At 37.3% G+C, this 122,581-nt stretch overlaps 1 protein-coding gene across 1 annotated transcript; it reads right to left on the bottom strand.

The window, feature by feature from the left end:
- Positions 1 to 1,777: 1,777 nt before the first annotated feature.
- On the bottom strand, positions 1,778 to 87,740 carry ALG14 (ALG14 UDP-N-acetylglucosaminyltransferase subunit). Its single transcript, XM_078155528.1, has 4 exons — positions 87,372 to 87,740; positions 82,106 to 82,257; positions 53,080 to 53,202; positions 1,778 to 2,204 (listed from the first exon to the last, which is right to left on the bottom strand). Exons 1-4 carry the CDS (start codon positions 87,511 to 87,513, stop codon positions 1,974 to 1,976), a joined length of 648 nt encoding a protein of 215 aa, XP_078011654.1. The 5' UTR covers positions 87,514 to 87,740; the 3' UTR covers positions 1,778 to 1,973.
- Between the last annotated feature and the right edge of the window lie 34,841 nt (positions 87,741 to 122,581).

Below are 122,581 nucleotides of genomic sequence, written 5' to 3'. Positions count from 1 at the left end.
AATAGGTGTGGGCAGGATAGGTGGTTTTGGAGGGCAGGATTTACAGACGGATGTAGTTAATTTTTTATGAACAGTCTCATACAGTGGAGAAGAAACTGCATTCCAGAGTCCCTTAACAGGAATTTAAAAGTACAAACATGTTATTGATTTCCTTAGCTCAGGTGGAGAGGAAGAGTGAAGGATGCCCTTCTTATTGCTAAGCTCTATGCAAATGTATTTTTCAAATGCACAGTAAGCATAACGACGTCCTTACTAATCTAAAAGGATTATCTCTTCTTTCTGATTCTGAGAAAGAGAATTAGCCGCAACAATAACAGAGAGGGCCGCACTGCTCTTGTTTACCAAACATTCTGCCAGGGCAGGCAGCCTGGGCAGCACCAGCCTCAGCCCAGCTTTTCCAAAGAAAATGTATGCACAAAGGCCTATATAACCTGGGTAAGGTTGTCACCCTAAATCCTCTTCTGAGAATCCATTACAAGCTAAGCTACTGTCCAAGTTAAGGCTTGTAAAACATCTGGAATAGGTTTAAAAAAAATTATGGAATCTTTTCTGCATCTGTTTTTGTACTAACTAACCATTGTAATTATTGGTCTAACAGAGCGTTATGAAGGAAGGGTACCTGTGGGGTCCCCTGCTAATCATCACTGGAGCACAGATATTCCTTCTGTCCTTCCAGTAATGATTTTCTCTCTAAAAAAAGTAGAGGCCAACATGGTCTTAGTCTCCTCTATAATTACAGTAATCACCTGTCTGATGATATTCCAGTTCTCTGGGGCCAGTAGAAACAAGGCGACTGTTTGAAACTATAAATTTTCAAAGTCGTTGCATGATCTGCTACTTCATGGCCACTGCATGTAAGTTGTATAGTATTCTCACTACTCTGAGACCTCTTTCACTAGACCTCCTTCTCTAGCCAAAAAATGTATCCACATATGTCCCAATGACAGATGGGTTTATGTTGCTTTGAGCCTAGGATAATATTTTGCCAAAAGAATGAGAAGAGTGAAACCAACCCAGGATGCACTTATGTCTCTCAGATTCATTTTTAAATGGTCATGTAAGGATACTGCTTTCAATGAAAAATCTACCCATTTCTCTCCTAGATCTATATATAATGCAATTATGAAACAGAATAGTCAAGTAAGGGAGTAGGTAGGAAGAAGGTAGAAATTCAGATTCTGTGTGAGAAAGAAGTAATTTTTGATTTTTGGCCATGTTAATGCTCATTTGAATCCTTTCACGTGTGTGCGGCTCAAACTCTTCATTTCTTAGAATGCCACAGGGACAGCACAAGCTTTGTAATGGAAATTGGTACTTCTCTAAAGTATGTTTGAGAGTTGGATCACTGGAGCAAAACCAAGCTTTCTTTGATTAGAGATATTAATTTTGGCACCTGTGCATTTATATTCACAAAGAAACATTCTAAAGATGTGAAATTTTCATGATGTAAGCCAGGAAAAAAGATATTGGTGTAGGCTTTAGGATTCTGGAAGATTGCAGAATGCAAACTGTCATGAAGCCAACTTAATATAGCTGTTTCCTTTATGCTCAAAAGATTCCCTGGGGACTTCACTGCTTACATACAGGAAATAAGGTCTGTTCTGATACAAGAACTCGTTTTTCACAATGTAGACAACTACAGGAAATGTTACAAATTATACAAATTCTATATTTAGTTGTAGACAAATAATATTCCTAAAATAATGAGAAAATTAGGAGATGATCTAGAGTTAATGACAAATCCAGAAAGAAAACCTCGAGAATAATTCCATGAGTATTTCATGATATTGTTTTCCAATTTATTTCCTTGCTTAACTGAATAGGTTGCTCAGTTTATTCATCATATATTTGCCTTACAAAGGCTAGTCATTTTCTTAATGTTTTAGAAAGTCTGTATTGACAATTCTTTTCTTATCTAGTATGAAAAATACCATAATTGACTGCAGAAATCTGAAAACACCATTTGTCCTCTGTCAAACTATTCGCCCAAGGTACACAGATTTGGGATATTTTCCCTTAAGGGTTGGCCACTGAACAAAGAAGTAATCTGAAAAGTGGTAAAGAATCTTTCCGGAAAGGGATAAGGTTTCCACTCTGCAGATGCTTTCAACGTAGACAATGATCACTTTCTTTATTCCTAGTATCCCAAGAAGAAGGGCAGATGCACAGATAGGAATACATGTTCCTGGTCCATTACACAATACCTAAAAAAAGAGAGAGAAAACTTTAAAAGTAAAGTTCAAACAGACAATTTCAAGCCAACTATTTGGTAAGCTTAGGCCTTTTACATCAGAACAGTCAAATATTAGAGAAATTCTCAGGTTAGTCTAAGTTTTACATTACAATTCTTTGTCACTCACTAGGACACTATACCAACAACTAAGATTCATCCCATTTTCATATCAAGTAACCCAAGCAACATGTTTCTGCTTATTTTTATACTTTTTTTTTAAAACTAGGTATAGAATCCTTTTTATTTAAATTTTTTTGGTGAGGCAATAGGGGTTAAGTGACTTGCCCAGGGTCACACAGCTAGTACGTGCTAAGTGTCTGAGGTTGGATTTGAACTCAGGTCCTCCTGACTCCAGGGTCAGTGCTCTATCCACTGTGCCACCTAGCTGCCCCTTAAGTCATACATTTTTGTCTGGTTGCAGGACTAATTTTAAAAATTGGAATTTAACATGGGGAAAACACTTCTTAAAACAATGAAATCTATACTTTGTTGGTAAAAATACAATTTTCTAAAGGGGAATTTCAAAATTATCATTAGAACTGTCTGGCTTTAATCCAAAATTTTCTTTTCAACAAACAGAGAATGAAGAACACTACCTAGTTAATGCTATTTAAGTCTTTGTTTAAACCTGCAGGACTTAGCTATCTCCTTCTGAAAATCGAAGGATTTTAATGCTTTTTAAAATTCTATTATTTTTTACAGAAGGCTGTGGATTGATGCGACAATAAATTTACTTGGTTGTCTTACCCAGCTGAAGAATAAGCATTTTCAGATGTACTTAACTGAAAATTATTTTATAATTCTCTTATGGAAATGAAAGTATATTTGTTTCATAGGACAGCTGTGTGGATTTTCAGAAGGAAAGGAATGATATTAGGTACTATGTATTAGCTGATAATTGGCTGAAGTAGTAAAAACAAATATGTGTTTGATCACATAAAGCATGAAGCAGATTTTGTCTGTTACACATACCACCATACTGCCATTTTGTCACATGATGCCATTGTGATATCATCTGCATGCCATGCTACCTGAAGCTATAGCCTCTACCTCCTCCTGGAGCTCAAACTTTGCTTTCTGTTACTCTGGGCTCTGACTGGTGAGCATTCTCTTTATTTTTCTTTCCCTGGTCTTTGGACATCACCTGTCTTTGAAGAAGGTGGGATCTGAGCTGATGAGCCTTGAAGGAAGCCACGAAAGCCAGGATGTAGAGGGCAAGAGGAAGAGTATTCCAGGTACAGGGGCAGCCGGTGAAAAGCAATGGACTAAGGAGAAGGAGGATTCTAATTCGAGGAACAGAAAGTCAATCAGTGTAGCTGGAACAAGGAGAATGGGAAAGAGAGCAGAGTACAAGATGATTAGAAAAGGAGGAAGAGGTCAGGTCGTGAAGGGCTTTAAATGCCAAAGGAGTGTTTACATTTGATCTGGGAAATAATAGGGAATCTCTGGAGTTCAGACAGGCAGCTAGGTGGGACAGTGGGTAGAGCACTGGGCCTGGAGTTCAAATTCCACCTTGGACACTTAGTAGTTGTGTGACTCTGGACAAGTCATTTAAGTGCTGTCTGTCTCAGTTTCCTCAGCTGTAAAATGGGGATAATAATAGTACCTACTTCTGTGTTTTTGTAAAGATCAAATGAGATATTTGTAGAGTACTCAGCACAGTGCCAAACATAGTAGGTGCTTAATAAATGTTCGTTCCCTTCCCTTAGTGGAATGGAGGACTCTCCAGTATTTCTGATTTAAAAAAAAGACCAGATGATTTTTTCCCCCCTCTTCTCCAAGTGAAGAGAAAAAGATTTGGGAGAAGAGTGTCTTCTCCTACCTCCTCTTGTGGCTAAAGCATATTCTTTATACTTTTTACAAGATTTACTTCCAATTGTTTTGTTCTTTCCATTTACATTGTTGAAGGCATTGTGTATATTGCTTTCTTGGTTCTGCTTACTTCACTTTGTATTAGTTCATATTAACTTTTTCCATGCTTCTTTGTATTTATCATAGTCATCATTTCTTATGGCAGAGTAATGTCCCTTTATATTTAACTACCACAATTTATTTTATGGGCAACTAGGTGGCACAGGAGATAGAGTACTGGGCTTGGAGTCAGGAAGTTCAAATCTGGCCTTAGACATTTAATCACTGTGTGACCTTGGGCAAGTCATTTAACACTATTTACCTTAGCTCCTCATCTGTAAAATGAGTAAGAGAAGGAAATGGCAAATCACTTCAGAATCTTTGCCCAGAAAACTCCAAATGCGGTCACAAACAACCAGACACAACTGAAACGACCAAATAATAACAACAAAACCCACAATTTATTAGGTATTTCCTAATTGGTAGGCATCTACTCTGTTTCCAATCAATCAATAAACATTTATTAAGTGCCTATTAAGAACAGGCACTGTGTTAAGTGCTGAAGATACAAAAAGAGGCAAAAGACAGTTCCTGCCCTCAAAGAGCTAAGAATCCAATGGGGAAGACATCATGTAAACAGATATATACAATGCAAGCTATATATAGGATAAATAGGAAATAACAGAGAGAAGGCACTGGAATTAAAAGGGGCTTGGGAACACTCTGTGTAGAAGGTGGGATTTTAGTTGGAATGTAAAGGAAGATGGGAGGCCAGTAGTCAGAGCTGAGGAGGGACAGTGTTCCAGGCATGGGGGATAGCCTGAGAAAATGCCCAGAGCTGAGAGATGAAGTGTCTTGTTTGTGGAACAACCAGGACGCCAGTATCATGAACTGAAGAGTATGCATTGGAGGGTAAGGTATAAGAAGACTAGACAGGCAAGAGGGGGCTAGGTTATGAAGGGCTTTGAATACCAAACCAAGCATTTTGTATTTGGTTCTGGAGGAAACAGGAAGCCAATGGAGTTTACTGAGTAGGAGGATGATTAGATCTGTACTTTAAGAAAATCACTTTTGTGTCTAAATGGAGGATGGACTGGAGTGGGGACAGACTTGAGGCAGGCAGATTCATCAGTAGGCAATTATAATAGTCTAGGCATGCACTGATGAGGGCCTGCATCAGGGTGGTGGCAGTGGCAGAGGAGAGAAGGAGGCATGTTTGAGAGATATTACAGAGGTGAAAGTGACAGACCTTGGCAGCAGCTTGGTTTTGGGGGAGTGAAAAATAGTGAGAAGTTGAGAATGACTTATAGGTTGTGAGCCTGAGAGAGGATGGTGTTGCCCTCTATGGTAACAGGGAAAGCAGAGGGGATGTTCAGGGGGAAAGATAATGAGTTAGAATATTTGAGGGAACATCTATATATGCTGAAATCTGCTAATCAGAAGACAGGAGTTGGGGTAGAGAGAAAGAATGAACCACACACTGAATTCACTGAAGAAGGAAGACAAATTTCCTGGGGCTAGTGGATAACTACCACCAGCACTTAGATTTGTTGATAAATTTGGATAGTGTGAACCTCAAAAGAGAAGCCTTTGCAGACTGATGGTGACAGAGGTAGAGTCTGGAAGTGGCAATGGGGAGAAAGATGTATTCTGACTCTCCCAAATCAATGTGTTTTTGTATACTAAACTGCTTGTAGATGATTTAATTCAGAATTTTTAAAAAATGAAAGGAGTAGGTCACGGGCAGAACCTTGAGAGACATTTGTAATTAAGGGGTGGGAAGATGATGAGATCAGAGGGTGAGGAGGAGAAACATAAACATTAGTGTGCAAGTCATGGGATCCAGCTGAGGAAAGTATATTAAGGAGGTAGTTGGTGTGTCAAATACTGCAGAGAGGTGAAAGAAGATAAGGAAAGAGAAAAAAAGGCAATTGGATTTAGCAGCAAGATTAGTGATTTTTGAATTCAAGAAGTTGAGGAGTAAATAGGTGGTATGGAAGTTGATATCCTTTCTGACTAGATTGTAAGCTCCTGGAGTTATACTTTTTAGTGTTTGTTAACTGGGTAGACTAGTACAGTACCTATGGTTGTAATTCAGCAGTTATCTATCTATAAAAGATAACTAATAAGGTGATATAGACAGATGCTTAATGAATGCACATATAAGTTCTATTGAAGTTCAGAGGAGGAAGAGCTAATTGTGTACTGACTCGGAAATGACTTGGAAAGGTTTACCTAAAGAGATGGGACTTAAGCACTAGGAAGAATTAGTCAGAGTGAAGGGATGTAGGCTGGGAGAAAGAAGAAAAGACATTAAAGGGGAGAATACAAAAGATACTTTCAGAGACAACGGACAGACAAGTCTGGCTGGAGTGAAGGGTTTGGCTAAGGGAGCAGTGGAAGATAGGGTTGGAAAGTAGATTTGGCACCAGATTATGGAATTTTTGCCAGGAGCTGGGTCCCAGTCTCAATCACATACATTGTAATTTACCCTCTTTTAATGTCATCTATGAGCTTACAAGGATTTAAGGGCAAAATAGTAAGCTACCAGATACTCTTTTTCTAAGTAGGAGACTCTTTTCCCATCCCTTCCTCTCTTAAGCAAATTCTATAAATGTGTTTTGTTTTTACATTACAAACATTTACAGATGCCATTTGGTGAGAGATCTCTTGTAACAACATAAAACAATTAAATGAAACTAACAATATAGTGACCTCATCTGAAAATGAATGCAATATTCCACATCTCTTGCATGCACCCCCACCCCTCTTTTTTATTAACAAAAATCTATTTTCTCTCCTACCATCAATTTCATTAAAAAAGTGAGAGAGAGAGAGAGAGAGAGAGAGAGAGAGAGAGAGAGAGAGAGAGAGAGAGAGAGAGAGAGAGAGAGAGAAAAGCAGTAATACATAGTCAGGTAAAACAAATTCCTTCCTTGGTTGTTTTTAAAAATATATGTCTCATTCTGCATCCTAAATCTATTGCCCTTCTTTTAGAAGGTGCATAGTATATTTCATCATTGATCCTCTGGAATCATGGACGGATGGTTAGTATATTGTTCACATTTCTTAAAGCTTTCAAAGTTGTCTTTACAGTTGTTATTGTGTAAATTCTAATGGTTCTGCTCCTTTCCTTCATCAGTTTGTAAAAGTCTTCATAATCATGCATTTTTATAATATTGTTGTTATGGTATAAGTTGTTCTGGTTCTGTTTACCTCCCTCTGCACTGGTTCCTATGAGCTTCTTCATATTCTCGGAAATCATCTATTTCCTCATTTTTTACAGCACAACAGTATTTTATCACTCATGTATCACAACTTAGCCAACTGATTGGCATCCTTTTAGTTTTCAGTTTTTTTTTTTTTGCCACCACAAAAAGAGCTGCTCTAAATATTATTTAACATTTAGGTCAGTTTCCTATTTTTTCTTTTTTGGATATATGCCTAGTAGTGGTATAGCTGGGTTAAAAAGGCATGTACTATTTGGTAACTTTTTGTGTATGATTGTGAATTGCTTTGCAGAATGGTTCCATCATGGATCCATCCATTTGTGGATCCATGAATGGTGCATCAATGTGCCTGTTTTCCCAAAGCCCTGCCAACATTTATCATTTTCATGTTTTGGTCATTTTTGCAAATCTGATAGCTATAACAGTGTCCTGGATTGCTTTAATTTGCATTTCTCTCATTGGCAGTAAATTGAAGCATTTTTTCCTAAAGATGACTATAAATAGCCTATGTTTCTTTCCTGAGGAGGACCAGTTTACATCCTTAGACTATCAATTGAGGAATGGCTTTTATTCTTAAAAATCTGAATCAGTTCTTTATGCATATTGGAAATAAAGCCTTTGTCAGAGAAACAGGCAAAGATTTTTTCCCCCCATTTAACTGACTTATTTGTACAAAAAATGTTTAAATTTTACACCTTCAAAGTTATCCATTTTCTCTTCTGTGACATTCTCTTTTGCTTGTGTGATCATGTATTTCTCTCCTTTCTATAGATTTGATAGGTATTTTTCCCTACATTTCTCTTATTTATTTATGACATGACCTCTTATATTTAGGTCAGGTAACCATTTGGACCTTATTTTTGTATGAGGTATAAGGTGATGTTCTAAATCTAATTTCTTCCATACTGCTCTCCAAATTTACAGCAGCTTTTGTTGAATAGTGAGTCCTTATCCCTAAAGATGTGGTGTTTATGTTACCAAATACTACGGCATTAGATACTTTTGCTTCTGGGTCTTATATAACTAATCGGTTCCACTGATCAATTTTTTAACCAATATAAATTGTTTTGAGAATTATGGTTTTATAGCTCATAGTTAATTATTTCCTATGAGATTCTTGACCTTTTCTGCCTCCATAAGAATGGTTTGTTTGTTTTTTTTTAGTTATATACAATAGTCCTTTGGTAGTTCAATTGATTAAAAAATAAAGTAATTTGACATTTTTACTGTTGAATTGCCTATCCATGAGCAATTGATATTTTTCCTATGATTTAGGCTTGTCTTTATTTCTATACACAATGAGTTGTAGTTTATTTATATAGTTCTTGTGTGTATCTTGGTAACTAAAATTCCAAATATTTTATACATTTTGTAGTCATTTTAAATGGAATTCTTCTTTCTAGATCCTTCTGCTGGGTGTCATTGGTATTACATAGAAATGTTAATGATTTGTACGAATTTATCTTATAATCTGCAAGTTTAATGAGAGAAATGATTATTAATAACCAACATCTTGGGGAGATCCAGAGTTCTCCCCTTCTTCCAAAGTCTTGATTTTAAAAGTTCAGTCTCCTGAAGGACATTGCTGATAATGAGACTGGACTAATTTTCTTATTCAAAACCCCACCCTGGTGAAAGCTATTGTGTTCTGCTCAGGCATAGGTGTTGATAGTTGATAGTTTTTCTAATTTTAAGCCAATCTTGTGTTCCTGGTATAAATTCAACCTGGTCATAGCATATAATCCTTGTGATACATTGTTTTAGTCTCTTTGCTAATGTTTTATTTAAATTTTTTTTTTGTATCAATGTTCATGAGGGATGAACATTAGGTGTTTAGTTTTCTTTTTCTCCCTAGTTCATGTATCAAAACCACAAACTGTGTCATAGATGGAATTTAGGAGAATGCCTTCTTCTGCTATTTTTGCAAACAGTTTATATAATATTAAAAATAATTATTCTTTGAATGTTTGACAGAATTCATTTGTGAATCAATTTGGTCTTAGAGTTTTTCTTTTTGGAAGTTTAATCTATGGCTTATTTAATTTCTTCCTCTGAAATTCAGTTGTTTAAATTCCCTGTTTCTTGATCTGTTATTCTGAGTATTTCATATTTTTGCAAATATTCATTTATTTAATTTGGCAGCTTTATTTGACATAATCATGCAAAAGAATTTCTAATAATATTGTTTCTTTCTTGTTGACTTGTTATGAATTTTACCTTTTTGTTTTCAATACTAGTAATTTGGTTTTCTTTCTTTTTTAAAAAAAATCTATTAACTAATGGTTTATCTAGTTTATTAGTTTTTTTTTTAAGCTCCCATTTTTATTTATTAATTCAGCGGGGTTTTTTTCCCCCCACTTTTGTTAATCTTCTTGATTTTCAGGATTTCTAATTTGGCCTTTAACTGGGGTATTTAAATTTGTTTTTTATTATTTTTAGTTGTATTCTCAATTCATTGATCTGTTTGTTCTCTTTTTTGCTAATAAAAAGGAAAGATAACTTAAGAATCATAGGATTACCTGAAGTCTATGACCAGAAAAAGAAACTGGATATCATTATTCAAGAAATTATTGAAGAAAATTGTCTAAATATATTAGAATTAGAGGGCAATGTGAAAATAGAAAAAAAAAACACCCCACCAATTACTTCCTGAAATAAATCCCAAAACGAAAACTTCCAGGAATATCACTGCCAAAATCCAGAGCTTCCAGACAAAAGGGAAAAACAATACTACAAATAGCCAAAAAGAAAGAATTCAGATATGAAGGAAACACAATCAGGACTGCATAAGATTTGGCAGCTATAATTTTAAAGGTGTGGGGAACATGGAATAAGATACTCCAAAAGGCAAAAGATAAAGGTCTACAACCAAGAATAACATACCCAGCAAAACTGAGTATAATCCTACAAGGGAAAAAATAGACCCTCAATGAAATAGAGGACTTTCAAACATTCCTGATGAAAAAAACCACAGCTAAAATGGAATTATGAAATACAAATATCAGAGTCTAGAGAAAAATAAAAAGATAATTACTAGTGAACAATAAGAAGAGACTCTGTAAGGATAAACTATTTACATTCTAATGGAGCAGATGTTAAAAGTTTTTTCACTTTTATCAAAACTGTCAAAACATGACAAAACATTCAGTTTTATATAGGTATTCATTCAATTAGAGATACAGATAGCATCAGGAAGAGGGATTATAAGAGGGAAGATTATAAGGATTCAGGATTAATCATAAGCAAAACAAACTTTAAGCTTGAGGAAACGGAGGTGATGGTGAAGAGAAGGTTAAAAGGAAAATGAAATAAATAGGGAGTAGAAGACTATGGAGAAGAAAAAATGTAAGAATAGGATGGAGGAAAGAATTAACTATCATAACTTTGAATGTGAATAAGATTAACTTATGTATAAAATGGAAGAGGTTACTACAGTGGATTAGAAAGCAAAATTCTGCAATATATTGTTTATAAGAAACTCACTTGTAGCACTCATACTGCTAAAATAAGTAGCTGGACCAAAAGTCTCAGCTGAACTCACAAAAGCAGAGGTAGCAATTATGATTTCAGATAAAGCAACAGTATAAATAGTTTTAATTAAAAGAAATAAAGAGGGAAATTATATTTTACTGAAAATTAATACAGACAATAAATTGATTTTGAGACTTAATCTACATATGCACCCAATGGTATAGCTTCTAAATACTTAAAGAAAAAACTAAATGAATTACAAGGAGAAATAGACAGTAAAACCATAATAGTGGGAGACCTCAATTTATTCTTATCAGCCCTAGATAAATCTAACCAAAAAATAAACAAGAAGTTAAAGACTTGAAGAAAATTTTAGGAAAATTAGATATGGAAACAGAATGGATTATATAGATTTCTCAGCTATACATGGCACTTGTACAAAAACTGCTCATGTCTTAGAGCATTAAAACCTCACAACCAAATACAAAAAGCAGAAATATTATACGCATCCTTTACTGAACACAATGGAATAAAACTTATGTTAACTGAAGAGTTGCTGGGGGAAAAAGTATCAAAAATCATCTGGAAGCACAATAACAATTCTAAAAGCTGGTGAATCAAAGAACAAATCACAGAAACAATAGATAATTTATTAACAATAATGATAACAATGAGATGACATATTAACATTTTTGGGGTACACTCATAACAGGGAAAAATTTATTTCCCATCCTCTTTCCAAGTTTTTTCCCCTCAAAAGAACCTCAAAGACAAAGCTTCACTCTCATTTCTTGACTGGATGTAAGGTAGATAAAGATGAACAAATTAAATTTGTATTGAGATCCTGGGGTGATGCTAAATGGAAAGAGTTTTGCATTTGGAATCACTGGACCTGGTTTCAAATCCTCATCTTATTCCTTACTGCCTGTGTGACCTTAATATGTAACCTCTTCATTTGTTTCCTTTGCAAAATGAGAAGGATGGCCTATATGGTCTTTATGTTCCTTCCAGCCTTAAAGCTATGGTTTTATAATTTAGCTAGTAAGGCAAAAGTGTTCTGAATTGGTACTAGAGCCTCTCCCATCTCAGAAATAGTAGAACATCTAGTTGTTTCCTGGGGACACTCAACTATTGTGAACACACAGAGGCTAGAAATTCCCACTGCTTCTCTAATCCTTTGGCAGGGCAAAACTGGCAAATGGATCAGAGGAGGTGTCAACACCTTCAGGTATGTGTCACTTCTTTCAGGTACTTTTATGTCCCACTTCCTTCTGCTATTTTTGACCTGGTTTCAGATTCCTAACATATCAATCAAAGTCTTATAGGAAAGATCCTAGGGTAATTATAAATACACTGTCAGGTTAATTTCATCTGCCCCCCCTTAACTTTGCAGGCTGTTATTATTTTCAGCTGAGGAAATTCAGTGTTTTGGTTTTCCTGTGCTCTGGATCAGAAGGTCAAGGTTACAACTTCCTGACAACTTGACCTTTTGAAAGATTTTTTTGTTTGTTTACTTCCACTGTTAAGTTTGATGTTATTGGACACACAATCGGTGGCTTCAGAGAAGACTATAAAACTGAGTTTAACTAGCGGTTGGCAATTTTTAGTATTTTTTATGATAGTTAAGGACTACCTTTAACATGCCAATTAGTTTTGATGGATTAGGAAGGCTTTTCAGAGGACTCAATGGGAAAACAGTTAACATTTTCAGAGGAATAGGGAGTGTCCCTTTTAAACAGGAAGAACTGGTCTGATTTCAGAGAAGTTATATAACTTCCAAATACTGTCAAGGCCCAGTGTTAAATAGGTAAGTGATATTTTACCCTGACCTTTATTTTCTTTTCAATTCATACTCACTGGTTGGCAGTTTTTCTTACAGATAGTCAACTTCATCAGCAAAAAGGGGCTCAAGAATTTTTATACAGGGTTCTTTAATTCCATAATTTTGAGCAACAGGTCTCCATAGGCTTCTGGGCTTTTTTTTAAAAAAAAAAAAAAACAAAAACACATAGACCTACAGAAGTCTTTTGACAAATTAAAGACAAATAAAAAACTTGAATGGAAGCTAAAAACAAACAAACCCCAACTTGAAAATTATCAGTTCTTCCAGATTACATTGTTATATTATGTTTTGGGACACTGGGAATCGGTGATTGATCTACCAACAATGTAGTAGTATGCCTGTCTTTTCACAATCCCTCCACCACTGACTTGTCAATTTTTTGTCATCTTTGCCAATTTGCCCAGTTGTATATGTCCTTTTAAAAAATCCAAGTCAGACTTTTCTGAAAGTGACAACTTTCCAGTGCTAGCATGCCTTTCATGAAAGACGTGCTGTCTCTTTCCCCTGTGGAGAATGGAAATACAAGACATGTCTGGCTCAGAGCATGAATTTATAATTCATGGACAAAAGTGCCCAGGCTGTTTAAAAAAAAAAATCACCCCTCCCTTAAGCCATGCAGAAAAGTGGATCTATGTGTCAAGTTTCTCTACTGTCTTTTATCAGATGAACAGTAAGACTTGGAAGGATGCTTCTCCAGGTGTAAACACAACATTCGGTGAAGACAAATGAGAAATGAAAGAGTAAAAACAAAATTTATGCAAAAAACAAAACAAAACTAAGTTGGCTAGTGAGTACCTGGAGTATTCACACTGATCTTTTCAAACAACTCTCATTTTATCAGAACTGTTTCTTTGTATCTTCCTGAATTTTTTTTTTGAAACTTTTCTCATACCTCTTGAGCTAATTTCTCTTATAGAATGTTAACCAAGGGGATCTTACATATACTTTCTATGAACTCTTTTTAATTTGCTTTCTCAAAATCTAGACTGCATGTCCAATTACATCTAGTTTTCCTCACCTTTATCACATACCAGAAGGACCTTTCCTGTGGGTAAAAATCAGATCCAGAAAAAAATTTTCCCTTTTTTTAGTTCTTCTACCTTTTGAAGAATCAAATGATCATTAAGGTAAATCAAGAAATTATTAGCTGCTCTGTTTTTTGGCAAAGAGAGAGCTCCAACAGATATCTTGAGAACTGACATCTCCCTCACTGCTATATCATGTGCCAGGCTTATAATCTGTTCCCTGAACTCATCTCTTTCCTCTTTCTGGCCCAGTGGTCTGTAACATAATCTGATGGGAAAACTGCTTTTTTCCCCATTTCCAATGATTTTCATTAAATGCTCTCTGTGATACTTTCCCCCCCGTTCCTCAATTTGTTCATATGTAAGTATATATTCTTCATATACAAAGCCACTGTGGATTTAACTTATCCTGCCTTCTGAACAACATATATCCATTCAAAGTCATCTCCCAGGCATGGGTCTTATTGTATTAAGTCTCACATGAGGTCAAACTTGAATTCTTGTGTTAAGACCTCTTGTTTATCTTGCTTTTTGCCTATATGTTATCCATTTGGGACATCTGTGACATTTGAGACCAGGGATTTTCCTACTGGCTCCTTTCTTGAACTTTGACTCCTATCAATTTATGGGTGTCTCAAGTGCAATTCTTCTTATATTATAGATAGTGTCTATGGAATCTAGCTGGGTGAATATATATAGACTGTCCTTTCCTTTTCAATTTTCATCTGCCAGTTCTTTCAGGACCCAAGGCCAGGTCCATTACAGGCAGCTAGGTTCTCTTACTATTTCTATACTTCTGTTTCAAGCTATTTTTGTTCTATTCTTTTAAGTAAAAGAAAAATTATTGACAGAGAAAACAGAAGTAAAAAAAGGGTTTGAAACAGCTATGTATCCTCTCTATTGTCAGTGGACCAATTCTTTCTTTGATTCTCCTCTTTTCTCAGTGCAGATAAGAAAAAATAACAACCCCTGTTTTATGATCCTTAGCTTTCCTTGAGAGGCTCAGTTCATTCTGAGCTACAGAATTATTGACATTATTATTATACAACCATACTATGTTTTTGTATTCTTTTGTTACCTGTCCATAATTCTATGTGGTATATACACATCTTTTAAAAAGGAGAAGTTGGTGGTGATTTCCCTGTCTATCCACATAAGTCTCTTCAGATAGCAGCTGGTGGTTCAGTGTTTAGATCTGAGTTCAAATATAGCTGATACAGTCACTTAACCTGACTGCCTCAGTTTCCTCAACTGTAAAATGGAGATAATAATAGCACCTACCTCCCCAGGTTGTCGTAAAGATCAAATCAGATATTTGCAAAGTGCTTAGCTCGTGCTGGCACACAGTAGGTGCTTAATAAATGTTTGTTTCCTTCCTTATCTGAAGATTTTGTTTTTATTCTAGAGACTCCTTCATTCCTCTTAGGCTAACTTCTTTAGAACATTTAGTTCATGGGATCCTACCTACTCTTTCTATGAATCTTCTGCAATCTATTGTCCTAAAATCTAGGCTGCATGTCAGATAATTCATGGCTTCCACCCCCCCCCCATTTACCACAAATTCTATGATTAAGTGATCAGTTTCCCCAAGGTTCTCATCATTTCCACCTCCAGAACCACCAGTTCCCACTTGCTGATAAGAATTAGATCCAGAATAAAATTGCCCTTTAATGATTTCTTCTTCTTTTGAAAGATAAATTTATCATTAAGGCAATTATTAGTTGCTTTGTTTTCATGAAAAGATTTTAGTTAATCTTCACCCCAATATTCTCTGCCATGTTTCCTTCTTCTCCCCCAGAAATAATAAGGAATGACAGAAGGCTTTTGGGCAGGATAGTGAAAGGATTGGATTTGTCATTATGAAAATTACTCTGGCAGTAGTTTGAAAGACAGGTTAGACAGAGGAGACTGGAAGCAGGGAGACCGGTTAGGGGGCTACTTACGATAGTCTAGATGAGACATAATGAGGGCCTAAACTAGGGAGGTGGCAATGGGAATAGAAGGGAGAGGGCAGACGTCACAGATACTACAGCAAAATAATGACATGATTTGGCAAAAGAAAGAGTAGAAGACAAAAACGAGGCCCAGGCCAAACTCTGCTGCGTGTTGCTTAATCATCCTGCATGGCATAGGTTGCCGGGCCCTGGCAGAGACATCCGAGGAATATGACTACATTCCACTTGGTCTTACAGCCCGGATCATCTGAAAAAACCAGAGTGGAAAAGTTGGGGACCCCCTTGGCTGAACAGTACAGATGAGAAGCAGTATTTATTTTATTTTATTTTTATTTTTTAGCATTTATTTTAATAAAAAAGCATTAGTCTTTTCGCAGGTCAGGGATGAGGGTTTAAGTCAGCAGTTAATATGCGAAATGCTCTTTCTTTCACAGCCAAAGGTCACTGGAGATGAGCCTGACAGTTTGAGAGGATGATTCCAAATGCTGCTGGGGGCACTGAACCTCCAGCTATCCTGTTTTGAGCAGTGGAACATCGAGTTTTTCAGTTCAAAAGCTTGTGCCTCATAAATAAGAGCGAGCATCTGCTGCTTTGATTCTGCAGTGAAAGCAAAGTCACTATGCCTGGGTTGCTACACAACGAGTGCCTAAGGATGGATTTTAGAGCAGAAGACAGTTGAGGCTCTTTGTGGTAACTGCATTACTCATTTTATTTCTTGAGTAGGCCAACACTGGCCCTTTCAAAAAACAAAAACCGAAGAACTAAACTCTCGCCTTTCTTCCTCCCGCTGAGGCGGTTGCCGTGCCACAGTCCAGGCATCTTGCTACCATGGTGGTTGCGTCTTTCAGGCCCTCTTGAGCCCTTCTTTAAAAGAAAGGGGAGGAGGAATAATCTTGGAAGAAGAAACCTGCTACTTTTTGTACCATGTGCAAAAGGGTGCTAGTTATTTACTGGATTTCTAAGGCCAAGATCTGAAATAAAATGCTGTTAAAGGAAACAGAAATTCCATGCCATGATTTGAAATGGAGTTCTCTTACCCTGAATTAAAACCACCTTCCTAAATATTGATCTGTGCACTACGTTGTTACCAAGGAGAGAGAGAGAGAGAGCTCCCTGCAGCCTTTTATGCTAACGTTTGATTGTTGTTAGGGATTCTACCTCTAGCAGCTGTCTGGCCCTATAAGACTCTCCCTGAGTTTGATTTCTGAAAGAAAACAGGCCTCAGGAAAAAAGTAATCAGCCTCCTCTTATCCCATGGAGTACTGGCAAGTGAGTGTCCAGTGGAAGACTCTAACAAGGACACTGCATGGGATACAAACATTTTAACATTTGTTAGTTTGGTTGGATGCCCAGGAAATTTTGGTAACCCCATTTTTTTTGGCTTTTTATTTATTTTATTCTGAACTGAAGAAATAAAATGAGCATTTCTGTAACATGGTAGACTAGAAAAAAGATGATTACACACGAAATTGCAAATCTTAAATAACATTGTCTTTCTGGCAGATAGTTGGCTATTCTGGGATGTCTCATCAATATCTCCTAAGTCAATTCGTTCAACATGTATTTATTGCATGCCTATAATGTGTTCAGTTCTGAGACAGACCTTTGATGTGGGAAATATAAATGAGACAGGTGCCAGAGAACCACAGAATCTCAGCTGGAAGGATCTTGGTGGCCCAAGGATAATGGAATTTAGGGCTAGAAAGGACCTGAGAGGTAGTCTACTTCAACTCCCTCATTTTATGTATTTGGAAAGTGAGGCCTGGAGAGGTTAAGCGATATAATCCACAACATATCCAGTCCAACCTGTACCTGAACCCACTATGACACCCCTGACAAAAGGTCATTCAGCTTCTGCTTGGAGGCCTCCAGACAGTGAACTGACTACCTTCCATTTTTAGACGGCTCTACAGGATGCTTTTCTTGACGTACAACCAAAAATCTCCCTTTCTGCAATTTCTATCCACTGCTCCTCAGAAGCCAAGTAGAAGATATCCAATCCCTCTTCCACAGAAAAGAATCCTTTAAGTACTTGAATACAGTTACCATGTGTCCCCAAGTTCTCTCTTCTCCAGACAATACACATACCCAGTTCCCTTAACTATTATTCACATTACGGTTTCCACTTCCCTCACTATCTCATGTCTCTCTTTGGGACCCACTGAAGTGCATTAATTTTCTTCCTCTAATGTGGTGCTCAGAATTGAACCAGGGAAGAGTAGAAGAGGAATAACCAAGCTAGAAAAAAAAAAAAGAATGATCACCTCCCTTGTTCATGATACACATTGTCAGTAACGCAGTTTTAGGAGCATGTTATTAGCATTGCTTTTGCTAGCATGTAACACTGCTGACTGATTCTGGGCATCATCCATTAAAAATCCCAGATATTTTTAATGAACTGTCATATAGCTATACCTCCCTCATCTTGCATTTGTGTAGTTGATTAAAAAAAAAAGACTCTTAGTGCATTACCAAATCTACCTAACTAGGCCACATATCTCTATTATCTCTTATGTAACTCCATGTGCTCCTCCCTGTTGTGACATGAGTTTTCTCTATAAGGAGAAATTTAAGGGAAATCCTGAAACAGTTTAATCTCATGCCTTCCTCAATGAACTTCTCTTCAACCACTGACATTCTGCCTGGATCCACTGCTCAATGGTGAATACATTCCAATCTCCTTATACTAACTCCAATCCAGGGATCTTGAACAACTTGTATACAAACCCCGTTCTCTAGCTTCAACTTACCTCTCCCTCAGGACTGGTGATCTCAACCCTACTCCATCTCCCCTCACCCCTAATGTCCCACTCCAATACCCCTTCCTCTGTGTCCTCTGGAATGCCTGCCTCAGAAAGAACAAACTTCCTTTCACCTTAAATTTCTTTCTTTCTTGCTCCTTACATCTTTAGACCCTCACTGAAACATGGCTCCCTCCTGATGACACTGCAGCCCTGTTCACCCTCTCTAGCATTGGCTATACTTTTCCTCATATTCCTGATTCACTATTCATGGTTGGAGGAGTCAAAATACTTGTTTCCCGTGGCTACTTCCACACTCTACTTCAGCCACCTTCACTAAGCAATCTCTCTTCCCTGGATGTCCATAATATCTAAATATATCACCCGATCCAGATCCTACGGGCTGTTATCTATAGCCCTTAGAACATTCCCCTTCCTGCCAATCAGTCAACAAGCATTTATCAAGTGCTTACTATGTGCCAGGCACTGTGTTAAACAATGAAGATACAAAGAAAATCAAAACTATAATCCCTCTTCTTAAGAAGCTCACATTCTAAGGGGGGGGGGGGGAGAATGTTAAAAACTGTCCCTACAAGATAATAGTGCAAAGAGGAGATAATCAACACTGATAGATTTAGCTCTTCTCAACAATACAATGATCTAAGACAAATCCAAAAGACTCATGATGGGAATGCTATCCACATCCAGAGAAAGAACTACGGAGTCTGAATGCAGATCAAAGCATACGATTTGCTCGCTTTTTCTTCTTTCTCGTGGCTTTTCCCTTTTGTTCCGATTTTTCTTTCACAACATGACTAATGTGGAAATGTGTTTAATATGATTGTCCATGTATAGCCTATATTAGATTGTTTGCCATCTTGGGGAGGACGAAAGGCAGGAAGGGAGGGAGAAAAATATTTGGAACTCAAAGTCTTATAAAAGTAAATGTTGAAAACTATCCTTATAAGTAATTGGAAAAAAAAATACTGTTAAGTGGAAAGAAAGACAAAGAGAAGATAATCTCAGAACCAAGGCAGTAGCAGTTGGGGGCATCACAAAAAGCCTCTTGAAGGAAAGAGGAGACAGAGATGAGAAGAGTCCATTCCAGCATGAAAGCCAGCCAGGGAGAAGGCACACAGTTAAGAGATGAAGTATCATGTACAGGAAACAGCAAGGAGGCCAGTGTTACTGGACCACAGAGTACTTGGAAGGGAGTAAAGATAAGAAGAATGAAAAGCTAGGAAGGGGCTAAGTAGCAAAGGGCTTTAAGAGCCAAACGGAGGATTTTATATAGTGATCTTGGAGGCAATAGGGAACCACTGTAGTTTACTGAGGGGGAGGGGGAGTGACACTGTCAGATCTGTACTTCGGGAAAATCCCTTTGGCAGCTGAGTAGAAGACGGTTTGAAGTGGAGAAAGACTTGATGTGGGAATACCAACTAGGAGGCTACTATAATAATCCAAGTGATTAGGGCCTGTGCCATAGTGGAAGTTGTATGAGTGAGGAGAAGGGCATGTAGAGGAGAGATGTTGTGAAGGCTGAAATGGTAAGACTTAGCAACAGATTATCCAAGTGGGATGAATGCAAGTGAAGAATAGTCTAGTTGACACTATGAGCGGGAGTGACTGGAAGAATGGAGGTGCCCTCAACAGTAATTGGGAAGTTATGAAAGGGAGGAGGGTTTAGAGGAAAAGATAACAAGTTCTGTTTCAGATAAGTTGATTTTGAGATGCCTATGGATATCCAGTTCAAGATGTCCAAGTGGAAGTCGGAGATACGTGATGACTGCAGCTCCCAAGATAGGTTATGTATGTCCATACATACATCTAGGAATCATTGCATAGAGATGACAAATGTGGGAGCTGATGAGATCACCAAGTGAACAATCATGACCAAACTGGTAGCATGATTCATCACCAGTCCTCTGAAATTGTGATAGATCATTGCATTGGAGTCTTCCAAAGTTGTCTTTTCTTTACAATGTTGTTACTGTGTAAGTCACTTGAGAAGGAGGCCTAGGGCAGAGCCTTAGGGGATACCCCAAGGTTAGTGAGCATGATATGGATGAAGAACTAGCAAAAGAGACCAAGAAGGAACAGTGGGACAGAGTGGAGAACCAGGAGAGAATAGTGTAGCAAAAACCTAGAGAAGAGAGAACATCCAGGGGAAGAGAGTGATCTATAGCCTCAGGAAAAGGCTCTTAGACTTAGCAAATAAGAGATTACTGGTAACTTTGCAGAGAACAATCTCCAGGGAGTGACTAGGCTGGAAGCTAGGCTCCTTCCCACCTTTTCATCTTTACACTTGACTCTTCTCCATACACTGGTCTATTAGCAGCACCTCAAATACATCACTCCATCTCCCAGTGCCCTATGTACTGGCTGGAATGCTCTTCCCCCTCACTTCTGCCACTAGGTTTCCCCAGCTCCGTTCAAGACTCAAATCTCACCTTCTGCAGCAAGTCTTACCTTTTTAGATTACCTCTCTCTCTATATATATGTACTTTCTCTCTGTACATCTTATGTCTACCTAGTTATTTACATTTTTTCTCCCTCATTAGAATGAATGCATCTTGAGGACAGGAACTTTTTTTTGTCTTTCTTTATATTCCCAGCACTTTGCATAGTGCCTGAAACACAGTAACTGATTTAACAAATGCTTGTGGTCAATTGAATGGCTGATACATTTATCTACAAGGACAGAATGAAGGCTTTGTAAAATGTCTAGGTGAAATTCAGGTATTCTAAGTCTATTTCATTCTTCTGATCTATGAAGGTAGAAATCCTATTAAAAAAAAAAGAAATTATATAAGCTTGGCATGCCCTGTCATTGATGAAATCATACTAGATCTTTGTAATCATCATTTCTTTTTCTAAATGCTTATAAACTATCATTCTAAGCATAATTCAAGAAGTTTTCCAGGGAACAAAGTCAAGCTTATTTGCCTACAGTTTTAAGGCTTTTTGAAGACTTCATCCTCTTTTTCTTTTTTCAAAAATTAGGATGTCATTTGCAGTGACCAGTTCGGTGGAACTTTATAACTTTTAATATTTAAATTTTTATAAAATTGTGAACTTAATGGACACAAAAAAATAAAGATGACATTTTTATATGTGAAGTAGAAAAGAGCTATCTATATGTGAAACAATGAATTATCATTATGTACAGCTTGCTTTTAAAAAGTATATAATAAATTCAACATGTTACTTTCAAAACTATCTTGCTTATATTTCCTTCCAAACTTGCTTCTGTTCTCTTCTGTACATTGTTCTAAATGCTTCAATGATCCTCTTTTCTTTCTTGGTGGGGGGTGGGGGTGTTAGATGAAGAAGGAAAGGTCGCTATTGCTAACTCCCTTCTACTCCTCAACAAAAAGAAAAAAAATCATCTTTGCAACAAATAAGCATGGTAAAGCAAAGCAAATCCATACACTGGCCGTATTCAAACATGTATGTCTTGTTCTGCACCTAGAGTCCACCATCCTCTCTTGTTAGGAGGTAGGTAGAATGACATCATCATTGGTCCTCTGAAATCATGATTGGTAATGGCATTGATCAGACTTTCAAAGTTGTTTTTTTTTTTAACAATATTTTTATTGTATAAATTGTTTTCCTGGTGCTACTCATTGTACTCTGCATCAGTTCATAAGAGCTTTCTCTGAAACTGTCCTTTTTGTAATGTCTTAGGGGACAATAAAATCCCATTACATTCACATATGGCATTTTGTTCAGCCATTCCTACATTGAGGGGCACCCCCTTTGTTGTCAGTTCTTTGTTATAACAAAAAATCTCCATGACTTTTTTTTTTAATACAACTAACAGTAGCTAAGAGACATGGTGCCTGTTCATTCTTTCAACAGGGTTAGGTAGGCAGATTAGGTTGCCTGGGACTGGTGACTGGAAGTTACACACTGAGGGCATTACAGTCCTTTCTTCCTAGGGCTTCAATATCTTCTCAACGATTTTTTATTCTATCCTTTCCAGTCTGAAAAATCACACTTTTGTTAGAAGAAACAGGAAAAAAAAATGAGTAGTTTTGCCTCTCCCTCATTCTTTATTCAGCCCCCATCTACTCTCAACTTCCGTTCTTTCCTTTAACAGTTTGAAAAACAAAACAGATCAAAACCTTTTTTTGTTGTTTTCAGTGCATACCATCAGCCTCAATTCATCCTGAGCTTTAGTGTACCCACACTACTCTTATAGGCCTATGCCATCCTCTTGCATTTACTTGCTTATTTATCTAGCTATGTAGGTAGCTTGTAATTTAGTAATATAATAACATCCATAAATTTGAAATAATTCTGAATATGTATGAAGGTGGTGGTAGAGGAGGAATTATTTCAGAAATAAATGATTCACAAGGCTTAAAGGTTCAAAAGAAATTTCTCAAAATTTAAAATTATTGTAAACTATCAACAAAGACAAATGATCATATTTTTAAAAAATGGAATAACATCTTACTTGGCATCTAACAAATTAAAACCAAAATATTAAAAGACAATAAACAAGCCATGTTCTGGCTCTGTGTTTAAGCCCATCTCATGTTTCCCTATCTTTGGCTTCATTTTCTATCTTTTAAAAATACTATCTTGCTGTAGCTAATGTGTATAAATGTTTTATTTCTGCTGATCTTGCTTTGCATTACTTTATTGATTTTTCCATACTTCCTTGTATTTATATTTATCATTTTTATGACATCATAAATATTCAATTATTATACCATGACTTATTAAGCCATTCCAAATCATTGGACATTATAAGTCATTTCCAGGTTTTTGCTATGACAACCAAATATGGCAAATGAGTATTTTTGTACAGATAGATCCTTCTTTCTTTTTAAGCTATTTTTAGGATAAAGTCCTATCAGTGGAATCATGGGGTTAAAAGGACCGTTAAGTTTTGTGAGTCTTATGTAAGACTGCCAGCCAACAGTTCCATCAACAGTGTATGTAGCACTGCTAACAGTAACCTCTAATACTATCCATCACTCCTGTCACTTTGATGGGTAGGAGATGGTATACCAAGTTTCCTTCAACTTGCATTCTATGATAATTAAAGAATTTGGTTTTTTTCCCCCCCATTTGGTTTATCTCTCCAAAAACTATCTATTCATAATCTTTTTGGATTGCTTTGCTAGATATGATACTGTGTATTGGTCTTAGATGTATGTACCATTTTCTATTAAATTCTGAATACTGGACCTTTATCTTACATGTTCACTGCAAGTATTTTCCCCAATGTTTCTCTTCTTTTAATTTTTTCAGGTCCTGTTTTTTGCTATGCAAAATTATTTTATCTTTGCATAATGAAAACCATTAATAGTCTATAACAATTTGTTCTACTTGTTTGATTGCTAAAACATGTTTACCTTGTTCATACTGATAGTTTTCTTTAATCTTTCTGCTGCAAGGGAATACTCATTTTCTTCTTTTTTTTTAAATTTACTGATAGCTTGGTATTTTTTACATCACCTACATTTACCACTGTGTCCCTCCCTTTTCCATCCCCAAAGAACATTTTTTATAACAAAGGAAAGAGGAGAAAAAATTCATCAAAATCAATCAACATAGGAAGAAATCCTGACATAATGCACAGTGCTTCATACCCATAGTGCCCATCCCCCACTTCTCTGCAGAGGTAAAGACGACATGCTTTCTCTTATCTATTCTTTGCTGTTGGCTTTGTCATTACACTCTTGCAGCATTAACTTTTGGTTGTTTTTGCTTTTATTCTTTTTATTTATACTGGTGTAGTCACTGGGTACAATTTTTTTTTCCTGCTTCTGTTTACTTCACTTTGTATCAAGGTCATATAAGTTTTCCCATGCTTCTCTGAATTCATCATATTCACACCATTAGTTCCACAACTTGTTTAACCATTTTGCAATCACAGGGCAAACACTCTGTTTCCAATTCTTTGCTACCACACAAATGTTGCTATAAATAAATTATTTGTGTATATGGAGCCTCTTGCTTTTAAATCAAAACAGAACAATGAACTTCTTGGGAGTATACACCTAATTCAGGCTCTCACCTGGTTGCTTTTACTGATTCAAGTCTATTTTACACACTACTACCACAGTAATTTTCCTTAAACATAGCTCTACCACTGCTCTACTCAATCAACTCTAGTGGTTTCCTATTGCCTCTAGTGCAAGATACAAACTCTTTTGTTTAGTCTTTAGACCCCCACACAACCTAGCTCCAACCTCTTTCCCAGTTCATCAGACATTATTGCCCTCTCTGCACTTTGCAAATCTGTCAAACCTTACACATGGCACTCCATCTCCCTAGGTGTCAGAGGCCTGAGGAGGGAAGAAAAAGTTTGGAATAGTTTCTGTGGGGAGTGAAACTGGTGCCTTCTCATTTATTAAATATAGCTTTTACCTTTATGTTACCCTGCCCTTTCCCCTACTCCTTCTCCACCTCAGTCTAATCTATTTGTCTAAAACAGTCATCTAAAACATTTAGTGATTTAGCTAGTATGATATTCAGAGGGTTCTCACATTCTGCTAGCAACTGATTTATCGTGATTTCAGAAATGTCCATTTTTAAAAATCCTTATATTTTTGACTAGGAGTCTTTATTGTTTTTAGGCTTCCTTGAGTTATAAATATGTTTCTGCAAACTCTTCAAAGGCTAAATGCTTTTCCAATGCCTATGTCTTGCCTTGAAAGAGTATAGTGAGCAGATAATTATGGATTTGTTATCCAAACTTAATTTTGTTTATTTTATATTCCAGTTTCTGATCTAATTCCCTTTTTTGTCTTCTTGAAAAAGTCATTTTTGTCTTTTTTTCTGGAAACTTAGTGTGTTATTTTCTTATTATTAAAATGTTGGCATTTAATGTATTGAAGGAGAATTGAAATATGGGTTTATCCTTGCCAGGATCCTGACAATTCCACTTGGACACTGTTGCTTATTTTTGCTAATTTTGGAAATTTTTCTTTAATGATTCACCATGGTACAATGGAAAAAGCACTGAGTTTGGAAACAGTGGAACTGGGTTCAAATTCCATCTTTGATGCTTCCCACCTACGTGACTTTGGGCCAATCACTAAACTTCCCTGGGCCTTGGTTTTTTCACTGTAAAAATGTAGAGCTTAAACTAAATGGCCTCTGAGGTCTGTTCCAGTTCAGTATCTTTGAAGTTATCATTCTATGTGACTCATTTGACCATTCTCCTGATGATAGGCACCTGTTTTTCTAAGCTTCTACCAAAAAAAATGCATCTATAAATATTTTTGTGTGTGCTGGGCCTTTCTGTTTCCTACTGAGATTCAAACAAACAAACAAACAAAAAACTTTCTTCAAGCTCTACTTTTATTTGGTTTTGTGATTTTCTTACCAATGACAATCCTTGCTTAATTTCTTTAAATGGGTGATTTATCCATTTGAAGACAACTCAGGATATTTTACAATATAAGTACTTCCATATGCTTCTGGTACATTAGTTGTTTTAATATTTAGGATCCTCATCATCATATCGGCACTTGGCTTTACTCAAAAAATTTAAAAACATTTTCTATTGTGTTTTGATTTTTTTATTCTAAACCTAACAAACACCAAAAAAATTACATTTCCACATACAAAGTAGGTCAGAAAAATGGGATATATGGGTAACCATACTGCTCATATTACACAGAGCTTGCTTTTTTAAAAAAGTGTGTAATAAATTCAACATGCTGTTTTCAAATCTGTCCTTGTGTTCTGAACTTTCTTCTGTTCTCTGATGTATTTTTTTTAAAAATATTCTTTTCTCTTTGTAGCTATTATGTTGCTTCTTAAGGGTACATGAAGAACTAAACTTCTAACTTTACACTCTGACATCTTAACTAGAAATTAATAGGATTTTGAAATTCCTCTGAAATATCAATGGAATTCATTCATTCAGTTTTGTGTAATGCCTCAATGAGTATGAGTCCACCCCCTCTCCACAATTCTGCTAATGAAAACAATAACAATCACTGTCTTTCCTTCCCAAATCCTTCCCCTTCCAAACTTCCCTGTTACCATCAAGGTACCACGATCCTTCTAGTCCTCCAAACTCACAACCTAGGTGTCATTTCTCATTTCCCCTCTCTCACCTCCTATGTCCGATCTGTTGCCAAGGCCTGTCTATTTCACTTTTGCCATATATTTGGAATACCCACCCTTCTCTTCTCTGACACTGCCACCACCCTGTTTCAGGTGTTATCTCCTTATGCTTGGACTATTTTAATAACTTGCTGATTGGTTTGCCTGCCTCCTTATTCTAGTCCTTCCTCTACTCAGCTGCCAAAGCAATCTTCCTAAAGTGCTGATATGACCATGTCACTTCCTATTCAATCAACTCCAATAACTCCCTATCACCTCCAGGATCAAATAAAAAAAAGAATCCTGTTTCACATTCAAAGTCCTTTAAAATATGCTTCCTTTTACCTATCCAGTCTTCTCATGCCTCACGCTGCCTTCTTCCTGCCCTCCCCCCACTCCACATATTTTGTGACATTCCATCTCCAACTCTAGGCGTTGTCACCAGCTGGCCCCCCATCTGCAGTTCTCTTGTGCTCTGTTTCTGCCTCTTGGCTTCCTTCGAGTCCCAGATAAAAGCTTGCCTTTGACAGAAAGCCTTTCCTGATCTCTTGTAAATCCAGTGCCTTCCTTCTGTTTATTCTCCCTATTTTTTCTCTTATATACGGCTTGTTTGTACATACTTGTTTGCATGTTGTCTCCCCCTTTCCTTGAAAACAGGAACTGTCTTTTACCCTTCTTTGCATCCCCAGCACTTAGCACAGTGCCTGGCACATAGTATGTGTTTAATAAATATTTATGGATTGACCCTGGGCAAGTCACTTACTTAACCTTTCTCTGCTTCAGTTTCCTTATTTGTAAAATGGGAACAATGATAATACCTACATTCCAGGGTTCTACTAAGGAGAAAATGAGATAATATTTGTGAAGGGTTTTACAAACCTTGAAGTGGTATGTAAATGCTACTTAGCTATTATGAGTGATAACAATTTTATTCTTTAAAAGTTGGAAGAACCTGATTTAGGACCTGATTTAGACCAACACACAGGAACTGGCTTCTAGAGCAGAAATGATGGGATCCTTGGGAGGAAGTGACCACCCCACCTTAGTATTTCTGACAGGAAAGAAGATGAAAGTTGGGGATAGTAGATTTGGGGTGCACAAATTTCAAAAAGGTAGCTGAGAATTTCACGGGGAAAGCTGGCTCAAAAGGAAAGAGACGTTATCAAAAATGAGATTCAAGTGGCATAAACTTAAACAATTCTGTTGTACAAGAAGAGGAGCTGCCTAAGTAGGCCATAGGGACCAACTTGGATTTTACTTGTTTTCCTTTGTTTTGGGTCCTTGTTTTTAACAATGAGTACTGATATCTTTTGTTTTCCCATTACCTTCATTTTTTAATAGCTATCCATCCCTGATCCTCTATCCAGAAAGCCATCCCATCTAACTAAGAATAAATGAGAAAAAAAGCAGTTCCTCAGAACTAACCCACACAGTAATAATGCAGTCTGACAGTAGCCGCCCACCTCTGCAAACAAAAGACCCAACACAATCTTAAGATGTTGAGAGGCTGGGGTATGGGCTGGAGGTGCAGAAGAAAACAGAAGAATAGAAGATAGGATGGAAGGGAAATAAACATTTCTGAAGAAAGAGAATATAAAATGGAGAAAGAGAAAAGAACAGGCATCAATCCTGACAGAGTAGACACAAACTGATTTTCCATTCCTTGTCAACATAATAAAAAGTGACAGCTTATTTGTGTGCCAGTAGCCACCAGGAATTCAGAAGTAAAACATTGAGAGCAAAAATGGTTTGGATTCCAGAAGGAACATTTCCCGCTGTAGGGAAAAGTGAAATTAACTATTTTTGTAAATCACTTTAAAGATGGAGAAGGTTGCTTGATTGATTGTGACTGGAACATACAAGCTTTCTGTTCTGATTGCATCAATACTTTTAAGTGAATCTGGTAGACTGCTGCTTGTGTTCCCAAATCCTACAAGTGATTTCCTATACTTTTTATTCTCATTGAAAAGACTACAAGTGAGTCTGAGTCTTTTTTTTCCCTTCCTCTATACTGGCACCCAAAGAATCCTCTGACCCACTGTCAAAGAAAGCTGCAAAGTGGGAATGAATGCAATAATGTATTAGAGTGACATTTACTAGCTGGAAATAGTGTAACTAGGACTATTAAAGGTCAAGGGGAAAAACCCAACAAGATGGAAAATGGGCAAATTTTTAAAATCTACACACCAATTATATATTGTATAATATAGATATGTAAAAAATAGGGTGGTCAAATGTAGGAAAGTAATGGGAATACAAGGTGAACAAAAATTTAGATTTTAAATGTGGAGCTACTTGTCTATCAAGTGAATTCAACTGGGATTTATTTTAGCAATTATTTTATCTTTTTTGTTTGTTTGTTTGTTTTTTGCTTTTTGATGAGGCAAGTGGGGTTAAGTGACTTGCCCAGGGTCCACAGCTGTGTCATGTGTCTGAGGCTGGATTTGAACTTAGGTCCTCCCGACTTCAAGGCCAGAGCTCTACCTACTGCCACCAATCTACCCCCGATGATTTTATCTTGATGACGAGTTTACCTAACAGTGAACTAGAGACAATCATTTCGCTCTTCATCATCCTAGAATTAACAAGACCAGGGAGAAAGTGACATTACACACCTCTAATGATTTGGAGATACAAGGCAAAATAAAACCCCCAAGTTTCCAAATACAAGATTTTCTACAATAGATTTTATATATTCAGTCATTTCATGACTCTCATAAAATCAGTGGTTTAAAAATACCTACAAAAGGTGAAATGAAAAAATTAATTATTTTTTCTTTTACCAATAGTAAAACTTTTTTTTTGTAACCCCCTTCTAAGTTTCATTTTCTTTTTTTTTAAGTTTTAGACTCAAACACAAACACACAAATACAGAGCAAAGAAAAGAAAAAAAATACCATAAACTTAAATATTGGAACTTAAATACAAAGTAAGAAAAGAAAAAAAAGCATGTCATGTGCACAGCAGAACATAAGAGAGGATTCAAATATGTAACAATAAATTTCCATTTCAACAAAGCCTGTATGAGAAATACTAACACATTGTGTTGAGAGCTGTCCATCTTTTCTTTTCTTCCTTGTAAATTTTCTTCTGTTATCTGCTATGGACTTTTTAGTTTGTTCCTTTTTCGCCCTTCCTCTCCCTCCCTCCCCCACCAAGAAGGCTACAATTAAGTGTGGATATATTTGTAGTTAAACTTTTTAAATGTTAAAATGGATTGTAAGTTCTATGAGGTTGGAGGGTTTGTTTTGAACTTGTAACTTCAGCATTTCAGAACGAGAAAGGACTTCAGACACCATCTAATCTAAACCCTTTTTCATACTTTTATCTCTACATGTCTCTCACTAAGCAGCATGGCACCTTTCCTAGAACAAAAATTACTTGTAAAATGTACTCAGCGTTTGTTGAATTGCAAGCTCCCTGATGGCTGGGAAAGATCTTATACAGCTCTTCATTTCTCTCAATATTTGCATAGTGATTGCACATAATAGATACTTAATGTATGCATGTTGAATAAATGAATAAAGAGTAAGAATGAATGGTTCCTAACTGTATTATTTACGGGCAAACTCCACAAAAGGATGTCCATATCCAAACTGTTAATGTTGCTATTGTTAAGTGTTATAATTAAACCCCATCACAAAGTCAGAAACTCCGCATTTATATCATTTGGTCAGTTGCCCATTTTATAACATTGTTCTCTAGGAACTGCATGCCATCTGTAATGTTTCATTTGGAAAGTGATTTCATGGAACCAATGAACAATGTTGGCTGGGGTTTGACTAGATATTGTGAATGCCATTAACCTCTCTGGATTTCTGTGTCCTTATCTGAAGAATGAGGCAACTGTGGACCTAGATGATCTCTAGGGTACCTTCCGGTTCTAAGATTTTATAATTCATATTTAATTAGACCAGTGGTCTCCAAAGCAGAGGCCAGGCATAACCCTACTGGGCCCATGAGACCCAGTGGGAGGGTGGAAAATGAGTCACATTCAACTTGCCCCATGATAGCCAGTTATGGAGCTTGTCTCCAACACAACGCTTTTTGTTTTCTGGTAGGAAAGAGTGAGTAGCACAGGATGAACAATCACGAATGGGTTGTAATTACATTATCTTTCCCCCAAAATCCATCTTTTCCCCAAACTTCCCTATTTCTGTTGAGGACACAGCTATTCAATCAGGCTTGCAACTTACTGTCATCCCTGATTCCTCATTTTCCTTCACCATATATCCAATCATTTGCTAAATCTTGTCATTTTTACCTCCAGAATGACCTTTCCTCCACTTACATGACCACAACTGCACTTCAGTTCCTCATCACTGCCTGCCTGGGTTACGACAATGGCTTTCTGACTGGTGTCTCTGCTCCTAATCTATCTTCAATACGTTCACCCAAATGACTGTGCCAAAAGGGTAGGTCTAACCATCCCACTCTCTTACTCAATAAACTCTAGTGCCTCCCTACTGACTCTAGGATCAAATAATTCATTTTTATCTCATCCTTTGTTAATTTATATTTTGTGTAGGTTTTATGATATAAAAATTATTATAGCAGTACATATTTGTAATTTAAAAAAAATAAAAATATACATATGGGGCTACATGCTTAATTTCTTTTTAGTGATAGGGGTGCATGATCGGAAGAGTTTAGAGAGCTATGGCTCTCACAAACAAAAAAATTTAAAACTACCACCTGTATAGTACGGAATGGTCCCGACCTGTTATTTTATTAGTATGGAAATTACTTGGGGCTCACACAGCCAGTATATGTCAGAGGGAGAACTTGAACCCAGGCCTTCTGGACTCCTTCTATCTCCTATACCATACTGCCTCTCATAGCAGGTGACAGCAATATGATAACTCTGCTGACAGGTCAATTAGAAAAAATTCTATAATGATGTTAGTTTTATTTTTCTCCTCTTCTTTTAAAGAAATATATAACTCAAACATTATCCTCATCCTAGGCCATTATAATTCAAACAACTATTATTTCTAAAGAACTATATATTAGGAATATAAAATTCAAACAAAAGTTGCGCTTTTAATCAAAACATTTGAAGTATCGCCTCTTTATTGTTTCTCCATATAATACATTCAGAAAGTCTTACTAGGATGTATACATCATTCATTTCCATCCCATCATGTTTTCCCTATTAACAATATTTTAGTCACTGATTCTCTACAAAACACTGGCAGAGAGTTTTATTTTACAGGAAGTCTTTTGTTCCTAGGAAATGCCATGAACGGTAGGGCAGGCAAGTAGCCTTTCTGAGTTTGGAAAGTACACTTGTTGGAGCTCTCACTATAGAACTGAAGTGCAAAATATCAGAGACTGCAGTGATTAAAGGAACTCTTGAAGAACCTTAGAAAGGTCATGCTGAAATTTAAAGCTCATGCACGGAGGAATATTGCTATGATTTTTAGTAACTGTGAAAGTGTTTTCTGAGGAATAACCTATACGGCAAAATGATAAAAATGAAATCATTTTTACCACCTTAACTGCCATTATATAAACAGATGTCCTATACATAAAGAATTGGCCACATGCTAGAATGAAAGGACATTTAAAAAAGCAGTAATCCTTTCAAACATTACATGTTTAAAGGAAAATTATGATACGCTTAGAAAATGTAATTACACTCAAAGAAATAACAATTAAAAATAAGTTGGTAAATATTCAAAATGGAAAGTATTGGAACTTGCTATTCATGTTCTTGAGCAAGAAACAGAACATCTCAGGGGCACAGGTGGTGTTTTCATTACAGCTACTGATCAAAGGCAAGGGTCACAGTAGAGAAAGGCATGATTTGGAAAGTCATTAAACCTAGAAAATCCTGGAAGGCAGATGCAAAGATGGCAGCCATTCTAGGACGTAAAGGAATGCAAACCTTCTTCCGAAAATAACCGTGAGGTTATTTGTACCAAGCTAAAAAATGTACCAAACTAAAAAGAAATAACAAGAGTCACCTGCAGATTCTGCTACCCAGTCCAGGGATCCACAGAAGGCTCCTTAGAAGATGATCCAGGGTAAGTGGAAAGCTGAACAGGCCAGCTATAGTGTCTTACCAGTGCTGAGCCCAGGGGCTAGACACAGTGCAGAGGCAGAGCATGATAATACCTAGCATTTATGTAACAATTTAATACTTACAAAGTACAGGTAGGATCTGGATTAATATACTGAAATGATAAAGGAGAAATATGAGGAAGCTCCATAGTTAGTACAGACTTGGGAAAGGTTACAATGGGCTGCTATGAAGACCTGAATGGAAAAGGAAATGAAGGCATAATTGGAGAATAAATTTTTAAAATCAGAGGGCCAATCACATCCAAGAGTTTTGAAAGTTCTACAGTTGCAAAGGATAAAGTTCAATCACTTATAGAAATTCGCTGAATTAAAAACAGGGAACAATTCCTTATTATATAAACAAAGATATTAAAGAAAGTCAGAGGAAATTGTTCTGATCCTAAATGAGATTACATTTAAAACACTGTGTACTAATCTGGTCATTCTATCATCAGAAAGATAATTCAAAAAAAGAGATGGTAGGTGACATTCAGATGACCTAGAAACCTTATAATTTTAATGACCAAATCCATCAGAACACAGGCCATACTTTTTTTCCTATAACTTAACTTATACAACACCCAAGTGAAGCTCAGAATGGTGCCATTAGTAAGGGATTATCAATAACAGCAGTAATAGAAACACTAGTATAGTGCTTTCTTATTTGCAATGCACTTAAAGTTATCTCATTTGAACTTTACCAGAACCCTATGAATTATAAGAAATATAAGAATTCTCAATATCGTTATCTGCATGTTACAGTTCTACAAACTGAGGCCAAGACAGGTTAAATGATTTGCCCACAGTCGCAGAGATAGCTAGGGTCAGAGGCAGGATTCCAAGAAGCCCAATTTCCATGAATAACAGAAAAAGTGACAAAATTGAAGGAAGCAATGTTGATAAAAATGGAAAAAAAAGCATCTTATTTGAATTGAAGGAAATATTTTTTAAAAACGTCTAAAATACACACACACACACACACTTTTTTTTTTGATGAGGTGATTGGGGTTAAGTGACTTGCCTAGAGTCACACAGCTAGTGAGTGTTATGCGTCTGAGGCCACATTTGAACTCAGGTCCTCAGGGCCGGTGCTCTATCCACACTGCAACACCTAGTTGCCCTTACATTATATTTTTAATACAGAAATTATTTTTCAATATAAATTGCTGCTTTGCCTTTTCCTACAAAGATCTCATTTTGTTGGTACAACCTAGGCTATCATGATGCCTGATAAGAAAATCTAGAAATAGAATACGATCGACAAATATTTTAATCTTAGCTTTGGGTCATTTCTGTTAATATATTTCTACAGGGTAGGGAGGGAAGGGAGAGGAGACCAGGAAAGGCCTTTGAAGAAGGCAGTGAGGTGAGTCTAGAAGGAAGCCATGAGCAAGGGGAACACTCGATGTATGGGGGACAGCCAGTGAAAAGGCAGGGATCTGGGAGATGGAGGGGTGTGTTTGAGGACTGGCAAGTAGGACAGCATAGCTGGATCAAAGGACAGATGGAAAAGAGGAAGGTGTCAGAAGACTGGAAAGGGGAAAGAGAGTCTTTCTTGACTGATAGGATCTTCCTTCTCCTTTTGTTCCTTATCTATACTTAGCAAGTTGCCTTCTATTATTAATTTTGCCTTCTCATTGAGAAGAGAATCTCTTGATCAGTCAACATGAGTATCTAGTCCAGGGGTGGGGAACCTGCAGCCTCAAGGCCACTTATGGCCTTCTAGGTCCTCATGTGTGGCCTTTTGACAGAACAAATCCTTTTATTAAGAGGATTTTTTCTGTGAAGTTGGATTCAGTCAAAGGGATGCACTTGAGGACCTAGAGGGTCCTATGTGATTTCCACGCCTCAGGTTCCTCTTGTCCATGCTGCAGTTCAATGTCTTATTAAAAATAAATTATTATACTGATTATGAGTTTGATTAGGATTAAGCATTTCCTCAGAGTTAATCGCCACTGGCCAACTGATGTGATCAAGTGTGTAAGCCTGTAGCAGTGAGAATAAGTGTTCTTGACCTTCCCTACCAGGGCCACTATGAGAAGCTCAGGCTGTTAAGCCTCCTCTCCCTCTTCTGATCATTTCTCTTTTTAACTCTGACAAGCTTGAACTGAACATCCTATTTACACAGCTTTAACAGTTACTGTTCTGGCCTTGTTTCTTTCATAGTGGGGAAAGCTTCCACATTACTGTAGTAGAATCTAACAAAATTTTGATATTTCCTATTTACGGTAAGGATCTAGTATAATTCACAGTTATTAGCTTATGCTGGGAAGGCCAGGGTTCATTCAAGTGTTAGATTAGAGCCTCTTCTAGTGGGGCTAGGAAAAATTCACATTATTATTATTAACAGGAAGAGCTCCATTCTACCAATCCAACAGTGTTTGGGAGAAGAAACCCGTAAATGGTGATGTCCTGAGGTGAAATGTTATAGTCACATGATGACATCAGCATTTCCTTGTTTCTTGTTGTTGTTCAATGTTTACCTCTATCGATCATCAGGGAATATCCTGGACAATCCTGTACAAGTATGGTCTTGAGTGCAATGTTTTCTGTCTTGTTACAGAGGGCAAACTATTGACTCAAATCATCACAGTTATTTGTTCAAACCTGCATGGTAAAGCTTAAAAAATTAAAGAACTGAATCTGACTCCATCTTCCACCATATTTTGGGTGGTTCGACATCCAACTTACCTAGGATTGCTTCACATTTCAGTGTTTTGTCTCATGGTCAGTAATAGCAGGATAATTATAATATGTTATATTTGGTCAGCACTTTAAAGTTTGCAAAGCTCTTTAAATGCATTTGTTTGTTTGTCCTTTCTTCTTGAAGAAGACCAATGACATCACAAGGGTGATGTCTTGACCTGCATGTGAATTGGATTACTTCAGTTCAGCCTTGTAGGGTAGGTATGACAGGAATTATGACTCCATTTTACTGATGAAGAGTAGCTAAACTAGCCTTTGAGCATCTTAGTGCCATAGGCAACTCTCTAAAACTATATATTGCAAGAAGGTGCTTGCCTGAAGTGGTAAAAGGTATTAATGACTATAAAGAATGCTTTTTTCATACTGATTAAATCATGGGAGCAGTCCCAACCTTATCGATGAGAAAACTGAGGCATAGAGAAATACCCACTGTCACGTAGTAAGTGTCAGAGGTAGGATCTGAACCCAGATCTTCTTCACTCCAAGCCTAGCACACCATGTACTTCTTTTTTTAAAAAAACAGGTTGAAATAATGGCCATGTCATTGAATAGTCACAGCCAACAACTACTGTGTGCACATCATTTCCCCTAACCTTTCATCTGCTTCCCTCCCATTAGAGTATGCCTTGTGTTTATGTCCTTTGTTATACGTACAATCTAAAATCTGGCAACTCAGTGTTTGAATTGATTTAACAGCAGTTAATTAAAATAATTCGGTTTGGCTAAAAAGACAGAAGTACCAAACAAACTACTTGAGAGATCCAAAGTGTAGTTACTGGCCTAGTGTAAGCCAGCCTACTGCCAAGCTCAGTTTACTGTTTTTAGGTCTCCATGGAGATCAAATGCTTCAGCTTATAGTTTTAGCCATATGGTTGGTTTCATCCTATTAGTAGGGCCTCCAAGTCACTTCCCTTAAAAACAGCATTTCCACTTGAAGGTTCTCTAAATGGAATTATAAGACATTCCAAATACAGTAGTCTGATTTAGTTTACCAAACCTTTTTTTTAAAAATCATTTATATTTGGACTCATTCTCAGAGATCCAAATTGGTTGATTACTTAGCAAGTTCTAATTACTCCTAAGAGACTGTGGGAGCCTAAGCTGTTAGCATTGTTCATCGTCTGGCTGTGAAACAGATTTCCTCTAGATACATGTAGTACTCAATCTGTTACAGATTTAAAAACTGAACTGAAGACCAATTTGTTCTTGGCACTTTGAAGTTTTTTTTTAAGGACACTTTAAAAAATATCAAAATACTGTAAGAGTTTAAAAAAAAAGCAACTTCAAAGTGCCAAAGAACAAACTGCAGTGTTTTACTGAGAAGTCTTACAGAGATTATTACACAAAATTTTCTATACTGTTTATTATATTTTTAGGACCAAGCGATCTTAAGGGATACAGATAGATGAAGATGGTCAATAAAAAGTCCTGTTGAATCTCAGTCTTGGACTTCTGGGAAAAATGGTATTTGAAAATAGTTTCACACCTGTACTTTCTCACTGATTTTATTTCATTTTTTTTAAAGAAAAAAACCCCAATACTTAAAATTAAACTATGTCTAGTAGGAAATTTAATCAGAATTTCCAGTGGAATAGTCAGGCAGAAGAAAAAAAGGGGCCCAGAGGCTGTTCTTATCAATTAATGAAATATTCAACATCTATACTATGTACCTAGCACCATGTTAGGTGCTACAGGGGATACACACATAGTATAGGACATTGTCCCTGTCCTCGGGGAACTTATAGTCTATCTGGAGGATCAAAACTTACCTATGAAACAACTAGGTAACAATTTAATATAAATACAGTAAGTTAAAATTAGTGTGGGCTGACAATAGAGTCAGGATTCACAGAGGATTTTAGGATTTAAAGTTGGAAGGTGGGCCTATGGTGGAGAACCAGGGATTCTAGGAATAATTAGTTCACAGAGACCCAGTAGGATCTACTGAGAAGCATCGACCGATATAACTAAATAAAACAATATGGAGTTGCAGGGCCCTAGATTTACAGCTTCAGGTGACCTTAGAGATCATCTAGTCCAAAAGTGTCAAACTCCCAGCATGGGGCAAGTACAGGTCATATCAGATTAAAATGTAAATGAGAGATGTTTCACAAAATAAATAAAAATACACAAAATAGATAATATTGATTTGTGGTTTTATCCATTTCTATTTTAGTTTGACACCACTGATCTAGTCCAACTCCAACATCATCATCATCATCATCATCATCATCATCATCATGATAGCTAGCATTTATATAATTCTTTAAGGTTTGCAAGGTATATAGAAATATATATAGATACATATAACATACATATATAAATACACGTACATATAAATATGTATGTTATTATATATGTGTATTTAAATTTGATCATTACAACAATTTTTTAAGGTAGGTGCTATTGTCACCCCCATTTTACATATGAAGAAATTGAGGCCCAGGGTGGTTAAGTGACTTTCCAGAGGTCACCCAGGTAGTAAGGAGCAGAGCCAAGATTCAAACTCAGATCTCTTGACTCCAGATCCAGTACTCAAATTCACTGAATTATGGAATAAAAATAGATCAGAGACAGTCAATTTTGGGCTGTCTTAATGATTATAGGCAGTCAAAATACCATTACCCCACGTAATACAGTGATAAAAACAAAAGAAAAAATGGGCTCACCCAGACAGTTCAGTCACACTTTATAGATATTATTTGTATTTTACTTTCAGATACTCATTAATAAATTTCATTTTTTCTTCTTTATCTTCTAAGGATACTACTTAACCTCAAGTAAAGCAGGTTATCCATTTAAATTGTATGAAAGTAAAGCAGCATGGCACAGTGGTGAAATCAATGAACTGGTAACAGAAAGACCTAGATTCTAGTTCAACTGTGTCTTTAATTAGCTGTAGGGGCTTAAGCAACTCAAGCAAGCCTCTTTGGGCATTGGTTTCTTATCTGCAAGTGAAGGGGGTAAACTATGACTCTAGTGAATCTGTAAAAGGGCAGAATTTCAGAAACCTACTAATAGTGGTAAAAGGCCCTTCAAAAAGAAGGGCAATTAAAATGGATTTATTAAATATAATATTTAATAACGCCATTTTGAATTTTTATGATGTATTTCCAATATTTCCTCATGTTGTTTTGTAAATATTACCTAATTAGAGATTGCCACTTGTCAGTATAAGGAAAAGGAAGTGACATATTTCATGATTTCATAAACTGAGGGATTGGTAATTCTAACCTCTGATGCTGCAAACCTTATCTGAGTGTGTGCTTGAGAAATTCACAAGGAGAAGGATAAAAGAGAAAAAAAGAACAAAAAAGACAATAAGAGGAAAGAAAGCTACATTGAGTGAAGGAGAAAAAAGTATAAGCAGCTAATGCTACTGATTAGCCCATGCAAAATCATGGAGGCCTTTTGAAGGCTAAGCCTTCACCATCCTAATCATCAAAACATTTATTGTGCCAACTACATGATAAGACACTGTGCTAGGAACTAGGGACACAAAAAGGCTGAAACATGGTCTTGACTCAAGATGCTTATAATCTAAATGGGGAATGTAACAGAGGGGATTCTGAGATAGCCTTAAGGCCATTCTAAGAAGTTTAAATGGCCTGAGGTCCGTTCCAGCACTTAGGTTTTTTGATTCTGTGAGACCAGCCAGTGGTCAGTGGAATGTAGAAAGGCTTATTTCTCAGCAATAACACTAAGCATCTGTGAATTAAGTCTGGTTCATATTTTAGCACCTACATTGAGATTCACTCAACAACCATTTGGATCAGGTCAGGTACATCAGCCCTTAGAAGTCTGTGAAACACAGTAACAGCCACATTGTGCAATGACTAACTTTGATAGACTTAGCTCTTCTCAACAATGCAAGGATCTAAGCTATCTCCAAAAGACTCATGATGGAAAATGCTATCCACATCCATAGAAAGAACTATGGAGTCTGAATACAGATCAAAGCATACTATTTGCTCTTTTTTTCTTCTGTTTTGTTTTGTTTCTTCTTTCTCGTAGTTTCTCCTATTGGTTCTAATTCTTCTTTACAACATGACTAATGTGAAAATATATTCAATAGGAATGTATATGTAGAGACTATATCAGATTGCATTCTGTATTGAGGAGGGAAGAGGGAAAGGAGGGGGAGAAAATTTAATACTCAAAAGCTTATGGAAGTGAATGATGAAAACTAAAAATAAATTTAAAAAGTTTTCCTATATAAAAAAGAAGTCAGTGAAACTGCAGAGGGTTTCCTAATGTACTAAATTTATCATACAATCATGGAATGTTTGAACTGGAAGAGAAAGGTATTTAATGCAATCCCCACAGTTTACAAATGAGGACACGGAGTCTCAAAGACATTTAATGACTGGTGTAAGGCTACATAGCTAGTTAGCAATATTTTGTTGTTCATCCTTTCTTTTCTTTTTTTTTATCCTTTATTTTCAAAGAGGACCAATGACATCACAGTGTTGGAGTTAGGGTACAGTGTAGTCAGTAGTGGAGCAAGGACAAAAATCCACCTGCTTTTATACTATCACAGATTTAATCTGAAATAATCCTAGGCATCAAAAGAAAAATGGGCAAAATCTTCAAGCAGTTACTTGAGATGAACTTCCATGGATATCTAGACTAATGATAGAAAAACTGATTTTGTGACCTTCAGGTTATAGGCTGGACTACCATAAACTCAGATCAGAAATCCACCCACAGATTTATATGGAGATAAGAGACTTCTGACTGAAGTCTCTGGATGCCCAATACCAAAATGGCCAATGCCATTTTCTCCTTTTTGAGTGATGAATTATGATACCACACGCAGCCAAAGAGAAGAATCAAACTAAGTTATCAGAAGGCAGTGGTAGGCACAGGTCCCTTGAGTTCCAGGCATATACTCTACAAAATACTATGTTATGTAAATAAATCGTTTAGGGAAAAAAGGCACCTGCATTTAATGAGATGTAGACATGGCTGATCACAGCATGCAACACCTGTCTTCAGAGAAAAGCAATTATTTGCTCAATAAGAACAAACCTGCTCCCATACACTGTGAGCTATGTCTGTGTTTTAAAAATAAGCTTCATCTAAGCCCTCTACCAATGGATTAAACAGACATTCTGGAGGATAACATGTGTGTAAGACAGCTTCTGTCAAAATGGAATCTGTTGTTCTCTTCAATGCTAAAACTGATCACATTGCACAAGTTCAGTCTGCACAGCACAGGATGGAAATTATGACATAATCACACATGAAACTTACGAATCTGGCATTCCCATTTCATCAAAAGAGTGCTCAGTCACGGTGTGTTCTCTCCATAAGGCAAAGATCCTATCAGCTGTCTCTTTTACCCTCTATTAGCAGTATGTAAAACCAGTTCAAACTGCTTAATCTGCTCCTAATCAGATCTTTTATCAACAGTGCTAAAATATTTACTGTAAAGCCAAAGCAATGTTTGAAGTGTTCACGGTGCTCAGCAGTGCGTCATAGTAATCTGACATTACATGCAATTTTTCTCAACCCGAGGGTGACATTCTTTTGAATTGTTTTTCTGCAATTTTTGAATCCTCTACTCTGCAAAAAAAGTTAGCCTGGCCCTTTGGGCCCATGAAGACTTCTTACAGGTGCTGTCAAAGGTAGGAAGCAGCTGGCCAGCTGGGGTTAGTTCTCTGGCAAAGACATCCTGGGGTAAGCAGATCTTCACATTTCAAATACACAAAAAAGAGGAAATAAATTTTCTGTGGACAAGCCCTTACTTTACAGGAGTATTATGTCTAAGAAAATGGGTGAATCCATCATCAACAATCTCTGGACATCTGTACCAGAGAAATGGAAGTTCTCTAAAATCCAACACTGCTCCAGGGTTGAAACAAAATAATAAAAACTTAACTACTCGGGGAGACCTCCCAAATCAGAAATGTCTTCACTGCACAAACTGCCCTGTGAAAAGATTCAAAAGGGACACTGTTAGCACACCGCCCTTGATCTCCAGGGACGATGGCAAGAATCTCTGAATTCACTCAAAATGCCTCCTTCTCTTAAAAAGCTTAAGTGGGTCCCATACTATTTAAGCTTTTTTTTTTTTAAGAGAGCCAGGCTCTATGACTCCTAGCAAATAAGAAACTTTGGTAATTTTCCTTTTTTCCATTCAATTGCCTTGACAATGACACTCAATACTTCAGAATGGAAACCAAAAATTCATATGAACTAATCCCAGAAACCAATTCACAGGGGCAAGAAAGGCCTTCTATTTCTTTTTACAACTTGAAACTGTAAGTAACCAGCAGGAAGTTTAATATCCTCTGTGACTTCTTTCTTCTTCAAACAAATCTATAAATTCCAATCTTCTCATTTAGAAAAAATATCCTATGTACACTACTACCTCCAAACTATATCCCTAGAAATGGTTATTTTCCCATAATTCTTATTTCGCTCAAACTAAATCCTTTCCTCTTTTTTCTAAAATATCTTACCCTGTATTTAATCGTATTAATAACCTTCCCACCTTTTCCTTCTCTATTTCTTTTTAAAAACAACCGGAAGAGAGGGATTCTATCATAAACCCCACCCCCCCACCAAAATTTCACTTTAGCAGAGTCTCACTGTACTGAAATTCTCCACTGATTCATATGATGGTATCTATCTATCTATCTATCTATCTATCTATCTATCTCTATCTATCTATCTATCTATATCTTACACATACACACATACATCCCCCTCATCCCCACCCCATCTTCCATGGATATACAGTCAGTTAGACTGAAATCACTGAAAGGCATTAGGAATCATGCAATACCCCCTACCTCATGGCTAATTCTCTTTTATTCCACTGTCCCTTCTCACTTAGCACCAGCTACTTCTTCACTATCTTTAATAAACAACTCTATCACTGCTAGGTCAAGCTCTATAAATTTCATTGAAGTGGAATCCATTTCAGGCTGTTCATCAGAAACAAGCTCTAAAAGATTTCTGTAAGCCACAGCAATGTTTCAAAAATGTCCTATTCCCACCACTCAATTTCTTCCCCTTTCAGTCCCATTGCTGTTTTCCTGGCTTCTCCATGATCCAATTCAAAGCATTCTGGATAACTCTTCGAATGAAAGAGGCCACAGCAAATAAAGAAAGGCCTAACACTGTATGCTGCTGGAATGCGGACAGCTCTAACAGTGATGCAGGCAGCAAGGAAAAAAGGAGCGATGCAGCAGGCGATGTCATGTTGGCTTGTGGAGAGGGGGAAAATGTGCTGTTTGCCAAGTGGAAAAAAGGATCCAATTGGAAAGGAAAGAAAAGTCACTTTCAAGCTTCTAAGATATTTTCAATGAAAGTAAAGAGAAAAAAATCTGCATATTTAAAAAACCTAAACCCAACAGCTAAAAATATAGAACACACTTTTCAATGGAGGAGCTGTGAGGATTAGAGCCACTGGATTTAAATGTAGTTGTGGGGATTAAGCATCTCTTTCCCAGTTGTGTTGTATGTGTATCCTGCAACAGTATGTGTATCCGGCCAGTGAGATCACTGGCCCAGCTGTGATTTTAAACTTGCAGGTAGGAAAAGCATCTTGCCAGTAACAGGAAGCCAGACACTGGAGGGGCTGTGCCCATGAAACCACCGGCCATATGGAACATGAATAATGTTAGATATTTGGCTTGTCTCTATATCTTTATGAAGGAGACAAATTTGTGGTACATGGAGTGAAAAGGAAATAAAAGCTGGGGAAAAGGAATACAGGGATTATATCCATGATTTTGGGAAGGACTGGATAATGGAGGAACTAGACAGACCTAAAGGAGGAAACTGAGCTTTAATTATGTCTGATATGACTTGGTTTATGTGAAAACCTTTTCCCAACTTGGCTCCTTTTACAGATAAGCATCTTGATAGAGTCGACCTTGTCTTAGCTTATTTTTCCTTTGAATACATTTGATGGTTTTTGATGACAAAAAATACAAAACCAGATGAGGGTCATTACACAAACAGAATAAAACTCAACAATAGTTAAGGGAAAAAATAGTTCCTGTAGCGGTATTTTGGCAAACCAACAAGAACTTGATTGACTCTTTTTAATGTAAAAAACACATGTCAATCAATAGACTCATAAAAACTTTATAGACTATGCAAACAGTGATAATCCAGGCACCACCCAGGTTTGCGGCTTACCAGAGAAAATAGCTAATAAAAAAAAATCACAGTATACTAGTTATGGACAAAAATCTATTATCCATCTCAGCAGTTTGCTAAACCATGCTGTGAACTTGGACATTTCACAGTTCTAACTGGGTATGGATCATGGGAAAAGTGACTAAGTGAAATAATGGCCTCCTTTCATATAAAGCATGAGTGGAGATGTAGTAAATATATCTGAATTTGTCACGGTGAATTAAACCAGCTTAAGATTCAGGCACAGAGGCAGATTATTAGTCCAAAATGGTCCATTTCCTTCCAGTTTGTAATACGTGGGAGAGTCAGACATTTACTTTTTATATGAAAAAAAAATTAAATTTAGGGCTTGTTAATACACATGCATACTTGTATGTGTGTGTGTGTGTGTGTATATGTGTGTGTGTGTGTTTTCCTTTGAGGGATTTTTTGGACTGGACCTGGAATTTCACTGATGTAGCTAACCCTCAGTGAGAAAACTCCTACCTGAAAAGACCAACAGCTGTTTTGCAAGTCAAAGTCTTAGAGAGCTGTGTGGGACACTAAGACACTAAATGCTTTGTCCTGGTTCTCACAGTTAGGATGTGTCAGAGGATGGCCCTGAACTCAGGTGCTCCTGACTCCCAGGCTGGCTAGCTAGGTACTCTTAAGTGGAATACTCACACACACATTTGGCATAGTTATCTGGTTAGTTTTGCTGAAGTTCCCTCCATGCCTTTTAAAAAATTCTTATAAAGGATAGCTGTACAGGCAGAGGAAAAAAAGAGTAATCACTGGGAAATGTAGGTATATTTACCTTTTTAATACCTTTGAAATACCTGATTTAATTCACCATGACAAATTCAAAAAGATATAAATGTAGGTAGATATAAAAGATATCAATATCAATTAATTTAAAAATAATTGTAAAGGGGGCAGCAAGGTAGTGTAGTAGATAGAGCCCAAACCATGGAAGCTGTCCAGGAACTCCCAGGGAGGGCAGTAGATTATGGCAGCAGCTTGACTAGGGTAGCCCCAGGGAGCACAGACATCATAGCACCATGACCAGGAAAAGCTGAGTGTGGGAGGTGAGTAGACCAGTAGTCCATGGCAGTACTTTGACCAAGGACAGCCAACCATGGAGCTGTGATGGGACCACAGAAAAGTACCAGAACTCAGAGCCCAGTCACAGGAGAGGAAGTGGAATCCGGAAGTAGAAACTCAGAAAAGTGAGGTCAGGAATAAAGAGGGGTTGACCACCTCATTTAAGAGTGTGGCAAGGTGTGGAGCCTAGCCCTGACACAAATCCCAAATCATTGAGGCTAGAGATATGAGTAAAGAAAATGTTAAGAAACATTATGGGTACAAAGTTGCCCAAGAGGAAATCTCAATAGAAGAAAGTAACTCCAATACAACTACAAGTAGGGTCTAGAGGAAAAAAATGGCTTGGCCACAAGCACCATAAGAATACTTAGAAGAAATGACGCAAAGGATAAAAAATTAAATGAGGTTTGGAAGAAAAAATACTTAGAAGAAAAATTAGAAAACATCACCCAACTAATTGAATCCTGAGAAATTAGAGCAGACTAAACAAATCAATGACTCTATCAGACAGTAAGAAGTATTAGAACGAAATCAAAAGACTGAAAAAAATAGAAGAAAATATAAGATATCTGCTATCAAGAATGCTCTGCAAAATAGATCAAGGAGAGACAATTTAGAATTAATGGCTTCCTGAAATCAAGATCCTCCTCAAAAAGGCTGGATGTAATAATTCCAGAAATCATAAATGAAAACTTCCCAGATTTATTATAATGAATACGCAAAGTGAAAATAGAAAGAATCCACTGGTCACCTCCTGAAAGAAACTCCAAAATGAATTTCTTTGGCTTTTTGGTCAAAGAAAAACCACTACAGCCAGGAAAAAAAACAAAAAACAGTTTAGGTATGAAGGAACCACTGTCAGGATTACATGTGCGCTGGCAGCTACTACAATAAAGGAGAAAAAAAAATCTCAGAATGATATTTCAAAAGGCAAAAGGAAAGGATAACAGCCAATACCCTGCAAGACTGAGGATAATGCTATATGGGGGAAAAATGGACCTTTATTGGCTCATAGAGCACTAGACCTGGAGTCAGGAAGATCCGAATTCAAATTCATCCTCATATACTTATTAGCTGTATGACTCTGGGCAAGACACTTAAATGCTGTCTGCCTCAGTTTCCTCAAATGTAAAATGAGGATAATAATAGCACCTATCTCCCAGAGGTGTTGTGAAGATAAAATGAGATACTTGCAAAGAGCTTAGCACAGCCCTGGCATATACTAGGTACTTAACAAATTACTGTTGCCTTCCCTCACTGGAATGGAGGACTTTCAAGTACTCCTGATAAAAAGACAAGAGCTAAGAAAAAACTCTGATATACTAATAAAGGATTCAAAAATAACCTAGAAAGACAAATACATTAAAGAAATTAGGAAAGATGATAAAATGCTTACGTTTTAAGGGGAGAAGAGACAATTTCTCTTCCAAATCCTGACTCCAAGGATTACACAGAAAATTAAATAAGACAAACAGGAGTTGGTAGTGGGTTTTTTTTTCTTCCTGTTTTGAGGGTCTTGAGAAAGGAAAAAAGAAGAATATACCAGGAAAGAAATGTGAAAGATGGGAATTTTTAAAAACCAATTCTCATAACTGGGTTACTACAGAAGAGCATTAAAAAATGGAGGAAGGGGCAGCACAGCAGGCATCACAAGAACACAAGTCATTTGAAATCGACAAAGGAGGTTTGAATCAAGGAGGCTAAACTTCTTCAGAAAGCTACTTAGATTGATGCCTCCACTTTCCTCTCCTCTCCTCTTCAGTCTAGCCTACAACCTCTTCATTCAGTTGAAACTGCACTCTCCAAAGGTACTAATGATCTTTTAGTTGCTAAATTTAATAGCCTTTCCCTCAATCATTATTCTTCTTGATCTCTCCTCTCTGCAGCATTAAAGGCTGCAACTGTCTGTTGCCCTGTCCTCCTGGATACTCTCTCTTCTCTAAGTTTTGGTAACACTGCTTTCTTTCCTGGTTCTCTTCCTTCCTGTCTTACTGCTCCTCAGTCTTTGGGTTGCAGGATCTTTATCCAAGCCATACCCCCTAACCACAAGTATCTTCCAAGGCTCTGTCCTAGGCCCTCTTCTCCCATTATACTTCTCTTGGAGATCTCATTGGCTCCTATGGATTCAATGATCATTTCTATACAAATAATTCCTAGATTTGTTTACCCAGCCCCAACCTCTCTCCTGACCCCTCCAGTCTATCTGGATGTCCTGTAGACATCTTAAATTCCACAGGTCCATTTGTTCTGTGAAGTCTGGATTCAGTCAAAGGTTGCTCTTGAGGACATAGACAGCCACATGTGGCCTCGAGGCCACAGGTTCCCCACCCCTGTAGCTAGACCATATTCTCACAAATAAATATAGAAAACAGAAGTATTAAACATATATTTAATAAAAGGCCTTTGATGAAACCATTAAAATTTAAACAGAAGCTAAACAATTTTACCCTAAAGAACTCATCGGTCAAAGAATAAATCATAGAAAGGATAGATAATTTCATCAAAGAAAAAGAGAACAATGAAGAAATCTAGCAAAACATAAAAGTAGTCTTGAGAGGAATATTTATCTTTAAAAATTCATCAACAAAGGACTAAGGAACATAGTGAACTGAACATGATATTAAAAAAAACCTAGAAAAACAAATTTAAAAGCTCCAACTAAAGACAAAATAGAAATTCTGAAAAATAAAAAAAGAGATGAACAAAAAATGAAAGAAAAAAAGCTGCTGAATTGATAAAAATAAATGCTTGGGATTGACAACAAATTAATAAAATAAATATCAGCTACTCTTATTAAAATAAGGAAAACCAAATGACTAATATCAAAAATGCAAAAACAGAATTAAAAACAATGAAGATTAAAAAGGGAAATTATTGGGAAATATGTTGCCTAGCCACATGCCCACAAAACTGATAACAAAAGAAATGGATAGATACTTACAGAAATGTAAAATACTAATTTAAATAGTATTAAGTCAATATCAGAAAATGAAACTGGGCAAGTAATAAATGAACTTCCAAAAGAAAAAAGCAATGTATAAAAGACCATTAACCTTCTGTATACTGCCAACAAAGCTGATCAGGAAGAAAAAAAGAGAGAGAAATTCCATTCAAAATAACTACAGAATATATAAAATATTTAAGAATTCTCCTACCAAGACACCCAGAGAAATTATATGACAACTGTAAAACACTCTTTACTGAAATAAAGACAGACCTAAATAAATGGAAAAATGTTCATTGTTCATGATTAGGCTATGCCAATATAATAAAAATGACTATTACAGAAATTAATTTACTTATTTAATGCCATACTAATCAACCTACCAAAGGCAGGTTTTGTTTGGTTTGGTTTTGTAGATCTAGAAAACAACAACAAAAGTCACGGGAAGGAACAAAAGATCAAATGTTTCAAGGATAATAACAAAAACAATAACAAAATGTAGGAAGCAAGGGAGCTCGGCAATATCAGATTCCACTATTTGGTAACAGTTAAAAACAAAAAAGTTGATCAGGGAGACCGATTTGGAGCACAAAACCTAGATGCAAAAGCATATAGCAGAAAAGCGTTTACTAGATCTAAAGGTACCAACTCCTGAGGGAGACTAACTGACAAAAGGTGGTGGAAAAGTGGAAAGTAGCCTGGCAGAAATTACCTCAAACCAAAAGTACATGGAAGTGATTGTTGATAAATCAAAATAAATTAATAAAAAATTTTTTAAAATGAAAAAAACAAAACAAAACAACAGTCCAGGTAAGAAGTAATGAGAACCTGACTAGGTTGATAGCAATAGAAATGGAAAAGGGAGGAGGCAATAATTGCTTTTGGGAAGGAGACATTTCTCCTGATGCCCTAGGGAAACACAGGCCCAGTTACATGCTATGTGACACTGAGGGGAGGAGCCTAACCTGAACTGTGAGGATGAAAAGAGGCATCAAAGGAATCAGGGGCAACAAATTTCACCCAAAAATTCCTATACAAACAAACAAGAAGTCTGAACCTCCTACCTAATAGGAATCAATCTCAGATGAAAGGTAGACCACAGAGGACTGTCCATCATGTGCCCCCTGGTGGCTAAGAGAGGCCACCAGAGGATCCTCTGCATTACCAAAGGAAAACATAAATTAAGCTTTCTTTCTGTAACCTTAACATAACAAAATAATAACAATAATAACTTGCCTTTGTATAGTACATTATAATTTACAAAGCCTTTTCATAACTATCTCATTTCAGCCACATAACAACTGTGATATAAGCAGGGTATGTATTATCTTTCTTTTACAGATGATCTGATAATGAAACCAGACTATTTGGCAACTGTTATCTACTTTTAACTATGGTTTCAAGCTTTGTAAACAGATGAGTTGATATTTTCCATTATTCCTATTTTGTGCTTTATTTAATACTCTGAGAGAGCCATGATTTCATCATATTCCCTCCACTGATGCAGATCATGACCCCTTCATGCCTTCGTATACAGTTTCATCACTTGCTGAAGCCCAAAAAACTCATCACAGAAGAATCACATAAATGAAAAAAACTTCATTTCTTTCCATTTCCCAGAGCCAAACACAATTACAATGAAAAAAGTCTGTGCATCCTGAGAAGCCTTGAGGAAACAGGGCTGCAAAGTTCTAAAAGAAATTCTGGGTGCTATAGCTCTTGAGCAGGAGAATAACAGAAAATGGGCCCATCTGAGAACTTATCAAAGGCTATGTGGTGTTGAATGACCCATAAAATGAACTTTCCTGATACCCGTTAATAGTATGCTAAAGATTTCAAAAGTCAGTTTAACTTTTTCCAAATGCAAACAAACTTGAAAGGCACAGAGAGAGAGGTCTGAGTACAACAGAAACTAGGGTACTGAGTTGTATCAGATGTTTCAGACAAAGATGAAATTGTAGTGCTTGTTCTGCTAAGCTCTTTTTTAAAGTACTCAGTGGTCATGTGATAAGAATATGGAAAGCTATGGTTCACTGATCACACTTTTATTCTAATAACAATGGAAGCAGTTATTTTATAGGCTGGACAGTCTCCATTTTAATCCACACACCTCTTTTCCCTGACGGATATTCTACATGCTATGAATTTACACATGTAATCTATAGGGACTGTACTAAAGATGGCTCGACTTGGAGGTGACTGTGTTATTAAATGCTTTGTTATGGAGTGAAAGTTCTGGCAGGTCCTGCAAGATGGAAAGATTTCAAGTGTAAGATCAGTGAATGTCTGTGTTCCAAGACCAAACAGAGTGACTTGGCACCTGGCACACAGTAAGTACTTAATAAGTACTCTATGCAGCTGTCCATCTATCTATCCATCTCTCTCTCTCTCCATTGCATGTATGCACTCATGTGCACACACACACACACACGGTTGGTTAGATGGCAATGAATTTTTCAGCCACTGGAACTCTTGAAAATCTTTAAAAGTTATAGAGGGGCTATAATTTCTGTTAAAGTAGTGAAGTTACAGATCCTTGAAGTAATCTACAGATGTCCTAGCATTACAACACACATACTTCCTCGAAAAATATAACAATAGGGTCATTTAGGTGGCATAACGCATAGAACACTAACCCTGGAATCAGAAGGATCTGAGTTCAAATCCAAACTTAAAATACTCACTAACTGTGTGACCTTGGGCAAGACACTTAGCCCTGATTACCTTCAACAGCAACAACAAAAAAGAAAAATATAACAATATGCAAAATATTAGGAATGTGATAAAAGAAAAAGATGTTTAGTGGCCTTGCCAGAAGAAGAAATGATCAAATTCAGTGATTGCTTAAGATTAGACTTAGGTTTTCAAAAGAGAATTTGTTGTTTTCTACTAGACAGAAACACATTTCACGTGAGGGATTAATTTTAGCATATATATTATATTAGTATGTTATATACTATTACATTCTAAACACAACTGACAATTTAAAATATTCCTCTAAAATCCTACTGGGTACTTTAGGTTATCCCTTTACCAAATTTTAAAAAAATCTTGAAAAAATAAAATAAGACTATTTCATATTGATTTTTACATGTCATTTGCCATAATGAGTCTTAGAATCTAGTTAAACTTTCTAATACATTTCACTCATGCTGCTGCTACGAAGATAAAACCGCTCCTTAGCAGAGATGTATTCTTGCTTTGTCACTGACACTGAAAAAGAACGTTTACACTTTAGTTCGGATACCACTTTTAACAGGATCACAGACCTAGAGCCTGAAGGGGTGCTCAGAGACCATCTAGTCCAACTTCCTTGGTTGACATATGACGAAAATGAGACTCAGAAAAGTTAAGAGCCTTGCCCAAGATCAAATGGCAAGTAACTGGCAAAGGCTGGATTTTGAGCCCAAGCCCTATGAATCGAGGCCACTGTCCTTTCAATGCTGCCTCCCTTTGGGGAGGGAGAGGAGAGGAAAAAACCTATTCTGAAGAGACAACAGGCAGCTCCATTTCACTTGAAAATAGCACCAATCATTATTGTTTAAATTCTTCTCAATATTAAAGTTATTCCCTGGAAGATAAAAAGGCCTCTAGGAAGTAACACGAACCTTTTTAGACTGCTAGGGTATTACTTATTGCATTGAAAAAGTAATTAATGAATTCTTGACTTGCCTGAAATACACCTCTCAAAGTACCCACTGCTAATTTATGTACTAGGAGGTCTTCCCAGCTACTTAGCATTTCTATTTTCAAAAAAGTATAAAGACTTGCAGCTATTTGGCATTCACATTAGGCCTCTAAAGTCAATATATATATGTATACATATGTGTGTGTGTGTGTATATACAAATATATATACACACACACATAATATTTATTTTATATTTATTTTATAAATGAGAAAAAGAAATAAGGGGCACACAACTGAAGTCAAACACAAATGGTGCCCTCCTTGCCTGTGTATCTAAGCAAACTACACAATTCAGATAATTTCAGGCCCCAAAGTGTTATTTTTTTCCCCAAAGTGAGATTTTCTTTCCATTCCAAAGAAAAGGTATTTTATTCTAAAGAGGTTTCTCATTCTAAAGAGTAGTAAATAAAATCAGTTTAAATACAGGTCATGAGTCATTTTTCTACTTCACTTTAGCTGGGCAGTGATTAAATGGCTTTGGGAAACCTCAAGTTTCTTCATTTATAAATCAGCCATGTTAAGAAGAAAGAATTCCCCAGTGTGATGACCACTTCTTGTCAAAAGTAAATGCAACCTTCTTGCTTGTTACATTTATAATGGTCATTTCTAATTAACAAAGTTTAATGCGGTTCTGGACAATTCTCATTTTTTTCCTTAATTCTTTGGAAATGTCTTAAGAATTCTGGTCTTCCCCTCCCCACTCTGGCTGACATACCCAACCCTTCTGCATTTTTTATATTTCAGTTCACAAGTCTAATAAGTTTATACGGAATGTTTCCAGTTTAAATTGTCAGTGCAGAGAACTTTATTTTATTTGTTGCCTGTTCTACCAAAAACTTTTGGAGGGATAACTGTCTCCCAAAGAAGTGCTAGAATTTCAGATGCCTAAGATTCTTTCCTGGATGCTTAAGGTGTGGCTGGAGAGTAGGGGATAAATCCCAAATTTATCAATAATTTAGAGAAATCCAAAACAGAGAACTTAGATTTAAAAGTTTTTGCTCAAAAGAGGTGGAGATGTGGTAAAGACCAATGACTGAACCATTCTTCCAAATGATTAAGATGAAACATACTTAAGCTGAGCTGTTTAAATATATGCTCATCTGACAAGGAATGCCCCAAAGCCAAAAAGCCAAAAGTTCCCAAAAGGCTGTTTCAATTAAATAGATTCTATAATAAACAGAATAAAAGAGGGGGACTGTGGTATAGTGTATGCAATGCTGAGTTCAGGGCCAGGAAGACCTAGGTTCAGGTCCAGTTTCTGACACATATTGGCTGTATAGCCTTGGGCAAATCACTTAACCCCTCAAGGCTCTGTAGAGGCCCTTGTCTAAGACTAAACTGCAGAGAAAGTACCAGTTGTAGAGTTTACTAGCTTAACTTTTCAATCTTTCTTTTCTGTACTGCCTTCTCTTTTGAAAGGAGAGAAGCTATGAAATTCTATCAACACATTCCATATTTGGTAAACAGACTTTGCCTTCCAAAAGAAACTACAGTGAAGAGTTAGATCATTTCTGTCCAATAAGCTCCTTCCTGATACCAGCTCAGGGCTCACAGGTGCATGTACAGAATCCACAAGTTGGCTAACTACACTAAAGGGAAACTACTTATAGGCAGCCCTGAAAAAAATTAACAGGGAGAACCTTAAGTTCATTAATCATTGATTTGGATCTAGAAGTGGATGAAGAACTCATACAGTCCAACATCTCCATTTTACAGCTGTGAAAACAGACAGGAGAGGTTAGAGGCCTTGGCTAAAGTCACAGAGGTAGTGGGTGGCAGGTCTAGGATCTGGGCCCAGCTCCTCTCATTTCAAAGCATACTCTTTCTAGCGTCCCATTCAACCTCTCTTAAGTGATACCACCAATTAAAGTAACTTCCCCCACTTCTTTTGGCAAAGTGTGTTCAAGGGACTTCTTCTAAGATACTATGTATGTTCTGCTACTGGTGTGAGACTTAGCAGATATTTCACATTCCATTTTTATTCTATGACCCACCGAATTTTACCTACCAAGTCTGGCTTGAGTCGAAAAGTCAGAGGAAGGGAGTAACACATAGCATACAAGGTTGTAAACACTGAAGAGCTCCAAGACTGCTGGACCTCCCGACTCCTTGGAATGTGATGAGTAGTGTACTAGAAGGAAAGAGAAAACCCAACTCTCGTGTTAGATTGCCACGGTGGTGAAATATTACCACCTGCTAGCATCAGCATGAACCACATTTTAGCTTAGTCATCTTTTCTTGTCTAAGTACTTTCAAAACACAAAGCTTATTTTATTCACTTAGTTGAATAAAACACATCTAACTGGGACATTTTAGTATCACAAAATTTTTGGAGGTAGAAGGCATCTCGGTAGCCATCTAATCTTATTAAAAAACACGTTAAAAATCTAAGTTTCCACATAAAGCATTAAACTCCTAAACAAGCCTGCATGAGTCTCTCTGCTTTGGGCTTGAGGAAATCCTATTCTTTAAAGCACAAACAGGGAGAAGAATCCCTCTCCCACCTTCTTTGAATGCCAATGTCTTCACACTTTTTGACTTTAACACACTTCTCTGGTCATGGAATCATAGAATTTCAGAGTTGTCCGAATATCCTTGAAAAATAATCCCCTCTAAAACATATCATTCACTCTCTTCTCCAGGCTAAGTATTCCCAATTATGGCATTCCATGATGAATAAGGGAACTCAGAGGCCCAGGCTCCATTATATGACATCAGACTCAATCTCCTCCAATCAGGAGGCTTCCCGATTGCTTTTAGCACCTATTCCTACATGATAAGTCATAACTATCTTCTCTACCTTGGCCCAAAGTCAAAGAAGAGGCATAAAGAATTATAACACGCAATTAAAGTTCATCTTACACCCTAAAAAACAGCATACAACATGACTCTAAAACACATACAAATGAGTATTTCTTCATATATGTACATGCCACATATTTAGCACAGTACAGAAGAGGTCATGCGTACAGCACTTTGTAACCAAGTAAGAAGACATTATATTTCCTCTCCTCCTGTGAGCCTATAGAAATCAAGACAATGGGGCTTACCATTACTCACTGTCATGTACTAATGTAGAGTTTTTTCACCTTCCTTGGAAAGACTCAAGGCACTGAATACTCACTGAACACACAACTTACAAATAATGAATAGGATAACAAACATTTATAAAGTACCCACTATATCCCAAGCACTGTGCTAAGTGCTTTTTACCAATATTTGCTCCTCATTTTCTCCTCACAACAACTCTGTGATTTAGGTGCTATCGTTATCCTCATCTTATATTTGAGGAGACTGAGGCAAACAGAGGTTAAATGACTTGCACAGGGTCCCCCAGCTAGGAAGTGTCTGAGGCTGGATTTGAACGCTAGTCTTCCTGACTCCAAGCTCAACATCCTATATACTGTGCCATCAGCTACCTCTGAATACTAAATATTTTTTCAAACTATAAGCTGTAAAAGTCAGATAGGCAAAATGCTTTTAAAGGAATTTTATCTGCATTTATGCAAAGGGGTAATTTACTTAAAATATAATAAATAGAATACTATTGTTAAAAAAAAATAAAATTCCAGGTCAATGAGGATTCGTATTATTACTACTATGAGGTTAATGTTTTTGAATTTTCCTTAATGAACTTCTAACAACTGAGATTATTTTAATGCTCATAATATTCTATTTGCCTCCTAAATTATATTTCCTTGAAAAGTACAGAGGTTAATAATGTTTTGTTTAAATTTTTAAGGTTATGAATTCATGAGCAGCAAATGATAAAAATGGAGCACAAATGAAAAGTTTGTCATTAATGGCCTAGGGAAGGCCTACTAAGGCTGACAAATCTAGGTCCTCTTTCCCATCTCAGCTACTAAAAGATAAACTCCCTCCACTACTAGGGTCTATTCAGGGAGGAGCTGGTGAGAACAAGGATCCAGGTCTTGGCTTTGGTAGGCTCCTTCCCCCAGGACTCAATCGTGTGAAAAGCAAGGTTACCTTGTGAGGCAAAGGCCAACCTTCTGAAGGACAAGTGAAAATGGCTGGAACCCAGCCTGGGCAGAGAGCAAAGGGGTTATATGAACTTAAATTGAGAAAGTCTTTCTGGGGTCAAAGTGGTACAAAAGCTGTTTTGAAGCTCCTCTAAAGACTCCTTGATATAAAACTCAGAGTGACCTTGGTGGACGAGCTTCCTTGTTTCTCTACCATGATGCTAGCTAGGCTCCTCTGGTCCCCTAAAAAAAATCATTACCACATTCCGTACTTCCCTCACTTTGTTATACTGCCTGAAATTCTACACAGAGGCCCATTTGGCCTCTTTTAAAAGTCAAATAAGGGATTACAAGCTAGTTACACATACCTTCCCATTAATTAGTTTAATTAAATTCATTTCTTCCTAATACCTAGTTGAGATCTACTGGCCTGAGGAAAGGACAGAAGGGGGATAGGTGATTTTGAAACACGGCATATTATGGGGGCAAGGCAGGACTGGATGGGCCAAGCAGTTAGTCTGACAGCCAAAAGACCAAATGAGGGCACATGATGACTACTGAGCAAAGGAGAAGGCATTGGAGGAAGCAAGAAAAGGGAGCAAAAAGGGAGGTGAGAAGGCATCACAAACAGGTTTCTGCTACTCCTTAATTTTTGCCAATGAGGAGTTTCACCTTTTCCTTCTTCCAGATGCCTGATAGGAAAACTTGACTCCAAGGAGAGGCCTCAGGGAAGCCCCAGGCTATTGCGGCTCTTCTTCTCAGAAAACAGAATCCAGAATCCAGGTACACATAGCCCATCATTCTATGGATCCCTATCATGCAATGGAAAGAGCATTGGCTTTAGAAATCCTGAGCTCAAACAGCCATTCCAACACCTTTGTGGCTCATCAGGGATCCCATTTCCTTAGCTATAAAATAGATGATATTTAAGATTCCAACCAACTCTAGAATCCTACGATTAATTAAAATACAGTATTTTTAACTGAAACTAAGTAGAGTATAAAGAAAAAAAACCCTAAATGTTCATTTATTCAAGGAATTTGCCTTCTTCCAAGGTATACAAATGCATGACCATACATAACCTTAAATACACCTGAACACATATTCTTTTAGCCTTGGACAGTTGTAACAGATGTAGAAAAGGAGAATGAAGGAACTTATATTGAGCATCAAATCTGGGACTGGAGAAAGAGGGAAGGTGAGGAGATGATTGCTCTATTCCAGAAACGGAGTCCTCCTTTCCTTTACCCCATGATTGCAAACTCCCCACGACAGTACAGGATGAGTGCTCTTTCCATTGCATGATGCAAAAGAATACAAGAGAGAACCAGAGGGGCACATTTTGATCTTAACAACTCTGCTTTTGAAAATCGTAGAGACAAAGTGATGAGATCAGAGGTGTGAATGCAATAAAATCAGATCTAGTTCACCCAGGGCTCCAGCAGGTATGAATAACGCAAAAGGAATAACTAAGAAGACCATCATTACCTGTTGTGGTTCCCAATTTAAAAAGCAGGGTAACAGTATTAGATATCTTCTTGACACTCTCCATCCATTCCAAGAACCAGAATGAGATTCACCAAGAAGCGGTAAGTAGACAGCTTCCTCCCCACTCCCCCCACCCCAAGCTCCTTTTCTTCCCCCCTTTAATCCCCCTTCTCCTCCTGGCCAATCCCCTTCCAGATTCCGGAGCAAACCAAATTCTGCAGGGAGTTTACAGGATGTGGACAAAGACTAGTAAATGCCTAGCCCTGTTTTTGTTGATGCCTCCATCCTAAAAAGGTGCCCTCCCATTGTGTTCTCTTCTTTGTCTTTGGCACTGCCAACATTAGTGGGCAATATTCTTCTAGGGAAGAGGCTGTAATCAAGGTTTACCTCCCTATAAGGAAGTGTTCTATGTCTATTCAGTATAATACATGTATATGTGTATGCATATTTATATGTGTGTACATATATATACACACACATTCACACCTATGTACCACATACATATGTTTAGATTTGTATTACTAGTTATGTTCTCAGGTGTAACTCTCCCAAAAGAACTGCTCACAGTCAGTGACTACAGAAGTGCCATATTTTTGCTTAATTAACCTCCCCAGAATCTAGCATAGTGACTTGCAACACTCCCACAAGAAACATGTGTTAATTAGCTGATTAAACATACACACAGAGCTATGCTAGATGGGATCAGCAGCAAGATTTGAAAGTGGAATTATTAAGTGTGGGTAAGAATAGTGAAAATTTGAAAGGAAACAGAACATTTCTGTAGAATTTCTTGAACCTTAATGGAATGCTGAATAAAATACTAGTGTTGTAAGAATTAGGCAGCTAAGCGCTGGGCTTCGAGTCAGTAAAACTCATCTTTCTGAGTTCAAATCTGCCCTCAGACATTTACTAGCTATGTGACCTTGGGCAAGTCACTTCACCCTGTGGACTCAGTTTCCTCATCTATAAAGTGAGGGGGAAAAGGAAAAGGCACACCACTCCAGTATTTTTGCCATGAAAGCCCCAAATAGGGTCATGAAGAGACAGCCATGACTGAAAAACTACTGAACAACAACACTGTATGAATACTACTAATTTAAAGAGCTTCAAAATGACTACACTGCTAAGAACCACACAGCTCTCTGGAAATAAATTCGCAACATAAATTAAACAGTACATCCTAGTGATTTATGTGGAAATTATTTTACCAAGGAATCTTGATGGCATCATCAACCACAAAAGTACAAATCAAGTTGGTCTATGAAATCATTCTTTAATCTTACTAAATCCTGCAACTCACTGCAATTAATTTATTCTCTTTATGAATGCAGCATTATCGTAGAACTCTGGAAACACTATGAAATCTTTACTTGGCGTGACAACCAAATGAAATGATTAGATTAACTTTATATAACCAAGAAGTGGTTTTAGTTATCTTTTGCAAGTGCTTTTTAAATGATATCATATGTAATATATATTCCAAAATAAACTATGTCAGACTCTCTGACTAAAACTGATTATCTGAATGATTCATTATTACATCTCATGCGAGGCATGTTATAATAGCTGACTTTTTAGATGGTGCTTTAAATATATTACTTCATTTGATTCTCACAAGAATCTTCTAAGATAGGTATTACATGTATTATTAGCCTCATTTTACAGATGAGGACACTGAGTCTCAGAGAGGTTAAGGGTTTTATTAATAACAAGTCATGATAAAGATTCTGAAAGACAGATGAGGAAGACATGCATTCTAGGTTTGGGAGGTGGCATGCATGAATGCATAGAAGTGGGAAATGATATGCTAAATGTGGGGAACAGCTGGTAGTCCAGTTTGGCTGGAATATAAGAGTGAATGACGGTAAATAAAAGGAAACGAAACTAAAATACAGAATGGAGCCAGATCATGAAGGGTCTTAAATGCCAGAGTAAGATTATACTTTATGCAGTAGCCAATAGGGAGATGCTGAGGGATTTTTAGCAGAAGAGTAAAATAATCAGACCTGTGCGTAATGAGAATTATTCTGATGGTTAGTTGGAGAATGGACCTGAGAGGGGATAGATTAGAAGCCGACCAACAAATAAGGCTACTGCAAAGTATAGGTGAGGACCTAAATCAGGGTGGCGATAGATTGGTAAAGAGAAAGGGACAGATTTGAGAGAGACTGTAAGGGGAGAACTGACTGAATCTGGCAATTTAGTAGATGAGAGATGAGAGAGCAAGGAAAAGTCAAAGATGATTCAAAGATCTCAAGCCTGGGTGACTAGGAAGATGATGATGATGATGATGATGATGATGTCATCAACTGAATTAGGGAAACAGGAAGAGGGGAAGATTTTGTACATGCTGGGTTTGAGTACACGCCAGATATCCAGGCAGAAATGTAAAACAGGTAACTGAAGACACAGTAATGAAGTTCAGAGGAGATAAGGCATGTGTGTGTGCATGTATGTGTGTGCAAGTATATAAAAAGTATATATGTATATGCATACGTATACATACATAAATACATAATACATACATCTCTATCACACACACGCACATCTCTGGAAATCTGCATGGAGTTGAAACTGAATCCACTAAGTAAGATCACCAGAGAGAGAAAAGAGGGCATAACAGGGTCTTAGGGACAAACCACACTAAGTGGGGAAGGTAAGAGACTCAAGTACTAGTAGGAGAGCAGAGGAAGAACAGCGTCATGAAAGACCAAGGTGAGAAGGCAAGATCCAAGAGGGGAGGGTGGTCGGTGGCATCAAATGCTGCAGAGGAGTCACAGAGGGTAAGTGACCTAGCATAGGACCTTGTGTATACGGTATGTCCTTTGCATATAGTGTGCTCTTAATAAGGGTTGATTAATTCATGACATTGAATGTACCCTGAGAAAAACTTTTGGATTAGTGATTAAGAAGCCATTTGGGAAAGAAATTCCAGTAGACTGGTGAGGCCAGAAGCTAGACTGCCAGGGATTGAGGAGGGATGAAATTTTAGGCTACATCAAGAAAAAAACAAAGAAAGTGATGGTCCTATTATACTATGGAGTCCTGAGTGCAGTTCTGGATGGTGCACATTTTAGGAAGGACATTTATAAAATGGAGAATATAGAGGACACAGTAACCAGAAAGGAGTTGGGACCTCACAATATTATCAGAACTAGAAACAATGGGTGGAAGTTGCAGACAGATTTTGGCAAGATGCAGGGGAATAACCTTTACAATCAGAGCCACTGAAAAATACTACCAGTTGCTCGAGGAGATAAGGAGTTCCTTCTCATTGGGGGTCTTTGAGAAAAAACTGGAAGAACATTTGTTGGGTCTTCTAGAGCAGACATTCTCAATCAGGTGTGAGTTGGAATAGATGGCCTCTGAGCTCCCTTTCGACTTTGAGATTCTGTTATATTCTGTGAAGGAGCAGTCAGGAAATGGAGGCAGGGAGGGTCCAAGTTTAGCAGGGAGAGGAAAAAGATTTGTAGCTTGAGGAAATATCAAGGTCAAGGCAAAGTTTTTTTTAAAAATTAATTTATTTTAAACTTTAATACTAACACTTAAATACAAAATAAGAAAAGAAAAAGAAACATTATAAACTTAAATACAAAATAAGAAAAGAAAAAAAAAGCATTGCCATACACACAGCACAACATAAGAGGATTCAAAATATACAGCGATAAATTTCCATTTCAAGAAAGCCTATACATATACTACACATTGTGTTCAGATCTGTCCATCTTTTCTTTGCTTCCTTGTGAGTTTTTTTTTGTTCTCTGCTATGCACTTTTTACTTTGTTCTTTTTTCCCCCTTTCTTTCCATCCTCCCCCAAGAAGGCTACAATTAAGCATGGATATATTTATATTTTTATATTTATACACACATTATATATACATAAAGACACACACATACACCTAGACATATACATATACATACACATACATACACACATGCATACACTTACATACATATACATGTACTTAGATATCTATAATCATACTCATATATAGACATATACATTCACATGCACCTCTGTAAGACTATACTACACTTATTCTCTGAGGGTGGATAAACTCTTCCTTCATAAGTCTGAGTCTTTCCAAAATTTAAAAAAAAATTTTTTTTAAATATAGGTGAGACCTGAGCATTTCTGATAACTCAAACGGGAGAAAAATGAAGTCTATTTTTGTCCTAGACATACAAATAGGGTTTACTAAGCAAATAAAGTGGAAAAAAATCTCAGGAGGTCTATTTAAGCTACTTAAAAGGACAGTTCTGGAAAAGCAACACATATCAGAGAGAATCAAAATATTGTACCAACCAGTAGTAGAGCAAGAAACTTCTATAACAAGGGGGCATGCAACCTCTGTGTGAAGGCCATCAGTAAGAAGGAGCCTACAAGCACTGGGACAACCCATCCTACTTTTGGATAGCTTTAACTGCTGGTAAGTTTTTCTTACATGAAGCCTAAGTCTGCCTCTCTTTAATTTCTGCCTACTGCTCCTGGTTCTGTCGTACAGGGCCAAGTACAACAAACCAGATCCTTCTTCCACATGATGGCCCTTCAGACACCTAAGGACAGTCATCATGGCCCCAGTGAGTCTTCTCCAGGCTAAATAAATGCCCCTAGTTCCTTCAACCAATTCTCACATAACATGAACCTGAGGCCTTTTACCATCCTGGCTGCCTTCTCCTGAATGCTTTCTAACTTATCACTGTCCTTTCTAAAAAGTTAAATCCAGAACCAAACATGATACTTCAGATGTAATCCGACTAGGGCAGAGTACTGTGATCTCAAGAGATATATTTGCAAATCATCATGTTTAATGAGACTGAAAGACACATGAGGAAGACATGCATTCTAGGTTTGGGAGGTGGCATGTATGAATGCATAGAAGTGCATCCATGAGACCCTACTGACCAATACTTGCTTGGTATTAGTAGTCAAAAATAATAAAACTGCATCTACAAAATTTTTTTGATCCAGACTTTTCATTGCTGTCTTCTACCCCAAATAGACCAGGTTAATGAGATTTTAGTTCATATATCAAATGTAGAGACTAAAGGTAGAGGTTAAATATATTACATGTGCATGTAATGCTAACTTTCACAATATAACTGCTGAAGAATTTTTAAAAATCATGAACTGCAACCCAGCTTATAAGCAGAAAAGCAGCACAAACTGGTTTATTTTTCAGTATTGCTTATAAAATTCTAAAATAATATATCCCAGCAGTGCTAAGTTCAAGAATAAAAGGGCATAATGTTAAAACGGTCAACTTAGGGTTTTGTGTATGGTATGTTAAGTTAGCACCCCACCTTGTGGGAAAAAATAGGTATTGTTAAATAAAGTCCACTTATTGAGTACATCATTTTGAATCATAGTATTTTGTCATTAAAAAAAAATTCTGAGGTGCTGACAAAAAATAACAAATATTCAGATAGTACACAATGTAGAAATTGGCACTAATTTACATACAAAACAGATAAAACTAGGGCTGGAAAAAAATCTGTTAAAGTGACAGAAAATAAAACTACACGTTGCTAAATTAGAAACAAATTGTTCTTTTGAACATAAATCGAATTCACTTCTTTAGCCTAGAAACATCCCACTATAATAAGTACAACATTTTTTGGCCCAATGAATTATATGTTCATTTTTAAACATTCCTTAACAGCCCAGAATCCCTAGATAAGAACCAATTGTGAGGTGAACCCTTTTATAGGTATTCCTCAACTCGAAAACAATTATGATCTAAAGTTCCTTTGTAGCAGGTTTGTTTGAAACTGAACGGATTTTACCGGCAGAAATAAATGCCACTACACCACTCTCCATGATCCTGTGACCCTTTTACTGAGAAGACGCAAGTGATCTGTCTTTGCTCCCACATCTCCCTTCCCACCTCCTATCCTATCTCAACCTTACTCTGTGTTTTCACCTAACCTTTCCTTTTCTCCTTCTGGTCTCAGCATGAAGTGGCCCTTCCTTCTTGCCAAGACTGATCTTTTCACGTGTTCCCCTGATCCCATCTCCTCAGGGACCTTTTTCTACTTCTCATCTCTAATTGCTTCCTTCTTAAAAATGACCCTTTCATTTCTGTTTACAGACATGCTCAGGTCTCCCCATCCTTAAAAAAAAAAATGGAGCTTGACCCTGCTTCCCCTTCAAACCATTATATATTTTCCTGCAGGGCAAACTGCTCAAATTTTCCTAGAGGAATGTCTTGATCTCACTTTGGCTCCTATCATTGCTTATCTTGTACCATCTTTATTTGAGTACAGGCTCCATTAGAATTTAATTAAGTATCTGAGGGCAGACAACTAGGTCATCTTCACAAGACTAAAGCAGAGGACATTAGCACAATATCCTATGTTTCCTTCCCTCTCCTCCTTCACAGTTTTGTTGTTGAGTAGTTTCAGCCATGTCTGACTCTTCATGACCCCATTTTGGGATTTTCTTGGCAGAGATACTGGAGTGGTTTGCCATTTCCTTCTCCAGCTCATTTTACAGATAAGGAAACTGAGGCAAGCAGAGTTAAGTGACTTGCCCAGGGTCACACAGCTAATACGTGTCTGAGGCCAGATTTGAACTTAGGAAAATAAGTCTTCCTGATTCCAAGCCCAGTGTTTTATCCACTGCACTACTTAGTTGCCCCTCACATAGAGTAGATTCTTAATTAATATCTGTTGAGTTAAATTCACCGCTTAAGTTCTAAAAGGGGTAGTCTAAATTCATTAACCCCGCTTTGGGGTGGCTCTAATTGTTCAGCAGCTTTTCCTAACATCAAACCTAAGTCTATTTCTGCAACTCCTATGTACTGTTCCTGGTTCTACGCTCTGGAGACAAACAACAAACTTATTCCTTCTTCCACAGGACAGCCCTTCAAAGTTCTGGCCGTCCAGACTGTCTTTCCTCCTCCTCTTTTCTAGACTAACTACCTCCCATCTCCTCAGCTCTTCTTAATTTTCTCCTATCTCCCTTCCACATGCACTCCAGAACTTGTGCCTGTCCCTTAAAAGAGGGGATGAGAATTTTCTGATTCGCTGAACTCCGCTATTTACTTATCAAAGGGTACTCATGTTTTAGTGGCTCAGGTCTGCACCAAAACCAATTCCTTAATCGATAGGAATGCACATAGGTTAGAACAGTTTTGTTATAACAGGACTAGGGGAGGGGGGAAGATGCCTTTATATTAATTAATCAATGCAACCCAGATATATAGACAGCAGATATCAGTTTCACTTGAGAGGAAAGGTAACATTTTCTGGGCCCTCTACTTGTATTTCTCGAGAAATAACTTCCTATTGTTTATTCCACTATTGAATCTCAAATCTGTGCTGAGCCGTGCACGCAGCCTCCTTGATCTCAAATCACAAAACAGCACTGAGTTGTTGAAAGGGCACTGGTCAAGAGACACTGGGCCAAATCCCAGGACATACGACCTCAGGTCACCTAGCCTCTCAAATGATGTCCCACCTTACCTGGCAGGCTTGTCTCCCTTAGAATTCCTAAGGAAGTGGGTAGGAGGAAAAAAGGAGGGAAAGTTTCTGCTTGTGCAGTCTTAAGGGATTAACATAAACTGAGCGGCCAAGACTTTGCCATCTTTCATTGTACTGCTGATCAGGGTTTTTTAAAACTAAAGGATTAGACAAGATTGCCAAGCAATCTTGAGACAGCAAGCTTGCTCCATGGAGATTCCAGGGAGGCGCTGCTCTGCCTGTGGTTACAGGGGTAGCAGACCATGCCATCCTTAGTCATCTGGGGATGCCCAAGCTGCCAGAGAAACCACAGTCACTTGGATGTTGGAGACTCCTGACACAGAGAGATAAGGTGGGAGACTACTGCTACTTGTGCTAGGGGAGGAGAAATAGTGGGGTAAATAAGTCTGGGACAGTAAGTATCCTAGAAAAAGACCCAGAAGTCTCCTGACTGAATACTCTGATGGCTGGTTTACAGAATCACCAGAAACTTGGGGGGATGTTGGAAAGATAATCCCTCTTCCATCCCCACTGACTTTGGAAGTGTGCAGTGTGTGTGTGTGTGTGTGTGTGTAGGAGGCTGGCAGGGGTCCGTCACCTGAAGGTGGGAAGAAGAAAGTTAATGGGTAATGGAGACACGAGCCACTTCAAAAAGATTTTTAAAATATAGGTTTTTATGCCTAAGACCATTATTTTTGGATATTCAAATCCGAATAAAGTTTTGAAACCAAAAATGATTATTTTATTAAGTTTTAAAAATACCTTTTAAAAATGCATTTCTTTATTTTAGGCATTGCTGAAGCTGAGTCAGTCAGTCAGTTGGTCAGTAAACATTCATGAAATGTTTACTATGTGCCAGGCACTGTGCTAAGTGCTGGGGATACAAAGAAAGTCCAAAGATAGTTCCTGCTCTTGAGGTGTTTACAGTGTAGTAGGGGAAACAACTGTGCACAAACAAGCTATATGCAGGATAAATTGGAAATAATGAAGAGAGAGCAGGCATGAGAATTAAGGGGGATCAAAGATGCTTAAGTGCCAAAATATTACAGAATTCCTATAATGAAGATGTATACTAGAAATCACTTATGTATAGAGTTGAATTAATTGCCTAGTATTATTTCCAGAATAAGGAGTCTGAGCTCAGAATTTCAGATCATGAGAATCAGCAGTGTATTCTAGGAAAAGAATTTGCTCTGGCAAGTTTGATGCCGCTATTAATGGTTTGCCTTGTTACACTTCACACACTATGACATATCTGCGTGGGTTTCACACCTCTCCCGTACTTCGATGCACTCCTCTATGATGGGAATTTCTATCACGTGAAAGTCCCTCTGCTTTGTGGTTCTAGGACGAGACTTTATAACTAAAGAACTATGAGATCTGTTGATCTTTACAAATTCAGTGTTTGTTGAACTGAGCTATGGCTGGGCAAATTTATTACTCTCAGAAATATAAAGTTCTGCTCTCCCTAGTTTGTTGTACAGAGTGTGACATGAAGGAGCTACTTGGGGTCACCTTTGCAATTTCAAGTCATATCTAGAACCCACTGCCAAATCCTGTTTTATCCAGTTCCATAACAGCAGCAATCTCTGCAGTGAAGGGATGCTTTTCAAACACCCTGTTATGTCCACATTTGTGAAATATTGTTCAATAACTTTTTAGGGGAGAGAAAACTGGGCAGATACTGGGAAGCTAGGTTTATGCCCAGGAGAGGTCTGGGGTGGTAGTTCCAGCTAGGAGCGCCACCTGGTGGCTTAGGCCGAGATAGCACTCTGAACAGCCAGACAGTGCTCTGGGCAGGTGCCAGGGCACTGCTGTGCCACTGCCCCACTGCCCCACACCAGTTCTCCTTCCTCCAGTGCCTACAAAAGGGCAGGTGCTTCTACACAGAGGGAAACTACCAGTTCCAGCACCCCTTATATATAAAAGGAGAATAATGATGACTGCAGCATTTGCCTCACTGGACTGTCGTAAAGCACTTGTAAATGTGAACTTCTCTTATGTTGTCCCATCAGTGAAAAGGTCAGAGATTTGGAGTGCAAAGAAGGGAGGGGTCAGCAGGCAATTCAGCTTGGTTGACTCCCCTGACTCACCCGCTCTTTTTAACCAGCTTTTTGTTGGCCTTTTGGCTATGGCTGTTTGGCCCACAGTCCCACACTTGTGACTCACCTTCTTGAGCTTTGTCTCTGTTCAACCAATTTCTTTTCAAAATCAACATTTGTAGACCTAAATTGCTCACATTTCTGCTAGACTCCCAGATTTAGCACCTTTAATTCACCAATGATACTGATCTATAGTGTTCTTTCTGTGTTCAATCTTTCTCTGTTTAGGTATCAGATTATATTTGTCTCATAAAAGGATACTGGTAAGGTGCTTTCTTTCTCAGTTTCTGAGAATAAATTGGGAATTATGTGTTAACTATTCTTTAAAAGTCTGACAGAACTCTCCAGTGAATCCATCAGATTCAAGAGTTTTTCCTTTGCTAATTTTCTTTACAGCTAAATCAATTTCCTTTTCTGAAACTGGGTTATTTAAGAACTCTATCTGGTCTTCTGGTAGTTTGGGTATTTTATATTTTTGAAGGTATTCCTCTATTTCTTTTGTGTTTTCAGTTTTGTTATCATATAACTGTGCATAATATGTCCTAACTATTCTTTTCATTCCTTCTGGTTTTTGCGATGTTTTCACCTTGCTCATTTTCTATTTTATTGATTTAATTTTCTGCTTGCTTTTTAAATCACATTAACTAAGGTTTTATTGATTTTATTAGTCTCCAAAAAATCAGCTTTTAGTTTTATCATTTCTATGGGTTTTTTGTTCCCAATTTATCTATTTCTTCTCTAATTTTTTAATATCTCCTCTTTTGTGCTTGTTTTAAGTCTGGGCAGTTTTCTTGTAATATTTGCTTCATTATGGTGTTCAGGTGTTTTTTTTTTTTGTCCTGTCATGGTTCTTCTGGGAGACTTATGATCCTTAGGCTGTCTCTACCCATCTTGTTTTGAGATTCATATGTTTGGCTTACATAGTGAGCATACTTTCTTTGAAAGTTTTTGTTGTTTGCTTCTCTTCTCCTAGGTTATCCTCCATCTCTACATATCTGCATTCCCAATCTATTGTTCTCTTGCTTCTTTGGTGAGGCTTGCCATCACAGATTCAAATTTTTCTATTCTGCTTATAATTTTTGCTGCGCAAGACAAAAATTCTGCTATAATAATTGTCATTTCTCTTTTAAATCACTCAGGAACAGCATGTTGTGGTTCTACGTTCTCAAGTTCTACAGGGTCCTTTGTCTGTCTCATCAAGTGCTAGATCACTTTCCTTCATTTTACAGATTTTGGTTTCTTTGGGGGCTGGATCTCAAAATGTCTGAGCCTTCTCCCACAATGGGCGGTTCATGGTTCACCAGTCTAGATCTCTGCCCCAATTGACTTTTGAGAAGTCAGAAATAGCCCCAGCAAGGTGCTGTACTCTTTCCCTCAGTCTTTTTGGGGGTGCTGCGCAATTCCCCACATGTACAATGTTCTGTCATGGTGACCTGTCTCATCTCTCTGTTCCTTAGTTCTCTGGCCCAGCACAAAGCCAAAGCAAACCTCTGGAGCCTGGAGCCAGGATATCTACAGCACCGAAAAGAGGGAGGAAGGACCAGGGTGTAAGTATGAACCTTGATATAAGCCCGTGTTGTGTCCCTGCTTCTGCTAGTGTGGTTTATTGCCAGTAGTGTGGGAGGTGGAGGAGGGGTGCTCAGTGAGCTCAGGATCAGTGTCAGTTCCTAGGTACTGGGTGTTTTGTTTTGTTTTAACATTGTTTTGGATTCTGGGTGTCCTAGACCATGAAAACAGCTGAAGCCCACAATTTCTCTTTTGGAGAGGTTTGAAAGGTTGTAGGGAATCAGAGAAAATGTATAGTCCAAGTTATAAGATTAGGTCTGATAGTCTTGGGGCCTGCATTCCATTAAAGGAGGCTATAAGCTTGTAAAACATACGTATGGAAAGACACTAACAATAATATTTTTTGAAGTTTAGTACAGCCATGTCCCTCAAATAATATTTTGTCTACCAGCAGCTTGTCTTTCTCCTTGATAACAACCCCCCCCCCCAGATAATATTTTGCCCTGACTTCTGATATGCAAATTGGTCAGCTCTGGGAGACCACCTCAAGTCATAGTACAAAAACCTCACTCAGAAGGGCACCTTGGAATGCCCTCTTTTTGCTGAATGGACCCATGTCTCTGTGCTCCCCAATGTACTTCTGTCCTCACGAGTTATACTGTATGTCAGCGTATATGCCTGAATTGCAGTATGTTGGGTCCCCTTTTCTGTCTCCCTTTCCCCCTCTTTCCCACTGCCTGCAATAAAGCTTTGCCCTGAACTGAATCTCATTGTCTTACACATCATTCTCAACATCTGAACTCACTAAGGGGTTGTTTACCTCCAACATCTCTGACTGGTCCACAGGCCATAAAGCAGGTCCCTGAACGACAGCTTAACCTATTGACAGCCACACATACACTGGGGGAGTATGGCAGTATGAGCCCAGGTATAGAAAGCAAGGGTCAACAGGGGAACCCTACATCCTCCTAGGAAGGTCTCTCTTATGCCAGAGATGTCACAAAGCACTCTACACTCTTGTTGCTCCCATCCACGGAGGGATTTCAACAGCATTTGTGAACTTGGATGAGAAAAAAATGTACATCCTTATTTTTACTAACCCTTAACTGAGATTGAGTATTTCCTTCAATTATTTAAAAACATTCTAAGAAGAGTCCCATAGGTTTCGCAAGGCCCCTGAAAGGGTTCGGGGTATAAAATAAAAGTGAAGAACCCCTTGTTCTAGAAGGAGCTGCTCTGCTTGACAAAGCACTGCTGGGCCCACTGTTGCCTGCTCCTGGCTCAATGGAACCAAACTGGTTGAAGCAGTCCTTCGGCACTGATTTATTCTTCTACCCCCTTCCTGGTCTCCAGTATCAAAGAACCACAGTTAAAGGTTATAGGGGAAGCAGAATTTATGGCTCCTGCTCTCATTGGCCTTCTAAGGTAGAGAGGGAAGATGAGGCCACTGGAAAACTGCCCGAGGCTACTTAAGGTTCCAGTCTCTTCCTGCTCTAATCCATCACACACTGTCATCTCAATCTTCCTAAACATAGCTCTGTCTACATCATCTCTCTGGTGAGAAACTTTCAGCTCTTCTCCACTGACTATAGTATAAAGTCTACACTCTTTAGCCTGGTATTCAAAGCTGCCCACAATCTCCCCCTACCTACGTCTCCATATTTAACTCCTACTATGCCAAAACTGATCCCTTCACTATTTTCCATGTACTCCATGGGCATCCCTGCCTGCAGGGGGTTTCTTCCTTCAAATACTGGCATCCTCTATAGATTTTTCACTCTTCTGCCTTCCTACCTTGGCGCATGATGATCCTGAGGCCTAGAATGACATTTGCTCTATTTCTCCCCCTCTTCCCCCCACTATAATCTGCCTGTCAAATTTCTATTGCATCTTTTAAGCTCAAGTAAAATATTATCTTTTCCAGGAATCTTCTCATGATCCCTGCTTTAACAATGATTCCTCCCTTGGATATCACAGCATAGCACTTTATTTACCTTTCTCCCAGACGTGTCAGGGGAATGCTGTTCAGTACAAAACCAATTTCCAGAAGGCAAGAGAATGCTACTTAAATAGTTACATATAAGTTCAAATGTACACATTTATTGAGGGATCGTTGTACCAATCTAGGAAATTCAGGACACTGGTAATGAAAAGGGGCCAATTACTAATATCTTATGCTACTTTAAAATAATCTTTTGCTTTATGTAACAAAATCACAAGAATATATGTGTTCCGAAATGCTAGGATACACAGGGTATTTTTTATTGAGCAAATATAAAATTTTAAATTTTTGTACAGTTAATTTCCTATGTGGTCCATCTATACAACAGATATGGCAAAGGCAGAAGAAAAGAGTGATAGCAAGAATGTGTGGCACACAGACCCACCAGCAGGCTACTGCCATAATGTGAGGCCATGAGTGCCTACACCTAAGGGGTGGCAGTGTCAGAAGAGAGAACAGGGCACTTCTGAGGGAAGTTACAAAGGTGAAATCGACAGGCCTTGACATCACATTGGATATGGGAGGATAAGACAGAGTGAGGAGTCAAGGATGACGTTTAGGTTGAAAAGCTGGGGGAGTGGGAAGATGGTGGTGCTCTCCACAGTAACAAGGAAGTTCGGAAATAATGGGAAATTTGAGGAAGAGGAGGAAGATAATGATTTCAGTTTTGAAAATGTTAACTTTTAAATGTTTACAGGATGTCTAACAGGTAATTGGAGTTACCAAGACTGGAGGTTGGGAAAGAGGTTAGGGCTGGATAAGTAGATTTGAGAATCATCAGCTTAGAGATGATGAAATCAAAAGAAATGTGAGGGAGAAAAGAAGATGGCCCAAGATAGAGCTTGGGAGATGCTCCTAGCTAGCAGGCATCACCTGGACGAAGATCCAGTAAAGGCGACTGAGAAGGAAGAGTCCAGATTGGCAAGAGAATAACCAGGAGACAGCAGTGTCAGCTAGGTAGGCACAGTTGATAGAACACCGGCCCTGGAGTCAGGGGGAGTTGAGTTCAAATCTGACCTCAGACACTTGACACTTACTAGCTGTGTGACCCTGGCCAAGTCACTTAACTTGGATTGCCTCATCAAAAAAGCAAAAAATCAAAAATCAAGAAACAAAAACTAAGGAGAAGAGGGTGATCAACAGTGTTAAAAGGTGCAGAAAGATCAAGAAGGATGAGGAATGAGGTAAAAACAAAAATACTGTACTTATTATTTATTTTGAAAATCACCTTTATCATTTATTTATAATTGCCAAATACTGCATTTGGCAATTAAGAGATCCAGCACACAAGTAGGTTGGAAAGGAGGACATTAACAGTTGTAGGAACCAGGAAAGGCTTCATGCAAGAGACAGTGATTGAGCCGCACCTCAAGGGAAGAAGGAGACTGTGACAAAGGTAAAAAGAGTGAATTTCAAGCATATGGTGCCAGTGCAAGGTCACTGAGTTGGAGTGTCCTGTGTGAGGAACAGAGAGAAAACCAGTTTGGCTGGACTGTAGAGTGGTGAAGGGTTATTATTGTTTAAATGAACACATTCATTGCTGTAAACTTGTTTCTTTGCACTCTTTGCAGATATGGACTTTCCTCCTGAGTCCTGTCCAGAAAGTGATCACAGCCTTTAGAGAACAGAGATTTAGTTTCAGGCTTCATTTTCTTTCCTATAATGCAGTTTGATTTAGCAGTCGCATTGGAAGATGTTTCTATGCAGATCCCAGCTCCCTTAGTGGAAAATTTTACTTTGGCTACTATTTACTTTAGAACTAATCCCAGTAGAAATTGTTTTGGTTTTCTTTAGATGGCATTTCAAATTATTTTTTTTACATGTGTAATTTTACAGTTAACCCATTCTTCCTATGTGACTTGGTGACTCCTTCTTCTTACCTAGTCTCAACTGCAGCTAGCTAGAGGAAGCTTGCTTTCTCTTGGGAGATTATCTGAAGTCTTCAGGGAAAGATAGCAAAGATGTCAAAGAACATATTATTTTGTTTCTTTGTCTTAAAGCATGGCACACTCATTTCTATTTTATCTTTTTCCATTTATGAAGTCATATAAAAATCATAAATCCTAGGGAAGATAAATGAATCATTGGATATATATTTGGCTAAACCACTTCTTTTGTCAACCCAGTGCAATGAAAGTTATCGGCCTCAACTTATTTCAGGATAAAGAATTTTCAGGATCTAATTAAAAATAGTTATCTAACTTTATAAAATAATATCACTAATATAAAATGTAGCTAAGAAGCCTAATATGCATTTAAATCTGATATAGATTGGTAGAACACAACATTTAAATATTAAATTTGTTTATTAAATTAGTTAGTTTAAAAAAAACTCCCTACCAAAGCAATTTTCAACCTCTAGATTGATCATCCAAATTTAGTTATGAGTCAAACTACAGAAAGCATTCCTTTTCACTGGTGTAATTCAAATAAATGATTAATGGCTGGTCATTTCTGTCTTAAGGTTTCTGTGAAAATTTTGCTTTGCACATATTTTTTTAAAAGAATGCTTTGCTGAAAATGTTATTCTTGGCTCCTCACCAAGGCATTGTAAAAAAGTAATGTAAAAATATTTCTGAAGTGAGAGACTTAAGTGAAATGCACTATAAAAACACAAACCATCATTATTACTAATGGTTCAGGAAGGAGCAAATTTTCTGATTCATTTGCAATATCTGAAGAAATGAAGATTAAAAAATAAATAGACATGGGCCTCATATTACCCCACAGTAACATGATATGGTACTAGAAGTTGTATTCGGCTCACTTGTCGTTTCAGAAAATCATCAAGGAGGGGGCTGCTAGGTGGCGCAGTGGATAGAGCTCTGGCCTTGCAATCAGGAGGACCTGAGTTCAAAGCCAACCTCAGACATTTGATGCTACCTGTGTGACCCTGGGCATGTCACTTAACCTCAAATGCCTCACCAAAAAAAAAAAAGTATTTTAGGGGCAGCTAGGTAGCGCAGCATATAGAGCACCAGCCCTAGATTCAGGAGGACCTGAGTTCAAATACGGCCTCAGACACATAACACTTACTAGCTGGGTGACCTGGGGCAAGTCATTTACCCCCATTGCCTAGCCAAAAAGAGAGAGAGAGAGAGAGAGAGAGAGAGAGAGAGAGAGAGAGAGAGAGAGAGAGAGAGAGAGAGAGAGAGAGAGAGAGAGAGAATCATCAAGGAGATTTTTATTTGTTACTTAAGATCTAAAATGGGCCAGAACTGACAGAAAACGTGAAAGTTGGAACTCAAAATGGAGAAAAAGAATGAGTTAAAATTGATTTTTGAATGTACAACAAAAGATGAAATAATAACTGTAAACATCATTTAAATGTAGAATCTCCAACATAATTTGACAGTACACAATATACTCACTTGGGTCTGATAGTATTAATATAGGCATTCCCTCCTTACCTGCTAGAGTTCTCCTATTGAATTTCTAATAGGATCCAATGAAAATGTCAGGGGCCTTCCTTGCATTCTGATATTCCGAAATTATGAATTGAAGCAACCAGGCTATCAACTGGTTTTCTCTTGCTCTTGTCACATGACCAATCCATCTCTTTTTCAATCATACATTTTTCTCATGACATTCTTTACAACTCTTCTTAATTACGTACGTGTAATATTACAGCCTACTCACACTCACCACACACCTCTCCCATTACCATTTGGTAACCTACAATGTCATTTCTTCAAAGACTGTAGCACTCCATTACTTGCAGCTCCACAATATCAATGGAAGAATACTGGTATTAAAAATATGAGCCTTTAGTGCAGGAAGAAACTGGGGATCATTAAAAGAACTTTATAATTTTCCCAAAGGCAATCCTTTGGCAATGCTGGTCTGTCCTTATTCAACTCTGGGTCCAACTTATTTCCATTTATAATACTGGTCCAAGATGTGTATACTGATGGCCAAACCCTACAAGTTATCCATCCAACTATATCAGTCTGGATAATAGGCTTGGTGTTTTCTGCGTGAATAGTTGGGCCAAATTCTTTTGAATGATTAGTAATCTCATTTAGGAGTCTCTGCAGTGTTTGAGAGTTTGATGAAACCAAGACAATGTTAAGTGCCAACAGAAGCATATGATGACCTTTACCATTCATAGAGAATCCTTCTTTGACTTGAACCCTAGATTGCATCTCCTCCAAGACACTGTTGAACACCTTCAGCAAGCATAAATTCCCTGTTTTATGCCTTGTTTAATTTTAATTTTCAGAGAGCTGAATAAACTTATTTCAGCTGTCATATCTTTTAAGTAATCTGACATAATGCATATACATATGTGTGTGTGTGTGTATACATATATATATCTACATACACACATATGTATGTATATAAAAAAAGATATGTTCTACTATGGAATGTCATTTGCGAAAGCCTAATTTGACTGCCTGTAATATGGAGAAGGATGGTAGAATATTATGAGCAATACTGTCCCATAATACAATGACAAGTAGTAAAGATTTAAAGGTTTAAAGAAAGCTTGGCAAGATCTTACTAAGTAATGTCATCCCAAGAACATTTAAGGATGAAAACAAGAGCAAATGAAAGATGGAAAGGATCTACTAAGATTTTTATAACCAAGTCTTTTCACCATTAAGGAGAATAGAACCACCACATTTGAACCTTTACATCATAGATGTTCTAGATGTGCTTATAGAGGAAACTGAATTGCCTGAAGGAGTACAAGTATGGGAAAATAGGCTGGATTGAACTAAATATCTGAAGAGATCTGTGCTGGAGAAGTCACAATTTCAAGGGCACTGAAGAATCAATCCTCATGAGATTTGAAGGAAGGAAAGATACCAAAGACAGAAAAAAGTCTCCAACCCTATTATGGATAAATGAATGAAAAAGCATGTAACTATGCACTGTACTAAGTACTGAGTATAGAAATACAAAAGCAAGGTAATTAATTCCTGCTTACATCTTCCCCGGGGGGAAAGCACATATATGAGAAATGTGGAAAAGGAAGGGAGTCCCTAGGAGTTATGGCAACCATGGTGAGTTGATTCATAGGGTATTCAGTTGACACACTCTTTCCAGAAACAATAGAATTATGATAATATTGATTTTATTACTGAGGGGGGAGGGTGTTAGATAGCAGAGCTAATGGTAAGATGACTGGGTAAAGGTGAACAGCTAGAAAGGATATAAAATAGACTGGTCTGGTACTTTGCAGCTGGCTAGATATAATGGACCAGTTGAGTTTGTGCTTACTCATTCACTCACCAATCAGGGTGGAAGTTCCGAAGTTAAGGTGAATTAGTTCCCCCAAGGATAGGGGACATTGATTAGGTTTTTATTGTTTTTTTTTCCCCTGGTCACTCATATCCAGAGGTGCCATTCCAGCTCAGGGGGAAGGAAGCAGGGCTATTGTTACCAAAAAACTTCATTAGTATAATAATTGTTTTCTCCATTTTATTTATCATTGAAGAAAAAACACAGCAGTAAGTACTGTATTGGCTTCAGTAAGACCAAAGAGGTAATAATTAACATGGCTACTACACTTCAAAACTGAAGTCAACACAGTCATTACTACAGTGCAGTAATTTTTTATTTCAATTTTTTTTTTAAATTTTTAAGCAATTGGGGTTAAGTGACTTGCCCAGGCTCACACAGGTAGTAAGCGTCAAGTGTTTGGTCTGGGGCCGGATTTGAACGCAGGTCTTCCTGACGTCAGGGCTGGTGCTCTATCCACTACACCACCCAGCTGCCTCAGTAATTTTTTAAAAAGAAAAATCAGAGCAGGCTCAATAGTCCCCAAATCAAAATGACACATATAAAGTGTGCTGAATCGAACATACTGTAATCTTTCTCAAAATGGCAGATTCACTTAGTTATTATTTGAGAAACTGGGACTTCTGAAGGATTTATTTTCTGCAAAGAAATAACTATGAAAAAAAGAAATGGAATTGATAACAAAGTCTTTTCACCATTAAGGAAAGCAGAACTACCATATTTGAACTCTAACATCATAGATGCTCTAGATGTGCTTACAGAGGAAACTGAAACTGCTTGAAAGAGGATAAGTATGGGAAAAGCAGTTGGACTGAATCAATATACCATAATTTGACCAGCCATTTCCCAATTGATGGGTACCCCTTAACTTCTAGTTCTTTGCTACCAAAAAAAAAAAGCTACTTTGAATATTTCTGTATACAAAGGGCCTTTTTATCTTTGATCTTTTTGGGGTACAGGCTGAATAGCAGTAAAAAGTATTGGGGTAAAGAAAATGTACAGTTTAGTTAGGCATAGTTCCAAACTGATTTTTAGAATCGTGGTACCAAAATGATTCCATCAATAGTACATCAATGTACCTATTTTCTTGCAGCCACTCCAACATTTGTCATTTCCTTTTTTTTTTCTTTTTGGCCAATTTTGCCAATTTGAGAGGCATGAGGCTTTAATTTGTATTTCTTTTGTTATTAGTGCTTTGGAAAGTTTTTTTTAATTAGGCTACAGATAGCTCATTCCCTTGAGAACTGCCTGCTCATTTCTTTTGCCCATTTCCCAATTGAGGAATGGCTCTTATTCTTATAAATCTGAATAAGTTCATTAGAGATATATATATTGGAAATGAGACCTTGAACAGAAAAACTTGCTGCAAAGCTGCTTTCCCATCTAACTGTTCCTATAATAATCTTAGCTACATTAGACTGGTTAATGCAAAAACATCTTAATTTTATTAATAAATTGTCTATTTTATCTTGTATGATCCTCTTTATCTACTGTTTGATCGTGAACTCTTGCCCTATCCATAGATCTGAAAGATAATTTCTTTGTTTATGTAACATATTATATCTAGGCCATGTATTCATTTAGAGTTTACTTTGGCATATGGTATGAAGTATTGGTCCAAATTCAATTTCCACCAGACTGCTGTCCAGTTTTCCCAACAGTTTTTGTCAAATACTGGGTCCTCACCATAGTAGCCGGAGTCTTTGGATTTATCCAACACTAGTAGGTTGGTTTGCTTCAGTATGGAGTAGCCCTAATCTGTTCAACTGACTGACCTCTATTTTTCGATCACTATCAGACTGTTTTTGATGATTACTGCTTTGTAGTATAGTTTTAGGTCTGATATGTAGGCCTCCTTCTTTCTACTTTTTTTTCATTATTTCCCTTAAGATGCTTGACCTTTTGTTCCTCCAGATGAATTTTGTAATTTTTATCTCTAGTTCTACAAAGTATTCCTTTGGAAATCTGATTATTATGTCACTAAATAAGCAAATTAAGGCTGTTTTGCCATTTTTATTTATTGGTTTGCCCATGAGCAATTAATATTTCTCCAATTACATAGGTCTGTTTTTATTTCCACAAAGTATTTTGTAGTTGTATTCATATGATGCCTATGTCTCTTGTTCTATAGTTTTTGAATGGAATTTCCCTTTCTATCTCTTCCTGCTGAGTTTCATTGCCAATATGCAGAAATGCTGATGATTTATATGGATTTTATGTCCTGCAACTTTGTCAAAGTTGTAAGTCTTTACAAAAAATTTTTTTGTTGATGTTTTAGGGTTTTCCAAGAACACCATTATATTATCTGCCTAATGTGTTAATCTTGTTTTATTTGTCTATGCTTATTCTCTCAATTTCTTTTTCTTATCTTACTGCTATAGCTAGAATTTATAGTATTATATCAAACAGAAGTGTTAACAATGACTATTCATGTTTCATCCCTGATGTTACTGGAAATGACTCATTTATCCCCATTATATAAAATGCTGGCTTTTGGTTTTAAGTACATACTATTTACTATGTTAAATAAACTTATGTTTCTCTTGTTTTGAAGGCAACTAGGTGGTATAATGGATAGAGTTCTGGACCAGAAGTCAGGATAACCAGAGTTCTACTCAGGCTTCAGATACTCACTAGCTGTGTGACTTTAGGCAAATCACTTAAACTTTGTCTGAATCCATGTTCTCAGTTGTAAGATAAGAAAAATAATATTATCTACCTCCCAGGGTTGTTGTGAGGATAAAATGAGGTAATATTTATAAAGTACTCAGCAAAACTTAAAAGGCTATAGAAATGCTAGTTACTATTATCATAAATGGGTGTTGCATTTTATCCAAAGCCTTTTTCTGTATATAGTGACACAATCATACTATTTTTGCTGTTCTAGATAGTAATAACTTATTAATATGTTCAATTAGGTATTTTTCCTATTATCAAACCAGCCCTGCATTTCTGTATAAATCCAAACTGGTCACAGTCAAGATCTTTGTGATATATTGGTTTAGCCTCTTTGCTAATATTTTCTTTAAAACTGTAGCTTTTTTCCTCTATTTTGACTTTCCCTGGTTCAGGTATCCAATCATATCTGCATCATCAAAGGAATTTGGTGGGATCCCTTCTTTTCCTAACTTTGTAAACAGTTTATATAATATTTCTTCTCCATTTGATGTGAATTCTTTTTTAATTTCTGAAACTGGTAATTTGGTATTCCCCTTCTTTTTAGTCAAAGCTAACAGCTGATCTATTTTATTTTCCCCTGAAATAAAGCCTGCTCTTTATGGGGCTGAGTCCGAGGTCCCCTCTCCCAAAGTATAGCAACAGTTACTGGTCTTTGCACCTGGTGGTCAAGTCTTGAGTCTCAGTTCCCTCTTCCGGAATAAAGTGATCATTCAAGTAAAATGCTGAGTTTCACATCCCCCTACTGGGGTTCATGCTGACAGCAACCATACTGAGGTCATGCTGTTTCTCCAGTCTCTGAGCCAGGGGGAGAGAGGGCTGAGTCACATGGTCAAGGCCAAGTCTTGCAGAGGTCAGGACAGAAGGGCTCCAAGTGCTTCCTCCTATTTTGCCATGTTGGCCAATCCTTTCTGCTGAAATTGATCTATTCCTTTTGAAGCACCTCTTGCTACCATACCACCATGGACTGATTTCTTGGTCTATTCCACCTAACACCACACCCAACTAGAGCCCCAAGTCATTACAGGATCCAATTTTAAAATGAGTCTTTATAGAGAGAACTTTAACAAAGAGCAAACCCCTGAGGTGAAGACCTTCACTCGGGGTTCATGAATACTTCATCCTGTCCAACAGACAAGAACAGTGGGTACACTCAACTGGACCACAACAATGCGGGGAGGGAGGAAGGGAGAGTTATTTCAGTCCTTTTAGGAAGGCTTATTTTTTTCTCCAAAAGGCAAAAATATTTGTCTTTGATTTTTATTTTTAACTGAAGCAATCTGGCTTATATATAGCAGGGAAAGAATTTTAACCCTCCTCACCCCCAAAGGAAAAGATAGCTATGAATTATTGTTGGTAAAAGGACAACAGATTATTTATAGATATGTTTTGGCATATACTTTCCATGAATACACCAAAAAGGAATTGTGTGTTGCCTCAATATAACAATTTTTAAAACTCATATTTATATAGTTTTAAGATTTACAAACTATCTTCTTACAAACTTGTAAGTTTGGTAGTACAAGTATTATTATCTCCACATTTCAGATGTGTAAATTGGAGATTACATGTTTTGCCCACGGTCACGCAATTTGTAAATGTCAGAGCAAGACTCTTTCTAATATATCATGGTTTCATCTTTTCCCTAATCCATCATACATTGCCAGGTTATGTTGTAAAGAGATAGCAGAGTAGCCAACATAACATTCAATAGAGAAACACATCATAAGCATTTCAACTAAAAACCAGATCCAAAGCAAAGTATGCTCTTTCCTATTGGTTTCATTTGATATTATTAGAAATTCTAGCAATAAAACAAGACTGAAACGGGTTAATGCTGGAATTGAAAAAGTCAAAATATCATTATTTACACATGACATGGGACCATATCTAAAAAATCCAACCATCTCAATCAAAATGTTACCAGAGACAATGAATAAGTGGAAAATTATTGTAATGTGAAAAATAAAATTATTATTTTTAAAGCTCTTACTAAGTGGCATCATTAAAACGATCTGAGGCTGGGCAAAAAATAGAGAAGCAGATAAACAAAATAAAATAAACCAGACATCTAATCCAATGTATATAAAAGTTAACTGTTTAAGAAAACTTTAGAAACATTTTTTTATTAAACTGAGGAACGGATTAATTACTTAACAGAAACAAAAAAATGGAATGAAATCTTTCTCTCTACCATGGAAGAGATTTTTTTCAATTTAACAAATGGAAGGAATTATTGGAGACAAAAAAAATATGCCTGTCTACGTCAATTTTATACCAAAAAAAACATACTGAGAAAAATTTTGGCAATAATTTATTTCATTTAGTAATCTTTTTGTAATGTTTTAGGAGCTGGAAGTATAAGACCCTCTTCATCCTTCAGCTGCTTCTCTCTCGGCCAATTAATATTCTTGTCTACTTTCTCTTCCACATAAATTTCATTTGATCTTGTATTATTCTATATAGAAGCCCCTTAATATACTGATTTCATTAATATGGGGAACTTCCAGATGATACTAATACAGCTCAGCACCTTGTCTGCAATTTAGTCTTCAAGAGTTGCCTAGAAAACACTGAGAAATGAAGTGACTTTCTCTGGGTCCAACAGCTAGTATTGCGTTAGAAGGCAGACTTGAACCCAGGTCTTCTGACTTTGGGGCCAGCTGTCTATTTGCTATGTCAATCTGGTCTTAGATGGCAAATATGACAAAAACTAACCCCTAAAATATAAAAGGAAGTACTACTAAGTCACCAGTACTACTACTGGTAAGTCCTAACCTACAATGGATAAATGGGCTAGGAATACAAACAGCCAATTTTAAAAAGAGAAGCACAGATTATTATGTACTTGAAAAGATATTAAAGTTCACTAACAAAGAAATGCAAATTAAAACAATTTGAGGATAACCCCAAAACCATTAAATTAGTAAAAGTGATTAAAAGCAACAAAACTCAGTGCTGGTGCAACACGGTGTTATACACACTTGTTCATTCCTCATGGCACTGCACACTTGTAGAGTACTTTCAGGGAGCAATCTGCCACAATATAGAGTCAACAATAAAGTGATGATCATATCTTTATGATCCAATAATTCCATTGCCGGGAATATATCCTAGCAATGCTACCAAAGACCAAAAAAAAAAAAGGTCTATTTGTTCAAAGATTTTCATAGCAACATTTTATGTAATTAAAAAAAAGGGGGTGGGGTGGCAAGTGGTCTAACTGTGTGTAACTCCAGGAGAAGAGTTAAAGCAGTGGTGGGGAACCTGCGGCCTTAATGCCACATGTGGCCTTCTAAATCCTTAGGTGCGGCCTTTTGACTGAATCCATACTTTACAGAACAAATTTTGTTCTAATCTGTTCCGTAAAATTTGGATTCAGTCAAAAGGCCACATTTAAGGCTACATGTGGCCTTAAGGCTGCAGGTTCTCTACTCCTGGGTTAAAGTAAAAAAATCAGATCCAGCAAGATGGATATCACGATAACGACCACCAGATAAAGAAGAGGAAAGGAGGATAAATATACCAAGAACTACAATGGTACTTGGAAGGAGAGGCTGGAGAGGTGTAGTGGTCACTTATTTTGGATGAGGCCTGTGATTTCATGAGTCTAGGAAAACAAAAGGTCACCTGCCACTGGGAGGCTTAGAGAACTGTCCAGGGTCCTGAGCAGTGCAGGGACATGCCCCAGGATGTGGCAGATGCCACTACCCATGCTGCCTTTCATAATAACTGATCATTATAACGTGATGGCACTAATATAACGAGAAGATTTATTAACAGAAATTCATTTAAGTGTATGCTAAGTGGGTGTGGGTTGTATTGATGTTCAATATTCAGTTTTCAGAAGGCAGTTCTGGAGTCAGATCTGGATTTCTACCCGGATTCTGCCACTGTGCCCTGAATGACCTTGGGCAAGACATTCATAACCTCTGGGCCTCACTTTCTTAAGTTGTAAAAAAGTGCTATATTACATGACTTCTGAGGTCCTTTTCAACTCTAAATCTATGATCCTATGGAATAATTTAATTTAAAATTGGTAGCATAGCATACATAACATACATAAATGAATATACACAAAAGAATTTCAAGGCAGATATAAATATAATTTGGAACATAACAGAAGAATTAGTTAGAAAACAACCCAAAATTACAAAAATTCAACAAGGAATTTAAATGAAGAGCTAAGTAAACTCATATGTACATTTCCATGACACTACAGTCAACATAAACCCTAAGTTCCAGGGCATAAATAAATAAAATAACTTAATTTAAAATAGTCAATATTTAAGATATTAAATCAACTATTAATATTTAATATTTAGATATTTCTAGACAGGTAGAAAACTTTTTTCACTTAAAGTTTCCTTTATTTACTTTAATGAAATGTTTATAAGACTAAAAAAACAATTCTGGAGTTACATTTTTGCTAAGTTCCTTTTCTAAGGTTAAATGAGGTAAAAATTGAATTTCAATAATAATCATAATTACCCCTATCTTGGCATTTGATAAATTGCATTTTAACCCCATAAGAACTTATATATAGCTTAGAAAAGTGACTAACTTACCAAGGATTCAGAGTCTCTCTCAGCTCTCTTCTCTTCAAACAAACGGATTTTAACAGCACTCATCTTGTCGGTATCAGCAAGGACATAATGTCTTGGATTATAGTGTTTGGACAAGCTACCAAGCAGTCTCAGAATTTCTGTGGTGTGCCCGCCTGAAAATAATATTGAAGATCATATAGATTAAGAAATATACAATGTAAATCAACAATTAACAAGTAGCAGGCCTATTCGTCCACCTGATTTTACAGTAAATATTTAAATAGAGGACTACAGTTCCTCTCCAAGAAACAAGTAAGGAATGGAGAGATTAATCTCTGCCTTCATGGACCATCCAATCAGAGTAGCAGCATCTTCAAGACACCTGGTCCTATTTCTGGCCCAGAACCTGTAGCAACCATACAGAGAAGCAATTCCTGTGGAGAAAGGAGCCAGCCACCCCCAACTTCCATCTACTGAGTGAAGGGGAAGGAAGTTCTTCCCAGAATAATGTTTTAAATAACTAATGGAAATGCTAACTTTCAGGTACAGATGAGTGAAAATAAAAATGTCATTACCCCTCACTGCTTTCCCCCCACCTTCTGCCATACACACATTTATGGACACTCTGAAATCTACCCACTGAACCAAGGTTAAGAACCCCTGATGTAGAGGGACATTTAGAGGTACACTCTCTGTCTCTCTATCTTGCTCTGTGAGTGTGTATGTGTCTCTTTGTCTCTGTATCACTGTGTGTGTATGTGTGTGTGTGTGTGTGTGTGTATGTCTGTGTGTGAGACAGTAAGCCACAAAAATGTATTAATATCAAGAAAGGCTATTCGTCTTCTCTTTGGTTTAGTTAGAAGAGATCCTATGACTCCTTTTTATCCCTCCAAATGCTGCAGGTGGTACAGTGAATAGTGCACTGGGTCTGGAGTCAAGAAGAACTGAGTTCAAATTCTGCCTCAGATGCTCTAGCTATGTGGCCCATGGTACCTCACTTAAGTTCTGTTTGTCTCAATTACCTCAAATGAAAAATGGAAGTAGCACTTACTAACCAGGGTCATTGTGAAGATCAAATGAGATGATATTTGTAAAGTGCTTTGTACACTGCCCAGCAAACAGCAGGTGCTTAATAAACACTCATTTCCTTTCTTCCTATACAGAGTCTTGTTTTATGACTGATTAAAGCATTTAAATAAAAGTTTACATTTTCAGGATTTAGTAGCCACAAATTCTATTGCCATGTAGAAAGCTATCTTGAGAGTTAGGTTAATCCTCCAAAACTTTATCACCACAACACCTAAAAAAACCCTTAAACAGACATATAGCAAGATCCCGATCAATGTGAATAAATAATGAAATCTCATGAAGTGGTTGAATTATTCAAAATTTGTACTGCATGTTTCTACAGGGCTGGAACCAATGACCACATTTTACACAATTACAACTTCAAGTAGTGTGAATTCAAATACATATGACCACTTGAGGGGATTCATTATTTGCACTAATCAAGACCCAGATGTAACAATTCGATTTTCCTTTATTCCTCTAACCCCAGATTTTGCAGACCCAAGTCTCACAGAGCCAACTGTCTCTGTTCACCTAAGTTATTAGTCACCTTTCAGTTTTTCTGGATGACTATTTACCTACATAATGCTCTGTATCTACCTACATTGGACTTTCCATGTTAAGAGTAGACAAGGTCCATGTGTTTTGTTATTCTACTTTTCTTTTTAAAGTTTTGTCTTTTTTTTTTTTGATGGGCATAAAAAATTTCCCAATATCTCTCCCCAGCATCCATCACAGAGAAAAACAATTAAGTGACTAACAAAATGGCTATGCACAATAATGTATACAACATTCCACACTTGTCAAGTTAAAACAACAAGCATTACACTTCTAACCTGTATTGAGTTGCTTGCCTTCTCAATGAGGGTGGGTGGGGAGAGAGGAAGGGAGAAAATTTGGAACCCAGAGATTTAAAAACAAAAGTTAAAAGAAAATAAAAAACAAAAAAACCAAACTAACAACAAGCATTTTTTAAGCACCTACTATATACTAAGCACTGTGCTAAATGCTGGGGATTCAAAGACAAAAAGCAATCCCTGCTCTCAAGGACCTCACAGTCTAACAAGGGAAACAACACGCAAACAACTATGTACAAACAATCTATTAGTGAATAATTGGGGGTAGTATCAGAGGGAAGGCAGTAAGATTAAAGAGGGCTGGGAAAGGGTTCTCATAGAAGGTAAGACTTTAGTTGAGACCTGAAGGAAGCCAGGAGGCAGAGATGAGTCAGGACAGAATTCCAGGTAGAGGAGATAGTGAAAATGCCCAGGAGTTAGGGATTGAGTATTTTGTTCAAGGAACAGCAAAAGGCTACTGTCACTGCATCCAGTGTTACTGCAGGAGCAAGGTGTAAGAAGATAGGAAAGGCCCAGGTTGCGAAAAGCCAAACAGAAGATTTTATATTTGATCTTGGAAGCAACAGGAGTAGAAAGAATAGGACAGTGCACTCAACATAGCTGAACTTCAGAAAGATCAATCTGATATCTGATTGGAAGAGGGGAGTGACAAGAGGCAGAGAAACCAAACAGCAGCATGAGGTGATGAGGGCCCGAGCCAGGGTGGAGGAGTGTTGGATGATACACACAATATTCCACATCTGTAGTCCCCACACCTTTCTACCAAGAGGGGAAAAAAAATGTGTTCCAACACCTGTCTGCCGGAAGCAAGGCTGCTCACTGCATTTAATTGCAATGCTGGTGCCTAGAGGTGTTGCTGCTCTTTATCTTATTATAGTCATTGTGCAACCATTTCTATTTCCGCTTATTTCATTTCGCATCAGTTCATACAAATCTTCCCAAGTTTCTATGAATTCCTCATATCTGTAATTTCTTACAGCACAGCACAGCACAGCACTCCACGACATTCACATAGCACAAACTATTTAGCTGTTTCCCAATTGATAGGAACCCTTTTGTTCCCCATTTTTTAATACTACAAAAAGTAGTGGGACTTTTCTTTCTTTAATTTTCTTTAGGTATAAGCATAGTAGTGGAACCTCTGGGTCAGAGGATACGGACAGCTTACTCACTTTTCCAGTATAAATCCAAATTATTTTCCAGAATACACAGACCAATTGATTCACAGCTCTACCAAGAGTGTATTAGTTAATGTGTCTGTTTTCCCACAGCCTTTCCAATTCCTTTCATCTTAACAAGATATTATGAGCTTAATAAATGCCTCTTAGATTGGATTTATTGTAAATATTTACAATTTAGCTTTATTTCAACCTAAATATAAGAATACTATCGTGAACATCAATGGAGAGGATGTGAAAGTGATTTGCAAATCTTAAAGTGCTATATAAGTATATGTAAATATGAATGTATATACATGTATAAATATAAATGTATGTATATACACACAAATATATGTGTATGTGCATATAAATAGACATATGAATATATACAGTATGAGCAAATATTTAAATATAAATAATATAAATGTGTAGGTATACAAATATAAATATGAATGCATAGGTATATTTTGTTATGTCATTTTTCAGGCAGGGCCAACCCCATTAAGGGTTTTCTTGGCAGAGATACTGGAGTAGTTTGCCATTTCCTTCTCCAGCTCATTTTACAGATGAGGAACTGAGGCAAACAGGGTTAAGTGACTCATCCAGGGTCATAACTAGGAAGTTCCTGAGGCCAGATTTGAATTCACAAATATAGAGGGGTGTGTGTGTGTGTGTGTGTGTGTGTGTGTGTGTGTGTGTGTGTAAATGCACAGGCATATAAATAAAAAACATATAGAGATACAAATAAATACAAATGTATAGGGATATAAATCTAAATAAAAATGCATAAAGATATAAATAAATATTAATGCATAGGCATAGGAATATATAAATACAAATGTATAGGCATATATCACATATATCAATAAAATGTATAGGCCATATAAATGAACATATTGATATAAACATAAACGTGTGGTATATAAATGTATAGGTTTACAAACATACAAAATGTAAATACAAACATATATGAACAAAAATATATAAATACATATACAAAATATATACAAATAAATATGTACATGCAAAACTATAAATAAATGACTTAAAAATGTCTCTCCAGGTAAGCTCCTTCAGAACTGGGATTGTTATCTTTGGGCCTCCAGTACCTAGTACAGATGGCACATACTGGGCACTTAATAAACGGTTGTAGATTCATCCTATATTTGCATTTGTATGTATGTGTATGCACACACTAATGCCTAGTGGGGGACCCTGAATGTCAGTAACTTGTGGGATTATGAGACTTTCTATCCAACTCCCAGATCAGAACTTTGCCTCACTACTTCATGCTAGAATTGTGTATGTGTGTCTATATACACAGGTATTTATTTCCACATTTATGTACATATACATACATATTTGTATACATTTATATAGCTATACATTTCTAAAGAGAGCCACTGAGGCTGCCCATCTCCTAAGACAGGGAGTCTGGTTCAGTGGCAAGTTTCTCTATTTGTAGTCATAAGACCTAGGTCTGAACCCTGGCTCTGCTACTTACTAGAGCACGTCATAACCTCTCAAGGCCTCAGTTTCCTCATATGTAAAAAAAAAGGCCAGGTCCCTCCCAGCTCGAAATTTGCGGTCCTAAGCCAAGTCACAGGCAAGGAGGTGACCAGAATGGGGGGAGGAAAACTCACATGGAGGAAATCACAGAGGAGTCCACGAGAGGCTTCTAAGTTCTAGTTCCCTGTTTGTCTGAGGGTTTTCTTGAATTCAATTAAGAGGCATCCAGAAAGTTTCAACATAGAGCTAGGGGGGTACAGTGGACCGAGGGCAGGACTTTAGACCTGGGAAAACTAGAGTTCAAATCCTAACTGTGCCACCCTGGTCCATTCACTTAATTTCTCTGCGTCTCAACTTCCTCATCTGTAAAACGAGAGCGAGGGCATCACTTTTCTATTTGATGCTTTAAAATCGATTATCTTATTCATTCGGATCATTAACATCACTGAGCCCCAAATCTGCAGTTAAATAAATGTAGATTCAGTACATTTTCAGTACATCCAGGCCAGTAATTCACAAAAACCACATAGACCAACACGCAATGCTTCAAGCAAAGCAGAAAACGAAAGTAAGGGGGGGGTGGGGGGGGGCGAAAGATGAGAAACCGCGTTGTCTTTTGGGTCTTGTAGTCCTGAGGGAAACCACGGCGGGGAGATGTCATGTGACCGGTGAAACTACGACCTCAATCTACTCACCGGACCCCCGCCACCACCAGCACGCTGACGGACACAGTCTGTAGCCCCTGTTTTCGGGAGCATAGCACCAGCCACAGCCGCAGCAGTACGAGAGCAGCAACCACACCCCCCACAGCGATCAGGCAGAGGAAGAAATTCATACTAGCCGAGAGGGTCCATGATCGCCGCTACCAGGAAGGGAAGTCCGCCGTAGAAGTTCGAAAACTACGGGAGCCGAGGAAGCTCTAAATGTCTCTCAGCCCTGTCGCTTTCCGTCGCGTTCTCGGCTGCCTGGACGCCGATTTGCTCGAGAGGTGGCGCTCGGGTCTAAGGAGGGCGGAGAATGATGGGAGGTCGTAGTCGTCGTTTCATTTACCGCGCAGCTGTTGGCCGGGGGGCGGGACTTCCGACTGCAGGAAACGCTAAAGTGCGAGCCGGGCTACCTGTGCAGTCTCCGCCTCCAGGAATGGGCTCCTCGGTTTAGAGCCCCTACCTCCTGCCCCAGGCGGGCGGTGCGCCCCGCCCCTCTACCCTTAATGCCGCGTCCATGTTGTGTCCGCTAGGGCCTGGGATGTCCTTCTGTTCCTTTCGTAGTAATTGGTCCCAGCCCTCCAGGACTAAATCCAAGCTGCTGCTTTTAACACGCGGGGTTCAGTGGCTGGCCCAGGTAATTAGCTCCAGGGCGGGGATGATCCTGTCCTCCTGAGCTCCATATGCTGGGCTCTCATCTCTTGGTGCAGTCGTGGATATCCCACCTACCTTTCTTCAAAACTGACCTGCCCGTGCATGTGATCAAAGAAGGTGGATATCTCCAATTGATCAATGCTCTAAGGATACGAACAGGCAGTTTTCAGAAGAAGAAATCGAAGCTGTCAATAGTCACATGAAAAAATGCTCTAGATCTCTAGAGAAATGCAAATTAAAACAACTTGGAGGTGTCACCTATCAGAGTGGCTAACATGACAGAAAAGGAAGATGACATGCTGGGGGAGATGTGAGAAAATTGGGACACTAACGCATTGTTAGTAGAGTTGTGAACTCACCCAGCCATTCTGGAAAAGCAGTTTGGAACTAAGGGCTGTAAGCTGAGCATACCCTTTGACCCAGAAATACCACTACTAGGTCTTTATCCCAAGGAGATCAAAGGAAAAGGACTCATATATACAAAAATATTTACAGCAGCTTTTTTTATGGTGGCTTAAGAATTGGAAGTTGAGGGCATGCTTACCAATTGGGGAATGGCTAATATAATTGTTACACAGTAAGGAATGACCAAAAGGATGGCTTGAGAAAAGAGTGAGAAGACTCAATATGAGCTGATGCGAAGTGAAGTGAGTAGAACCAGAAGAATGTTTATATGCAGTAACAATATTGTAATGATGATCAACTTTGAAAGGTTTGGCTACTCTGATCAATGCAATGACCCAAGGCAATTCCAAAGGACCCTTGTTGAAAAATGCTGTCCCTCTCTAGAGAAAAAACTGATGGATACTGAGTAGAGATTGAAGCATATTTTTCATTTATTTTTCTTGCTTTCTCCGACACAAAGTGGTTAATGTGGAAATGTTTTGCCTGACTTTGTATGTATACTGTGTATGTATTTCTTGCTTTCTCAATGGGTGGAAGAGAGAGAGGGAGAGAATTTGGAACTAAAAATAAAAAAAACTAAAATAATTTTTTAAAAGGTGTTTACATGTTAAAAATGTACAACCAGAGCAGCTGAAAGAAAATGCTAATTAAAACAGCTCTGAGATACCCTTTGAACATCTATTAAAATGGCAAAAACAAAATTAAAAAATCCTCTATTGTGGGGAGGATTTGCTGTGTGGAAACAGATACATTGCTGCAAATTGATTAAATTCAAATCAACAAAACCTTTCAGCCATCTCAACTGAAAACAATTAATGGATTTAATAAATAAGTTCAGCAGAGTCTAGGTTATCAGATTAATCTGCAAAAAGACTACATTCTTATTTGCTAATATAAAGATTAAAAAAGTTTTTTTAAAAAAGCAAACCCTATTTACAGTATCAAGGAAACCCAAATTAACTATCAAAATAAGAGAAGACTTAAATAACTGGTGGGTCAGTGTTCATGGTTTGGTAGGATTAATAGAATAAAAATTATATTCCCCAAATGAATTTATATATATATGTATATATATATATATATATATATATTCTGCACTAACAATCAAAATAGTATGAAACTAGCTTCCTCATAGAGCTAGATAATTATATGAAATTTATGTGGACAAACAAAAGGGCAAGAATATTAAGTTGATTCTTTCATTTTTGTCTTTAAATCCCCATAGTGTAGCACAGTGTTAGGCACTTCTTAATTGTTGAATTTCATAGGATCATAGATTTAGAACTCGAAGGGACCTTAGAGATTATCCAGCCCAACCCTTTAATTTTATAGATTAGGAAACTGAGACCCAGAGTGGGTAAGTGACTTCTCCAAAGTTACATAGTCAATGGTTGAGTTGGGATTTAAACCCAGGTCCTCTGATTCCTATACTTCCAGACAGTTGTATCAATTCGGGGATCTCACCAACACAGACTGAGGAAATTTTATGAAACCTGTGTGACAGACTGCCCCTTTCTAGCCTTTGAAATTATTTTGTCCCTAGTCTCACTTTGTATCTTGAGAATTGTTTATACAACCTAAGTGTTTCAGTAGGGGACAACCTTAAAAATGAAATTCTGAAGACAAAAAGAATTCTGAAAAAAACGCAATTTGAATGAGAAGAAAAAGGAAGAGTCAGCAGTCAAAGGAAGGCACTGGCTTATAACTAAACTAACGTGGAAGCACAGGGAACTTTCCAATCAACTCAAGTTTGAGAAACACTTGTAAGACAAGCAAGCAACAAGAACAATTAAAAACACTCATCCAGTGTTTGGCAAACTTCAGAATATAAATTACTGAGGGGTGAGTAAGAAAAATTGCTGGGAAAACTAGAAAGCACTTTGGCAGAAATTAGGTTTGGTTTAAAATCTTACACCATATACTATAATAAGCTCAAAGTAGATAGTCAACCTGAATACAAAATGTTATACTGCTTAAAAAGTAGAAAAGATCAGTGACCTTTCACTACTCTGGCTAGAGGCAGAATTTTTAATGAAATGGATGGAGGAAATCATAAAAGATAAAATAAGCAATTTAGACCACATAAAATCTAAAAGCTTGTGTAAATTAAATCACTAAGATATAATTAGAAGAGAAATAATGAGTAGGAAAAAAATCCCATCGAATGTCCATAAAAGTTTAATATCCAAAATAAAGAGGTAATTGTCACAAATATATGACACCAATAGTCATAAAACTATTCCCCAGTGAATCACTGGTCATAGGATATGAACAGTTTTCAAAAGAATTGCTATAAACTATAAATGACCACATGAAAACATACTCCATGTCCCAAGTGTGAAAGGAATGCAAATTAAAACAATGATGAGATTTTACCTTAGACCATGCAAACTGAGCATGATAACAAAAGATGAGGAGTTAGTGTTGAAGAAGCTGTGGGAAAGCAGGCAGAAGATGAAATGAAAGAGGTATTGTACTCCCAGACTTTACAAAGTAGTTACCACCGAAATTATATAGCACTGGTTGAATGGTCAAGTTCAAAGAGTAGTTACTGATGGATTAATACCACTTTGGCAGGATATCTCCAGAGGAGTGTTTCAGGGCTCTGAACTTGGCCCTATACCATTTAACTTTTTAGTCCAAAGTAGAACGCTTATCAAATTTTAAAACGACACAAAGTTGAGAAGAATATTGTATGACAAAGTCAGGATCCCAAAAGATCTCAGTGCCTGGCACATAGTAAATACTTAACAAATGCTGGTTGATTGACTGATCAATCTCAATAGGCTATATCATTGGGCAGAACTTGATGAAATGAAATTTAATACAAATCAATGTAAAATTGTATATCTAGGTTCAAAAAATCAATTTCACAAGTTCAAGATGAGGAAGGCACAGTGAGATGGCAGTTCATCTGAAAAAGATCTGTATGTTCTAGTGGACTCCAAGCATAATATGAATGAACAGTGTGTTCTGGCAGCCAAGAAAGCAAATGCAATCTTAGGCTGTACTGAGAGACATAACAATGGAACAAAGAAGTGATGGCCCTACTGGATTCTGCCTTCATGGGACCAGATCTGGGCACTGTATTTTTCGGAAAGATATTAATAATCTGGAGATCATCTGAAAGAGGGGAGCCAGAACAATTAAGGGCCTTGAGTTCATGCCACATGAGAATCAGTTGAAGGAACAGAAGATGTTTAGCCTCAAAAAGAGAAGACTGAGTAGGGAAAAGGAGGACATGATAGCTGTCATCAAGAATTTGAAGGGCTACATAACCTTGAAGAGGCATGAGACCTGTTCTCTTCAGCACCAAAGAGTAGAACTGGAGGCAGTAGGGGGAATTTGGGAGGAGGCAAGTTTAGACTGCTCTCAGGAGAAATTTCCCAACAATTAGAAGTATCCAAAATTGGAGTGGGCTGCCTTTGGGAGCTGGGGTTTTCCCTCACTGGAGGTCTTCAAGAAAAGGCTAGATGACTACTTGTAGAAAGGATTCTTTTTCAGATATAAGTCAGACAAGATGACTACTAAAATTCTTTTCAATTTTGACATTCTGAAATTCTGTGAAACAATGCTTACCAAGAACTTCCCTTTTTTCACTCACCCTTTCTAATTTTCAGATCTTCTTAGTCTTGATATCCTTCTCAATCCATCTTTATATTCCACCTATTCCAAAGGCTAGATATTTCCCTTCGTTCTCTGTCAATCTCCAGTGGAGTAGAGCTTCTCAGCCATGATTTACTTCCTTGGTAGCCTTTTAACATTTTTTTTAAAATTTTTCATTTGTGGAATAAAACAGGCATTGTCACAACATGGTACAAAGAAAAAAAAGATGATTGCACATGAAACTGCAAATCTATTATGCACTTGCTATTTATTCCTTTCAAACATAGAACAAAATTATCATAGAAATTTCTTTTTTTTTCTTTCTCTGCCCCCCATCCCAAGGTAGCTACCATTAGACACAAATAAGTAAATATATATAAAATTATTCTAGACGTACTTCTATTTATCAGTTCTTTCTTTAGATGCAGCTAGTGTCTTTCTTCATATGTCTTTACAGTTAATTTGGGTATTTGTAATAGACAAAATAACTTATTGGACCTGTAGAAGGGAGGCTAAGTGGTTAATCAAATCTGTATTATTATTGTTGTTGTTATTGTTATCATTATTTATCATCTATTATAACTATAAGTGCTAGCTCTATCTTGGGAGATACCCACCCTGAGTAGAAGAAATTTTTGTATTAAGTGTAGTTTATTATAAGCCTTTCAGCTTACACATTGATTTAATAGTTTTCTTTGAAGCATAGCTATGAGAACTGTGAGAAGCAAAGCATGAACTTTGAAGCATATTTATGAGGCTTTGCAGCCTCATAAATTTGCTTGTCAAAAGTGCAATAGTTTTTTGGTACTTTTTCTTTTAGTTTTTGCAAAAGATTCTTACCCCTTCTCTAAGATCATGGTAGTTCCTGTCAAACTTATTCTTGCATTATTAGTGCAAGCTGAGCAGACTGTTCATTCTAAAATAGCCACTCTCTCCCAATGTCACTAACCATAAGCCATCCTTAGATTAATTTTAGGAGTCAGTCCCTAGACAGCAGGTGCTTAAGGCTGTTGAGGGTCAGAAACCAATCACAAGCACAAAAGGGCTGTTCAAGAGCTAGCTTGTGTTGTCTGGCCAATTAGCACACAGAAAAAGCTTTTCATGAGCTCTTTAAGGCACAAAGGCATGTGCCACCTGGAAAATTAGTACTTATAAATCTTCGGGAACACTTGAAAAGCGAAAGGCCCCACTGATAAGAATTAACATCAAAGGCAGAACTTTCCCACTCTATAAACGGGAGCCTTGAACCATGTTGCTGCTAAAGACTTTATGTTACCCAGGTTCTTGTAATAACATGGAGAAAGCTGGCACAAGAATAGAAGAAATCTTATAGTCCTTGAGGGATATGTCCATCAGGAAATGCCCGAGGTGGTTGAGAGTATTGCATTCGGGCTGAACTGGATTGAACTGTTATTTCACTAGTCATGGTGTCAGGGTTACATGTTATTGCATCCAGGCCTCAGTGTTACATGGTTGCATGTATCAGGCTTTCAACTCTGTAAGATCAGTACCTACAGAAAACAAGGATGAAAGTTGCCGAATAGATTGTGAGCTTCTTGTTGGCAAGGGCCATTTTCTTTTTTTTTTTCTTTCTTCTTTTTTTGTGTCCTCAGGACTAGTTATAGAACAGGGGTGGGGAACATGCATCCTTGAGGACACATGTGGCCCTCTAGGTCCTCAAATGTGGTCCTTTGACTAAATCCTCAAGGCCACAGGTTCCCCACCTCTGATACTGAACTTCTTTCACAGGAGATGGGAAGTGGGGCCTGTGAGTTCATTGATATAAAAAACTCCCAAGTAAGGAAACTCTCTCTACCAATACAATTTGACACTTTCTCTGTAAGTTGTAGCCTTAGAGAGTTGCCTAAGGTACTGAGAGGGTAGTTGACTTGCCCAGGGTCACAAAGCCAGGATGTGTCCAAAGTAGGACTTGGTGCACATCTTCCTGACTTTGAGGCTAGCTCTCTATCCACTATGCTATGACTCCCTCTACATTATCTTGCTCATAATAGATGTTTAATAAATGTTCGTTGAATTGTTTGAAAAAGTTTGAACTTTTCAGACATGTCAGGGGGCTTCATGTTTTCCATCATTCCTTTTGGTTATTTCCAAGGTAGCAAAAGGCCAAACAGTAGTTAATCTAGTCCTGGCTGCAGATAGAACTACATCTATTATCCATAACAGATAATTTTCTATCTTTTGATTAAAGATATGGAGGATCTGTATAGATTTCTTGGGTTAATAGTCCCCTGATTGTCATTTGATACTCTTGGAGCATCTATTATTTCCTAAGTACAGAACTCCCCTTACGACGAGGAAACAATTTCTTTATGCCTTCTCATGCTATACAATTTTTACCTTCTTTTTATCTCTGCAATGCAATAGAGGCTTTCCTCATGTTCTTTTGGGATCTCTGGAGTACCAATGTAACATTTAGACTTGCCATCTGCACTATTATTTTTGCCAGCTTACTAATTTTTTCCAATTGTACTCATCTTTCACACACAAATTGTTATGGGTAATACAGCATGTATTCAAATTTGCATTATTCGAAGTTATAATTGTACAAATGTGGTAATTGGTTCCGGCCCAATGAAAGTACGCAGGGTAAATTCGAATAATATGACCACTATATCAGATTCATTATTTGCACTAATTGAGAGACCTGGCTGTATGCTATATATAGCCTGAGTATGTCTATCATGCATCTTTCCATTGACTTTTAGTTTATTTGTAAGTTGGGTTTTTTTTTTTTGAGATCCATGGGGTTCCATGATTCACAGCTAAGTATTATCACTAAAAAGAATACTGGTGTTAAAGAAATTTTTTTTTCAGTAGCCAGCAGGTTGGAATCATTGACAGTACTTCAGTTTCTCAAATGTAATCCATGTCAATCTCCTCCTCCTTGATTCCAAGCCTAGCCTATTATCCATATTGATAGGCAAATCTGATAGTCTGCATATCCGGCTGCATATCATAATCTGAGAAATATGCATTTTTCATCTAATTTGTTTTTTTCAGGGTAGATGGTTAAATGAATCACTTTTATATCATTATGAATTTCATTGAGAAGGATTTGTAGTGTTCCAGGGCTTAATGGAATTAGTACAATGTAGTCTATGAATAGCAGTATTTAAAGAATTCTATCATTAATAAGAAATATTTCTTTCATCTGGACACTAGTGCAGTCCTTATAGGCTTAAATTCTTCCTTGAACTCAGACATTTCTTCTCATTAAGTGAACTAGTATGTTATACCAGTAGTTTTTGATTAATGTCTTTCTTGTTCAATGTGATGTTATCATGTTGTTATGAATCACTTGGTATTCACCTGGATGATTGGAAAATCTGAGAAATGATAGAGGAAATTTGGCTCCCCCATGTGATCCAGGTAAACAACATAGCAATGGAAGCTCCATTGGCTATCCAGTGTCTCCCTGGCTTTTCCCCACCTCCTGCGGAATAGAAGTACCTCAAGGACAGGGCCTGGTTTTTGTTTTCTCTTTGTTACTTGCTTTGCCTGATTGTCTAGCACAGTGCCTGGCACATCTTAGGCATGGAATAAGTACTTACTGAATTAAATCAAATAATAAAATCTATTTAAGTGTCAGAGTATTTAGCAAGAGCCTGTTCCTCATTTACCTCTGAAATCAGAATCTCATAGGAAGAAAGGGGTAGAAGAGGGGCTTAGGGGACCTTTTCAAGAACTTCTCTATGCCAGTCAAGAATATCTTTCCCATTTCTCAGGTTTTTTTTCTCCAAGCTCAGCCCCAGGAGATGTGATACCTAAGATCCTGCGAGGACTTGCTCGTTCATACATTCAGATGATTTTAATATGAGCACTAAGATACAATAAGTTCTCTTTCTTGTTTGTGTGTGTGCATACATATGGCAATAACAGGCCATAGGTAACTTGCCTATGATCCCGCAACTAGTGTGTCTCATGGAAAGGACTTGAAACCAGGGGTTGTTTTCAAGTCCTGCCTCTGAGACATACATGTGGAAGATCTGTCTGACCATGGACAGGTCTCTTAACCTCTTAACGTACCAACAACTCTCTAAAACTAGAAGTTACAAGTGAGTTGATGATCTGTATTGGTAGATTTTCTACAATGGGAGTGAGGAAATGAGTTCCTCACACCACTTATAACACAGATCTCAGAATATTCAATGTATATGTGTGTTATATGTGTGCATACATACACGTACACACATATGCAGTATAGGCATGTATGCATATATATGTATACCCGTATGTATATATATACACATACATATAATTATCCATTGGCATATTGAAATATGTGCAAGACACTCTGCTATACGCAACAGTTCTTGTGTATAGAAAAACAACAGTCCTTGCCTTTAAGGAGCTTAAAATCTAATTATGTATTTATAAATGAGTAGTATCATGGTATAATGGGGAAAATGCTAGACCTTGAATTAAGAGAGACCTGAATCAATTTATTCATCTGGAAAAGGAAATAGTGCTTATCTTAAAAAAATTGTTGTGAAGGTCAAATGAAATTATGTATAGAAAATGCTTTGTAAACCTAAAAGTATTATATAAAGATGAGTTATGATTTATATATGTATACATGTATGTATATAGGTATGCTATGCATATATGTGTATATGTGTGAATATGGATCAGATTCATGATTTCCTTGATTTAGGAAATTCCGAGATGAAGTAATTCCCTCCATTAATGCAAGTCAGCACTTTCTCTGCAATTTATATTCTAAGAGAGTCGTCTAAAGCACAGTCAGATTAAGCGACTTGCCCTGGGCCACCCAACCAGTATATGTTAGGAGTGGGACTTGAACTCAAAAGGCCAGCTGTCTGTCCTTATGGCATGCTGCCTCTTCCCATGCATGTATCTCTGTGTGTATGTGTATGTATGTATAAAATATATACACACATTATCATCATCACACCCAAATCTCATAGGTTCATAATTGTTCTAAAGTTAATATAGCATGAACAATGTATTTTAGAAGAAAATCTCTAAGCTATCCTGGGAAATATCAATACAAACCATTTTCTGCTGCTCATTTATTCATGAGAAAGGCCCCGGCAGCATCTCCTTTCGTTGTCCTAGTTACTAAACTTTCAGTTCGAGAGTTCACAGAAAAAGTAAGAGCATATCACATTTCTTGTCCTTGGATTCCACTGCTCGAATTCTCTCCAATTTGAAAACCTCTCCAGTTTGGGAGTGACCAAGCTTAGCCCAGAGCCAGCCTCCTTCGTTTCATTTTTCCTTTCTCTGTTTCTCTGAATCTTTTTCCTTTTCTCCCCTTAGCTCTATGTTCTACCTTCTCTTTGCATGAAGAAGAGTAACCAGTGTGAAAGGTGTTGTTATTTAGTGTGGAACTGGAGCAACAGCACTGGGCTTGGAATCAAGAGAGACCTGAGTTCAAAATCTCAACGCTGACATTTAATAGCTCTCTGACTTTGGCTTCCCTCAGCTTCAGTTTCCTGGTCTTGGTGATGGGGATAACAAACCTGTGATTTGTATTGAGGAAAGTACTTTGTAAATCTTACTCAGATACTCAAGTAGACCTGTGAGCTCATCAATTTGAGTTACCTTTCAGAGTGTTGATTGCAACTCTGCAGACAATCCTTACCTACCTATCCTGTGCAACTCCTATTCATGCTCTCCCAGGTAGTCATCAAAAGAGGTCTATATGACATGTGTGAAGGTGCTCTCTCTTTCTTCTGACATTCTTCTGACAGAGTGGAACACTGTGGACATCCAAATGTAATCCTTTTCTCTCACCAAATAACCAGCTCATCTTTTTTTCTTTCTTTCTTTTCATATCATGTAATTCTTTGGCAACATTCTTTACTTCTGTTCCTTGGACTTCCTTGTTGGTTATATGTTATATCCTGATGAGCATGAATAACTATTATTCATGAAACATGCTGCTATTTATATGTTATTACAATAAGTAGGTTGCTCTGTCTACCAAAAGGTGGGTGTAGTGTGGCCTTTTGATAGTTTCTAAAGTGTTAGTAACTGTTTTACTCAGGGAAAGGTAGATAATACTGCCTGCCAAAATCAGAGCAACTAAATTTGTGGGCTTGACTTAATGATAATCTCATCTTTCAAAACATGGAGGAATCAATGAAAGAAAGATTCTTGACCAGATTTTCTCTTGGTTTTGGGTGTGGAAACTATGGGAACTTTTGGGGGAAGTAGCAGCTTAAGTCAAATGATTTAGGATAGGAGAGAGGAAAGACATGCATAGATTGGCATACATCCTAGATACGAAAAGCAGAATTCAAAGGATTCAAAGAAATGATAAGATACTGCCGACCTAAAATTCTAAAGGGAAGTAAACTAAGGAGGCAAGAATAGCTTTCATAAGTCAAATTCTGAATATATAAAAAGAAACCATTTTGACAAAAAATAAAAGGGGATATTATTTAAAGAGATCAATGTGGATGTGCAGGGAATTTACCAACAAATTTAGATTTTCAAAAGACATGTACAGACAATGGCAGAGGGAGCAGATATTTGATGATAAGTGAAAAAGCATGTCACAGTCCTCTAAGAATAGTGTCATGAATGCTAAAACTAGAATAAGCTGAGGTTAGCAAAGAAAGCTAAGGATAAAAAAAGAGTTCTTAAAGCTACATTGGGTAAAAGAGAAGGATCAGAAAAGGGACAGAACTACTTGAGAGTAGATGAGATAATGCAACAGATAAAAGAGTGAACTTGTAGATGCTTCCATGAAGAATAATCTTTGAAGTAGAAGAAAGGACAGAACAAAACTGGTTGGGACTATTGGGGATAGAGAGTTGAGACCTAAGTAAGTAGCTAGTAAGAGAGGACCTTGAAGTCACCAAGCCCAGATGTAATATATTCAAGGGTAGTGAAAGTGTGATATGGTTAATGAACTACTCTCAGTGATTTTTGAAGTAGTAGAGAGAAAGGAAGATGTGCCACAGGATTGGAAGAGAGTTCAGATTTTCCAAAAAAGTGTGGAGTATACAAACTATAGGCTAGTAAGCTTAACCTCAATTCTTAGCAATATTTCAGGATATTTTATTTAAAATATTATTGGCAAACATCCAGAAAAGGAAGCAGGGATTACAGAGTGCCAACATTGCTACATCAAGAATTGGTTCTGCTATATCGTCTTCATTTCCTTTTTAGACAGAGCTACCAGATTAGTAAATAGTTTTTACATAGTTTGCCTAGATTTTAGCAAAACACTTAACAAAATTTCTCATGCTATTCCTGTGGAAAAAGATAAGAAATAGTACTGTTAGATAGATTTGGAACTGGTTGAATGGTGTTGTACCCAGAGAATAGTCATTAGTAGATGTTTAATAATTAATATTGTACTCTGCAGTTGGGACACAAGTCTGCTAGAAACAATTTTGTTAACATTATTTCAAATTTAAGTATTTTTAGTATAGAGAGAAATATCTGAACTGACATAAAGTTCTCTCCCTCCCCTCTACCTCTACTCTCACTTAATGTCTTCACAAATCTCTATGCCACGAGACAATTTGAGCTAGCATTTATAGCACTCTTGAATAAGGAAAAGGTCACAACATGTTAAAATAAAGCTTTGGATTAACATACTACACCATTAAATTAAACAGTAATGACAATAATTATTCAATTCCTTCCTTGATCACTACTCTCAAGAATTGAATAGGTCATAGTATTTATAACTTCAGAGGATGGTGAAGATAATATTCTTTTATAAAAAATGAAATAAAATTTTTATTGATGTCTTTTGTTTTTTAACATTATTATAGTTTTCCTCAGTACCCTTCATCCATCCAGACAGCCATCTCATATAACAAATAGTATTTTTTAAAAGACAAAAATAAAGAAAAATGAGTGAAAAAAAATCAACATAACTAAACAGTACATTGAAAAAGTATGAAAACACATCCTAAACAAAGCATTGCAAATGCTGATGGAGGGGTTCTCCAGTGTTGCAACATGCAGCTCCATGGAGGACTGTGTTGTGAACATCTTTTCATATCTCTTATTTCAAGTTGTGCTTGTTCTTTATAATTTTGGAATATTTACTTTTGTTTTATTTTATGTGTGGCTCCATTTCCATTGTTGTAGTTACTGTGTATATTATTTCTTGGCTCTGTTCACTTCACTCTTTATCAGTTTATGTAGATCTTTCCATGCTTTTCTGTATTCATCACATTTTACCTTTTTTTTTTTTTTTTGCTTTTTTGGTGAGGCAGTTGGGGTTAGGTGACTTGCCCAGGGTCACACAGCTAGTAAGTGTTAAGTGTCTGAGACCGGATTTGACTCAGGTCCTCCTGACTCCAAGGCCTGAGCTCTATCCACTGTGTCACGTAGTTGCCCCCACATTTTTCATTTCTTAAAGCATAGTAATATTCCATTACATTCAGGTACCACGATTTAGTTTTATTTTGATTTGTTTAGACGTTCTTCAATCAATGGGCATCTACTTTGTTTCCAATTCTTTGCTATCACAAAAATTGCCATTATAAATATTTTGATGTATATGGGGACTTTCTTCCTATCAATGACTTCCTTAGGGCATAAGGGGAGGGGAATAAATACTTATATAGCACCTACCATTTACTAGGCACTATACTAAGCACTTTTTACAAATATGACCTCATTTGATATGACATTATACCGGGTATAAGCCCAGAATCTCTGGGTCAAACTAATGATCTCTTAATTGCCAATCCAATGGCCTTTTTTCAATTCTCATTCTTCTTTACCTCTCTCTGTCACCTTTGCCAGTGCTGATTACCTCTTGTTGTTTTTGTTTGTTTGTTTGTTTCTTTCTTTTTGGCAAGGCAATTGGGGTTAAGTGACTTGTCCAGGGTCACACAGCTAGTGAGTATCATGTGTCTGAGGTCACATTTGAACTCAGCTCCTTCTGACTCCAGGGCCGGTGCTCTATCCACTGTGCCACCTAGCTGCCCCTGATTACTTCTTGTTGATCACATGCTTCCTCTTGATGTCCTCTCTTCTCTCTAGGTTCCCCTGACTTTACTCTCTTCTGACTCTCCTCCTACCTATTTGCTTGCTTCTTCTCAATCTCCTTTGCTGGGTCTTCATTCCAGTCACACCTGCTAATTATGGGTATCCATAATGTCCTGGGCTCTCTTTTCTTCTCCTATACTACTTCACTTGATCTCAATGGCACATGGCTAGCATACTGGACTTGGAGTGAGGCACAGTGAACTTGGAATGTTTGAATTTTTCCTTGACACTTTACTAGCTGGGTAGCCATAGGTATGTCATCACATCATTTCTAAGCTTTAGTTTCCTCATCTGTAAAATAGGGAAATATAATACTTACGATGACTTTCTCATAGGGTTGTTATAGAGCTGAAGAGAGATAATGGCTACAAAATGCTTCTCAAACTTTAAAGGGACAAGTAAATGTCAATTATTATGATTAGAGGAAGTTCTTAACCAGGACTGGTTTGGACTAGAAGTACCCTTCAACTCTGACATTGTGTGATTCCCGGTACTAGAGTGAAAAACTACAACAGCATATCAACTGCTGCTACCTTCACAACATATCTTGAATGTGCCCCTTCTTTCCTCTGATCCTGCCACCGCTTTAGTTCAGGGCCCCATTACCTCCTGTATGGATTATTGCAGAAGTCTACTGGTGAGTTGGCCTACCTTAGGTTTCTACTCCAATCCATCCTCCATTTATCTTCCAAAGTGATTTTCCTAAAGGGTATGTTCAACCATGTCATCCCCTACTCCTTAACCTCCAATGGCTCCCATTTACTTTTAGGATCAAATATAACATCTTCTGTTTGGCCTTTAAAGCCCTTTACAACCTGTCCCTTTCCTCCCTTTTCAGTCTTCTTATACTTTATTCTCCTCTACAACTCTGAACAACATTGGCCTGCTAGCTGTCTGTTTAATGTAACACTGTCTTCTAACTGTGCTTTTTTACTTTGTACTGGCAATCCCCCCCCATGTTTGTCTCTATCTCCTGTATTCCTTGACTTCCTTCAAGAGTCAACTCAAATCCTACTTCTCCTGGTATCTGTCTTCCCCCAACTCTTCCCTCTGAAATCACTTCCAATTTACCCTGTATATATCTTGTATATTTATAATTCTTTACAGTTTGTCTCCCCCATTAGACTATGAGCTTCTCAAGGGCAGAGACTCTTTTTGCTTCTTTGCTTAGCACAGTTCCTGGCACATAATAAGCCTTGACATCTCTGAGGCGTGTAACATGGAAATGCTGTTTTCTCCTTCCCAAATGTCACACTATAAATTATTTAATATCCTACTCAGCTCTTATCACTATGAAACCTCTTATTCATGGTGAGTCTTTATTCAATTTGTAAGAAGTCCATTAATTTGGGTATTAGCATGTGTTTTTATATAAATCTCAGGCTTAGATAACTTTAGGACCCAGACTCTTTTCTACACCATGGAGAGAACCCCTGAGGGATCTTTGCTTTTTATATCTGACTTTGGGTTGCTACATGAAATGAACAAATAGAAAAACTGAAATGGTCTTAATACTCTATAATATTCAACTAGTGCTTACCTGTCAGCTTGGAAATTATTTTGCTTTAATGAAAAACTTACGATAAAGACCAAGCATCCTTTTCCACAGAGATGGTATAAAATTCAATAAAATATTAAAGGTATTGAATATAGAGCTACAAAAGTGACCCAGATTCCAGGCTGTATCACTACCTTCTCCAAACGCCTTGGTATTCAGTTTCTCATTCTCAATTCCCTAGAGTCTAGTCTAAAGCTTAGATATTAACTCGGCCTTGTCTTAATTTTTCCAGAGTAGAATAACTTCAATCTAAACTTCTTTAGTAGTTAAGCTATCTTCATCCAAAATAGATGTTAAGTTCCTTGAGGGCAGGTGTTGTTTCAGTCTTTTTTTTTTTGTCTTTGTATCTTCACCACCTAGTGAAGCAGTCATTTAATAAATGCTTATTGAATTAAATGTCACCTCCCCTAAGGTAGTTGTGAAAACATACAGTTTTATTATGGGAAATGTGTTCCTTTATTCAGGCTTTATCACAAGGACCTAATGTTAATAAGAGTTTGTATTCTTTTTAGTGCAGAGCATAATGAAAATTTGATTTTCCCTGGTCTTACTAGTGTTCTGCTAGCTTAAAACAGATCAATTTACCAATCATGGCACAAACAGAAACTTCATGACTAGCAGCAGTGGTATATCTTCTATAGTTATATTAGTGCTTCTAGCAAACAGATATTCAAGAAACACATATTATTTCCTCTCTATCCTTCAGGATTCAGGTCATAAGACTTCTTTTCTGTGAAGTCTTTTCTGATCCGCCAGTTGGAAATGATTTCCCTTAGATTTTCCCTAACACTTTGTACTTTATTTTGTATTACTTTTGGGGTATATATAAAATTATCCCCTTCTAAGTTATAAATTCCATGAGGGGAAGAACTATGTTTTATTTCCGGTTTTTATATCTTCATCAACACCTACAACAGTATTCTGCACATAGTGAGTATTTAATAAATGATTGTTGTAATGTTTGAGAGGTCATCTTACTTCAACATTAAATCATAGTGAACTTCAAGGGGATTTCTAAGTATCTTCCCTCTCTAAAGACAAACTAAGCTAATATAAGGGGTTGGGGCAGGAAATAGTGGACTGTGAGTCAGAAGACCTGGATTCACGTGACCCTGGACTCAGTCTGAGCTCCATCTTCTCATCTATAAAACAGGGATAATATTGGCACGACCTACTCTTAAGGGTTATAAGGCAAAGATGTTGCAAGGTACCATAGAAACATAAGTTGATGTTTTAATGGTATTCATTATGGTGGGATTTGATCTGATAAAAGGATCATAGAAAGAGGTTTTAGAGATCAGTCTCAACAAAACTAATTATTGAAAATGCTCAAATGTATTTTATATATCCAAAATTTATTAATTTCTTCCTACAACAGAGAATTTTTATAACAATAAAGCTGTGTTTTCTTTAGTGGATTACTTTTCTGGGGCCAGATTACCACTAATAGCTGCATAGGTCAAATTTGGTCAGTTAATTAGCTCTTGGTATTTTTAGATTTACTTTCATCTGAAGAATTTAAAATGCTAACAGAATTAATGTTCTCTGGTCATTTATTGTTGAAACAGTAATTATAGCCCACAGATGGCTTTTTTTTAAAAAGCCTAATAAAATGCAGACTTACATTATTTAAGTATTTAATGGTGGCTATGACTTTTAGAAGAATTAGCCCAGTATATCTGTGCTGTTTTTTTAAAATCAGAATAATAAAAGTTCTTTTGAATGATTCTGCTTTTTTCTTTTTTTTCTTTTTTGTTGAGTACCACGAGATTTCTGAGTTCCAATGTTTTTGTTAATTTGATTTTAGTTCTATGTGCACCTGTGCATTCCGTGTTGAAATGCTAGTAATTTGGCCCAAGTGTGAGTGAATATAATTGAGCTCCCTTCATCTCTTAAAATAGTGCACTAGGGGGACTACTTTCCCCTTCTGTAACAGTAGAATATCCCTGTCATAAAGCTTAAGCCAAACAGTTAGACTTTTACGTCAGCTGTTACAGTGTTCCATATGCAAAGCAGAGGGCCCTATCTCCATAAGCACTCTCCCTGGGAAAAGGAGATCAGTTCTGTGAATCACTTCAAAGGGTTTATCTTTTTAAAAAATTATTAACTTTGTGTAATTGCTCATGCTCAAATAATGGGGAAGAACAATTCATTTCCTAAGAATTGTTCATTCTCAATTTTCTGGCTCTTACATGGTTTTAATTTTCTCTTTCCTCTTTAATTGCAATTTCTCAGTAGGATTCCCTCTAGAACTCAGGATTTCCTGTGTGCTCCATGGCTCCTGAATGGCAAGTTGGGGTGGGGGGTAGTCTCTGATATTTGAGGAGGAAGAGAAGCTTTGACCAAATCATATGAAATTAAAATCAATTCAAGAATGTTTATTGAGAACCTACTATTTTTAAGGCACAGGGCTAGGTCTTGCGAAGGATTATCTTGTATATTCTTATACACGTACATTTTGTTTCTCTTGATAGAATATCAGTTTGGACTGTTTCATTTTTCTCTTTGTTTCTCTTAACAACTAGCACTTAGCAGATGCCTAATAAATGCTTGGTTTTTTTTGACATGGGCCTTACCCTTGGGGAAATGACAAATGACCTATAATCATGAGATTGTAGTTGTAGAGTCAGAAGAGAGCTCTAAAGCCATTGAATTCAGCCTCCTTCATTTTTATAAATGAGGACACTAAGGCTCAGGGCGATGAAGTGACTTGCCCAAGGTCTCACAGGAAGTAAATATCAGAAGAAGGATTTGAATCCCTATTTTCTGATTCTAGAACCATACCGATGATAGAGCAGAGATGTGAGATTCAGGATTTTTGTTTGTTTGTTTTTACCAATATTGTGCCTTAAAAATTTCAATTTTATAAAATTTTCAGCTCTGAATTCTCTCCTTCCCAGCTGCCCTTTCCAACATCGAGAAAGCAAGAAAAACAAAACATCTTACAAACTTATATAGTCAAACAAAACAAATTCCTGAATGAGCCATGTCCCTTCCCACCCCCATCTCCAACATCCTCAATCTGCACTCAGAATCCATCACCTCTCACTATTGTGCCCTTGATCTTAGGTTCTGATACTCGACACTTGACCAAGAATGCTAGAGTCTGGGCTCATCTCAGAGAAAGGTAGTTGTGCAACACAGAAGGAACAAATACCCTAGAAAAGAAAATAACTTGGAGAATGACATTTGAAAGCTAATAATTTCTAGAGGGTCCAAATTAGAAAGGCTAGCATGTTTCTACAAATATTGTATAATTAAGGATTTTCTTCCTGAAAATAACAGAAATGTCTTCTGTACTTAATTTCTAAGAGTTATCTAGCATTGTATATGTACCTTCCTCCCCGCCCCCTTTTTTTTCTAAATGCTGATGTATTACGTGCATGGATTCTTAGATTTAGTTGTTACTATAATGAAAGGAAGGGACTCTATTGAAAAACACTTCATTAGGCTAAGAGTCTCTAAAATAGTTGCTTTCTACATTACTAGTTGTTCACATACTAAGTATAACAAATGTTTAAAACATGTATTTTTACTGAGGTTGTATCTTTCTCTCCCCTTTCCAGAGAACTATCCCAAATAACAAGAGGGGGAAAAAAAATCAATACTACTGATCAAGACATTAAAAGAATCTGAAAACCTGTGTAATATGTACCACCTATGGACCTCCCATCTCCACACAGGAATAGTTGGGCTTATCCTTTTATATCTCTTCATTCAATTCATGCTTGCTCTTTATAATTTTGTTACATTCATGCTTGATTTTTGTTTGTCATTGTTCTTTCCATTTACATTGTAGTTTTATGTATATTGTTTTCTTTGTTCTGATTACTTCACTCTGTATCAGTTCATGTAGATCTTTCTATACTTCACTGTATTCATCACGTACAAGATTTTTTACAGCATAGTAATAATAATTCATTACACCCAGGTAATTTCTTTAGCCATTCCCCAGTACAATAGACATCTATTTTGTTTCTAGTTCTTTGCTATCACAAAAATGCTACATTTGCTACCATATTATAGGGCTACAAAGTGCTACTGTATTTTGGTATATATGAGAATTTTCTCCTTATCAGTGGCTTCCTTGGCATTTAAGCCCAGTAATAGTCACTGGTTCAAAGAGTATGGATATTTTAGCATAATTCCAAATTACTTTCCAAAATGATCATACCATTTTATAGCTCTACCAACAATGTATTAGTGTACTTATCATTCCACAAACACTTCAATGTTGACTAATGCCATTTTTTTTTTTGCCAATTTTCAGGGTGTGAGGTAAAACCTATCATTATTTTCATTTTCATTTCTCTTATTAGTGATTTGGATCTTTCTCTCATGTGCTTGTAAATACTTTATAATTCTTCTTTTAAGAACTGTTTGTTCATGTCCTCTGACCATTTAGCTATCAAGGAATGGCTATTAATCTTATATATATTTGTTAAATGTTTATATATCTTTTTTTTTGTGTTTTGCTTTTTGGTGAGGCAATCAGGGTTAAGTGATTTGGCCAGGGTCACACAGCTAGTAAGTATCAAGTGTCTGAGGCAGGATTTGAACTCATATTTTTTTTTGTTGTTGTTGTTGGTTTGGCTAGGCAATGGGGTTAAGTGACTTGCCCAGTCATACAGCTAGTGAGTGTTATGTATCTGAGGCCAGATTTGAACTCAAGTCCTCTTGACTCCAGGGCCGATGCCCTATCCACTGCACCACCTAACTTCTCCTAAATGTTTATATATTTTACATATGAAACCCTTATTGGACAAATTTGATACAAAGATTTTTTTTCTCATTAAACACTTTCCTTCATATCCTAGGTGCATTAATTTTGTCCATGCAGAAGTGTTTCAATTTCATTCAATTAAAGTGATCCATTTTATCTTTTGTAATTGCCTCTTTTTTTGCCTTTTTTTTTTTGGTGAGGCAATTGGGGTTAAGTGACTTGCCCAAGATCACACAGCTAATACATGTCATGTGTCTGAGGCTGGATTTGAACTCAGGTCCTCCTGACTCCAAGGCTGGAGCTGCCCCTCTATCTCTTGTTTGATTAAAAATGCCCCTGCTGCTCATACCTGTGAGAGGTATATGACTTGCTTTTCTTTTAATTTTTTTATGTTATGATATTGAATATTAAAGTTGCATGTCTGTTTAGAATGTATTGTGGAATATGGTGCAAGGTGTAAGCCTATTTTCTGCCAGACTGTTTTCCAGTTTTCCTAGCAGTTTTTTATTAAATAAAGTTTTTTCCTCTGATATAATGAATTTTAACTTATAAAAAGCTATGGCCAGCACCGTGACAGGAACTTAGAATCTAATTTTTTTTTCCATGTAAGAGGGAAGTCTTTTGTAACCTGTACTCTCAGTTCAATTCACTTTTACTCCTTTTGGAGAAGTAGGGATTACTCAAAGAGGGAGGCACTATCCTTCGGGACCTGCAGGGAAAGTCCTGGGAACAGTGAGTACCTAGTTGCCACCAACAGCATTCTTTCTTTCTTTTTTTTTAAACCATATCCCAAAACCATTTTATCCTGTTCTTCAGCTACTAAATTGTGCATTAGCACCAATCAAAGCATCTCCAAGCTTTTTCATTCCGTATTATATCTGTCAGTCCTTGGAGAATAGTAAATGTAACAAAGTATTTGAAAATGGCATGTTTTCTGACCTTGCAGTTTGCTATAATAATAACCTCGTCAAGAGAATTTCTAAAAACCAAGAGTATACTCTTCATTATCTTTTTCATCAAACGGTAAGAAAGGAATCTCAAAATCTTTCTTCCTTGCAAAATAGATTCTCTCTTTTAAAAAATCAACTTTTTTTTATTTATGAGAAGCTGCAAATGGCCAGACATATTACAAAATTTGAAAAGGAATCACATTAATTGGCTTAGATGGAACTAGGCACAAAGATTATAGGAGGTGGCTCAGAATGCAATATATACATTTTGCATATAAATAATAGGTATTATTGTCATTCTTTTATGTTTTTTGATTTCTAATTGTGTGTAGTAAGGAGGATATATGTTTCAGTGCCTACATCAGGGATCTGAAGTTACTTTTGAAAGTAATTCAGATATATGGATCTGGTTGATGAGACATTAGTCATTTTAGTGGTGCTGACGCTACCATATTGGAATTGAGAGAAATGTTGCTTTGATAGTGATGACATTTAAGGAGCCCAGTATTATTTGTGTGTATGCTTTTTTTTTTTTGGCAAGGCAGTCAGGGTTAAGTGACTTGTCCAGGGTCACACAGCTAGTAAGTGTCAAGTATCTGAGACCATATTTGAACTCAGGTCCTCTTGACTCCAGGGCTAGTGGTCTGTCCTGTGTGACACCTAGCTGCCCCATGTGTGTGCTTTTTGAAAGTCCTATCATTGCAGAATTTCAATCTGCTTTTTCTTTTTGGGCATTATTGTGAGATTTCTGGATATATGCATTTGCTTATAGTTAAAATGGAAACTTAATCGGGATTGAACATATTTATGTAGGGGAAGAGAGAGAATTATGTTATAGACAATAATATTTCCACAATTTAGATACAAATTTTATGAGAATTACTTCTAGATAATTCAAATGTCTAACTCATCTTCCAAACAAAATTTTGTGTGAGGATCATATTGGTAATACTTTTCACCAAATTGACCCATGTAACTTTCATGTTTACGAAGAGCAAATGCAAGTTACAAAAATCGCAAACTACCTGTACATCATTGGGCAGGTTATTTAACTTCCCTGGGCTGCTATTTCTTTAGTGGTCATTCATTCATTCAATAAGCTATTAGTTGGAATAGATCTCTAAGGTCTCTTGAAGGAACTAAAGTTCTGTGATTGTATGTTGAATAAGTAATGATGTCATTATGCCATCTAATCAGTATCTATTTGGCAAGTAAAGAAGGCATCAAAAACATGACCTCATGTTCTGCCCAAAGTCTAAGAAGCCATCATCCTTGGGCCACAGATCAAAGAGAGGCTCTCAATGTCAAGCCTGAGTTTTCAGGGACATTTGATATATCTTTTTCAGACTTAATACAAACAAATTGGAAATCAGGAGAAATGATAGTATTGTACAAACTCCTGAAATTTTAACATCAGACAGTTGTTTGATTCTAAATGTGTGTAGTGAACTCTGTAAGTTATCCCAAAGTCAGAGCACAAAACACACATTTACTTTAGTTATTGGGATATTTCAGGGGGAAATAGCCTTTTAGCTTTATCCACATAACTACCTCCATTCTTCACTTTGCTGGATATCAGATTAAGGATGTCTGTCTTCTTAATATTTGAGGTTAATAGGGAAAATTCTAGAAGGAGAAATTTGCTTAAGCAATTGGTATTACTTATTTGAAAGGTTTTATAATCCATTTCTTTTCTTCCAAATACTATTTGATCAGCTTGAGAATAGAAAGTTTCTACTTTGATATTTAATTTAAAGTATTAAAAAGTTTAATAATAATAGCTCACACTTATATGGCACTTTAAGGTTTTCAAAGTGCTTTAGCTATGTATCATCTCACTTGGTCTTCACAACAACCTTGGGAGGAAGGTGTCCCCACTATTCTCACTTTATAAATGAAGAAACAGCTTGAGAGAGGTTCCTATAGTAAAGAACACTCCTGAGAGCATCCTTATAATGGTAATCATTGTAAAAGGCTAAGAAAAATACAGACTTTTATTTAAGGAATGAAACTGAAATTTTAAATACAGGGTTGCAAACAAGTCAGGTTTAAAAGTAGTACTAAATATCAAGCTAAATACATGGTTGGTTTTATTTCTTCTTACTTTCCAATATTGTTGTAATCTAATCTATAGATTTTTTTAAAATCAGACCTGTGATTTCACCAGATGTGGAAGCTGCCAATGAGGAACTTTTTATGTTAGGGTAAACTGGCACCCTCTCTGCAACTTGGAGTCTTAGAGAATTGCTTGAGATGCATAGAGGTTAAGCAACTTGTGGAGTCGTGCATCCACTATGTTAAGAGAAGAATATGAACCCAAGTCTTTCTGATGCTCAGGTCAGTTGTCTATCTATCCACACCACTATGATTTTTGTAAACAGTAATGTGAAAGTAAATTGGTATGTTTTACAGAGATAGAATAAGAATACAAAATGACACTGTCCTGGATTAGGAGGAATGTTTATTTTATTGTGAAGTAGAAAGGGAGAACTCATTACAGTTTGAAGTGGAAGTATGGCTTTAGATTTTGTATTCTGCCCACAGTTTTCACAGGAATCACAATTTCCCTGTTTTTAATGTTTTTTTCCCTTGTTTTTTTACTCAACATAGCATAATGGATAAGGCACTGTGGACTTGGAGTCAAGAAGAACTGGACTCAGATTCTGTCCCAAATACCTACTGGGTTACCCTACTCAAATCATTTAATTTTTCTGAGCCTTAGTTTTCTCATATATAAAATGAAGGGATCAAACCCAATAGTCTCTAACGACCTTTCTAGCTCTAGGTTTGTAATACTTAAACCTCCAAAATGTAGCTACTAGCAATTTGTTATTGTATCATATTTGTATAATATCCTTCCTCAGTGGCCAACTGTAGCTAACCAGCATATTTGGACTACTTGCCTTGGCATCATTTTTCCATTGTGGAGATTTCTTGATGGAAGGTTTTCAGGAAGCAATCAAAATATGAAAACAATATGTGAATATATCTCATAATTTTATAACTTTTTAAAGGGCATTAGTTTTTTGGTATTATTATGTGCTTGTACTTTCCCCTGTAGAAGTATTCCCAGTTTTTCTGGGTAAGTTATTCTTGGTTGAAAGACCATATATTTTGCCTTTTGGAAAATCTTATTCCATGCTTTCTGCTTCTTTATAATAGTGTGTGCCAAATCTTGTGTGATCCTGACTGTGGCCCTTAGATTACTTGAATTCTTTGTTTCTGGCTGCTTACAGTAGTTGTCCTTTGACCTGAAAACTCTGGATTGGAACTATGATGTTTATGGGAATTTTTATTTTGGGATTTCCTTTAGGAAACCTCAGAATAGAATCCTTTCTATTTTCATTTTGTTCCCTGGTTCTAATAAGATCTACGCGGTTTTCTTTTCTGATTTCTTCAAATATATCTAGGCTGTCTCTCACTCTCTCGCTCTCTCTCTCTTCTCTCTCTCTCTCTCTCTCTCTCTCTCTCTCTCTCTCTCTCCTTTCAGGCAATCCAGTGATTCTTTAATTGTCTTTTCTTGGTCTATTCTCCTGCTCAATTGTTTTTGATGTGGGCTATCTTTCTTCCATTTTTTCAGTCTATTGAATTGATTTTCAATATTTTTTGATAACTCTAGGCTTCTTGTTATTGCTTAACTTTAATTTTGCCAATTCTAATTTTCAATGAGTCTGTTGCTTGGGTAAGTATTGTATCATTTGTACTAAGCTATTTGTTCTCCTTCTTTGTCTTTGGAAGGAGCTCTCTTTCTTCTCCCAGCCTTTTTCCTCTAATGCTCTCATTTCATTTATAATATAATTTCAAACTCCTTAAAAACACTCATTTTATTTTTTTCAGAAATTCTACTAGAACTTGTGTCTAAGGTATGCTTTAATTCGAGACTTTGCACGTAGATGCTTTGAAGTCCTTCTTTTTGGATGGTATCTTTGGTGTCTCTATCACCATAACTGCAGATTATGGTAGGAGTCATTTTGTTGTTGTCATTTAATCATTCTTCTAGCCTTACATTCTGAAATGGGACTTTGTGTTAGGGCCAAGATCTGAGTGCTTCTGGAGGGGAATGTCTTGGGCTTGATTTGTCCTGTTTTGTATTCTCTTAGGTCTTGCTGTTTCTTTCTCTGGGTATTAAGTGCTGTATTTTCCAAAGATCTTAGGGGGTCATCAAGGATCTCTGGAGGGTAGCTTAAACAGAGATTTGCAAGCTTTTAGTGTTCCCCAAAGCTATTATATTTGGAACAAAGTCTGATCATTTCCCTTTTAGCCTGAGTTTTATAAATTCTGGACCCAATTTGGGTATAAATAACACAAATGTGGGCTGGCCCCGGGTGAAGCTCCAGTAGACTGCTGCTAGATCCAGTTACTGTCAGTTCCCTGGAAGGCTTCAGTTTCAGAGCAAAAGAACTTAATGCTCTTCCTTGGACTGAGTTTTCTGCCCTGGTTATTGAGCTTTAGGCTTTGGATTGGATTTAAGACCCTGCTGTAGAAACAGAGCCTCATAGCTGCTACTTGTTCCTGCTCCTTGCCCAGTACTCAATCTCAGGAATTTTTTGCTCTGGTCTGTTTCCCCTAGGGAGAAAGTGCTCTTCTCAGTCCACGCTGGTTCTATTATCCAGCTCTGGCTTCAGAGCAATAAGTCTGACAGCTCCTGTTCCTATTCCTCATACAAAATCAGGCCTGTCTGCTGACTCTAGGACTTCTTCTTGCCCTAACAACTTTAGGCCTCACTTCAGTCACTCTACTGGAAGGTTCTATACTCAGCCATGCCCTTGGCTAGACTCCTATCCCTAGGGTTCACACACTTCTATCTCCTTACACCAGTTTGTACTGAAAAAGTGAGTCACTGTTATTCTTCCTTAGATTTATTGATCAGGTGCTCTTTCTAGGTGTTTGTGTGAACAGTTGTGGATGAGAGCTAGATTGTCCTATTTCCTTCTGCTCTACCATATTAACTGATATCTTGTTCCTTATAGTTTCCCAAAAGATTTTCAGCGACTTTAAAAAACTTTTTCCATGCACCTTCTTTACCTGACTCCAGATGTTCTTTAGAATGTTTGTCTTTTATCACTTCCTTTACTCAAGAACCCACAAATATCATTTCTTTGGTTTTAGCCTCACTGATTCTTAAAAATTTATATTTTAGATGAAGAAAAATTATACCATTGCAATGCATCCCTTTCACAAAAATTTTTTAGCAAACCAAATTAAATGCACAACTGTGGGAAGAAAAAAATTTTTCATAACCAATCAGTGGTTGGCTTACCATATTTTCTTTTTTTGCAGTCAATTCTTGCCTTTGAGGTCAGAGTTTTAGCGTATCTGTCTGTCTGTCTGTCTGTCTGTCTGTCTCTCTCTCTCTCTCTCTCTCTCTCTCTCTCTCTCTCTCTCTCTCTCTCTCTCTCTCTCTCTCTCTCTCTCTCTCTCTCTCTGCTTTACAAAGAAAGTAGTTGTTCTTTTGGTATGCCCAAATTGTAATCTTGGTAAAAGGAGCAATCACTTTCACATCCCCACATATGTACCAGTAATACTTTTTTATTTTATTTTTAATGCTTATCAAGACAATTTTCATATTTTTGAACATATTTTGGTGCCCTCCTAAACCTATCTGATCCCCTAACTTCTCTATTTCTGGCAAAGGCAACACCATCCTTCCTTGGACTTGATTGTTCACTTTAAAAAATAAAATATTTCCCACGTGTAAAAAAAATGCCACGTCTGACCATTTGCTAAGTCCTATCTATTCTACCCGCATAACACCTCTTGCATCTATTATCTTTCTCCCCATTCATACAGCTACCATCCTTGTTCAGCCCCTCATCAACTCACACTTTGTAATTATAATACTCTTCTCACTGATCTCCCTCCTTTTAGTCTCTCCCTTCTCCAATTCATTCTTGAAACAGCTGCCAAATTCATATGCTTAAGCTCAGGTCTGACATTCATCTGTTTGAAGAACTTCATTGGCTTCCTATTGCCTCTAGGATTGTTGGGTTATTTAAAGGTCTTTCTAGTCTGGTTCCAATCTATATTTCCAGACTGATTTCACATTACTGCCCCTTGTGCATGCCACACTCCAGCCAAATTAGACTTAATTTCTATTTCATGTACACAATACTCCATCTCCCAACTCTGTCTCCCCTCTTCCCAGAAGGTTCTTGCTTCTCATGTTGACCTTCTAGAATAATACCTAACTGCATTCAAAGCACAGTGACAGTCTCACCTCCTTCAGGAGACCTCTTCTGATTCCCCCTAGTTGTTAGTGCTCTCCTTTACCTCAAAAATGTATTTGTATTTATTCTGCATATATATTGTGTATATATTTATCTGTACACATATTGTTTCTTGCTTCTCACCCTCCACTTACTAGACAGCAATCTAAAGAACAGTTTCATTTTTGTCTCTGTATCCCCAATGGCAAGCCTCATGTCTGGTAAATGCTTAATATATACTTGTTGAATTAAATAATATTGAATTGATTCCAGACTTTTTTGTACTAAAGCTAAAAGTTCAGCTTGCTCTTTGGATGTTAAGGTCATGAACAAGTTCATTTAAATCTGCTTGAATTATGCCCTCTAAGGAGGTAAATGGTATGTTGTGTGGATTAATATCACCTTACTTTTCTCCTTCCTTATCATTCTTGGCCTTATCACTGCATTCTGAATCATTGGGATCATCTTTATCCAAATTCAAGACTTTTGTTGCTTTCAGTACAGCCAGTTTTCTTTTAATTTTTTTGTAAACAACAATGTCAACAATCACAAACATTTAAATTTACAAAAAAGAACAAGAAAAGAGATTATACAAGAAACACTTTTTTAATACTTTTTAAATACAAGAAATACTATTTTAAAAATACTTTTTAAAGTAATATATATTTATAAATTTTAGCAAGGTTCTAATAAAGTTAACTATATTTGCCTTCTGAACTTTAAATTTTTTCTTCTTTTAAAAACGGTTTTTAATTTTTAAAAAGTTTTATTAATTTATTTTCATATCTCTTACTATTCACTAGCCTATTCCTCCCCACAAGACCTTCTTTGTACTAAATATACATAGTCAAGCAAAGCAAATCATCACATTGCCCATGTCTAAGAATGCATATCTCATTCTGTATTTTTAGTCCTTTCTCTCTCAGCCAAGAGGTGGGAGGTATGTTCCATTATCAGTCTTTTGAAGTCACAGTTATTCATTCCTTTGATCAGAGTTTGCAGTTACTTTGTTATATAAAACAAGTTTTAGAGCTAATGGTAGATTTAGATATTATACAGGATGTTTAGAGTTAGACGTAATCTCTGATATTAAGCAAAAATAGCAATCCATTGAATGGACTTTTTTGTTCTCTCCAAATCATAAGAACCATAAACGGCTTGTGACAAGACCCATGTATCCAGCCAATTACTAATCTAACATGTGATATAGCACAAGTGAAGGGCCTAAGGCCCTGTAAGGTTTCATCTCAGATCTTTAAAACTTAACATATCGTATTCATAACAAAAAAAGTATTCAGATGATTGACGCAGTTGTAGGATTTAGGGCTGTTTACTTTAGAGGTCATAAGGACTAACTGCATACTGAGAATTTTAGTAATGTACACTAACATCAACAAAATACAAAATACTTGGGAAAAGAGGATTAGAAACAATAGTCATATTTGTCAAATTACTCCCAGAACACAATTGACAGAAAGGTCTGTTACATGTTGAGAGTTTTACTTTAATAATTAACCTCTAGACCTAGAGATTCCTAAGCAGGGGACTTCACATAGTATACAGAAAAAATTCTCCTACCTCACCTGCCTCTCAATCAAATCAGACTTTATTACAGCCCTTTATCGAAGCCTTTGACACTGGTGATCACCTCTTCCCCTTGATACTGTTTTCTCTCTGAGATTTTGTGACTACTCTCTCTAGATTCTCTTTCTACCTTCCTGACCTCTTCTTCTCTGTCTCCATTGCTGGATCTTCATACACACACACACACACACACACACATCATGCTTTGGATGTCCCCCAAAGCTCTGTCCTGGATCCTCTTCTCTTCCCTTTCTATACTATTTCACTTGGTGAAATTTCACTCATCAGTTCCCATGGTTTAAGTTATCATTATACTGATGACTTTTGGATCTATTTGTCCAGTCCTAGCCTCTTTCCTGACTTCCAGTCTCACATCTTCCACTGTTTATTGGACATCTCAAACTGCATATCCTGTAGACATCTTTAACTTAACATGTGTGTAAGTCAGGCTTCTCTAGGTATTTCCTGTTCTAACATGGAGATAGAGGCCCTTGAGAGCACCTTTTGCATATACATGGAGTCCACTGCATTCTCGACTACATGGGTGGGAGAAGTCTCCTTTGACTGGCTGCCTGCATCTTTAAAACTGATGGGATTGAGCTGGTACTTCTTTTTGGCTTTGCTCTTTTCTGCCATCTTTTGTTTAGGTAAATGGAAGCCATTAACTGAATAGGTGAGAGGGAAGGGAAGTCCTTCCTTTGTTCCTTCTCTTTTACCCCTGGCCCTGAGAAATGGTCGGGGGAGGAGGGAGTATGTGTTTGTTTCTGTTCTGTGTTTATCCTCAGTTTCAGGTATTGGAGGTGATCCTCAAGGGAACCATGGCCAACTTGAAGCCAGAATTATAAATGGGATGGTGGAGCCAACCAGTCCAGCATGGAATCCCTGAGAAATCAGGGTTCCTAGAACTTGAGCCTGAGAGGTGTTTTGGAATTAGAACTGGGACTATGCTCTATTGGAGGTTCTGGTTTTTGTCTTTTTTTTTTTTTTTTTGCCTTTTTGGTGAGGCAATCAGGGTTAAGTGACTTGCCCAGGGTCACATAGCTGGTAAGTGTCAAATGTCTGAGGTCAGATTTGAACTCAGGTCCTCTTGACTCCAAGGCTGGAGCTCTATCCACTGTGCCACCTAGCTGCCCCGACTATGCTCTGTTGGAACCAAGCTAAGCTATGAACCCAGTTCCCTTCCTCTCCCCAGAGACTGAGGTGGTTCAAGAAGGAAGGAGAATTGTGCCTTCTATGTATTGGGGGAGTAAGTTTTGTTAATTTGTGATTATACCTTCTGAAGTAAATATTTCTGTGTACAAACTAATCTGATTGTTCATAGCTAATGGAACTCAGGTGAAGGGGAACCTTACTTACACTTGGTGGGGAAGAACACTATTATTGGGGGCTAGGGCCAGTGACAGAGAGCTTAGATATCCTCCAGTCCCCTTAGGGGTACCAAGGAACCTTGAGGGAAGAGAGAAATCTAACACATCTTGACTTTTGGTGGTGGAAGTCAGGTGATCAGTGTTACACATGAGGTGCAGTGTTACAGGTACAAAAGCTCATATCTCCCCACCCACCCACCCAACCCTTCCCTCTTCCTAATTTCTCTGTTACTGTGCAGGGTACTGCCATCCTTCCAGTTACCCGGGTTTTCAACCTAGGTGTTCTTGACGCCTCACTCAGTCTCACATCCTATATCCAAACAATTATAAAATCTTATCACTTCTACCTTTGTAACACCTGGAATTTTGCAGTAACCTCTTTGTTGGTCTCCCTGCCTCAGTCCCTCTTCTACTCAGCTGTCAGATTGATCTTCCTAAAGCACATCTAACCATGTTCCTCTCCCCACCTCCCATTCATTCAAATTCCAGTGACTTCTTATTGGTTCGAGGATCAAATATAAAATCCTCTGTTTCATTTATAAAACCTTTTATAACCTAGCCCCTTCCTACCTTTCCAATTTTCTTACATCTTACGCCCTCTGTGTATTCCATTTATCAACTTTGAGCATTTTCTCTGGCTGTCTCTCATGCCTGGACATCCCTTTCCTCATCTTTGCCTCCTGGCTTCCCTGACTTCTAGTCTTGGCTAAAGTTTCACCTTCTGCAAGAAGCCTTTCCTTATCTTCCTTAATACTCATTCCTTTTTTTCTGACAATTATCTCTAATTTATCCTGTCTATATCTTGTTTGCATATTGCTGTTTGCATGTTGTCTCCCCCATGGGATTATGGGCTCTTTAAGAGCAGGGGTTGTATTTTTGCCCTTTTTTGTATCCCCAATGCCTGGCACAGAGTAGGCACTTAATAAGTGCTTGTTGACTGGTTATTTTATATTGAAGTTCGTGTGTCACACAATAATGGTATATCATAGAGATACTCTTTTCATTGTTGAATTCTGCATAAAAATCATAGAAATACCAAGAAGTTTCCAGGTGAAAAAATGTGCAGAGAACAATGTTATCCTTTCCTTTTGCTGCATGACCATCCCATCTCTTTTTCTAGCCATAAACCTCTTATATTTTTTGTATCATTTCTTGCATGCAATTCATGAATGGTAACATAAAAACAATAACTGACATATGGATTATTGCATTTGAGGCCACAATACTTATATGAAGGAGATATTATAGGTATTATACCCATTTTGGAGATGAGGAAACTGAGGCTTAGAGAGGTAATTTGTCCATATTATTTGCCTTAATATTTAAGGCAGCATTTGCCCAGGTCCGTTATTCTCTTCTACTATACCACACTGCCTTTCAATATGTGCTGCTGCATAGGCCTACCATATATACATCTGTTGTCTTTTGGGTAATGAGCAGTTTTGATTATTCAGAGATTATAGTGTTCCGTGATTCACAGCCAGATAGCATCACTGGAAGAATATTGGTGTTTAAAATATGGGTCTCTAGGGAGAAGCTTAGGGTCTTTAATAGAAATGTATTATTTCCCAAAGGTAATTTAGCCCATTATCCTACTTTTCTTCAATTCTGGATTCATTTCATTGTTTGTCTGGTTGGTCCAGATATATATGCTGATGGACCAACTTTATAAGTGTGCATCCAACTGTATTCTGGATTGATTATCCACCACCGCCATATGGATTTTCAGGCCAAACTCTAATGTGTTTGTAGATCTCATTTGGGAAGCTCTGCTTTGTTCAGAGCCTTGATACAATTGGCACAATGTAATTTACAAACAGAAATATATGGGGGACCTTACTAGGGAGGCAGTGGGTATAGTGAAGAGAACATTGCCTCTGGAGGCCAAAGAACTGGGTTCAAATACAACCTCTTATGGCAAGACACATCATATAACCTTTCTGGTGTACGTCTCCTCCTCTGTAACAAGAAGAAATTAGAATAAATGGCCTTAGAGGTTCTTTTTAGATCTAGATCTATAAAGAATCTTTCCAGCCTTTGGATCCTTCTCTGGAACTTCTTAGACAGCTACATCTTTGGCTCAGTTTATGCTTTGCTTTATATTAAGAATGGGAAGTCAGTGGGTGGAGCCAAGATGGTGGAATACAGACAGCAACCCAGTTGAACTCTCCTAGTGTTCCCCTCTAAACAATTTTAACATAGCTCCTCAAATCAAATTCTGCAGTGGCAAAGCCAACAAGAGGTCTGAGTGAGATATTTTTCCAGCCTAACACAACTTAGGAGGTCAGCAGGAGAGGTCTATTACACCAGAGTGGGGGCCAGCCCAGGGCACATCAGCAGTACCAGTAGCTTGCCTTGGAGGAAAGTTCAACAGTGGCAGCAGCAGCTTTGGGAACTCTCAGCCCAGAGATGGTAAGGAAGAGGGTCAGAAAATTGATCTGAAAGAGATCATAGGAAACCCTTTGCTGGCACTGGGTATAGGGCCTGGCACTGATTGGCAACCCTACTTCCCACAAGCAGTTCTGGGTCACAGTTCTCATTGGTCACAAGGAAGAATGGGCCCTGGTCACAGTTCCAAAGCCAAAAGGAGTATTAGCAGCTGTAGCTGCAGGGGAGATGGGGCTCTTCCTGGGTAAAGATCAGAGAGCAGATCAGGAGAGCAGTGACCATGCTTGTCTCTGGGTTACATCAGTTTGGAAGTAATGAAAACTTGCAGATGCCCAGAACAAGCTCTGAAACAACAGCAAAAGAAAGCTGAAGCTTGGGACAGTATCTTTCTACCCCCACATGAGCAGAGTCCAACTTTAATACAAAGTTTAAAGTGAAGAAATAGGCTGGAAAAATGAGGGAAAAAAATAACGACCATAAAAAGCTACTATTGTGGCAGGAAAAACCAAAGCATAAACTCAAAAGAAGATGACACTGTAAAAATAGCTATAAGCAAAGGCTCAAAGAAAAAATACTAATTGGACTCAAATCCAACAAGAATTCTTGGAAGAGTTAAAGAAAGAGATGAAAGTGGCAGAGGAAAACTTGGAAAAAGAAATCAGAGTAATGCAAGAAAATTATGGAAAAAAGAATTAACAGCTTGGTAAAAGAGGCACAAAAGTACTGAAGAAAATGACACCTTAAAAAACAGAGTAGGCCAAATGAAAAAGGAGGTATGACAATTCACTGAAGGAAAAAAACTCCTTAAAAAGCAGAATTGGCTAAATGGAAAAAGAGGTACAAAAGCTCACTCAAGAAAATGTTTCCTTAAAAATTAGAATTGGGGAAGTGGAAGCCAATTACTCCATGAGACATCAAGAAACAACAAAACAAAGTCAAAAGAATGAAAGAAAAATAGAAGAAAATGTGAAATATCTCATCAGAAAAACAACTGACCTGAAAAATAGATAGATAACCTAAGAATTATTGGAGTCATGATCAAAAAAGGAGCCTAGATATCATTTGTAAAGAAATTATATAGAAAAACTGCCCTGATATCTTAGTTCCAGAAGGCAAAATAGAAACTGAAAGAATCTGTTGATCACCTTCTGAAAGAGATCCCAAAATGAAAACTCTCAGGAATATTATAGCCAAATTCCAGAGTTCCCAGGTCAAGGTGAAAATGTTGCAAGCGTCCAGAAAGAAACAATTCAAATATGGTGGAGCCACAGTCCAGATCACACAGTATTTAGCAGTTTCCATGTTAAAAGAGCAGAAGGCTTGGAATATGATATTCCAGAAGGCAAAGGAGCTAGGATTATAACCAAGAATAACCTGCTCAGCAAAACTGAATGTAATCCTTCAGGGGAAAAAATTAATATTTAATGGAATAGAGGACTTTCAAACATTCCTGATGAAAAGACTAGAGCTCAATAGAAAAGGTGACAGTCAAACATAGGACTCAAGACAAGCATAAAAATAGTAAACACGAAAGAGTAATTATAAAGGATTCAATAAAATTAAACTGTTTACATTCCTATAAAGGAAGATGATACATGTAACTCTAAGAGCTTTATCATTGTTAGGACAGTTAGAAGGAGCCTAAGTAGACAGAGGGCATGAATGTGAATTGATTATATTGGAATGATTTTTAAAAAGTAGGGGTGAGAGAGATGCACTGGAAGAAGGGGGAAGGGAGAGGTAGAATGGAGAAAATTTTCTCACATGAAAGAGGCATTACAAAGAAGAACTTTTACAGAGGTGAAAATGGTAGGGTGGTGGGCAATGCTTGAATCTCACTCTTGTTGAAATTTGTTCAAAGAGGGAAGACTATACATACACACTCAGTTGGGTATAGGGAAATAGGGGGGGAAGGGGATAAGCAATGTGGATGTATGTGTGACAAAAGGTAGGGTGGATTGAGGGAAGCAGTAAACAGAAGCAAAACAGACTTTTGAGGAGGAACAGGATAAAAAGAGAGAGAGAATAGGATAAATAGAAGAAAATATGATGGAGGGAAATACATAATAATCATAATTGTAAATATGAATAGGATAAGCTCACCCATAAAATGAATAGTAGAATGGGTTAGAGACTAAAATCTAATCATATGTTGTTTACAAAAGACACATTTGAAACAAACACATACACACACAGTTAAAGTAAAGGGCTGGAGCAGAATCTATTATGCTTTTGCTTAAGTAAAAAAGCAAGAGTGGCAATCATACTCTCAGACAAAGCAAAACAAAAAAAGGGCTAATTAAAAGAGATAATCAGAGAAACTACATTTTGCTAAAAAGTATCATAGACAATAAAGCAATATAAAAAATATTTACAGCTAATTCTCTGATAAAGGCCACATTTCTTAAATATATAAGGAACTGAGTCAAATTTATAAAAATAAGAACCATTTCCCCAGGCAATTTTCAGAAGAAGAAATCAAAGCTATCTATAGTCATGTGGAAAAAACCCCCCGCTCTAAATCACTATTAGAGTAATGCAAATTAAAACAAATTAAAATACCACTTCATACCTATTAGAAATGACAAATGCTGGAGGGGATAAGGGAAAATAGATACATTAATAAACCCTCGGTGGAGTTGTAAACTGGTTCAACCATTCTGGAGAACAATTTGGAACTATGCCCATAGAGCCATCAAACTGTGCATGACCTTTGACACAGCAATACCACTGCCAAGTCTATGCCCCAAAG

This window comes from Phascolarctos cinereus, unplaced genomic scaffold (assembly GCF_003287225.1).
Source record: "Phascolarctos cinereus isolate Bilbo 61053 unplaced genomic scaffold, phaCin_HiC Scaffold_5;HRSCAF=322, whole genome shotgun sequence".
Taxonomy (NCBI): domain Eukaryota; kingdom Metazoa; phylum Chordata; class Mammalia; order Diprotodontia; family Phascolarctidae; genus Phascolarctos; species Phascolarctos cinereus.
This window is presented reverse-complemented; position numbering and strand designations above follow the sequence as displayed.

Coding starts and splice junctions, on each gene's coding strand:
- ALG14 (XM_078155528.1), bottom strand. CDS start 87,513: ATGAATTTCTTCCTCTGCCTGATCGCTGTGGGGGGTGTGGTTGCTGCT. Junction 82,258..87,371: donor GGTGGTGGCGGGGGTCCGGT/GAGTAGATTGAG, acceptor TATTATTTTCAG/GCGGGCACACCACAGAAATT. Junction 53,203..82,105: donor AGAGAGACTCTGAATCCTTG/GTAAGTTAGTCA, acceptor CTTTCCTTCTAG/TACACTACTCATCACATTCC.